We start from the raw sequence: 130444 nt of genomic DNA on the forward strand, positions 1-130444 counted from the left end.
GTCAGCTAATACAAGTTTTCTATTGTCTATCTGCATGAAGATGAGTCAAAGGGACACTGGCTGAGCTAGCCCAGTTTCAGTAATTAACAGACACTAGTATCTGAGTACCAATTAAGTTTAACATATGTTCCCCTATGGCTGTCCATAGTGAGGGACAAATGACAAAATGAACATGATAATGTAATTATATAAACTGAATTTTTTCTATATGTGTCCTAACAGCATATGGACTTTAAGGTATTGGACCTGTATTGGACTTATTGTGTTATTTGTAATGCATATGAAATCAGAATCACATATGAATAGTCTCAAGCAAAAGCTTTATTGTCAGTAACCTATATTACAAGAATCTCAACAGACTGACTGACTGACTGACTGACTGACAACAGTCAGGGATTCTGAGAGAAGTCAGCCCTGTGTCACTTCCTATAATGTAAAAACTCTAAACTTGGTCTTCTTTTATCACCTCACTCCAGTCTTGCTAGAGATTCTATCAAGATTTATTATTGTTCATCTTGGTTTACTGTGGTTTAGCATACCTGCAACCCAGCTCATTCTCTTTGTGAGTTAGTGTAATGTATCAGAGAACAGGGTTTGCGAATATATGTTTGCAGAATTATGCCAGTGTCAGATCTCTTTTGCTGTTTGTATCACTTGTTTTCCCCAGCAGTTATAAACAGCTATTTTTTTTATTTCCATTTAATTGTGTCTGATTCTCAGAAACTGTCTGGACAAGTTCCTAGAGTTTCTTTGGCAAGATTTTGGAAGTGGTTGATCACTGCCTTCTTCCTTGGATTGAAAGTGAATGACTGGTCTGAGGTCACCCATATTAGTTTGTTTTTTTTTACTTTTTCTTTTTCGGTTTCTTTTAATTGCAAGTCACCTAGAGTCACTAAGGAGTCAGGCAGACTAAAATTTGAATAAATAAATGACCATCTTTCAGGATAACCATTCCTCCAATGGTTATTGTTAGCTATCAAACAATATGAAAGATAAAGATGCCCAATGAGTACATTTCTTAAGAGACTAAACAAATACATTCATATGGCTTTCTTGACAAGATAGAAATGGCTTGTCATTTTCCAGGTTTTTGTTTTAACTTTCCCAAACAACCATAAAGATAAATGTAATGGTTTCCCTTGTCCAGTCATTTTCGACTCTAGGGGGCAGTGCTCATGTCCGTCTCAAGGTCATTGAGCCAGTGTTATCTGAACACATTTCCTTAGTTATGTGGCCAGCATGACAACACAAAGTGCTGTTATCTTCCCACTGGAGTGGTACCTATTTATCTACTTGCATTTGCATACTTTCAAACTGCTAGGTGGGCAGGAGCTGGCGCAAGTAACAGGAGCTCACTCCGTCACATGGCACTTGGGTCTCAAACCTGTTAGCTTTCCAGCTGAGAAGCTCAGCATCTTTAACCACTGAGCCACTGCACCTACTGCAAACAACTGTAAAAAAAAGTAATAAATGTTATTCATAAACAAACAGATCCAAAACTTTCTGGAGCCTTTTCACAGATAAATAGGTGTAGACAGGCAAAGGACAAGTTATATCCACCTTCCTTCCTCTCTTTCCCTTCAGGGATCTTTGACTTAAAGCTGTTGGTTATCATAGCCTTGAGTAGGGGAGGGAGTTTTTGTATATGTGAATATATATATATATATATATATATATATATATATATATATATATATATATATATATATATATATATATATATATATATATATATATATATATATATATATATATATATATATATATATATATATATATATATATGTTAAAAATGCCACAGGAGGCCTTGACTCTCAAAGGTGGCCCACAAATATTGTAAATAAATCTAATTACTTTGTGAGGAATGACACATACACTATGCTTACTTTTTACCTGAGCAAAGCAATGTCAATTAATGTATGGTTATTGTACTGAGTTCTAAGCCACAGAAGCATTTAAGCAATATTGTGTCAAAACTACTTCTAGTATTAATTTTTGCCCTTTATAGAAAGCAAGGGAACAATGGGTAATTAAGGGTTTTTTTTCCAGAAAATCCTTCACTTACAAAATTTATTCTAAAATCCCAACATCAGTAAATATATTTTATACCATATGTAGGCTTACATACAGATGAAAGAGATCTGTTTATTATGCTATAACTACCAAAAAACAAATAAACCTTAAGATAAACTGTCAGCTTGAATACCTGCCAATATTAGGCAGCTGTCATCATATTAAAAAATATTATTTTCTCCAACAAAGGAAATATAAACCAATCATTTTATGAATATTTTCCTTTTTTAAGCCAGATTTTTGCAACATCAATGGCAGTTGTCTATACAGAGAGATGAAAAACAGCTTCATCTGGCAGGTTTTTCATGATCAGGTGCACAGATGGTGAGCAGCTATGAAGATAAAAATATTCACAGAGGAAGAGGATAAAATCTATATATTGTCAAGAGTGTGTGGGATAGAAAAGATAACAATGGAGGACTTCTGAACTACAGTACTTTGCCTAATCTTGGTTGACAAAATTATCATTTGAAAAGTGTAACAAATCCTTACAATGACTTTTTCAGGTTTTATACTCAATTGTGTCATCTAGTTCAAGAACTTTATATAAAAAGCTGTATCTGTTGTTTATTTTGGAATAACACAGAAGTTCTGCTAGTGATGTCATGGACATTAGATATACCAAATGCACACTGCAGAACTCGTTTCTCTCACTGGCCATTGAAAACCTCTGATAACAATTCTAGTTGGATGAAAGACTTGAGTAGAAACTGGTTCTTCAAAGAGTCAATCTCAAACACAGTAACTCAGTCTTCTTCAAAGTAGTATATATTGGGGAACAAAGTCATAACAATGGCATCAAGTATTCAGATTAACATGAGAGCAGGGGTGAAATGCTCCCGGTTTGGACCGGATTGCCCAATCCAGTAGTGATGGCGGTGGGTGGTTCGGAGAACCAGTAGAAAAAATCCCTGCGGGGGCCCCCCCCCACATGCCCAGCTGAGCCCCGCGATCATCAGAGGCTGTTTTTTTTTTTTACTTTTAAAAGCATTTTTTCTACAACCTCTTCGGCCGAAAAAATGCTTTTAAAAGAAAAAAAAAGCCTCTGATGATCGCGCGGCTCAGCTGGGGATCGTCAGAGGCTTTTCAAAGCATTTTTTTCTGCAACCCCTTCGGCCGAAGAGGTTGTAGGAAAAAAATGCCCTTAAAAGCCTCTGGTGATCCCAGCTGAGTTGCCTCATCATCAGAAACTTCTAAAAGCATTTGTTTCTGCAACCTCTTCAGCCGAAGAGGTTGTAGGAAAAAAAATGCCTTTAAAAGCCTCTGGCGATCCCAGCTGACTTGCCTGATCATCAGAGGCTTCTAAAAGCATTTTTTTCTGCAACCTCTTAAGATTGTAGAAAAAATGCTTTTAAAAGTAAAAAAAAAAGTTGGCCATGCCCACACAGTCACATTAACACCCCCTCCACCAAGCCACGCCCACAGAACCGGTAGTAACAAATTTTACGGTGCCCGCAAGTAATATTTTAATACTACTTGCGGGCATCAGATTGGGGATGGCCAAAGTAATCAGGTCTGTGGTATTTTTTCTAATGTATTTGTACTATTTTTCTATTTCATAAATTTAAATTTATTATAATCATTTATTAAACCAATGCAAAGAACACTTTGCTTCCTTTTAAACTTTTAACAGACACAAAAGTTTTCATTTATTGTTTCCTTAGCCAAACCCAACTGACTAAAAGATGCTTCCTAATGACTTTCTTACTCTGCACAAATGACTGGTTGTTCTTGCTTCCACATAATTATACTGCCCCAAAGGCTGCCAAAATAAATCAAAGTAATTCATTCATGAACTCACAATAAGGATCCTAAGATCAGTACACAAAGCCATTTTAAGGGAATGGAGGCCATTGACAAAGGATAAGCCCTTATTCTGAATTACTTTCTTCCCATATTTTGAATAATAGTTTTCTCTGGCTTCATTCCACTAATAATGTGTGGGTCAGGATTAGAGGCACAAGGCAGTTTCATATTGTAGAAAAAGCAATATCATTTCTGTTAAGGATATTGTTGTTGTGTTACCAACCAGCAGAGTGTAGAGCACAGAGAAACGTTGCTGAGAGCAATGAATAAGAGATGTGCAAACTGGTTTATCAAAAGTTTACTTTATAGTGGAAAAACAATCTCATAGTCTTTAAATCAATCCAAGTCTTTGCCAGTTAAATCAGTCCAAAATCTTCTTGCCACACAAAAAGTAGTTGGTTAGAATAACAAACTCACTCTGGTTCACAAACCACGATGGTAGCAGATCCATCAAACGATGATAGCATAATGGTTGCAACTCCACACACTATGGTAGCTTATCATCAACTGAATACGTAACGTATTCACCTGCCTCGTGAATGCCTGGGCCACATGGGGGGCTGCAGAGATCGACAAAGGAAGGCTCACCAAATAGGCAGGGAGCTGGGCTGCGTGAGAGGCAGCTGGGCAAGGAACAGAGATCAGCGAAGGAAGGCTCACCAGGCAGGGAGCTGGGCCATGTGGGAGGCTGCGGCGAAGGCAGGCAAGTGGGCTGGGCCATGTGGTCAAAGCAAGTGAGGAAGGGAGCTAGAGAGCAGCAGCAGCTATGCCATGGGTGTGACTTTAGGCACCAGCCAAGGTAGGCAAAGTGAGATAAGGGACTCCTGGGAGGGGAGGGGCTGGGACTCCTGGGACTCCTGGGAAGGGAGGGGAGGAGTGGGATAGGGCCAGCCAGTGGTGGGATTAGCCAGTTCTCCGAAATGTGGAAAAAGTTAACAACCAGTTTGCCTGAACTGGTGTGAACTGGCCAGTGGTGGGATTCAAATCCCAGGGCTACCAGTTTGCTATCGATAGCACGCAGGCACTTTTGTGCATGCGCAGAGTGTTTTTGATGATGTCTGGATGGGTGGTTGGAGCCTCCTGCCGCCGCCACTACTGGTTCGCCCGAACCGGGCGAACCGGGAGCAACCCACCACTGGAACTGGTTGAATCCCACCTTTTCCCTAACGCAAATGAGATACTGAACAAGAAATGTAGGAAAATAAAATAAATTGCTTAGCATACAACTATTCTGTAAAATGCCCATTATCAAGTGTAAGTCTGAGTATACTAATCCTCAATAGGTGTTGATTTTTCCCTATGGCTTTATATAGCCAATAGCAGGCAGCTTTCTCATAATTTAAATGTCTTTTTTTACAAAAACATTTAACACTGTTTTCCTCAGAAAATGCCTTTTAAAGGACATCAAACATCTACATTGTACTACATACAGATTTCATCATCATACAATTACAATCACTGAAAATCCAACTGATTTACATATTTTGCATTCAGATCTGGAGCAGTAACTCTCACCTACAGAATTTCTCTGTTAGCTAATGTTGGCTGATAGCCTGCTATTGTTTATATCCCCTGCTCCAGAAACCTCAATTTTCATATAATCTCATTACAGAGCATTTTCAGTCATCAGAATCCTGATTCTGGTCACTAGCTGCATTTTTTAATATGAGTTTATAATTGCCAGTGCTGTAATAGTTTGTATTTTTTTCCCCCTAGTATTTCAGTTCTGTCTTGAAAATGCAGGGGGCTGCCTCCAATTTTGCATTTTAACTCCCCAAATTTATAGCTCTGCTTATGGAATATTTGACCCTCTTTACTACATATATTGTCATATACTGTAATTGAATATTACATTTCTGAACAATGATTAAATACAAGATCTGCTATGGTTGGTGCAGATAACCTTAGAAACACATTGCATACATTGGTCTCTCATTATTTAATTCTGCTGCTTCTATAACACTGTATATCAAGAAGTCTCATTTCTGACAATAGTTTAAGTATCCTTTAATGACCGCTTGAACAGACATATTTGAACTGATATTTTTAACCATAAAGACTTTTCATATCTGATTGCATTTTAAGTGGATGAGAGTAATGGAGTCTGTAACCTGTCCTTGGCATATACCTATGCTTTTTGTACTGGTTCTCTTGTATTTAGCAATTGTTGCTATTGTCTAGTATTGATCTTGGCATTAGCATTGAAGCATGAAATAGTAACTAGATTATTATTTGTGAAGTGTTTCTTTTTCAGACACACCAACAACAGCCAAACCTCCTGCAACTGACCCCATCCCATTGGGTTCACAACCCTTGGTGATCACAGAAAAGGAAGTGCAAGATCTATTTCACAGACAAAAGCCAGGAAAAGCACAGGTCCAGACAATATAACTCTTTCTTGCTTAAAAGTCTGTGCTGACCAATTGGCCCCCATCTTCACCCAAATCTTCAATAAGTCCCTAGAGATGTGCCATGTTTCTTCTTGCGTCAAACGCTCCACTATCATCCCAGTGCTGAAGAAGCCCACCATCAAAAAACTGAATGACTACAGATCAGTTGCTCTAACATCTGTAGTTATGAAAACCTTTGAAAGGCTAGTGATATCCCACCTGAAAACCATCACGGATCTGCTGTTAGACCCCCTGCAATTTGCATACCGAGCAAATAGATCAACAGATGATGCTGTTAATATGGTTCTGCACTACATCCTACAACATCTTGAATCTCCAAAGACCTACGCAAGGGTAATCTTTGTAGACTTTAGTTCAGCATTCAATACCATCATGCCGGACATTTTTCTAACTAAATTAAATCAGCTAGCAGTACCTGAAAATACTTCTAAGTGGATCACAGGCTTCCTAACATGACAGAAAGCAGCAGGTGAAGCTAAGCAAAATCACATCAGATACCTGTACAATTAGCATACCCCGCCCCAAGGATGTGTGCTTTCTCCACTTTTCTTCTCTCTATATACCAATGACTGCATCTCAAATGTTCCATCTGTTAAACGACTGAAGTTTGCAGATGATAAAACATTGATTGGTCTCATTCGAGACAACGATGAATCTGCATATAGATGGGAGGTTGAACAACTAGCCTTGTGGTGTGACCAGAACAATCTGGAACTGAACACACTGAAAACCATAGAAATGGTGGTAGACTTTAGGAGAAACCCTCCCATACTACCACCTCTTACAATACTAGACAACACAATATCAACAGTAGAGACCTACACATTTCTAGGTTCTATCAAGACCTAAAATGGACATCTAATATCAAAAACATCATCAGAAAAGCATAACAAAGAATGTTCTTTCTGCACCAACTCAGGAAGCTCAAATTGTCCAAGGAGTTGCTGATACAGTTCTATAGAGGAACTATTGCGTCTGTCATCTGCACCTCTATCTGTCAGGTTCCAAACAAAAAGAAAAAGAAAGAAACACAGCCAAACACAAACCTGGTTTGTTGCTGCCTGCTTTTACTTCTTTTTTGGCATGTACTGACAATCACAAAAGGAACTTCTTGTTAGGGCTAACCGCCCGTGCTCCACATCACCTTTTAAACTATAAGCACCGACTTCCGGCGGTGACGTGGGGTCGAGGCAGCACAGGAAAAATCGCTCCGTTCCCAGTGCCGATTTTCTAGCGTTTTGGTGCCCTTTAAGGGTGAGGATCGGTCCTGGTGGGACTGGCAGAAAAGAGGGGAATCTTCAGAGGAGGCATGGAGAGGTGCGGTCTCCCGCCACACCAAGAAGGACCCTTGATCCAAACGTAGAAGAAGGCAGCCAATATGGCTGACTCAGAGGCCTGATGCCCCGATTGAGAACAATGGGAAGCAGAGAGTGAGTACGGTCCGAGAATCAGCGGTGAGAGCAGAAAATAAAGGCTTTAAACTTTTTTTTGGATAATTGGAGAAGAAGAGCTTGGATTTCGGAGGAGCAGCGGGCAGGAAAGAAAGACTCAGAGCATGAATGGGCAGCAAATAACGAGGAGAGCAAAAGTGAAAAGGGCGAATTTCAGACCAGCAGAAAAACACCAGAGGAGTGGAATAGAGAAGATCAAGGAAACCGGGTGTTTCAGGAAGCTGAGAAAGAGAAGTGAACTGAATACGAGTTCTGTTCCTATCCCCATTTTAGCTGCTCCAACGGAAGAAGAAAGGTGGATTAGCAAAAAATAAAAGAGGCATAAGAGTGACAGTGCTGATTAGAGATCGCCATTTTGATTATTTTTGAGTGAAAACTAAAATTGTGAAAGAAAGACTATATTTGAACTATATCTGAACTTTTTAAAACACACAAAAATCGGAAATACTGTGAACTTTTATATATAACCTACATATTGATATATTTATTTATCTATTTATAGAGGAATTTTTGTATTTATAATTAATTAATAGCAAAAGATTATCAACTATCTACATATATATAGAACCTACATATTGATATATTTATTTATCTATAGAGGAATTTTCATACTTATAATTAATTAATAGCAAATTATTATCAATTACCTATTAATTACTTATTGTTGTACCTTCTCTCTCCTTTTTTCTATTTTTTCTCTCTCTCCTTTCTGTACCTCTTCCTTTTATTAGCTCATTGATTATTTAAAGCAAATATTAAAAGTTAATATTAGATATTCTTAATTGATTAGCATTAGTATTTAGTAATTATATAAGAATTTTAGTAATTAGATTACTAATTAAGGTATTTATGAATTTCTCTTTGTAATAGATTATTAATTAAGTTAGTATTATATTAAGAGGATAGAGAAGGGAGGGAAGGAAAAGAAGTTGAATAGTGGATGGTGATTTGGGAGAAGATAGATAGAATTTTAGGGGAACAGTATAGAATATTAAAGGAAATGACTAGTACCACCACAACTACAGTGAAAACGGGAAAGAAATCTACCTTGACATTGATCGGACCATCGGCTTCCCCTGCAGCACAGAGGACAATAGAAGGACTGTTCCCATCAGAAAAACAACCTCCCACTTTAAACATGCCAACTATGCAGGCTACACTTATAACAATCCAAGAGACCATGATCAAAATGCAGGAATGTATGACAAAGAACCATGAAGAAACAAGGAGGGATATGGATGAGATTAAAAGAGAAATAAAAAGTGACATTCAAAAAATAGATGAAAAGATGGACTCAATACAAGAAATTATACAAAAAAATGATCAACGAATAATAGCTATAGAAAAGAAAACAGAGCAGACAGAAGAAAAATTGGACTCATTGGATGAGAAAATGATGGGACTAAATAAAGAACTGGAAAACACTATGGCACATCTGGAGATGGAGAGGGCTGCATTCTACTTGCACTTTCAGAACGTGGTTGAACATAGAGAGGAGGATCTAACATTAGTGATGGCGGAAGTGATCATGGAGGCTCTCCAAAGAGATAAGGATGAAATAATAAACGAGTTGGACGAAGTTTATAGAGTCCACACAAACTATGCCCGACAATATAAATTACCAAGGAGGTCCATGTAAAATTTGTGCGACGAAAAGTAAGAGACATTGTTTATAAAATAACGAAAAATGAACCTATGTTTTACAGAAGCAAGGAAATAATTACGTTAAAGCAAGTCCCTAAGAGAATAAGGGAATTGAGAAAGGAATATTGGTTCCTAGCCACATTATTAAATAAGCGGCATATACTGTTTAGATGGATAACACCGGAAGGAATGCTCGTGTCATGGCAGGGGGAAAAAATAAAAGTGGACTCACAAAATAAAGCACAAAATTTACACGACAAAGTGTTGGGCATAGAAGGAGTAAACAGCAACAGGGAGGAGTTGGAACGGAGAATTAAAGAGAAACAGAGACAAGAAGAACAAGAAAAAGTATTAGAGAAGGGAGACAAAGAGGAAGAAGGAGAAATCCAAGAGGAAGAAGGAGTGAGAACAAGAGCTAAGAGAAAAGACAGGAAGTAAGAAAAAACGTATAGGACAGTCACTAACGAATGGAACAAAATTTTAAAAATTTATCATTAAATGTAAATGGTCTTAATTCTCCAGCCAAATGACATCAATTTTTTAGAAAAGTAGTAAAACAAAAAATGGATATTGTGTGCCTCCAAGAGGTACACATAAGAAAACAGGATGAAAAATACTTACAATACAAAAAATTAGGTAAAGCATTTGTAACACTAGCAGAAGAAAAGAAAAGAGGAATAGTGGTGTATATCAAGGAAGGAATAGAGAGTAATTTGAATTATGCAGATTCAGTAGGAAGAATATTGATGATAGAGGTAAAATTTAAATATAAAAATATTCTATTGGTGATCATATATGCGCCGAATAGTGGACAAACAGAATTTTATAGAAAAGTACATGAAAAAATAATAGAACAGAAAATGGAGTATGTACTGTATGTTTGATTGGCGATTTCAACGCAATTGTAGATGCAAAAAAGAATTATAGAAGTGATCAGAGTAATAAAAAAAAGAAAAATGTGCTGCTTAGAAGTTTTATGGATTTAGTAGAAGAACTAAATTTGGTAGATAGTTGGAGATTTTATAACCCTAAGGTAAAGAATTTTACATATTATTCTAATCCTCATATGTCCTGGTCTAGAATAGACATGGCATGGATAACTAAAATTCTTATACAAGAGGTAGAAACAGTAGAAATAATGTCAAACAATTGGGCTAACCATAATCCAGTAATGTTGATATGGAAAGGACAACATAGGAAAAAGAGTAGATGGATGATGAACACACAGATATTGAAGGAAAAAATGGAAAAGGAATTAAAGTGGTTTTTTAAAGATAACACAAAACAACACACCTCCCTGCAGAATTTATGGGACACAATGAAAGCTTACGTGAGAGGATTAACAGTAGCTTATAATGTAAAACGAAAAAAGGAGAGGGAAAAATCTACAAGAAGAGATTAAAAATTGGGAAGGAAAATTAAAAGATAACCCAGGGGACGAGCAAATTAGAGGTAAATGGATAGCAGCTAAACATAAATTGAATATATTAGAACAGGAAAAATATGTAATGGCATTGAAATATATAAAACAGAACCATTTTGAGCACGCGAGGGAGGTGGTTGGCTTATCGATTGAGAAAAGAAAGGGAGAAAAGAATAATCCAACAATTACAGGACAAAAAGGGTAAAATGCAACAGAGTATAGAAAAGAAAAAAGAGATAGTAACTCAATTTTTTCAAAAACTTTACAAGCAAGATAATGTGACAGCCGAAGAAATAAATCAATATTTGAGTGAGGAGGGAATGCCAGCATTAACAGAGGAAGAAAAAGAGATTAAATAGGGATATTACCATAGAAGAGCTAAAGGAAGCAATTAAGAAGCAAAAAAATAATAAAACCCCAGGGACAGATGGTTTACCAATTGAATTTTATAAAGGATTAGGAGAAATATTGAATATGATTCTACTAGAAACGTGTAATGAGGCATTGACAGAGACAAAGCTACCAGACTCATGGAGGGAGGCATACATTTCGCTGATACTGAAGGAAGAGCAGATATAACACAAATAAAAAATTATAGACTGATCTCTCTATTAAACACTGATTACAAAATCTTCATGAATATAATGGCAAACAGGATGAAAAAATTATTGAATTATAGAATACATCCAGATCAAAACGGCTTTTTACCAATGAGGCAAATAAAAACCAATATAAGAACAATAATTAGAATACTATGAGGTGCATTCAGAGAGGGAGGTAGCACTGGTGTTTCTGGGTGCACAAAAAGCTTTCGATCAGGTTAATTGGCAATTTATGATTCAGCAAATAAAAAACATGAAATTCGGGGAGAGATTTGAAAAAATGATAGCCTCTATATATACAAAACAAAAAGCAAGTATATTAGTAAATGGAGACTCTACTAAATTCTTTGAAATAAATAAGGGAGTACGGCAGGAATGTCCACTTTCACCTTTACTTTTCATTTTAACATTGGAAAATCTACTTATAAGAATTAGGTCAAATAAAAGAATAAAAGGACGAAATGTAAAACGAGAAGAATACAAGGTCCAAGCATTTGCGGACGACCTTGTATTCTTCATAGAGGAACCATTAAAAACAGGACCAATTTTAATAAACGAGATAGAGGAATTTGGAATAGTAGCGGGTTTAAAAATTAAGAAAGATAAGTCTAAAATGTTAACGAAAAATATATCAGCAAAACAAATAGAAGAATTAGTTAATCAATTAGGATTACAGGTGGTAAAAAAGGTGAAATATTTAGGTATACATTTGACAGCCAGATGTGCAACCATAAAGGAGAACAATTATGGAATTTTAGTTCAAAAAATAAATGAAGATTTAGAAAAATGGGGGAAATTGAAATTATCGCTATTAGGGAGGATTGCAGCGATAAAAATGAACATACTGCCAAGACTCCTTTATTTATTTCAAACAATCCCGGTAAAATTGGATAATTTTTTTTTTAACAATTTGAATAGAATAACTACAAAATTGGTCTGGGAAGGGAAAAAACCAAGTATCAAATTAAGTATTTTGCAGGACGATAAAACTAGAGGTGGATTTGGATTGCCAGCATGGGAAACATACTATAAAGCAATAAGTCTAACATGGATTAGAGAATGGGTGAATTTGGAAAATGAAAGACTATTAAAATTAGAAGGACATGATTTGTTGATGGGGTGGCAGGCCTTATTATGGAACACTGGGAACAAAACATAAAAATATTTCAGTAACCATATATTAGGACACTCATTAATCTGTACATGGCGAGAAATTAAAAATAACAGAATTAAACTAACAACAAATTAAAAACTAACAGAAATAACAGCAGAGGAAATAGAGTTGAAACCAGAAATTTTTCTATTAGGCATGATCAAAGAAAACCATAGGAAAGAAACAAAATATTTAATATTACATATAATTACGGCAGCCAGATTGGCATTAGCGCAATATTGGAAAATGGATCAATTACCAATGGATCAACTAATAATCCAAAAAATTTACAATTGTGCGGAGATGGACAAATTAACATTTGAGTTAAAAGACAAGGCAGACTCAAAATATTACACGGTATGGAATAGATGATACAATTGGATAACCCAAAAAAAAGAGAGTAAATGTAAAATTCTGAAAGACAATAATATCAATAAATACGCACCCTCAGTAAGATATGTGATAAAGTGACAAGTCACTTTCTACATTTTTTTTCTTTTCTTTTACTCATTTTGTTTTGTTTATTTTTTTCATCTTTAGTTGTGAGTAAGTAATGGTATGTGGATTAATATAAATGTATTTTGTATTTTGTATATACTCGATATGACATTTTATCTTTTTTATCTTTAATAAAGTTTATTTAAAAAAAAGAAATAAACTATAAGCACCACCCACCCACCCACTCACGCGTGTAGCTCCCTCCCACATGACCCTGAAATGAGCAGGGGAAGACACCAGCATCTGCCTTAAGTCCAGCTTTTCCTTTCTTCCTCCCCTGCTGCTAGTAACTTTTTAAGGAGGACTGGTCCTCTTCCTTCGCTGTCAGTCAGCCTTTACTGCCCGTCAGCCTTTACAGGAGGATCCTTCCTGGGCAGTCATCCAGAACATTTCATGATGGGCAGGGAGAGTGGTGACTGCCTCCCCTCCGAATGGCAGCTCCGGGCCAGCCAGCATGCCGGAGCTGACACTATAACTGTCTGGTTTGGTTCTGCAACCCAACAAGACAGACACAGACTTCAGAGGATAATTAGAACTGCAGAAAAAACAATTACTGCCAACCTGCCTTCCATTGAGGACCTGTATACTGCACGAGTCAAAAAGAGGGCTGTGAAAATATTTACAGACCCGTCGCATCCTGGACATAAATTGTTTCAACTCCTACCCTCAAAATGACGCTATAGAGCACTTCATACCAAGACAACTAGATACAAGAACAGTTTTTTCCTGAACTCTGCTAAACAAAAAATTCCCTCAACACTGTCAAACTATTCAGATTAGGCTGCATTACTATTGCTATTAGTCTTCTCATCGTTCCCGTCACCCATCTCCTCCCACTTGTGACTGCATAACTGTAACTTTGTTGCTTGTATCCTTGCAATTTATATTGATATTGTTTCCTAGTATGATTTGATTCCTTATTGTACCGTATGACTATCACTGGGTGTTGTGCCTTGTGATTCTTGACTTGATTCTTGTCTTTTTATGTACACTGAGAGCATATGCACCAAAGACAAATTCCTTGTGAGTCCAAACTCTTGGCCATTAAAGAATTCTATTCTATTCTATTCTATTCTATTCTATTCTATTCTATTCTATTCTATTCTATTCTATTCTATTCTATTCTATTCTATTCTATTCTATTCTATTCTATTCTTCACAAAAGTCATGTCACTAATTTCAAATCATGTATAGAATTTACACACTAGTATAACATGTATTAAAGCAAGCTTTTCCAGTTTATGTTCTTTTCCATACTAAAGATAATGGCTTCACCTTCAGAAAATATCCGAAGTATTCTTGTAACTTGCTACTTTTCTGTAAATATTTTTAAGTGGGGTTATCTACCATTACAGTAACATAGATATCTGCACAATTGTAAAAATCATGTTATATAAGTTACAATTTAAAAGAAAATACATTTCTCTTTCAGCTAAAATGCAGCGCTTCATGAAATGAAATATTTGTGCATTGACAAAATTTCCATTTGTCAATTGCAAAAGGCCACACTACTTGGATCTGCATATTAACTGATACATTTCATTACATTCTTGGGAAGAACTTGATGTAAGGACCTGCCCCAGCTGGTCCCTCAGAAAAATAAGATTCTTGACTCCATTCAGTTGAATCAAAAGAACTTTTACTGAGAGAGTGTGGTTGCAGTAAAGTCAGGAAAAATCTGAAAAAGCCCATGAAGCAAAAGCATGTGAAAAAATGCCAAAAAGCTGTTCTCTCCTCCCCCTTCCAACAGAATGGCAGGACATGATGTGGACCTGACATGTTGCCCCCTTGAACAGCGACGTTAGTCTGGGGAAGAAAAACAAAACAAACAGGGAGAGAAGAAACATAAAACAGGAGAAATGTCATTTGGATTCATCAGGATATTGATTATGGAAGCATTTTAAAAGTTTAGAGCTATAACATGACAATGGTCAACCCATTCATTCTGAGCAGCTGAGAAATCTTTCCAGGCCACTAAATATTGAAGGGTCATTCTATGCTTACCACTGGCCATGTATTTCGCAGTTGGGTGACTCACTCTTTCAGCAATGATATCAGCAGATCATTAAGGGGTAGTTCAAGTTTTGGATTAAAGTCTTGTCCTGTAGCCACTCTAAAAGGACTAAACCTATGCTACTGTGAAGAGAATGATTATACACTACTTCAGCAAAAGACAACAAATCAGTCCAGTTATCCTGCTGATAATTGATATAACATCTAAGATACTGTTCCAATACTGAGTTCACACATTCACACGTCCCCATTAATTTGGGGGTGGTGACTTGAGCTAAGTCCCTGGTCAGTACCAAGTACCAATTAAAATATCATTCAAATACACCAGTATCCCTTTATCAAGTCCTTGTCATGGTCTGATCATTCTCTCCTTCACATGGACTTTCAAGTCACTTCCACCCACCGCAGGGAGATGGAACCAACCAAATGGTTCCGTCCCAGGCGCCTGATGGACCCCGAAAGGTTCCTGATGGAGCTTGGGCCATTTCCTGAGACTCTGGCTCACGACTTGACTGAGGACCTGGTGGTCGCCTGGGACAGGGCGGCTACTGGGGGCTTGGACCGCGTCATGCCTTTGCAGCCTCTGACCCGATGCCGATCTCGTCTAGCTCCTTGGTTTTCCGAGGAGCTGAGAGAGATGAAACGTCAGAAAAGACGCCTGGAGAGCGATTGGAGGACAAGCCGATCTGAATCTGACCGAAACAGGTGAGATCTTATATTAAGACCTACCTAGTGGTGATAAGAGCGGCGAAGTCTAGCTATTTCTCTGCTCTTATTGCATCTGCAGAGAACCGCCCAGCCACGCTGTTTAGGGTGACCCACTCCCTACTTCAGGTGGGGGTATGGGAAGATCCCTTACAAGGTCGAGCTGAGGATTTTGTACAATTCCTGCATGATAAAGTCGCTCAGATTCAGGAAGGCCTGGACTCCGATTGGGTAGATCCAGGGGAGGAGACGGGGGTAGGTCTTGAGAGCGTTATCTGGGAAGAGTTGGACTCTGTGGCTCCTGAGGACGTGGACAGGATTCTGGGCAAGCTTAACACTGCCACATGTTTATTGGACCCGTGTCCCTCCTGGTTGGTACTGGCCTCCCGGGAGGTTACACGAGGCTGGCTCCAGGGGATTATAAATGCTTCTCTGAGTGAGGGTGTCTTTCCCGCTGCCTTGAAAGAGGCGGTTGTGAAGCCCCTCCTCAAGAAGCCTTTCCTGGACCCGGCTATATTATCAAATTATCGTCCAGTCTCCAATCTTCGCTTTGTTGCAAAGGTTGTTGAGAGTGTGGTGGCGCGACAACTACCCCGATACCTGGATGAAATTGTCTATCTGGATCTGTTCCAGTCGGGCTTCAGGTCACGATACAGCATGGAAACGGCATTGGTCGCGTTGGTGGATGATCTCTGGAGGGCTCGGGACAGAGGTTGTTCCTCTATCCTGGTCCTAATAGATCTCTCAGCGGCTTTTGATACCATGAACCATGGTATCTTACTGCACTGGCTGGAGGGGTTAGGAATAGGGGGCACCATGCTTCGGTGGTTCTCCTTCTTCCTCTCTGACCATTCGCAGTTTGTGTTGGCAGGGAGACAGAGGTCGACCTCAAGGCACCTTATTTGTGGGGTGCCGCAAGGGTCAGTCCTCTCACCCCTTCTGTTCAACATTTATGTAAAACCGCTAGGCGAGATCATCCATGGTTTCGGGGTGGGTGTTCATCAGTATGCTGATGACACACAGCTATACATCTCCACCCCAGACCACCCCAATGATGCCCTTGCTGTGATGTCCCGTTGCCTGGAGGCCATGCGGATCTGGATGGGGAGAAACAAGCTCAGACTCAACCCCTCCAAGACCGAGGGCTGTGGCTTCCGGCGTCCCGGTATAGTCAGCTGGTACCATCACTGACAATTGGGGATGAGATCTTGCTCCCCACAGAGAGGGCCCGCAACTTGGGTGTCCTCCTGGATTCACGGCTATCTTTAGAAGATCATTTGACGGCCGTGGCCAGAGGTGCCTTTTATCTGGTTCGCCTGATCCGCCAGTTGCGTCCCTTTCTGAATCGGGACGCCTTGTGCACAGTCACTCATGCCCTAGTCACCTCCCATATGGACTACTGTAATGCTCTCTACATGGGGCTCCCCTTGAAAAGCACCCGAGGCTCCAACTGGTCCAGAATGTAGCCGCGTGGGTGATTATGGGCGCAGCTCGTTGCGCCCATGTAACAGCTCTCCTACGCGAGCTGCACTGGCTCCCAGTGGTCTTCCGGGTACGATTCAAGGTGTTAGTTATCACCTTTAAAGCGCTCCATGGCTTAGGACCTGGGTACCTACGAGACCGACTTTTGCCACCAATAGCCTCCCACCGACCAGTTCGTTCTCACAGGGAGGGACTATTCAGGGTACCGTCAGTCAAATTATGCCGACTGGCGACTCCCAGGGGGAGGGCCTTCTCTGTGAGGGCTCCAACCCTTTGGAATGAACTGCCCCCTGAGATACGAAATATCCTTGATCTCCGTGCTTTCCGCCGTGCCCTCAAAACCCTGATGTTCCAACAAGCGGGGCTAAACATATGAACATGTGAATGTTTTTAAAATGTTATCTAATTTTAGGTTCTATTTAATTGGGCCGAACTATGTTATAATAATAATTTTAATTAGCAATTTTATGATGTTTGTGTGTCTATATTTTTCTTGACTGTACACTGCCTTGAGTCCTACAGGAGAAAGGAGGTGTAGAAATATAATAAATAAATAAATAAATAAATAAATAAATAAATAAATAAATAAATAAATAAATAAATAAATAAATACAGGTGCTCATGTAAGACCTCATTTATCAACTGCATGAACACTGCTGGGGCAACCCGGAGGCCAAAAGGGAGGATTCTAAAGCATTCCAAAGGGCAGTTTAATGCCGTTTTCCCCTCATCCCCTTCCCTCATTCTCACACAATAGTAGGCATCTCACAGGTTCAGCTTAGTGAATATTTTGTGTTTGGCCAGATGGGCTAGCATGTCCTTCATCAGGGACAGAGGATAGACATTTTCCAACCAAACAGCATTTAGCCCCATATAATCCACATATAGACAAAGCATCCTGTCCTTGTTTTCCCAAAACAGAACAGAGGCTGCTATCCATGGTCGGGCCAGTTGAATGAACCCACGGGCCAGATTTTTGTCAATGAACACCCACAGTTCATCTAACTTTCTTAGGGTCATTGAATACAGCTTCAGCTTAAGCAATTTATCCCCGAGTAGGATCTCTATGGCACAGTCTATCAGTTGGTGAGGGGGAAGTTATCTGAACCCTTTTTTACTGAACACCTCTCTTAAGTCCCGATATTCTTTGGGGATAGCAGGGAGGTCCTTTCCCTGCCTCTGTGCTACTGCCCCAATTTCAGCTGGGCAGATGTAGCCTTCCGGATTACCTCTTGCTCTCGGGGAGGGCAATTCATTCAGATTTTTTAGCAGTCCCTTTCTCCAGTTTACATAAGGATTCCACTTTTTTAGCCACAGCAGCCCTAACACCAGGGGCCATTCCATCCCTGGGGCCACTATGAAACTTAAAGTCTCTATGTGAGCCCCCATTCACATTTTTATGGCTTCGATGACGAACGTCGCTGGGATGCCCTCATCTATCTGGAAAAATGTAATAGGGACTTTCAGGAGTTTCAAGTGGAACCCCAACTTCTCAACCAGGGGTGGGTTAACCAGGCAACTGGTACAGCCTGAGTCTAGCAGGGCCCTTAAGGTGGCTTTTAGCCCGGAGGCTTGGAGGCTTAGCTCAATGGGTAGCATCCCTGGTGTGACTGGGCCACTTACCAGCTCAGTTAGCCCATGGCCATTGGCTGGTGGAGTCAGTGTTCCCTCATCTCATTTTGGTGATGGGATGAGCTTGATGACCTCCACTCCCTTCAGTGCCATTTCCGTGGCCTGTTGCAGTGCTTTGGTGGCCTTTCCTGTAGGACCAGGAGGGGTCTTCTTGTTTGGTCCCCTTTTTGGACCAAAGAACAACTTTTCTTCCTTCATGGGGTTTTTTTGTTTGGGCAGTTGGCTTTGCATTCTGCTGCTTGGTGCCCCTCCTGGCCACACTTCAAGCAGACAGTGGAACATGGCTACAGGTTGTGTGGCTTCACTGTTTCTTTTCTAGGAGTAATTTCTTCCATGTTTGGGCTGGACAGTACTTATTGCATGCTTGGTTGATTTCCACCTCTTTGGCCAGGAAAAGTGTATTCTGCCACCACCCTGTGGCCTTGATACATAGTTTTGATGTGGTCCCTCATTCTGCAGTTAGCTAGGGGGTCTTTGAAATGCCAATGAAGGGCCATCATGAAATGATCAAAGTTTCTCAGTTCTGGTGCATTCATTGTGGAATGTCACATCCAACAGGCTGTGGGCCCCTCAAGGGTCAGCAGACCTGAGAGATCCTGTTAGGGAATGGGGTTGAGGGGTACCCCAGACCATGAACCAGCTCATGAGCAAACACACTGAGACTGAAATAAATCTGACAGAGGCGTCTTGTGTAAAAATATAATTTACTTTAAAACATTTAAAAAGCACTATGTATTTAAGAAAGCACATTAAAAACAAAGTCTTATCTTGGTTATGTGAAGCAAGGCTATCTCCCTAGATTCCTCTCCACAATACCGAAACAGTTCACAAGACAATAAAGCTAACATGAAGATAAGCAGCTTCGGCATCGATACATCATCGAGGTAATAGAAGGGGGGCAGCACAAACTTCACAGCTAAAAGTCATCTGAAGTAAAAACAGTTCAAACAGCAAACATTGCTTGAAGCTTGTGGGAGGAAAAAGGTCCAGCAACAGCAGTCCCGATGATAGCTTGCGTGCTACAAAACAGCAAAAGGAAAGCATCCGTGGGAGTTTCTCTGCAACAGCGTCTGGAGTCCTTATCTGCATTCTTCTCCCATCTGTGGCATTTGCACTGAGCTTCCTGCAGGAGCTGTGCATTTAGGCCTAAACCGGAGTCTAGGCCCCAGTAGTAAGCGAAAAGGTCCTTGCTTATATGGGGAGTTAACCTGCAATTAACTAGGGCGGGGAAGGCTTGCAGGTAATTACAAACAGCAGATGGCTTGATTGAAACCATACTGTTTGTGAGTAGGCAAGTAGCCACAGCAATCCTGGAAACACTCGTGACAATCCCCTTGGTACTATGCCTGTGGCAGCTGCAACAACCACTGGGGTCACTGCATCCCCCGCCATAGTGTTTAGTGCAACACTCATCCCCCAACTTCTTCCTCCTAGGTCTGCTAGGCTTCGCTGGTGACAGCCATAGCCTGTGGCTCACATTTCTTCATCATGAACTGCATGACTTGCTTCATCAGTAGGTTGGCATGACCAGATTCTCCACCTTCCTCGTCCTCATCTCAAGCTCTTCCAGTTGCCTTTCTCACCATTGGCCACCTCAGATGATGGTCACCCCTTTAGTTCTTCCTTCCCAGTCTTCCTTCCTTCTGACTCCAATGGACCATCTGGATCTTGATGAATCTTCCAGGCTCCTGACCTCCTCCACTCGGAAAGGTCCAGCCCGGGGGGGAGGCTTGGTCAGTGCTTTCCCCCAGCACTCAGCTTCCTCTTGGTCACTGCAAATTTGATGAGTTCTCCTTTTATTCCCTCATCTAAGTCATTTATGAAGATATTGAAGAGTAGTCGGCCTAAGATGGAGCCTTGTGGTACCCACTGCTTACTTCTCTCCAGGTAGATGTAGTGCCATTAAAGACTACTCATATGTATGGTTTGTCAGCCAACTACAAATAGACCTCATTAGCATGAATAGAATGCACACCCACTCCTAAGCTTGGTACTGTAACTGACTTATAGTTTTACATGAATCTCTACAAACAAAAATGTGGAAGAGAATACACAGAGTGCAGTGATGAGATCCCAAACTTCAGTAACCCAATCAACCGATCATTCTTTTTCAACATGATCTTTTTTAGTTTTCAAATGCATTTGAAGTCCAAAAATAGCAATTTTCAAGCAGCCAACCAAACTAAAGAAGCTATCAGGATAGCAGACCTTTTGGAAAAAAGAGACATCAACTTAATGGCTTGCTAAACTTAGGTAACTAAATGTGCTTTGTACATGCGCTGTGGTAGTGTTGATTGTAGAGCTTTCAAAATTTATTTGAAAAGGAAGGTTTCCTGATTTATAAAGTCATCCTGAATCACTAAAATAACAGATAATATGCATTTCATTTGAATTCAATAGGCCAATCAAGCCAATATTACATTAGCACTTCATCTACTATTCTTCTGAAGGCCAAACCCACACATAGACTTATGTGTCTTCCTCATAGAAATCTTTCAAAAACAAACAATACTCAGCAGTAGCAGGTTACCTTCCATGCAGTCAGGCAATGGCACAATGAATGAAAGAATCAAATCCCAAAAGTTCCCTTGCTATGTCATATGTGTCTTAATATATCTGATTTGCTCCAATGATCCACTTCAAGACAGCTACCCACCCAAAGCCAGTAAAATATTAGAGACAAGATTGCAAGAGGCTAGATGATTTCCAGTCATTTTGCCTAAAACAGCATAAAAAACCTGAGCAGTTTCACTTCAATATTTGGTTTGTATTTGAAAGAAACCCCACAAAACATGTTGTTTGTTTAAAATACAATTGAAAACATCAAAACATTTCAAGTTTAAATTCCTCTGCATATTCCTATTATATGTTTCAGAAGAAAGTACAAGAACAATTATTGCAATATTCTTGTAACTTTAATAAAGTTTAAACATTGTAATTAAATCAGTTGGAATGTGGCTTTGGGATGTTAAGACTTTTAAACTCTGCATTTCTATAAATTCCTTTAATTTCTGTGTTTGGCGACAAAGACAGATTTTAGTAAGGTAGATAAGATATCTGAATAATCAGTGACAGGGATGTCACATATGTAAATGCCTAATATATTTATCTTCGTATATAGTTATGTAAGCAGACCCACTATTTATCATTGGGAAGCTGTTAAAAAAAATCATTAAATATTTGAAACATAGTTCAGGTGCATCTCTGAGATTAGAACCAGATGACACACCAATACCCACACTCTCCTGTTATGCTGATGCTGATTGGGCAGGAGATGTAAAAACTAGAAAAAGTACTTCAGGTTATATTCTCTTTCTCAATGGATGTCCCATCCACTGGTACACAGGAAAACAAAATCTAGTTGCAACATCTACTACTGAAGCTGAGTTTGTATGTTTATCAAAGGCAGCAAATAATCTCATATGGTTTGACGATTTATTAACTACCATATGGAATGAACCCAATTACCCCATCATCATTTGTGAAGATAACAAAGCTGCCATAGAAATCTCCAAATCAGATGCAGTGGGCCAAAGATCCAGACACATCGATATTAAGTACAAACATGTAAGGCAGTTGTCTAATATTGGATTTCTAAAGACCATACATTGTGAAACAAGTGAGCAAATAGCAGACATACTTACGAAACCCTTACCTAACAAACAGCATTTATATTTAAGGTCAAAGCTGAACATACAATTATCTTAGGCATTTAGAGGGGGTTCTGTCACATATGTAAATGCCTAATATATTTATCTTTGTATATAGTTATGGTTACCTCCCATTCTGTCTACATCATTCCCAAAACCACTCCTACTTACCTCTGACCACTCCTCCTTTGTATATATATATATCGAATCCTCCCTGATTCTTGGTTCTTCCTCTGCATCTCCTGCAAGAGATCAGATATGAATAAATGAAAATTATTATCATGACAGACTCTGAGTAATTATTGGGCAAGATCCTCGAATTCTGATAAGGGATGACCTTATTGCATGCATGCTAAGGGATACATATATGTTTCTGCTTAAAATAAAGCTGAACCATGAGCAGGTCAGTCGCAGGTGTATATCTGGCCAAGCCTTTGTTCAGATTATGTTCTAGCAGGACTATAGGGAAGGAAGACTGGGTATATTGCAAGAAATTAGCCAGAGTATTGGAAAGTTTTAATATAGGAAAAGTGGGAAACGCTCATCCTTTTTGTTGTTTCTTTCTACTGAACAAAAATACAATAGAGGCAGGATTTAGGTTTATCTTTTACTGCTGCTTGATTTACTGAAACAAACAAGGAGGAAGAGGATGAAAAACGGCAATATCAGTAACATCTAGAACTAACACTTCAATGAATATGTAAACTTTATAAGGTAACTTTCTAATTACACAAAATGACTGTCATATTTAATCAATCACTAAAGACAATAACATAGTACTTAATAAAATACAGATCTCTGTTTAAAATCTAGGTGTGATTGTGGTTTTTATAGGAGCATATCTGTCAATAAGGCCAAAAATGCTCAAGTCTATCTGACACTATTTGTATGTTTATTTTAAGGTGACCAGACATCCCGCTTTTGGCGGGACAGTCCCGCTTTTGAACAATTTGTCCCGCGTCCCGTGGCATTTTTAAAAACTCCCGATTTTTGGAAAGAATGCATGACAAGCTAGGGAACTGCGCAGTGGTGGGTTGCTCCTGGCTGCCTCCTGAGTCCCAGCTGATGGCTAGAGGGAAAAAACTGTTTAAACTCTTGCTGCGGGGCTTCAAAGGGCTGCCCTACAGCTGATCAGTGTTAAAAAAAAACAAATGAGTAGACCGATGCCTGCAAAAATAGAAAAAACAGCCCGTTAAAGCTTCAGCATAGGTTAATTAGCACAAGTTGATTAGATCAGCTTCCCGACTCTCAGCTGATTTGCTCTCAGCTGTTTTGCTCAGGGCTCTGTAGTTGCTAGCTGCAGAGTGCTGGAGATTTTTTCCCCCTAACTATGCTGAAAGAGCGAAACTGAAAGTAAAGCAGGGTCTTTGCTGCAACGTGGCAAAATGAGGCAGAGAGAGATTTCTTTTTCTTTTTCCTCACCAAAAAAGGTAGGTGCAAAACTGCAAACAATGGGAAATTTAGGGCAAAAGAGGAGAGTTCAAGATTTTAAAACATAAAAGAAAAAAACCTCTATTTAACTAGGGAATTGTAATAATTGAGATACTATTAATTGTATATTGTGTTGAAAGCAGAAATGGTTAAGTTGTGGTTTGGAGGACTATATGGGGGAAATTATTTGGTTTATTATTATTGGTAAATATAATTAATTGATTTGTAAGAAACTGGATTGCATGGAAATAATTGGAATATCCATGTTCATATTGATTAATATACAAAAAAGATAGTTATATAACTAATTGATTTATATTAAAATCTTGGATTTGTATTAAACAACTGTATTACATAATTACATAATTAACCAATGTGAGGATGGATATAAAAATAGATGACAATGGGAAGGGGTATAATATAGAATAGAAGGGAAAAATTGAATTTGATTAAGATTAGAGATGAGGATGAAGGGTAATATTGGTTTTTTTAAAAAATAGATGAGGAATAAATATGGCAAAAAGGAAATATAGAAATTGTAAATTTAATTGAAATGACTAAACACTGTTTAAATTTGTGAACCAACCAAATATTCTGTTCAAAGAAAATACATTGTATGTTTGTATGTGTTTCTAATTATTGCTATTTATTCATATTTGTTCTCTTTTATTCTTTAAAGTCTTCCCTTTCATCTTTTTTTTTTGTACAGCAATCTTTCTCCTCAAACCTACCACCTCTCTCTTTTCTTTCCTTCTTACTTTCTCTTCCCCCCTCTTCTTCTCCTCCCTACTTCCTCTTCCTTTCTCCTTCTCCTCCTCTCTTCCTCACTCTCTTACCCTCATTCCTACTCTAATTTCCCTTCCTTTCCTTCATCCCTCTCTATTGCTGTATCCTTTTATGCATATGGACTACTCAGAGGGCTGAAAAAGTTATTTTTGACTGGTCCTCGCACTTTTGACCAGTCCTCAAACTTATGACTGTCCTCACATTTTATGTTTTTTGCCCTATCTTATCACCATGGTGAAGAGAAGCAGTTGTGAAATGAGTGACATGGTTGTTAAGAATGCTGCATGGGCATAAATGTGAGGATGGTCATAAGTGTGAGGACCAGTCAAAAGTGCGAGGACCTGTCAGAAATGACTTTTTTCTATACACATAGCCATGGCCATCCGGTCACATGACCAGCTAGCCACGCCCACCCAGTCACATGACCTCCAAGCCACGCCCACAAAATTGTGGGTGTCCCGCTTTACCAATGTTAAAATCTGGTCACCTTAGTTTACTTAGAGGGAAAGTACTAACAGAGCTAGCGCTGGAATTACAGGAATGACATTATTCTCCAAGCATTATTCTTCTTTTTATAAATTTATTCTCATCAAATGGTTGGTGTGTTCTCTCCAAATGTTATCAGGAATAATATCCAATATGAGCATCCTTTTCATTGTCCATTTATATTTCCCTGTGAACTCTCTTGCTAGTACATTTTGTATAATGAACAGGTGTCCTGTTTCATTGTGGGTAATTTTTTTTTCAGATGTTTATCTTGAACACCCTCAAATTAGAGTTGAGTAGACTAAACTTGAACATAAAATATGACCTAAAAACATCACCACTGATATTTGATTTCCTATTGCAATCACTATTGTTACAATATGCAAATTGAAAATTTTACAATTTTTTATTTAATGTTTTCTTCAGGAATTCTTCACGTGGCATTCTTGAGACTTTGAGCAAAACTTTCAGCCAATCCATTAGTAGATGGATCATAAAAGCTTGATGTTATATAGTATATTATTCCATTTTTTTCCCAAAATGTTTGCAACTTTTTACTACAGTCTGTGTTCATTTTTGTTCTGGAATATCTGTTGCCACGAAAGATTATTTCAATGTATCTATGGCATGCGTAACAGTGTTGAAGCCCCTGGAAGCATTTCTGAGCACTCTGAATATGCATTCGCAACTAAAATGGTTGTGACAATAAATGTCTTGCAATGAGTGGAAATTCTTTGCTATGGCAAGACAGGCCAGTTCCATGGATGAAATAATATTGTTTTGGGCAGCCTTTGGATAGGCTGGCAATTTAAGCAATTTAACGCAAACTGTTTCATTTCTTAATCCAGCGGTTTGCAACCTTTTCTTCACCACAGACCCCCTTTAAATACTTTTTGTGGCCATGGACCACTGAGGCTTAATTCGAGATTTAAATCATAACATTTCTTCAAGCTTTTGTAGACCCCCTGTGATGAAATCAAGACCCCCAAAGGTTTTCCAAACCACAGATTGAGAACCACTATCTTAGTCTATTCCTAGCTAAGAAAATTTGCCTCCATTTTCACTACTCCAAGGTGTCAAGTAAGAAGCTCCTCCAACATTCAATTTCAATTTCCTCACAATACAACCATTGACAAGTGTAAAATGGTTACAGAGCTGATTAAAAAAATTATTTTTGCTACATATTTCATCATTCTAGATTGCTGCATAGACTTGAAAGTGTTGGATCTAGTCCTTTTAAAATAATCTCCAGTGTTCCCATTAAGGAGTGAATGTTTGCTTTTAGAGAACTTATGCTTACACTGTCAATTAAATATATTAATTGCCATACCTGCTGAACATACCTGGGTGACTTTTATATTGTTATGTAATTACTTTTACTTATACACACATAATTTAGAATACTTGCTTTCTGTTAGCTGGATCATGTTACCATATTATGGGCCCATATTCATATAGCAATAATATGCTCCAAAGAACTGCAATACTCTCAATAGTGTGTTTAACAACACACACTATCATCTCTCATTTCTATAGTAATGTGCAGGGGTGTTACTATATTTTCTTCAGGATGTTACTCTGGTTCCTTTTTATCAGTTGTAAAACAGCTTCTTCTGCATTTTTGTGTCTGTAGGTGCATATTCAAGTTACTGTGATCTATTAAGAACTGTATAAACTCATATCCGACATGGTAGCTTGCTAACTTTGATAAAAACAACAGAATGATTGTTGGATCCCTACCACGCATATTCAAAAAAAGTTAAAATAGAAAATACCAATTAAAAAAAAAAACCAAAGAAAAAACACAAAACAAAACATTAAAAAGTACATTTTAAAAAACTAATACTGTGTTTCCCCAAAAATAAGACCGTTTTATATTTTTTTGAACCCCGAAATAAGAGCTTGGCCTTATTTTCAGGGAGGTCTTATTATTTTGGGGCGTGTGAAGCAAGATGGGGCTCTCTTGCCGTCTTACCTGATTTCCAGCTCTGCATTTAAATATTTTTGAGGAGGGCTTATTTTCGGGGAGAGGCTTATTTTAGCACATGTGCTGAAAAGCCTGATTGGGCTTATTATCAGGAGATGTCTTATTTTGGGGAAAACAGGGTACATATACATATATTGTTCCCTCTAGTTCAGGGGTGTCAAACTCGATTTCATTGAGGGCCGCATCAGGGTTGTGTTTGACCTCAGGTGCCGAGATGGGTGTGGCCAGTGTGAACATGGCCAGTGTTGGAAGAAATGTCCATCTGGGTTCAGTTCCAAGTCGGGAGAAAGACACTGGAAACATAAGAGACTGCTTGGAAAGATGGTTCTTAATGGTGGAAAAGATCACATGGCTTGATGATGTTGGGTGAAGAAAAAAAGAGAAGAGATGCCAAGAGTGCCTGAGTTTTATACCCGTTTGAATTTGAGCTTGTATTCTGATTGGTTGTCAGACTCCCATGGGGCCATGCAGGGGAAACTCTGTAGGCTGTCCTGAGTCCCAGGCTTGGTTGAGCCTTGCTGGGTGATGAAATCTTCCCAGGTGCCATGTGGTGAGATGGGTAGAGAGCTAATCGTATCATGTCCTGAGGGCAGTGGTGGGTTGCTACCGGTTCTCCCCGGTTCTTGTGAATTGGTAGTGGAAATTTTGAGTAGTTTGGAGAACTAGTAAATACCACCTCTGCCTGCCCCTGCCCCCAATCTATTTGCTGCCTCCCGACTCCCAGCTGATCGGCTAGAAGGAAAAAAATCAGGGCTCACTTGAAAAAGAAGAGAAAAAAACAAGACACTGTCACTTTAAATTGAGAAGCCAAGAAGCCTCCCAACTGATTGGCTAGAAGGAAAAAATCAGGACTCCTTCTCAGCCAGGGGAAAAAAAGTAAATAAAAGACGCCATCGCTTTAAATTGACAAGCCAAGAAGTAGCTGCTGGAAGGAGGTTTTTCCTTGCAGAAGCGAAGTGACATTCAGCAGTTCATTTCTGGGTCAGCTGAACAACAAACTGGATAAGAGGAGGGATTCTTATATGGTTCTATGTTTTTGAAGTTTTGGGGTTTGTGCAACATGGGCTTTGTGTTTCTAAAAAGGTTTGGCCGATTTCCATTGTGAAATATCTTGTCCTGAATGAGTTTTCTGCCTGCTTGTAAATGGAGACGAACTTCTGGCTTCCACTTTCTATTATCTCTAAGCTGTTTTCTTCCTATAAAGTGTCCTTTATGCAGCTGGCAGGAATGTGGAATGAGTATCAGGCAGGTTCCTTGTTAGCAGCTTGATTTTTCCTTGCTTTTCTTATGAGTAATATTTTATTTGGGGAAATGAAGAGGGGGGAGTTTGATTCCTTCCCAGAGCAAGTTAATGGGGTGGGGAGGGAATGGGGATTTTGCAGTAACCTTCCCCTGGAGTGGGGAGGGAATGGGGATTTTACAGTATCCTTCCCGTCACGCTCGCCATGCCACGCCACACCCACCAAGCCACACCCACAGAACCAGTAGTAAAAAATTTTGAAACCCACCACTGCATAAGTCCATCTTAATATGCTATTCCTGGTATGTGATGTTTTGTATACATACAGAGAAAGAAGCACTCTTGTAATCTTTAACTTTTAGGCTTGCTGTCAAACATCAGCCATGATAATACTAATGACTGTTTTGAACAATATGCAGGTTGTATTACACGAATGGCTGTTTTATATGTGAAATTATGACTGAAATATTTCTGCACCTATATTGGCTCACACTGTCATGAAGTTTCTCCTTAGTTTTAGGTTGCTTCTCTCTTTGTTCAGTTTCCATCCATTGCTTCGTTTTGCCTTCTGGTGCTTTGCAAAATACATTGCCCCCCCACCTTCTTTCTGGCAGCCCCTTAAAAGCCTGTTGCCTATCACACTCTTGGGCAAAGCATGTGAGACATTTCCTCCTTTCAATGGTCCATGAAAGTGCATCTATAGTATGTAGATAATAAAGTTGAAAAAAGGTGAACAACATTTTTACAGAACTATAGATATGTTGAGGCTGGGTGTGACAAGGAATGGCTGGGAGGGGAGGGGCTAGGCGAGGCACCCCTTGACGTGAGTGACATTGAGTTGGCCATGCCTATCCAGTCACATGACCATCAAGTCACGCCCATAAAATAAGCTATGCCCACAGAACCGGTAGTAAAATTTTTTAGAACCCACCCCTGCCTGAGGGCCATGCCTTAATCCCATCACCCTGGAGCTGAAGGGTGGGGGCAGGGAGCTGCAGGAAGCTGCCTTGTCTTTAAAAATATGTTTCTCCTTTTCTCATCTAGGGAAACAAAATATTCTGCCTTTTTAATATTTCCTAAAATATTTCATTCTTCTAGGAGAGGGGTGGGTGCTAACTTCCTACACCAGCTTGACGTTACTCAGTCGGGGGCATCTGTGGTGGCCTGAACACTCTGCCAGAGAAAATGGGCTCCTGAGCTCCATTTTCAGCCACGATGGCCTCCTGGAGCCCTCTGCCAGTGAAAACAGAGTTCGGGTGGGCTGCACGTGCCCCTGGGTCCGTTTTCAATGGCCTTCTGCAGCCCTCTGCCAGCGAAAATGGAGCTCCCTTTTTGCTGGAAGAGGGCTGCAGGAAGCCGTCAGGGCTGAAAACGGGGCCTGGGCGGACCGCGCGCAGTCCTCCCAAGCTCTGTTTTTGCTAGCAGAGGCACCATGGGCTGATCCTTTGCTGTTTCCAGGGCAGCCACGCGGGCCAGATCTAAGCAACCCATGGGCTGGATCTGTCCCCTGGGCCTTGAGTTTGACACCCCTGCTCCAGTTGAATGCTCCTTAATATATAATGACAATATTAGTTTCCCACCCCTTGTGAAACAGCCCCCCCAAAATTTTAAACTACTAATTCTATCTACAAATTATTAACCTGTCCTCAATATACTATATTAATGACAAAATAGTTAACAGGAAGAACAATAATAATAATAATAATGAAGACAAAACCTTCCATTAGCAAACTGTTTTTGTAATCAACTCATAGAAAATTTACCATGGATTCTTAATTATCCTAGATCATCTCAAGAATTAACAGTGATTCATCCTGGATCAAATAGAGCCTTGATAGTACAGTGGTATACGCACCCTGTTATTAACACAGCTGTCTGCAATTTCTGCTGGTTCGAATCTCTCCAAGGCTCAAGGTTGACTCAGCCTTCCATCCTTTCTAAGGTAGGTGAAATGAGGACCCAGTTTGTGGGGGCAATAAGCTGACTTTGTATAAAATATACAAAAGTATGAGGGCTATTGCTTAACGCATTGTAAGCTGCCCTGAGTCTCCGGAGAAGGGCGGCATATAAATCAAATTAAAAAATATATATATCCACATTTGTTTCTTAATACCATCTCTTATCAATTGTTTTCTGATTAAATATATGAAGTCCAGAAGCACTCTGCAGGCTAAAAAGGGGGTCGTTTTTGGCCTCCCAAACCCTCTGCACATCCCATTTTCAGCCTTCCCAACGCCAGGGAGGGCAAAAACGGGACCTGCAGAAGCCACCAGAGGTCAGAAATGGGCAGAGTGCTTTTGTATGCCAGGGTGGGCAAAAATGGGACTGCAGAGTGCTTCTGGATGCTGAGGAGGGTAAAAACGGGATGCACAGAGGCCAAAAACTATTTTTTTCTTGTTTTCCTTCTCTAAACCTAGGTGCTTATAGTCCGAAAAATACGATAGCTAGGCTTCATGTCAGTTACAGTATACTACATATGTTAAATAAATTATTTCACTCAGTGGAAGAAGCTATTTATGACGGTTATGAATCAATTACCTACATTTCCATTCTGACCTATATAATTGGGGCAATTTAAATCCCTTTTTGATAATTTTAAATAAATTAATAAATTCAATTCATTTATTTTCAGATATAGTCAATGTCATGCTTTGTTTTTCACTTAGTTGTGTGATAAATTGAGAAGCCTTCTATTTTGTTTTTGCAATAGCACAGATGAAAATTCTATTTAAAATTTTTGGCCTTTTTAAAATACTCATCCAAACTTATTAAAAGAATAAAGTAATAAATTATATAAATACAATTACACAGTATATTTGAAACTGTACTGGTAAAAGGCATTTATTTTAATGCATCTTTCTAATATTACAAATGCATGTATTTACTCTGAGACACAGAGTATGTTCTGATCTGAAGGTACTCCATCCTGCACAAACCAGCCTGCTGTTTGAGACCATTAGATCAGGTTTAGAGTTGGAAGAAAGGAAAAATACAATGCTTTTGTAGAAATGGTAGAGTGTGAAACACACACCTTCGTAGGGAAAGTTTTTTAAAAACTACTTTGGAGAGGGAGAGAGAGAGAGAGAGAGAGAGAGAGAGAGAGAAGGATTTTAATTCAAGACTTGTGAAGGATCTTCCACCATACCTAACAATAGTATTTTACACATAAAACAGATGGGTAGTCTTTATATCCCACTCAATGATTTTCATCCTTCCAGCATCTACCACTTGAAATAAACCTATTACTGGTCTTTCCTACATCTTTGTTGTTCACAACAAAAATGTGTTGTTCACAACAAAAAATGTATCCAAAATGTGTTTCTCATACAAACTAATTATTTCCTAGTAATAAACAAACCATTTGAGCCTGCCCTGTTCTTAGAGAAATTGACAACACTCTTCTGGAATAGAATATCCACCATTACCTTCTTCGTTTCCTTGCCATTTATCTTGTATATTCTCCTGCAACTAATTGCATGTAATAATTGGTTGCACATAGCAAAAATAATTTCCCTGCACAACTGCCTAGATTAGTTACAATTGGATAGCCATAGGCCATGTAAAATCGCTTGCCAGTCTCCTCCCAATTTATGCTGGGTAGCTGTTTTTGTAACAATATTCCAATTTCCCTGACTTGCTTAAAAATCTGCGCACAAAAGAAAGAAGAGAAAGACTACGTGTTGGCAAAACCTAGTAAGAATGACAAGCGAAACGTCGCTATCAGCAACGTAGCGGCGCATGCCCATTTTATTCTAGTCATCGATGTATCGGTTTGTTCCCGGATGAGTAAAAAGAGAGGCCTCCCAATTGGCCTCTGATTGGCTAACATCACTCCCTGATGTCTTCTGATTGGCTATATAAAAAGCTACGTTTACTTCTTGTTCTGATTGGTTCCTCTCCCTCCTGCCAAGCTGCTGTATCTTTCGGGTAGTACCAGCGCCGATTCTTACCCATTCTATTTTATCGCGTACATTTTCTGTTCAGGGATTGGCTACCCTGGGAATCCTTTCTCCTCCTCTTTTTCTCGACAGGATAGACTCTGCTCGGAAGAGCGAATGAAGTTCGACGGTTAGAATTGGCCTGTATCCCTCCCTCGCGTCTTCTCTTTCGGCCCCGGCTCTCGGGCTCCTTGCCGCTAGCAGCCCCGCCTCTTCGCCCAGTGCTTCGGGTGGGAGGTTGTCGGATTCCTTCTTTTTTTTTTTTTCTCCCTCAGCCGTGCGCGCGCCTGCCAACGCTTCTGGGATAACGGTAAGCATGGGGGAGTTGAGCCGGGAGCGCGGCGGTTGGCGGCGGCACCTCTGAAGTCGCGTGGAGGTACACGAAAAAAACGGTTTAGGTTGGGATGGGTGACTGGGAGAGCTGCGCGGCTGGGGCTCTCTGCCTCTCCTCGTCCCTTGTGCGGATCCGTGCCTGCATGCGCGTGAACGCTCGCCCCCTACAATTGGAGGTGTACTTCGAGAGGGGGTTGTGCCGGACTCTGCGCGTGTGTGCCAAAACCGGCTCCAGCTTGAGGGATTGGGCCCCGTTGCTGGCACCCGCGTGACCTCTCGTGCTGTTGGCGGAAGGAGGAGTGACACCGCTGCGCTCGCCCCTCGCGTGGTACTCGGTGCGCTTTACTGGATGGTCAAACGGGAAGACGATCTCCTCTTGGCTTCTCTCTCTCGAAATCCTGAGGATCCACCTGATTGTTCTTTAATTAGCCGAAGTATTCGAGAGTGCACTCCGCTTCCTCCTCTTTAAGCTGGATCTGTTTGCCGCTAAATTTACGTGTATCTTTCTGAGTGGATGTGTGAAGGAGGCAGTTAGTTCGTTAAAGCATCCCTTTACCTAATCAGATTTAAAATAAACAGTGACGGGTGCCGTGAGCAGAACTCTTCCAAGCACAGCTTCTATATAAAACAGAAGTGCTAATGACGGTGTTTCCCAACGCGCTGCTCTGATATTACACATCATAAAGTCTTATATAGCGGCTTTGTCTTTTGAGCAACAATTTTTCTTCCGGAAGAAGGAGGCAATATAAACATAGTAGGAAAACAGAAGAGTTATCTGGCTGTGGGCCAGTTATTATTTTTTATTTTTTGCTACTTTGCGAAATAGGCAAATCAGTTGAGAATAAAATTCTTCCGTGGAACTGCAGAAACAATAAAATTAGTGGTGATTCTGGATAAATGAAATGATCTAGAGACCCCATTTAGGGAATATTATAGTAGCCTCTCTGCTCCACTTTTCTTTCAACTTCTCCCTAATGATACAAGCTGGCAAGATAACTTTAAAGTCAACTTAGACAAAAATGAGGTCAAGTAAACCATTGGAGCATGGATGCTTATTATTTAGGGTTTTTCCCAGTTTCCCAGTCTTATGAAAAAAAAGGAAAAAATAAAATATTTATGTCCTAGGGAGTTTCGTTCTAATATGCAGATTATTTTGATTAAAGCTATGATTTGCAGTAAGGGAAAACAGTATTGAATGGGCATAACTAGTCCTCACAAAAACGGGTTACAAAGATATGATTAATTATAATAAAAGTGACTATTTTGAAGGAAGGACTTTTTCTATATAATACTTTTTATTTCAGTGTTAAAAATATTCCATACAGTAATCTCTCTTCATTGCAAAAAAGACTTGAATCCCAATTTTAGCTTATTCTGTGACTGATCATTGTAATTTCAATAATAGTGGCTCAATGTGGCTGAGCTGGATCTATAGTGCTTCCTCATCTACTAATTCAATTTCAATATATTGAATCATCTTTTTATAGAAAAATAATTGTTGTCTCAGAATAGCTTTTTTACAATAGACTATTTATATTAGTGGCAAAAAAAAAAATTCTGGTAGGGTAGCCGAAGGAAATAAAACACTTCTCACTCATATTGTTTCATTAAACTATAGCTACTGTTTTTTTAAAAAAGCACTGAATATGTGTCTCATAATTGTGCTATAATTGCTGGCATCAAAATAGATAAGTTTCTATTGAAATAAAAACTCATCTTCAAATACTACCTAATTGCAAAATGTGACTCTACATTTTTAACCATATATACCCATTTCCTCATTTTTTCTGAGTTCTCACAAGTTTCTCATCAGTTGAAAGGCTGTATAGATTGTGCTTTATATTGCACTTAGGCTGAGGTGGTGATTCTGCCTAAGATTTTTTTTCTGTGCAGTTTTGAAATATGCAAGAGGAATACCACACATAATTTAAGATACTTTGATATTCAGGACTTTGAATAGATTGTGTTTAATATTTTGTGCACCTGCAACTGCATTGATAGTAGAGACCTCAATATTGGAAACACTTAAATGAAATGATAGATTTTTCTAGCAGAAAAACTTTCTAACATTAAAGAATAAATTCCAGGAATATAAAACAGTACGGGCAAAGATGAAAAAGAATAATTAAGTAGTAGCTTAGAATATTCTTAAGTTCTTTGGGCACTTATAAAACTAGTTCATTATTTTTGAATACTCATTACTATATTTATTATATACACTTGGTTTTTAAATACAGAGGCATATCCTAGTTTTGAACCTACTAAACGTCTTGTTGTATAATGTGCTACTGTTGATTTAAGATTGTGAGAATTGTGGCTCTACCACCTGAAGGATATTAGATTGGAGCAAACAGTATTGCAATATGCAGCACAAAATTTGAGAAGTGTACTATTTTAAAGTTTAATTGAAAAAAACAGTTTAAGAAAGCTGGCTTAGACATAAAGCACAATTACAGATAGTCCTCGACTTACAACCACAATTGAGCCCAAAGTTTATATTGCTAAATGAGACATTTGTTAAGTGAGTTTTGCTCCATTTTACAACTTTTCTTGCCACAGTTGTTAAATGAATCACTGCAGTTGTGAAGTTAGTAACATGGTTGTTAAGTGAATCTGGCTTCCCCATTGACTTTGCTTGTCAGAAGGTCACAAAAGGTGATCACATGACCCCGGGACACTGCAACTGTCATAAATATGAACCACTTGCCAAACATTCAAACTTTGATCACATGCCCATGGGGATGCTGCAGCGGTCATAAGTGTGAAAAACAGTCATAAGTCACTAAATAAACTTGTAAGTTCAGGACTACTTGTATACAATGTGGGAGAAAGGCTAACATGAAATATTCTATTTAATTCAACAGATGCAGTTTATGTTGCTTTTTAGTCGCCAGGGAAAACTGAGACTTCAAAAATGGTATGTCCCATTATCTGACAAAGAAAAGAAGAAAATCACAAGAGAACTTGTTCAAACGGTCTTAGCCCGTAAACCGAAAATGTGCAGCTTCCTGGAATGGAGAGATTTGAAGATTGTCTATAAAAGGTTGTATTGTTTTATCACACATCTGAGAAAAACTATTTGGGATCAGAAAAACAAATGATTTATTTTCTTATAGAAAATGCCTTTTATTTAATTCATGCCTAAAATGCTAATAAATGGGCATGTGATACATTTTAAAATGTACTGAAAAAATATGAAATTATTTTGTATATGTATGTGTGCATGAGATGGATGGATGGATGGATGGATGGATGGATCTCCCACCTTTTCAGGTTCTTAGAACTGTATCACATTGGTACACTGCACTATGTAAAATAGTTCTGTATTCAGCTGCAATACAGGTTTCAAAAGATGTTTATTCGCTGTGGTTTAATTAAAAATTTGCTTCAAGCTAGAATCTAATCTCATGAAATATAGAAAGTCCACCCAAAATGGAGAAAATTATTCTTTTGCACATTAAATAACAATGAAGACCATAGTGTGAACGATGAAATAATGTTTTCTATTTTTTAAATTTAAATTCAACTTCAGAATTGGAAAATGGAAATAAAATTCAGTTTGAATTTTTCATTTTGTGATATGAATCCTACAGAGTCATCTCAACTACCACAAAGTGCAACTACTACAACTGCCACAACTCACCAAACCTCAACTACCACAACTGCACAGGAACAATTAGCATGTATCAGAAACACTGGTTTTAAAGAAAGTGCAAACTACCATAGAAATTTTCTATGCTGTACATACATTTTTCACAGATTGTCATTATAATACTGCATTTATATCTTTAACTGAAAATTTGTCTGACACCAATTCTTCATGATTTGAATTTTGAAACTGCTCCCAAATCTTAGTACCTGACATCATTTCTTGTACCAAGTTTTGCACAATTTATTAAGGCTGTATTCAATATAAGGACCACCTGGAGTGATGTAGAAAAGTAAGCTGTAATCTCTAATCAAAGATGTTTTGTGGCAATTTCCCCAAAGAATTCATGCATAATATTTAATTACTTACTAAAATTATAAATACCTTATTTTCTTGCCCAGTCAAGGAATGGATGCATTTTGAAAATGGAATGGCAATATTTTTTTCTGTTTATTGTCATGCAGTAGCCATATATTTTCATGGGAAATAAAGAACTCAATTATTTATGTTTTTTCAGTGATGGTCAAAGTGTTACGCAGGCCCAAAAACAGTATAATAATTAAATAGTCAGTGGAACATAATATGAGAATTATGTAAAATACCTAGCTAACTACAGTGCATTCAGAAAGTATTCAGACTTCTTCATTTTTATCAATTTTGTTGTACTGCAGCTTGATTCTACAGTTGTTGAAACACATTTAGTACTCCATAATGATGAAGTAAAAACAGAATTTTAAAAATATCTGTAAATTTATTAAAAATAAACAACTGAAATATCACATTGGTATAAGTATTCAGACCCTTTGCAACAACATGTGAAATTTAGTTCTAGTGCCTCCCATTTCTCTTGTTCGTCGCTGACATGTTTCTACACCTTGAATGGCATTGACCTGTGGTAAACTAAATTGATTGGACATGATTTGGAAAGTTACATACCTCTCTACTGACAATGCAAAACACACGAAAGCCTACTTAAGAGTTTGTTCCTCACAGTCAGAGTCCTTCAGGTGGGCTTTCATCTAGCCACTCTTCCATAAAGCCCAAATTGATGAATAGCTGCAGTGATGGTTGTCCTTCTAGAACTCTCACATCTCCACACAGGATCTCTGGAGTTCAGTTAGAGTGACCATCAGGTTCTTGGTCATTTCTCTTATTAAGGCCATTCTCCCCGATTGCTCAGTTTGACCGGGTGATCAGTTCTTGAAAGAATCCTGGTTGTACCAAACTTCTTCCATTTGAGAACTATGGAGGCCACTGTGCTCTTAGGAACCTTCAGTGCAGCAAAAATTTTATTGTAGCCTTCCCCAGATCTGTGCCTTGCAACAATCCTGTCTCTGAGCTCTGAAGGCAGTTTCTTGGACTTGATGGCTTTTGCTCTGCTACAGTATTCATTGTCAGCTGTGAGGCCTTCTATTCAAGAGGTGTGTGCCTTTCCAAATCATGTCCAATCAATTTAATTTACCACAGGTCATTTAGCACATCACTATGTGAAAAAAAAGTTTACTTCCTAGACTCTCCAATTTATGTAATGTTCTATTTCAGAAAGACTAAATAACTCATGTAAACATTGACTTGCGTAACAATGTTTATATGAGTCTGGTATTTACACACCATATCCTTTTTGGTCTGTGTTGAAGACAAATTTTAATGCAGTTTAAAATTTTTAGAAATGGTTTCTAAATTCTGTTAAACACACTTGTTCTCAAAGTCAGACTGAAAGAGCAGGTACAGGAACAATGAAATTGAGTGTTCCTGAAAACATAGGAGGAATTACCTCATAACTTTTTGGAGAAAAAAACAACATTGTGGTGCAAACTCTTCCTTGGGCTTATGGGCACTATTGTGGGCACCACCAAGGAATACGTAGAAAAGGAATAGCACCGCTGCCCTTGTCTTTGATTCCCTTTGTTCTCCCCAATGGGTTAGAGTAGCATAATTGACTCCTTTTGAAAATTCTTAACAATTATGCAACTTTTTAATGTCTCACTTTTATGCCTGCTTTTCTTGATGTCATAACTACCTTTCCCTTTTGTTCCTTTGTTTCTTCTAGCTTTAATCATCTGAACCTGCCTTTTTTGTAGTTTGAGTTATAAGTAGAAACAGCAAATTGTACTGTAATTGATTAATGTGCTTTTCCATCATTTATTGTTTTCATTTGGCCATCAGTTGCTGGGCACAGTAGAATCCCCTTTGTAAGATATATTTATTAATCAAATTTGTATTACTGTCCATCTTACAAAAAAGCTACCTGATAATTTAAATTATGGTGAGAATAAATACTTGTCTCTCTAGAAGAGATCAAAAACTTTTATTTTTCAACAAACTGTCTTGTTCTTAACAACCAACCATACTTCACAACCAATATTTAAAGAAAGTGAAGAAAAGGGATTTTAAAAGCATTTTTTCTCATTTTCTTAGCTCATAGTTACCTTAGGTTTACTTTTAAACACTAAATCTAATGTTTTATTGTCAATGTCTGCAAATGTGACATTTTAATTTTATTTTAAAGATTGAATATTTTTGTTAAACTGTTTCTAAATGTAATTAAGACTACAAAAGTCTGTTATATCCCTGCTAAATTAAATATGTGTCTTACAGATATGCAAGCCTCTATTTCTGCTGTGCCATTGAAGATCAGGATAATGAGTTAATAACCTTGGAAATAATTCATCGTTATGTAGAATTACTTGATAAATATTTTGGAAGTGTAAGTTATTTCCTGTATTTTTTTCTATTTTTTAAAAGTCTCAGAGGTAGTTTCATTGGTTCTCAGTGGAAAAAGGAAGTAGCAGAAAGATTTCTGTCTCTCACAGTTGAATAAAGCCCGTCAATAAAATCATTTTCCATAAAACAGCATAAAAAGTAGTGATTACCTGGTGGGAGAGGAACAAACTGGACAAAATACTGTTCTGAATTCTTCAGGGAAATCTCTGTTGTAGGGATGAAATATTTTTCTATATTTTCATGGCAGAAAATTGAAATTTTGAAATTTGAAAATATGCAGTGTGTACGTTGAAAAAATAGCCGGTTTACAAAATGTAGTCATAATGAGTATGATCAGCTACAAAACACCAATTTACCAATTTAATGGAATCGCAAATTCTTTACCCCAGCATACTCTGTATTCAAAGAGATTACGACAAATCTGTTACAGACTGGTGCCTTGCTTTGCAACTCTTTATTTAACCTTTTTATTTAATTTTTAAAAAAAGTTGGATAGCCATGGAGCTTGCGAGCAGAGTAACATGAATGTTTTTCATTATGAATGCTTTTAATTATGCCTTGTGGCTAACAAAGATTGTCAGGGTTTATAGAACAATTAATAAACGACATTTTTTGCAAAGAGGATTAGTTCATAGTTATTTTGCATGTTGTCTTTAAAATGCTTCTTATACATATTCATAATTTTCTCTCTTTATTTTGTCCAAAATTGATAATACAAAAAATTATTTATGTAGACCAGGCTTGTCAGACTGGTGGCCCTCAGGCCAGATACAGCACACGCAGGTCACACTTACCCCAGCTCCGCAAAGGCAAAAAATATCGCGATAAGTCACAATACAGCCCGCGATGCGAGCGGGTTTGAGACCCCTAATGTAGGCTGTAGGCTACCTAAGATCTTGGAGCTGCTAATCAGATTAACAGTCAAATTAAAAATGCAACATGGGTAGTCCTTGATTTACAACAGTTCATTTAGTGACCATTCAAAGTTACAATGTCACTGAAAAAAGTGACTTATGACCATTTTTCACACTTACAACCATCGCAGGATCCCCATGGTCATGTGATCAAAATCCAGATGCTTGGCAACCGGTTCATACCTTTTGCGATCTTCTGACAAGCAAAGTCAATGGGGAAACCAGTTTCACTTAACAACTGTGTTACTTAATTTACCAACTGCAAAAACTCATTTAACAAATGTTTCACTTAGCAACAGAAATTCGGGCTCAATTATAAGTTAATTTTAGGTTCTATTTAATTGGGCCAAACTATAATAATAATAATTATAAATTATAATAATAATCTTAATTAGCAATTTTATGATGTTTGTGTATCTATATTTTTCTTGACTACACCGCCTTGAGTCCTACGGGAGAAAGGCGGTATAGAAATATAATAAATAAATAAGTAAGTAAGTAAGTAAGTTAGTTGAGGACTACCTGTATTACTATTAAGATAATAACATCAGTAAATATCAAATAGATATAATCAATAAATTAATAAACTAATGAATTAATAATGAATACATTGCTAATCAATGAGCCATAAATAAGCTAATTCAAGGATTGAATGCACAGGGACAAAATACTTTGGCTAGTTTGCAAAATGCCAACAGTGTTGCACGGGTGGTGGTCATCCATACTTCTGAAGGAAAGCATTCCATTGATGGTTGCAGAGAAGTCCTGTTTGGGCATTGCATCTTTCTTTTTTAATGTTTTGTAGGTCTGTGAACTTGATATCATCTTTAATTTTGAGAAGGCTTATTTTATTTTGGATGAATTCCTCCTGGGAGGAGAAGTTCAAGAGACCTCCAAGAAAAATGTTCTTAAAGCCATTGAACAGGCAGATCTATTACAAGAGGTATACAATTTTTGTTTCTTCGTTAAAGCACACCAGCATGCTGGGCTGATACACATTATTTTGTTCAATTTCTTCCAAGTTGCAGAAAAGCTTTTCATCACTTTTACCATATAATGTTTTTATTTTTTATATATTTTATGCTGCTACACAGTTGTATTCATATGGATCTAGCCACTTTTATGTTCAACTTACATTTTGCCTTTTTAATTGAATGATTAAATAATGTTGTCATACTTGTATTCCTCTTTACTTTTCTCATTGTTGAAATCCAAAAATCAGATTCTTTTTAAAATACTTGTGGTCATTATTATTGTTAAGTTTTTTTTTAAAGTCATTTTGCTATAGCTAATGTAATTTGATGAGTACTAAGTGTTTATCAAATAGTTTTAATACTAGTCTTAGAACTAGATTAAGGATTGGAACTATATCTGATCTGCTAATTAGTCCCTAACTTCACCTTTTTCTGACCTGTAGTACTTAAAACCCCTTGCCCTGAAGTGATTTGAAATTTGAACTTGGATTAGTAGTAGCTGAAATATATTTCTTTATTTCTTATTAATTTAGGAAATGTGTTTCCTAAATAAATATCACCCATCTCCTCCTACTTATGACTGTATGACTGTAACCTTGTTGCTAGTATCCTTAAGATTTATATTGACTGTTTCCTAATATGATTGATTGCTTATTTGTTCCCTATGACTATCATTAAGTGTTGTACCTTATGATTCTTGACAAATGTATCTTTTCTTTTATGTACACTGAGAGCGTATGCACCAAGACAAATTCATTGTGTGTCCAATAAAGAATTCTATTCTATTCTATTCCTGTTTATCCAAGTTTGGTGACAGAGCAGTAAATAATGCCTTTTTTATCATTCTTTCATACCTATATTCTTTGAATTACAATAATACTTAAATTAATATATTGTGATAAAATGAGTTTTGAGTATAGCTCTGTCATGTCAGCAAAGTCAATTTTTCTATGTTGCTTTAGGGAAATTGTGCTTGGCTTGCACAATTGGCTCTTGGCTCTATGTAAATAAAAACAATTGGGGTTTTTTTGCCATTACATGGAATATTTTAATATATATATTTATTTTATTCTGATCCCTCATCACATTCTGTCCCTATATTTATCAGTTGAAATTCTTATATTTAAGGGAAATACATCTAGTTATATTTGCTGATAAAATGTAGCTTTCTTGGAAATTAGCTGTTCTAGAAGGAGCTGATTATTCGAAAGCTTTACTTATTTAAAATATTTAGACATTAATGACAAAGTTATTAACATAGTGGCCTATCACAGATATTGGCAGGAAAAAAGACAGAAAATTTGCATGTTTGTCTGCTTCAGGGAAGATGCTCAAGATAACTTGAAGAATGTTATTGTCCTGAGGATAATCAAGGAAAGGACAGGAGGTCAGGAATTGTTACAGAATTCCCAAGGAAATCCCTACTTCTATAGCTCAGTGATTTAGAAAGATTATGTGATAAGGCAGATTGTGTGATATGCTAACTATAATAGAAGGAAATTTAATGAAGTAAACTAAATAACCATACTATATATTATATTCCTTTTAAAAGTCTTTGTAGAAGAAAAATATTCAAAATATTTTGTATGTAAAACCCATGACAAATCTAACTCCTGTTTCTGTTCTGTTCTCACAGAAATTAATTGTACATGCATCTGCTCAAGATGTTTTTAAAGTAATAAAATGGTCACTGAATTCATTTATATACCTAAGAGTTTTTGAATAATACATATTCTTTTTTCATCTGGAGTGTATTTGTAACCACAAACTTCCCTTGTAGTCTTGAAATATAATATCTGTTGGATTTCTACTATATTAATAAGGAGTTAGGTGAGTAGAAAATAAAAAAATAAAAGTTCAATAAGTATTTAGCTTGATCTCTACTTAATACATTTTATTACTTTGCTTATGTAAATAATATGTGCTTTATATTCAGTGACCTCTTTAGTAAAATAAAAGACTATTTATGCAAAATTAGGCAAAGACAGATTTGGGTCAGGCACAAGCAACCAGAGCCACATGTGTAGAGTTCAATTAACTACTTCATTGAATTCTGCCAAAATACAGGAATGCTTGCCTTTCTTTGGTAATACAGTAAATAAGTTCCCATGGAGCTTGGAAGTGGAGGATCAGATCTCTTACAGCTGCGTAACAATTCAAGGCTAATTCCCCCCCCCCCCCCTTGAATCTTCTTCCCTGCCTGCCTGGGCATTTCCCAACAATTTGCTTATCTCATATTTTTCATTAATACTGTATAATCTTTCCTCTTAAGAATTTAAGAAAGATTATTTGTTTTTTGACACTATTTAATGGACTTCATTGCTCATCACTTAATTACAGGAATAAAACTTAAATGCTCATCAATGAAGTGTAAGCATAAATTAAGGACATTTTTTTTCTTATTTGATTGATTGATTGGTTGATTGGTTCGATTTATATGCCGCCCTTCTCCGGAGACTCAGGGCAGCTTACAATGCGTTAAGCAATAGCCTGTTCATACTTTTGTATATACCTGCTTAGTAGGGCTTTCGGCCCCCCCAAGCGGTGTTCTTTTTTTATACAAAGTCAGCTTATTGCCCCCACAAACTGGGTCCTCATTTTACCTACCTTCAAAAGGATGGAAGGCTCCTTTTTTGAACATTATTATCATCATTATTAATAATATAATGAAATTAATTTTAAAATGTTATCATCCTTAATAAGTACTTGTTTAATATGATCTTGAAATGAAGAACCTTTTTCACAGCAACTTAATTTTGTTAAATTGGTATATCATTGGTTACTGGATTTTTTGCCAGGTCTGCAGGTTGTAGAAGCAGGAATTTTTTATAATGTCATGTTTACCCACAAGGTGAAATTCTGCTCAAATGTAGGAATGATTTGTGAATTCAAGACAATCCATTAAGATGGCTCTATTTAAAATACTAATGAATATCTGATTCTGACACACTAATTGTTTTTTGTGAGAAAAGCTGAATTAGAGTCATAATAAAGAGCTGAAAATATATGAGGAAACAACAGCTTAGGAAAGTAACTCTTAACTTGCTTAGTTATTCCTACAAGACTAATACATCCAAGGAAAGAAGTGCAAGCAATAAACACAGGCATTCTAAACGTTAAAATGTTTTGTATACACATTATACACTATTATTACTATTCAAGTCACTAGTGATACAGGTTGCGAAACCTAAATCAAATAAAAATATATTTGATTCAGTAAAAATAGTTTTAGTCAAAGTCCTATATATGATTAGTAACCTAAACAAATGGAGGAAACACAGTACTGTGCCATATTATTATAGCTTATGTAATAATGTTACATCTAATGTCACTAGATTGGTCCATATAAAATTGTGACTTTATCACTCTCCCATACTAGTTATTCTAGTTACAGAAAACTAACTAGGTAATTGAGAAGAAATGTCTATATTAGTGGTTGAGTTGTACTTGTGTATGTTGTCATAGTTTTCTCATTTCTATCACTCTGATAGCTATATACAATTGATATAGTAGTGATATAAAATCAACCTTACGTATGTAAACGTTGCTTTATTAATATATATGCTGAATTTCTATTTAAAATCAATTAATTGGGCACTCTGATAGTACCTGATTTTCGGAGAAGTTGTACATCACTGAACCTCATTCAAAATGCAGGAAATTCTTTATGTAGAAAAACTATATAATCTAAATTACAAAGTTTGGTTTTAAATTTTAAAACTGTCACCACCCTTAGATGTTTGGTGTTTCAACTTAAGTCACAGAATTTTTAAAGTATGCTAAAGCTGTTTCTTTCCATTATTTCTCGTGTTTTACATTGTAGTTTCTTAAAGTAAATTTAGATACAGTGCTGATAGATATTTATACAGTAGTTGATAAGTAATTGGAGCAGAACCTGCATATGAGTATAGAAACAGTTTGAAGAGGATCTTAAAAGAAGCTTGTGGAAGAACGATGCTGAACTTTTTATTTTCTTGCAGCTTAATTGGGTTTTCCCCCATCCCCACCCCCCAATTGGAACTGCACTTTTTATGTTTCTGGATCCATTGCAGGAAGCTCCCAACATATCACTCTGATTGGGACTGGAATTTTGGTTGTTAAGAGATGTAGTCATTAAACGAATCATCATGGGAGTGGACCTGATTTTACAACCACTTTTACTGTGGTCATTAAACTACAGTTGTTACGCAAACCACATAATTATTAAGTGAACCATGTGGTTGTTAAGCGAATCCAGCTTCTTGAGTTGATTTTTCTATTGGAAGCCAGCTGCGAAGGTCCCAAATTGCAATCACATAACACAAGACACTGCAACAATTATAAATGCGAGCCATTGCCAAGTGCCTGAATTTTGATCAGATAATGGAGGTAGTGCGATCGTCATAACTTTAAGGAGGAGTTGTAAGGCGCTTTTCCTGAGACCATAATAGCTACAAACCATCATTAAACAAATGGTTGTAAATCAAGGACTACCTCTATTAGGATCGTCTGAAAGGGAGTAGGAGGATTCAATCTTCTCTTACTTTAAAAAAAAATTCTCTTACCCATCACCTTTTTATATGTGAATGGGATAGGCAATGAAAAAGAAAGATGTCCCCACTACTGCTACATTTCCTATAGCTTTTATAAGCAATTCTCTTACTATTCTGAAAATCAGTATCTTAATTAGGAATTTGGCAACCCTCTGGAAAAGTGAAGACTCACTGCATATCATATGGTAAAAGTGAGGTGTATCTGTGTAATACATTCATTTTTCTTCATATTTTCACTAGCTTTGTACTTGATAATACTCATGTAGAAAAACCTAAAATATATTAATATCCATAAACCTATGTGAAGTTGATTATCTTTACACAATCATGCAAAATTTACTATAAAATTTTCAATTGTGCTTAATTTTGTTTATAGAGCCAGAATGAAGACTGGGGAGGTTTGTCTGAGGATATCTTATGATTAAGAACAATCTAAAGCCTTAGCGCTTTGGCCCCTACCTGTACAATTGGTAACTACCAAATTTACCTTTTGGTGGCATGGATTACATTAGTGCTTTGCAGAGGTTTGCACGTGTAAAAGAACTGTAAAAGAACTTGCCTGTTAAGCAAGAAGAGGAACAGAAAGTGACGAGTAATGGACTTATTCTTTGTCATATTTGCTTGACAGAATGGATATTTGCTTTGGGTGTTCTATCTTTATTTTTCATACTAACGGCATCAATTTTGAATTGTGTGGTGCATGGTTTTGTTCTAGTGATGTTAATGGTTTTTGTATGCTGAAAAGGCTTAAAAGATCCCCACCTTAGCCAATAAACAGATCACTGGTCTGATCAAGTAGTTTAAATTATTTTCTGGAATACAGTATCTATCATGACTTGCAGCAGGAAAAAGATAAGTGTTAAATATAGTTTAGTATGTAAATGAAAAAAGCTGCAGTATCTTACGGTTAATACATGAGTGAATTGCTGAGATAAATATTTGTCTTAAGGAAAAAGGATATACTTGTCCCAATTTATTTCAAAATCTGAATTTCTTAAAATGTAATTGTGTAATTGCCACTTTTAAATCCCATATTCCATAAAAAAAGGGTGCATGAGGAAAAATAATTATCTAAAAAAGATTTTAATGTATTTTATTTATTTTTAATGAATTTATGTTCCTCTTAAATTAATTAATTAATTAATTAATTAAAACTAACCATATTCAGTCCTGCATTTAAAATGCTAAGAAAGCAGAAATTATAACCATCAAATAAGCATGTTTATAAATAGGCTTAAATTATAGAACTTTACAAAAATGCTCTTTAATCAACCATAATGGCTTCGATACAAGGCTGCATGATTATACTAATGCGAATAGCATCTTTCATGTAAAATTCTCAAGCTTCTGAAGGTTCGGAAATAGCTTTTCTGAAGTTGAAATAAGACAAAACTTTAAAAATATTGATAGCAAGTGCTCTAAACATTTGACTCTCCATCAAAAACAATAAATTGACATAATAGATTATGTACTAATATGTGTAATTATGATTTACTGTGACTGCCTCGTAAACATGCATGTTTAAATACACAATTTGACTAAACGTAAATAATTATAATTTTATAAGTATAATTTTAACTGATTTAATAAAAAGTGCTTTTCTTCATAGAAATCAATGTCAATTTTAAAATTATTATTGATTTAATTGTGGACTGATAGTATGTAAAAAGGGAGTCTTAAATGTGATCAGCATGTTACATTATGACGTTTGCCTCAATACTATCAGCAGTGTTGGTCTCATAGTGATTTAATATTTCATCAAGATTCTGGGGTATAGGTTATGTTTTAAAATTAAAGATAAGGTTAAGGACAATTTTAACAGTCATTTAATTTTGTTAAAACATTACCTTATATATTTATAAAATGGACAAAAAGATTCTCAGTTCTGTTCAGATCAGGAGAAATCCTTGTAAAGTTTCTGCACCCTAAAATATTTTGCTTCTTTTTAATCTCCCATATTAAATTTCCAAGGATACATGTGTTGAAAGATAACGTCAATAAAATTTAAACAAAAGGACGTGAGCAATATAAGCAAGAGAAATGCCTCCCACTATTAATTCAACAAAGAATTTGAAGTAGACATTGTGACCTATACTGTGAAAAGAAAATTGATTATTCTGTTTTCTATTTCTCATATTTTTCCAAGTATCATCAAGGCATATTTGTCAGGAATGGATGGAAGTATTTCAATTTTTTGTTGGATAAATGACTTCATTTAAAATGAAAGCAGCATGGCTTCCTTTTTAAACTTAGAATACTTCCAGTAAGGTCAGAATGGCATTGGAAGTCTTCTGGTAATATTAAAATCTTATTTTGAAATCATTGTTTTGTACACCCCTCATAATAATTACTTTTTACATTTTTCCTAGTGAGTTTATACATTTATAATGGGTAATTTAACTTCTGTCCATGATAACTGAGCTTAATATGTAGAATTATTTATTTTTATTAAGAAAATTTTAATCGACTTCGTGATATTATTTTATTAAAACAGTGTAGTATTGTAGATAACTAAAATTTATTAGTCATGGATTGGCATTAAGGTATAGAATTATTTGTTTGATTAACAAAGAATAACAAGAAAACAAGTAACTACACCTTATTCACAGATGTTTTATATTTTTTTCACACATGGTTTTTGTAAGAATATAATTAAATAGGCTTTTTAAGCTTTTTTTTCTCAACATAGATATAAAATTAACTACAAGTGTTCTAGGACCGCATGCTTGATGAAATTAAGAATGCAAAATTCAATTCATGGTGATGCAAGTCTTCTAATTGACCATGGAATTAGTTACAGGTAGTCCTCAATTTACCGCCATAAGTGAGCCCAAAATGTATGTTGCTAAATGAGACATTTGTTAAGTGAGTTTTGCCCCATTTTACGACTTTTCTTGCCACATTCGTTAAGTGAATCACTGCAGCTGTTAAATTAGTGACGTGGTTGTTAAGTGAATCTGGTTTCTTCATTGACTTTGCTTGTCAGAAGGTCACAAAAGGCAATCACATGACTATGCAACCATCATAAATATAAGTCAGTTGTGAAGCATCCGAATGTAAATCACGTGACCATGGGGATGCTATAATGGTCATAAGTGTGAAAAACAGTCATAAGTCACTTTTTTCAGTGATGTAACTTCGAACGGTCACTAAATGAACTGTTTTAAGTCAAGGACTACCTGTATTTTGGATACAGATTCACTCCCATCATCTTGAGGGTTATAAAAACCATGCCTTTTCTATTGATGTTTCTCAATTGCTCCAAACAAGTTGATTTCCAGAATATGATCTGTAGAATTCAACTGTCTCTGAAAGTGTATTATTTATCCCACATTTTGACATAGGCCCCTACACAATACTTGCTTAGATGTTGACAGGATCTTCACCTCTTACCCTACATTTCTAATGAAGGAGAGATTATGAAATTAGTTCCTTCAGGTTTAAAATAAGACCCTTAACTCTATTAACTTCTAATATTTGTAGTTATTTGTATTCATTATATATAGTACATAGAAATTTGAGATATTTCATTAAGAATAAAACTGCATCTTTTTTCTGCCCAAATGTAGGGTTTTGCAGTTTTCTGATTGAATGTATTTTGCTGGTTTCCACTCATTGTTTCTACCTTTTGAATCTTATTAATATTATCTGTTTGTTATGTGTCCTAACTTTGCTTCATCTACATATGTGATATGTTCTAATCCGTCATTCAAGCACTTTTATATATGTGGAACAAATTGGGGTAGATTGGAGCTTTGTAATATGCTGCTCGATACTTGTTTCCATCTTAATGTGAAGTCATTAGTGTAATATGATGTAGTGTTCAGCTAACTCTATATTTGTTTTATTTATTTATCCTGCCTTTATTATTTTTTAATAAATAACTCAAGATGGTAAACATACCTAATAACTCCTTTCTCCTTCTATTTTCCCCTCAAAAACAACTCTATGAGGTGAATTGGGCTAAGAATGACCGATGGTGGTACTGTTTATAATCATAGGATGTCCTGATCACATTTTATCTCTTTCTTATAATTCTCTACTAGAATCTCATGGAAGTCTTTGTTGAATAGTTTTCTAAAGGCAGGGTATGCTGTGTCCGCTATGTTTCTATGGCAATTGAATAGGTCACTCTTAAAAAAAAGAAGGAAAAAGTCAAGACATTTATCAGGATGGTATAGCATGATTTATTCTAATTAAACTTGCTCCTGCTTACAAACCAACTGCTGAATAATCTGTGTCTCACTTTTACCCTGTACCGTTATCAAGCTGTCCGGTCTCTACTTGCCAGTTATCTTTTTAAAGATATTTGATAGACAGACAGACAGATTAACAGAGTTGGAAGGGACCTTGTAGATCATCTCGTCCAACCCCCCGCCCAAGCAGGAGACCCTAAACTGTTTTTGACAAATGGCAGTCCAATCTCTTCTTGGAAGCAATTTAACCTTCCCAATCCTCTGGCATTATGTCTATTCTCCATGATTTCTTTAAAATCATATATGCTCCAAAATGATATCCATAAATTCCTTCAGGACACTCAGATTTAATAGATCTGGTTCTGAAGAGATAATTTACTCATGATAGCCAATTTCTTTAGTTGCCACTCCTTTTTTTTATTTATCTGACAACTGAAGCAAAGTAGGAATAGAGGAACTCGGCCCTCTCCTTGCCATAATCAGAATAGTGTGCAAATGTTCTTGGAGCAGTCCTGCAGATCCTTTGGCCTCAGGATTTCTGACCATGGGTTGCTCCCTAATACTAATTTAAGCTTTGTGCATGTATTAATTGCACTCTTAATTTCTCTTTCTACAATATCTTGAACTCCTGGAATTATGATAACTTCCTCCCATAATTCTTATTGTTTTTATCTTGTCCACTAATTCTATGTTGGTTTGGAATGGATCTGAAAAGCAAAACAGAGATCACTGAGGAATTCTTGACAATTTAGAATCTCTCTCTGAAAGTTCTGAAATAAAATAATGATAGTGCAAATGGGTGTGGACCCTTCTTGGCTGCAGGATGTTTTCTGCCCTATGTCCCTTCAGTGAAGACAGGCGTAGGTGTTAAAGATGAGTCTGTGTTGTTTGCATCTGAAATTGAAGTGCAAATGGTTCCTTTATTCTGCAATTTTTTTTCCTGGAAATCCATTCATACTCCCACAGCATTAGAAGGGTGTTCATCCCAAAGTGTATAGCTAAATGTCTGTGGAGATTCTCTGTCATCCAAGTCATGGTTGTCCCAAAGGTGCTTTTTCAGGAGGCAACTGGACTTCTGGAAAAAAAAAAGTCGGAATAATTGAAGAATTCCATCAGAATAAAATGCAAAATGTTTGAATATTCTGACTGTAAGAACAATGGGAATTCAAGACAAGCTTGTTGTTCTCTTGCTTTGATTCAAGCACTAGAGGGGGTAGCTGTCCATTCTGATCCCATTTTTCAAAATGGTCAATAGAGTAATTCTTGTGATTTATTGAAAAATTTCATAGCTTCTAAGTAAAAGCAGCAAATGGCTTGGTTATGGAAAAAGTCTTGAGGAATGTCTCAAAAGCTTATTTCTTTTCATTCTATCTTTTCTTGGATACTCCTACACATATGTTTTGTAAGTCCAAAAATAAGAAAACTTGTCCAAGTTACTTTTCTGAGTTGGAATCTATACATCCAATAAATCACCATTTTGATTTATTATTTGTGTGTCCCTTTAGCTATTAAAATATCAATTGGTTTCTTTGGCAAATTCTGTATAACATGTTTGTCAATATTTTATGTATGTATATATGTACCGATATGTATGTGCCACCTATCTCGTTAGATCATTCTTATACCCTGTCATTTTTAAACCAATATCCAAAACATCCTGGTTCTCCATTGCATCCTCTTCTATCTCCTTTTTTGAATCTATTTTATACTATTGGACAATCTGAAAAGAAAATTCTGAATATTGTTGCCAAATATCCTTGAATTCCTCCAGAGTTAAAATACTTCTCTCTATTCTGTAACAGAAGGTCGTCTCCTTTAATTAGAACCTTTCTAGTTGCCTCCAGTAACTAACCTTCAAGATCTCCTTTTTTCACGCTTTTTCCCAATCCACAAAATTTTCCCAGGGAAAGATTATTTGCACTTAAAATTCAAAATCTTCATATATTTTTAATAGGATTTTAAATAAACTATAGTTATATTCTTATAATTATTTCATAATCTTATTTTCAGTTAAGATGGACCCTAAGTAGGAGTGGTGCGGTGGCCTAGAGGTAGAGCTCTCACCTCACAATCAGGAGGCAGTGACTTTGATCCTAGGTAAAGGCAGATATTTCTCTCTGGGCACATTGAGAATATATCTGCTGAACAAAACTCCCCATTGGTTGACAGGAAGGGCATCCGGCCGTTAAAACACTCTGCTAGCTCCATTCAGTTGCCTAGACTTCACCCCGCAAGGGATTATGGAGTCGTTAAAAGACGATGATGGACCCTAAGTCCATTTAAAATCTTTCCAAAATTAGCATTCTAATTATGTTTTTGCTACTTATTTTCAAATAACAAAGTTTTTAAGTTCTTAAATTTACATGAATCTTCTATGTCTGAGGTTTGAAGGAAGAGCACTTAATGTAATAAAACTTGTCCTTCTGAAGGCTGTTAATATCCATAAAACAATTTTCAAAACATTTCCAATGAAAGTGGTTAAGAAAGGTAGTGGGTGAACCCAGTGTCTCTTGAAATCTCTCAACCATGGCTTGGCCAAGACTGACTCTCCTGACTCTCAAAGCTCTAAAACCTACTGGAGACTATTGTTTTACAGTCTTGTTGCAGGAAAACACTCTGGGCATCCCAAATTCTCTCCTTAATCCAGAGAGGAGTTTGGGGAGCAATTGGCTCCTTTTTGCACTGTGGTCATGGGCTATTCTCTTGCAGAGTTGTCTTCAGTTCGCCATGCCCCGTGGAATATTTTCAAATGGCAGCTTCCCTTGTTCTGACTACAGATTCAAAAAAATACTTTTTTTCAAATCCTATTTTTATTGTTTATATATTTTATATATGTTTATATTGTTTATATTTATTATATATAATCTCCACCTTTATTATTTTAATAAATAATACAAGCTGGTAAACATATCTAATGCTCCTTCCTCTTTTCCCCAGAGAATAAAATTGAGAATTGTTCGATTTTGACTATACAAGATGCAGATAATTTATTTTCACTTCTGAACCTTTCCATAGAAAGGTTTCACCTACCCTGTTTCCCCCAAATAAGACATACCCTTATAATAAGCCCAATTTTGAGCGCATGGCAATAAGGCCAAGCGCTTATTTCAGGGTTCAAAAAAATATAAGACAGGGTCTTATTTTTGGGGAAACCCAATATAACTTTTTATATTTTCATAAAAACAAATTAAGAATAATGTAAATAAATACATTAACCACCAAATGGTGTTATTTAACTACTTTTAGTTAAAAACCCGAACATCCATGAAGTGAAAATCCATATTAAGGTGATGTAGTTATTAGGTTAACCAGATAAACTGGAGGAAAAATGTATTCCTGCTATACCAGTTTATAAGTATTGAAAGAATGTGGAGAAGACTGCACATATCCAAATTAGGCATGTGGAGAGTATTTAATTTTATGAGTTTGGATATATTAATCACAATGTGTTGGGGAGGACAAAAATAATTGAATATTTATGTTCATATGATGTCTGGGAAAATGTACTTTGCCAAGTTAACATGGAAATTTATAAAATGTTCTCCATTGAATGAATTAATCTTAGGATATCTGTTTTAGGAATACTTTCCATTTCATTATTTTCAGGGGAACCTATATTTCTGAAAGACTTATAGAAATATTCATAGTTATCATTATATATTGATTATTATGCTTGAAAGCCTGCACATTCTTAGATACAGAAAAACTATAGTCTCTATAGTTGTTTATAGAACTAGCTTTATGAATGGTGTATTATTTTTGCTCTTAAGATAAGTACGAAAAAATGTAATGATGCCAGTTCTCCATCCCTGGGTAGTTGGATTAACAGCTAGCTGGCCTGGAATGTTAATACAGGTAGTTTTAAAACAGCTAAAAAGAATGAGTTTATTTTTATGATTGCAACCCTTAAAGACATGATTTATAATTGCACCATAAAGAAAAATAAAACTTAGACATAAATTAATTGTAGTTTACATACATTGCCATAAAATTCAGTAATTATACGATTGAATATTATTTGATACATCAGAAACAACTTTCAAATAGCTTGTTCAAAGTGCAAATTGCATATGCATTCTATTTTCTGTAATTAAACATACTGCTGTGCAAAAAATGATGGATGTCTGGAACTAACTGTACACATCATCATTACAAATTTAGTTTAAAGCAAACCACCCAGGATATTAAATATCATCCAGTACAATAAAATATATTTTCTTAATCCTCAAACATTATTATTACGTAATTGTAAAAGATCAGAATAGAGAAGAATGGAAGTAATATAAATCCATTTGTAGTATTATATGCGTGCTAATTTCTGTACTGTTTATAAAAAAATATACATTTCTTTTATAGCCACGTCATGAATACTTTAATGTCCCAGTATACTAAATGACTTCATTCATCATGCACACAGAGAGATGCTAGAACTGGTTTTCTCATGGCAGAACGCTTTTCCTCAGCTTGGTGAATCCAATCATCTTGAACAAACTAGTGTATATCACAGTTGTGTGTTTTGTTTTTGCTGTTTGTATTTTTCCTTGTCCTTCCATTTGCAATGTTTGTTTTTCTTCATATGTTTTGTCAGCATGCTGTAATTTTCATGTTAAAATATTTAAATTATCTCATTAGCACTTGACATAGCATGTAAAATATTTTGCTTAGCCTCACTTTATCATTTAAATATTCAACCCCATGGTACAGTATTGTCAAAATGTATATAAATCTAATTTATGCAGCTTTCACATAGAAATCCACTGATGTTAACTTATACACTTTATCCCACTAAACAAACTGTTTTCTAAATAGCGCCTTCTAAACTTATCATGAAAAACAACCCTGAAGGCCACAAATTGTGATACATGTATATTAAACAAATTTGCTTCACTGCTAAATACATTTAAAAAATAAGTACATTGATCTTGCATTCTCTAAAGTGTGCATAAGGTATTTCTTCTGCATGCAGTCTTTCATTAATTTCAGTATTTTAGAGTAGATTTATATGGATATCTTTAATGCATCTATGGAGCTGATCCAAATGTTACAATAGCAATAAAAATGTTCATAAATGTACAGAAGCCACTACCAAAGTATATGACTAAAAACCTTCCTGATTTTATTCTAAAACAAAAAGTCATAATAAAAAGAGACATGACTGTTGTTACAAAGTTAGACTTTCAAAATGGCAGTAAAAAAGAAAATGGTTTCTGCAATATAATCAAATATAGATACAGCATGCTAGAGAGAATTGTTGTTTCAAACATGGGATTAATGTTACTTCCCATTACATCTGGGAAGCATGCAAGAAGCATTTATATTGCAGATCTCCCTTTCCCTCTCTGTGAATGTATATGGTATTGCTTCTGTGAATGTACATGGTAAATGCTGCTTTGCATTCTTTTAATGACTGGCTCTTCAAACTGCTGCAAATGGAGTGCTGATGGTGGTGCAGTATTGTTGCACCTTTATGTAGCTGCATGCTTGTAAATTACTGTGAATTTTTTTGGGCATGACTGTAATAAACTATTGCATGCACTTCTCATGTGACTGGCTTTTTCCCCCTCCATTTCTTTGCTGTGAAATAATTCATATTTGTGGAATTTACCTTAATTCTGATTTGCACATTCCCAAAGAGCTATTTTATACCCCTTGAATGGTACAGCTACTTTCCCCAAGTAATATTTGAGATTCAGACTTGTTGAGGGTATGCTGTATCATTGCTCATAGTACATTATTAAAAGTGTAAAACACAATTTTTTAAAATACTACTATGATACAAAAACGCATACAATAATAAGGGTATGCAGGTTCTTATTAGATAAAAATAGTATATCTTTGTTATATTATGCTGGCCTATGGCCATAGTAAATATTCAACTTGACTTAGACTTCACATAAAGAGATCTATTAGTGCAGGTGAAATCCAGCTATATTTCATTTATTGGATTACAGCTCTAACTTTCATGAGAAATTGCCAAATTAAGTGGCAACCTTCTTGAAAGGGAACCATTGTGGGAGTCTGTCCATCCTCTAAGCCAATTTTGTTTTTGGAAGTTTGCATAATGAATGAGGGTGCATTCCCTGGTAGTAAATCTGCTGAATGATGAATCTTCAGAATGATGAATCTAATAAAACTTATTTTTCATAACAAAATCCAATCCTATATATCAAATTTATATATGTCAGCACAGAATAATATCTAAATAGAGCACTTGCTGCTAGTTACTAACACAATTCAGAGGTGTTACAATAGTGCCTTCCTTTTGGGAATTCAGAATTTCAATTGTTTTATTTATTATATCCCGCCCTTACTATTTTTTAAATAATTCAAGGTGGCAAACATATCCAACACATCTCCACTTCATATTTTTCCCACAACAACAACTGTGAGGTGAGTTGGACTAAGAGAGGGTGACTGGCCCAAAGTCACCCTGCTGGCTTTCATGGCTAAGGCAGGACTTGAACTCATGGTGTTTCTAGCCTGGTGTCTTAACCTCTAGACCAAACGGGCTCTCATGTTCTTACTTGTTGCATTTATATGGAAATATTGCTAAAATTCTGATTTTCTTTCTTTTTGGCTATACCTTTTTAGGATGCTAAAGTAAGTGCTTTTATACAAGTATTACTGGCTGTGCTTTTGAGTACATTGGTTTATTATAAAGAAAACATAACTTGCTTTAATGTTTTATTTGAAATTGAACATTTAAAACATTGATCATTAACTTCATTAGCAAAAATAAGATTTTAATTGGCCTTTACAATTATTTTCTAAATATTTTATCCATATTTGTTAAATATTTACAATTTTTATCTCAAATACTATTACTTTGGTTGAATTCTTTAATCAGATCAAACATTCACACTTATCAAAGTGGCTAGTGCCTGTGGGAGTTGTTCAACTTTAGGTTGTCTTCTCTCCTATATGAACCATAAGCATTTCACATAATAGAAACTGTTTCCAGTCTATTCAGTTGACTAAAGAAAGGAGGAAAGAATTGCAGGAATTGGGAAGTGTGTCAAATACAGTTTATTAAAAAAAGGTGAGATGTAACTTACTGAAATTCATTTACTTCTTAAATATGATATACCTAGCTTGGCAAATACAAAAAACACCCCTGTTAGTTCTCTTTTTTTCTCCACAGGAAGCAGAGACCCCTCGTAGTGTTCTTGAAGAGATTGGACTGACATAAATCTTTTCTGGTGTCTTTACAGTGTCCCATATAAATGTAAATCTTCACTGCCGCCATGTAATGTTAGCTAATGATGTTATGATGCTATTTGTCAGTATTATTGTTCAGCTAAGCTACTTATATTCAGGTCTATGAGAAAAAAAATCTATTTATTATAAAGTTTAGAAAGGGAGCAAAGTTTTTAAATGTTTTCAAATTGGGGAAGGGGATTTTACAGCAATTTAAGCCACATTAGTTTTAAAATATTGAGTCATAGATGACAATTTCAATAATTATTTTTTGTGAATTACTTTGCCAAAACAATGTATCCAATACTGTAATTTGTTTTACATGCTGAAAACTATTACATGTGGTAATGTGAAATTTGTTAACTTGGCTTTGTATAGCCAAAGACTTTTATTAAGTCATTTTAGGTTGTCACAGAAGATTAAACAAGTACCGTATTTACAGCTGTTTTATTTATACCAAAGAATTATATCAAGATCTAGTTTGATTCAAGTCAAACTATTATAAGTTGTCATGGCAGATTAATTTCTAAAAATTCAGTTATAAACAACGTAAAAATTTCTTGGAATGAAATTCTAACTTAAATTAATATTTTGCAAAGGGAATGTAAATTGAAGTTATATAAGGTGTGTTAGTTTTTATAAGCGTACTGAAGGTCTTTTCAAAAGGATAAATTCAGATATTGAAACACACTTGACAAAAATGAATTATTAGAAAATATCTACTTGTTACCAGTATTATCTTGTGTTTGAAGTCAATCTGAACAGTTATATTACTAATTGTAGCTGCCCATTAATATTCCACTTTAGATTCTAGATTTAATCATAGTGCATTGTGAACACAGCAGAGAAGCAAACTTTACACCATGCCTTTGCTCAGCTTGTTCACAATTCTGGCTGCCATGGTATATATATGCACATTTTTATGGTGTAGTACATATCAAAACAAAATAGGCCTTCTAAATATGCATAGGATAAGACTGCATGGATATTACAAAGCCATATTTTGTTTATCCTCATGTGCATTTTGCTAAATATCCTGTAATACGTTTGAAGCAAACTTCGTTCAGAGCATTTTATTTCTGGAAGTAGGTTGCTTTACATAAGTTTGTGTGTGTGTGTACTTTCTCATATGTAGACCTCTTCAATAATGTAACTACTAAATTGCCTTCTGGTGGGTCAATTTGCTATAATTGATATTCTCAAATATTGTAATGCATTAATATGCTACATCAGAAATATACTGAGTCCAATAGAAGCATTATGGAATTAGTAAAGATTACATGAAATACATACATTGGAGTCCTATGTTTAACTTAATGGGAACTGGAAGAATGAAGTTCACATGGCATTAGAAAAGTCGATTTGCTATGTGTGAGGTTGAAATAGGGTAGAATTACTTGACATTTTAAAATGTCAAAAACATTTTTTGTGCGTTAAAACCATGTTTAAGGTCTGCACTGTTGCCTTGTGTGTTTGTTTAAAAAAGCATTGTGATGTAAGGTAAACTGTAGTATCTCACTGGTTTAGTTGTAATAAATGTCCATTTTTACTCCAGTACTGTGCCTGTGTATTCAAAAACTTACGGAATGTTTGTGTAAGTGGACTACTTTATACCAATATTGCCTTCTTTTAAAGGTAAGTTATTAAAACATGTAAATCATTGTAGCAATGAGTTAACAGCCAATTTCTTTAAAAAGTAATGGGGCTGCTAAACGTCAGTTCATTTCTGTTATGCCAGTGCATGGAAGTAATCTGTAGCCATTTGCAATGATAAATATATGTACTCTAAATGTATGATACAGCTTTACATATTTGGAAATAAAGTAATGTTAAACTTACTGATACCAGTTAATGAAAACTAAAGTACAAAATTGCCAACTGAGACCCATGTTAGTCTATGGTAGCCAAACATGACTTTTGTAGCATCTTTTGAAATTTTACTATAAATTTTTGTAAGCTACAAGTCACAAAAGCAGCTTAACTGATAAAGGATTTAAATGCAGAAGAATGAGGCAGTCAAGAAAAAAGGTGCAAATCGCAAAGTCTATGTATTATAATAAAGTTTGTTAAATCTTATAATACCACATTCTGGTTTTCTACATTTTCTACTTTTATAGTCCTATGATAAGACTGAAGTATATTTATTTAGAAAAAAATGTTGCAATATATGAAATTGTAGTTGCTTTGTAAGCAGTAGTTTTACTATAGGTGGAGTTACTAAATCTGAGGCAAATTTCATATCTGCTCCCTTAACAAAAAGGAATTCAACATTTTGGGGATGTGATGATTCATAAGTTTCAAAAAATCTAGTTTTTTTGAAAGAGTAGAGTGCTTCAGAAATGATTTGAGAAGCATACTACAAATACTGCACAGCTTTATTAAAATTAAAGCTGTGAAGTAGAAAAGTTATCCACTGTAATCCACAAATATGCAAAAAATACTATAGGACAAGGAACTTGAATAGCATGCCAAATTAGGAAAAATGTCAAGATCAGCAGCTATGCATGGAAGATGCTCTTATAGAGGCATATTTATATTACCTGTGTTCAGGTCACAGCAGGTGGCAACAAGCTGACCTTGGCTAATCCTAAAATGGCTGAATAAAATTGGATGGGAAACCACCAGGAAATCCCCAAGCTAGAGATATAAATTGAGCTCAATTTGAGCTTATTTAATATGATAAAAAGGTGTTTTAAATGACACACTATATGACCAAATTCTTGACTTCTAAATTAATCATTTTATGCAATGGTGCCATAGAGAACAAAGCTTTTCACAAATTTAATACTCCACAGCAGTCTGACAATTGCCATGGCCAACTCGGTCAGATATACTATCACATTTAGAAAGTAGCAGGATGGAGAAGGCATGCTAATACTGGATGCTGGTGATTCTAGCAAAGTATTGTTTTCTTAGGGGCTTTTTTTTTTTTTTTGGTAGTATGGAGACCGCTGAATGGAAATATAATCAAAAATGTACCTTCGGACAAATGTGAAAGTATAGTAGACTTATTTAATGCAGTAAGACTTATTTATAAACGAAGTGTAAGCCAAAGATTTTTGTTACTTCAGTTGTTTAAATTACAACACAATACTTATTTTAGCTAAAGAATTAAAAAAAAAAGAATATCCACTTTCCACAGCATGTTAATGAAACAAGTCCCAGGGAATGTGTGTCATTTTTTTCTTATAATTTATTGCAAAACTTTTAAGATAGGGTAGTGCATAACAGCTTTATTTTAGGGCACAACAATGTACAATTGATCTAACAGAACTATAGATATTTTTCAAAACACATCCAAGTCTTAAAAGTAATTCTCCAACAAGTTCAGCTATTCCTTCCTTTGCTACTAGATGTCTTTCTGCCTCTATTTCTTGTAGGAGATGGACTTCTACTACGACTACATGTCAGGCTCCTGTTGCGATTCCGTCTTTTCTTTTTATTACTGTGTGACCGTTGCCTTCCACGACTGCCCAATTTCTCAGAAACATGACTTTTCTTATGCTTATGATGAGATTTTTTTCTTTCAGATTCTCCATTTCTCTTATTGTATGAATAATCGGGACTTTGACTGTTCCTTCTTCTTGATCTGCTATAATGTTCTTCATAGTACCCCAATCTATTTCTCCTTTCAGAGTTTTTACTTGCCTCTTTAGCCCAGTCAGTGGAAATGTGAATATCTCTGTTGGCTTCCCAGAATTCATTATTTGGATTTTTGAATACGTGAAGAAAGTTACAATGCTTCCCTCTTGGACACTTTTGCCTTTCAAACAAACCTGAAAAAGAATTTATTTTAAAAGTTATCAAATCTGAAATCAAGATTATGTTTCCATTCAGTACACTCTGTCATTTATCTCTGTCATTTATCCTGCTGCTACCGACGACCTCCCATCAACTTGTGTGCTCCCACAGAGAGGGCCTCCTCGGGGTGCCATCAGCCAAACAATGTAGGCTGGTGACCCCCAGGGGGAGGGCCTTCTCTGTGGGGGCACCTACCCTCTGGAATCAGTCGCCCCCAGAGATAAGGAGAATCCAAGACCTCAGTGCCTTCCGCCATGCCCTTAAAACCCACTTTTTCCAGCAAGCCGGGCTGGCTTAAGAATAAATTTTTAAATGTTTTAATTGGTTTGTGATTTTTAATTTTTGGGCCAAATTTATATATATTTTAATTGTTTTTTAATATTTGTATTTCATGTTCTTAATTCTGGCTGTACACCACCCTGAGTCCTCAGGGAGAAGGGCGGTATATAAATTGGAAATAAAATAAATAAATAAATAAAATCTATGTCTGCAAAATATTACAGTATCTAAAAAGGCTTTGTGCATGGTTCACCATCCATATAATCAACCAATGAACAGAAATATTTAGGCAAAGGTGTTTTCAAAAATTTTAGCTTTTTCCAGAATATCCCATACATAACTCTGCATATGTCTGAGATATTTCTCCAGTACATTCAATAATGCAGCAGTAGCTAAACATGCATTTTGTCATACTAAGTTACGAGTCCTAAAGAAACATGCCAATTTAGACCTAGAGAGCCCATTAATGGAGGATTATGGCATGACCTCAGCAATCTGCTGGATGGAAACCTACAAGTGCTATAGCAGTATAAAATTGTATTTCATCACTTCCTACTCGGTTTGGAAATATTTTTAGGCAGCCTCACTGCAAAAGTGCAAAACAACCCTCCATCATAAAGACAGAAACTATCAAGAGTTTCACTGACTTACCGCAAATAGCTGTTTTCCACCTTGTTACTGGACAAAACTCACACTGCAGCTGCCGCCCTGCATACCACCGACCATTGAATAAACTGAGAGCTTCCTGACATTCTTGTTCTCTTTAAAAATCAAATTGAGAACATATTGCTAGACTGTCATGAAACTAGAAGCATGAAAACAAGAGATACTGCAAAGCAAGCAGAAAACATCTTAATATCACTCATCCTACACAAGTAGTCATCGACTTAACACCTGCAGTTATGGTCATAACGTGACAGTTGTTATGTAAGTCACCATGTGACTGTCCAATTTTATAACTTTTGTAACATTTGTTGAGCAGACAGCACTCATGAACACTACAGTTGTAAGGTAAACCCATTGTTCACTATGAGGCAGTTTTTGCTAGAAACCAGAAATAAATGCAAAAGTGTGAATCATGGCATGTAACCCTAGGATACAAACATGTAAATGTGGGTAGGTTGCTGAGTGCCCAAGTTCTGGAGGTTGGGGGGATGGGGTCGGAACTTTAAATCCAGGTCATAAATATCTTTTTCAGGATCCGTTATAACTTCTAAGTGACTGGTTGTAAATCAAGGATTACCTGTGCAGGTCAAAGCAAATGGGCACTGAATTATCTTAACCTAATGTTTAATAGGAAGGATCAGAATATGATTAAAATTGTTTGTGTGATAGGAAATCTTAAAAAGGAACGGTTTCTGGTTTTGTGAGGAAACTCCCTTTCACATAATCCACTGCAGATCTTTTACAAAACAGGCCAGAGTTATAGGAAATTAATGCTCAAAAGGGGCCACCGACATGCTGAAATATACTTCCCTCGGTTACAACCCATTAACGCTTTGCCTTAAAACTTTTTGTAAGATCTTTATTAAGTTAAATTGTTTATTGTTAAATACTTACGACTGATATTGAACATAGACATTTCCTCGAAGATGAGGTTCAAAGTTACAGCTCACCTATGTAAAAGATAAAACGTCATTCAAACTATATCTGGAAAAAACTAATCCTCATAGCATTTCCCTTAATTTTGTAAATATGGTTTCTTTGTGTTTATATTAAGATTTAATCTTGCACATACTGTATTGGGAATTAGATTGTCAGGTCTTAGTACTGAACAAGGGATTACACAATAATACATTTTTACAAGGTACACTATTTACAGGAGCAAAGCATTAATTTCATCATCCTATTCAAAGAGCTATAAGCTGGTTGTGTGCTTACTTATCTTAGTAAGCAAACAGCTGTTTCATAGGTGGGTGGTAAACTTGTAAAATTCAAAACGGTATCTAATTCACTGTTAAAATTAGCATTTTGCTACATTCCTCAAAAGTTCAACAGGTACTTGAACTTGCTTTGGCATTCAGCTAAATCTTCTTGACCTAAGACCAACTGGGTCATTAGCTCCTTTCTTGCTGGAATAGAGAGTCAGAATATAAATGTTCCTTATGTGTCCAAGTTATACCAACCTGACAATGAGAGTTGGGATCAAAGAAGACATTAAGGAAAATAATATGCCAAGGCTACATAGAAGGGCAGAAAAGGAGACAAAAAATACTTCCTTATTTTCCACTTATAAACTGACCAGAGGATCATCATTTTTTTCCCACTCGTTTGGCTTAGGGGCATCACTTGTCAGATCTTTTTCAGCAAGAAAAAGCACATAAACTCATTTATAACCAAATTACGAATTTATTCTGCCTCCCCACTTCTTTCACACAAGACTGAGGTCCTACATTTTCCATAATTCTACGTTTATAAATTCACAACTAAGGCATGCAGAAAATACCAAACTAAATCTTTTCATACCTTGAACTGTATAACCTTCCCCACATTTTTGAACTCAGGAAGTACGTCTTCATAGAAATCTACGAACTGCTGATAAATTTCCTCCTCACTATATTCTAGACTTGCATCTGTGTCATAGTCATCTCTCTTACACTGTTCCATCCCAAAGGTAACAAACATTCCCCTGATAAGAAGGGTCTGACTAGAGCTTGGATAATGATGTTTCCGAGAACACCTACAATTAAAAAGAAAAAGGCACTGAACCTACTAAAATTCTGATCATGTATGACATGTTTCACCAGAACATTAAGCCTAGTGAAATATAAATGTTAGCAACATTTATCACTTACTTTAAAGCCATTCTTGAAGCATCTGACATTTTAATTTTTGATTATTAAATATATACTTATGGATTCCCACCCATTGATTTAAATAACTCTCCAGTTATTATTAGTCATCCTCAAATTACTCCCTAATTCTTGTAGCATACACAGAAGCTTCAGACAAACAAAATCTTCTTTCACTTGTGATAGGAAATGGAAAGAAAAGACATTACTTCATAAATTATTTCTCTGATTTATCTGAAGTGCTATCTTACATGCTGCCCATTTCCAAAGTGTCTTCAAGAACGCAAGCTTATGATGAGAGATTGGCCAGTCAAAAGATGTAAAAAGAACATATGTGGCGCATTTCAAATGCATTCATTTAAATGATGCTTTTTCTTTCAGGATACAGGTTTTATTTTTGTCTATAAAAAGTATCCTGAACTACATTTAGATTCATGCAACTCACTATTAAAAATGTCAGTTAATAATGTATGGGTCAATTCCTTTTACTTTATGCAATATCCTGACTCTTGCCTTCAGCCAGAAAAGACAAAGAATGAGCAGACCTGTATAAGTTCCAAAACAAATATTAATAGGAATAATTTTGTCACAATATTTCTGATTAACACAAAAAAATAAAAGAAGAGAATATAGTTAATTGTATATTGAAAATTGAATACATTTTTCTCATTCTTAGATGTACCATTCAAATATGGTGTCTCGCCCATATTTCCCTGAGGTGTGGCTTGAGGCTGAGATCACCTGCCACAAATATGGCAGAGGTCTAAAAATATGTTGTCATAGATTTTGCATGAGAATTTATTATCCTAAGGACTCAGTACTGAAGCCTTTTCACTAAAGTATCCAAAGAAAAATAATATTAGGAGTGTCAGATTATAACATTAAAAGGAATTTATTAGATTAAAATCTTTCCTGCAAAGCAGAGCTACTTATTCACCATTTAACTGTTCTGAGGGCATTTTCCATTAACCAAAATACTAAAATTTATTGTTACTGAATAACAGAATAAAATTCTTGAAATTAATCAACTAATCAACCATGCCACCTTTCTTGTTCATATAAACTGCACAGCAACAGTAACTTTATACCCCACATTTATTTCATACACAAAATGAGCTCCTTCTTGAGCAGAACTACCCATTCAATGATGTGCATGACACCCAAATCAGTTTCCCATGTTTCTCCAGAAGTTGAAAGCTAATCTGGAGATGAACACAAAAGGGGGTGGGGGTGGGAGGAGGAGAAATGAGTCACTTTTCCAGGTGAAGAAGCTTGCTCATCAATTATTAAAATACTGCAATAGCTGCCATGGTGGATATTCATCTCAAGATGTAATGTCTTTCAGTGAGTAAATTTCATCCTTCGGATATAAGCCAAAATGTTTAATGTATTAATTAATATTGTAGGAAAAAACCATTACTAGTTATTTTAATTATTCAATTAGGATTGAATTACCTGTCTCCAAATCTGCATGCTCCAGTTTTAATATAGAAAGGGCAATTAGCACGATCTTTCTCGGTGCCTATATTCTCTGGAGGCTCAGGATTGTGCCAAGTAGTAGCCACATTTTCCGGCTGTGTTTTTTTTTCAAAAACAATACCATTATAATAAAACAAAATAAAGTTTATAAATGCATTCTGATGAGTACATTTACCTAATAAATCAGCTTTTCTATAAAAACATCACTAACTTCATTAAATAAAGGGAAAATAAAATTTCATCACTAAACAGGGGTGGGGCTGACAATTTCATTACATTCCACACAGTTTTAAACAATCATATCTAATGTTACAAAATATTCAGAAACATAATTCCCTATTAAAAGACATTATCACTTACTGATGAATTTATGACATTGCTGATATTACTTTCTGAAGAGATATCTTTAAATCAAATAAAGCTATCCAAAATGTGCCCCTATGAATTAGGTAATATGTAATTAATTTTTCTTGTTCCTTCATTTTTTTAAATTAAATTTTATTAACATAAACAAACGTAAAACACAAATACATGTAAACACTTATACATTAACAAAAAGTCAATCGACTAACTTCTAGAAAACCTTCGCATCAGTGATTAATGTCCATTTAACCAATTTTCCTTAATCATACTATTTACAAATTTACTTGCTTATACCTTAATACATTCATAGAAGTTCAGCAGTATCTTTCTACAATCATATTAACCATTTATTTATACAATCCTATGGCTCATCTCATGTATCTATTTCTGCAATTCTTGAGTTATGTTCTCCTAGTGTCCTATGTTGTTGGCCCTATCCTTCCTTCTAACCATGTGTACCATTTTTGCCAAACTAAATAAAAGTCAGTGTTCTCTTTATCTTGGAGCTCTTTTGTGAGCCTATCCATCTCTGCGCATTCATTTATTTTTGTTATTATTTTTTCTTCTGTTGGTATTATCTCAGATTTCCAATTCTGAGCATACACTATACGTGCCGCTGTCAATATGTGGATGGTAAGATATTTTATCTCCTTGGTACACTGTGTTGTAGTCATTCCAAATAGAAAGAATTCTCTTGTTCCTTCATTTATATTGACATACATAACAGCACTAAAATATGTTTATGCTTTCACAAAGCATTTCAACTAATATCTGCACTGTTCCAAATAAAGATAAAGGTTTTAGTTGTGTCCAACTCTAGGGTGCTGCCCATCTCTGTTTTTAGCCCAGGGAGCCAGAGTTTTCTGAAGACACTTCTGTAGTCATGTGGCCAGCATGATTTTACACCGAGGTGCCCGGAACGCTACCTTCCCATCAAAATGGTACCTATTTATCTACTTGCATTTGCATGCTTTTGAACAAATATTTATGCATCTAATTATTTATGAAAGGTATTTGCATTAAATAGCTGATAGGCAGCAATATAAAAAGCTGATACAAAGCATAATTAAATATGTATCACTGTTCCATTTTATATTATCTCTAAAGCAGGACTGGACAACCCACATATGTTCCCCAATGCCTTTTCCCAGTGTCCAGATTAAGCTACTAAATTTTAGTACCAACACATCTTGAAAAAGAGATATAACTTTCCACAAAAGAAAACAGAGTTGTAAGGTTTCAAGATCTAATGTTAAAATCAGGTTAACACATCAACAACAAACAAACTACTAATTCTCTTATCTCACAAAAATCCACCACAGAAATTCTAGCATCACACATTTGATGGTATCCCTGCATTTGTAGTAGTCCTTTGCCTATCCAAATTATTAATTACAAACCATATTTCTCGTTAGCTAAAATGCTCTGTGTCCCTGCTCTAAACATACCTGACTTTCAGCCTGATCCAACATCTTCTGCACGGCGTCCTACAAATGGTGCAAATACAGAACTAGTAAAAACTTTGAATCCTGACATCTGATTTGTTTAGTTAAGATCAAAATGCTCAGCTTTAAGTATTGCTTTACTTAGTTCAACTGAGAGAAGGCTTACATATTATTCTATGTATTCATGTATGTATACACTCATACAACATACTGTACACACACAGAGATAAAACATTTAAATTATATTTTAAATAATTTCCTCCATATCTACTCACATTCCCTTTGTCAACAAAACACAGCCCTAAACATTATAAAGGAAGTGTAGAAGATATTCTGACTTTTTAGTTTTGCAAGTTAGCAATATAATTCTGCAATGAGTTAAATATATTATGTGTTCTTTGCATCGATCTTTTGAATTTGGATGAGACTGGTTCCCTTTCTAATATAGGTATATTATAGGGGACAAGTATCAGAATGTCATTGTATCAAAAACTCTGCAAATTATGTACCAGAAACACTGATTTATATTCAACTTTCTCAATGGTAATTACAAGGTCAAATATGCTCAACTTCACTTGCTGCATTGATTGCTGCACTTTTAACTGAGCAAATAATGTCTGAATAGCAAAGCTTAGAGTTGCAAAAATAAAGTTGAGTACTAGCGTTAAGTGTATTTAAAAAAAGCCACAACCATAAGCACTAAGGGTAATTAAGAATTAATCAACAGCTTCTGATTTCTCATTATATATCAGAATTTCAGTTGTAACCAGTGATACTCAAAATCATTCAATTATGATTCCTCAGTGACCATATTCACACTGAGTCCAATACTTGTTCACATTAATATCAGGTTTATTTATTCCAGCTCAGCTTTTATAGATAAATAGTAGGTCTAACCTTTCAGGGTTGTGGGCATACTTGGATTATGTTGTGCGTGTTCAGGCAAAATGGCCACTTGGAAATGTTGCTCATTCACAAAAGAGCTGCCATGGGAGACATAAGCTCCCTACCACACTTTCCAGCACTTCTTACCTTTTGTGGCCAGACTCTGAAACAGCACTAGCTTTTATTTTCTAAGAAAACTTACATGACTCATTTGGGATCCAGGACACTTCTTGGAATTAAAATGATATTGAAGGCAGATATGTCTTTATAGCACCAAGTTTTTAATGAAGAATTCTATACTTCAATTATTTCTATAACCCAAGCTCCTCTTTCTAAGTTTTAAATATCAATATAAAATGACAAATCTCAATTTTTTGCCAAAATTTGAGCAATAGACATATTCATTTTTTACTTTCAAAGATTCTATAAAGTATAACCTATAAAAATAAACCTTTGTAATATGTTTCTTCCCCCATTTAACAAGCTATAGAAAAAGATACGTCTTGATGAATAAACCAGGTAAAGATGAGCTGCAACATCTTTAAGTGAAAAAAAAAGTTAAGGAATCGCAGCAGTATAATTCCATGTTAAAAACTTTAAACAAGGTTAATTTTTATTTGCTACAACTTTAAATAAAGTTTACATAACTGACATATAATTTTCCTACATTTCTACATTCTCTTAATAAGAAGCCTGCTTTTTGTACCAAAAGCCATGGAGTTTCTTCATTTGCCAATATAGGAATAGAGCTGGTAGTTTGGTCACAACCATTGATCAAGGAAAGGGTACTGCAAATTTGTGATTTTTCTTTCTTTATGCCTCAGAAAACTTATAATTACCAGCTGTAGCAAGATGAAGCAAATGTACAAAAAGGATACTATATATATTTGAGAGGTCTGAAGGGTAAAGTTGGCCATTATTCTGTATTCTTTCCAATTTAACACTGAATTACAGTGCAAGCCTGTCCCTTTACACTCAGAAGTATTAGTTTAATAGTTTACATAATGATCTAATTTAGAATTAGTAAGACAGAATCATCAGTGTGCTATATTTTGAACTCAAAAGAAACACAGCATTCAAGAAGTTCTGCCAAACCCCCATTCTGTAGAGCTGCAGTTTGGCTGATACAAAGCTTGGGTTATTGTTGGCCAAACTAGCCAAAACAAAACCACAGGAAACTGGAGGGATTTTATGGAATGGTCAGTATACACAGTCCCCTCTCTCCCCATTCAGCAGCATATCCCACTGACCTGCCCAACCACCAACATTACCAGTGTCCAGCCCCTACTTACCATCAGCTGCCATTGCTGTGCTTACGCAATATATTACACTGCCACCCAATCATCCTTTCCTGCTTTCCCTGTCTTCTCTGGCTGCCATCTCTGGTGTCTTATATTCTCCCTTTGAAACATTACTACCCAGGAATCAGACTGTTTCTTGGACAATAGTTAGTCATATGACATATTCCAAATGAGATTTCTTTGAACAAACTGATTGGCACTCTCCAACTCAAACTCTCTGTTTAAAAATCTGATATCTCACTGAAGTAACTTAGGACTCTTATAACATGAGTACAATGAGAGGATATGCATGGGATTTATCCTCCTAGAGCAGGAATCACCTCTCTTTCTCTCTTCATTTGTTGTTTTCGGTCTTCCTCCTCTTGTTCTTTCTGTTGTTGTTTTTTCCATTCTTCTTTTATTTTTTGCTAAAAAAAAGAATAAACCATTTATTATCTAGAAAATTCATTTCAAATTAATGTGTACAAATATTGTTGCATCGTATTAAATTAATATTGTTTCCTTGAAATTAATTAGGTGTCTGGTTTTTAACCAATGAACCAATTCAAATTTATTTAATTTTTCAATGTGGATAAATTTTGTGAGTTACTTTTCTCACATAGCTACTGTAGAGAAAAACAACACAATAGCAAATCTTACAGCTGCAACAATAAAAACATGACAGCCCATCCAATGTCTTACAAACAGCGGAAAGGAAAACAAAATGAAAAAAAAATTGGAGTCCTGTTTCAAGGGCTTATTTTTGAGCTACTGAAGTAGGTGATATGCTTAGATTCCAGATTCCTATAGTCTTCAGTAAACCTTACTCATCTGTAGTTTTTGGATTTCTTGCTTCACAGAAGTTGCTTAAATTAATTGTCAGCTTATTCCATAGGCAAGGATGAGCCAAAAAGCCAGCACAGAAGAAATCAAATAGGTAAGATCATAAGAAGGAAAAAGAAAAGAGAAGCCATAAACAAAACATTTGGCATCTCCAATGATGAAAGCAGCCATACACAGAAAAAAAACCCATCAAACATTCTTATATTTTGTTTTCCTTCCACTCTTTATAACAGAGAACTGTCCTCCTTCTTTTGGAAGGCTGGGTTGGTCTCCATTTGTTCTTTATTTTTCTACCTGTCAGATATGCTATCATGTTGTTTTGATTACATGGAAATTCTCATAATTTTACAACACCCACCAATTATGTTTGCTTTATTTATAAAAGATAAAAACATGCATTATTGAAGAGAAAGCAATGGAACAACATAACAAAATAATACATTTAATGATGATTTAATGATGTTGGAAACATAACTTTGATGCTAAGTTTTTAATGTTTATGGTTTTAATAGGTATATGTTATGCTATTTTTAAATTGGTGTTGTTTTACTTGCTGATTGGGAAACACTCGAAGTTTGATATAAGAAGGGTGGTTATATAAATGTTTTAAATAAATAAAATTAAATACATTTAAGGGCTTCTCACAGAAATATAACTATAGTTTTACAAAATAGCTTCAATAAAGACTGACCATATTTTATTGTAATCAACCAAACTTAATTTATGTCTATGCAATTTAAATCACAAATAACATAACTGCTCCCTTTGTTATTTATTTAGCATCTCTTCCAAATATAGTGCTGCATTATCAATATTAGTTCATGGCAATTTGAGTGTTGCTCTCTTTTTTGAAATAAAGGCATTAATGATGTTCGAAGATTCAAAAGTTAATTCTAGGAGTCTATTTCACTGTTTCAAAAGGTACACTATACCTCTTCTTCCTCCTGACGTTTTCTGGCTGCCTCTTCTCTTTCCTTCCTGATCTTGAAAGCTTCTTGAGCCTTTTCTTCTCTTAGCAACCATTCTTCATGAAGCCTTTGCCTTCCAATATAATAGGTTAACAGTGAATCAAAGAGTTTGTCTCATTTTAAACAATTCTATTTGCTATTCCTTCTTTAAATTAACTGATGAAAATTAACATGTCACCAATGAGGCTGCCTGTTAGGGAATAACTTCTACTAAACCCATGAGGCATATTTCCAAGCAGATATGATTAAGACCAAGAAGGTGTACTGTATATAAACTTTATATACCGTATACCTTTTATATATAAAGTTTATCAGAAGACAAGTTCAGCAGCTTATATAGTAATTATTAGAGAGTAATCAATTAAAGATAGAGAAAATAAGAGAATGTTCTACATGTATTAAATTGTTTACACACTTTGCTATTTACAGTGCATTCAGAAAGTATTCAGACCCCCTTCACTTTTGTCAATTTTGTTATGCTGCAGCCTGATTTTACAGTTGTTGAAATTCATTTTTTTCTCATTAATTTGCACTCTGTACCCCATAATGACAAAATGAAAACAGAATTTTAGAAATGCCTAAAAATTTATTAAAAGGAAAGAAATTCAAATATCACATTAGCATACAGGCAGGTCCAGAAATATTGGGACATTGACACAATTCTAACATTTTTGGCTCTATACACCACCACAATGGAGTTGGAATGAAACAAACACAATGTGCTTTAACTGCAGACTGTCAGCTTTAATTTGAGGGTATGTACATCCAACTCAGGTGAACGGTGTAGGACTTACAGCAGTTTGCATATGTGCCTCCCACTTGTTAAGGGACCACAGGTAATGGGACAGAATAATAATCAAAAACAATAATCAAAAATCAAACTTTCCCTTCTTAATACTTGTTTGCAAATCCTTTGCAGTCAATCACAGCCTGAAGTCTGGAACGCATAGACATCACCAGACGCTGGGTTTCATCCCTGGTGATGCTCTGCCAGGCCTCTACTGCAACTGTCTTCAGTTCCTGCTTGTTCTTGGGGCATTTTCCCTTCAGTTTTGTCTTCAGCAAGTGAAATGCATGCTCAATGGGATTCAGGTCAGGTGATTGACTTGGCCATTGCATAACATTCCACCTCTGTCCCTTCAAAAACTGTTTGGTTGCTTTTGCATTATGCTTTGGGTCATTGTCCATCTGCACTGTGAAGCGCCATCCAATGAGTTCTGCAGCATTTGGCTGAATGTGAGCAGATAATATTGCCCGAAACACTTCAGAATTCATCCTGCTGCTTTTGTTAGCAGTCACATCATCAATAAATACAAGAGAACCAGTTCCATTGGCAGCCATACATGCCCACGCCATGACACTACCACCACCATGCTTCACTGATGAGGTGGTATGCTTAGGATCATGAGCAGTTCCTTTCCTTCTCCATACTCTTCTCTTCCCATCACTCTGGTACAAGTTGATCTTGGTCTCATCTGTCCATAGGATCTTGTTCCAGAACTGTGAAGGCTTTGTTAGATGTTGTTTGGCAAACTCTAATCTGGCCTTCCTGTTTTTGAGGCTCACCAATGGTTTACATCTGAAGTCTTCTCTTGATTGTTGACTTTCACACACATACACCTACCTCCTGGAGAGCGTTCTTGATCTGGCCAACTGTTGTGAAGGGTGTTTTCTTCACCAGGGAAAGAATTCTTCGGTCATCCACCACAGTTGTTTTCTATGGTCTCCCGGGTCTTTTGGTGTTGCTGAGCTCACCGGTGCGTTCCTTCTTTTTGAGAATGTTCCAAACAGTTGTTTTGGCCATGCCTAATGATGGGTTTGTTTTGTTTCTTCAGCCTAATGATGGCTTGCTTCACTGATAGTTGACAGCAACAGATTCCAAATGCAAATAGCACACTTGAAATGAACTCTGGGCCTTTTATCTGCACATTGTAATTGGGTTAATGAGGGAATATCACACACCTGGCCATGGAACAGCTGAGAAGCCAATTGTCCCATTACCTTTAGTCCCTTAACAAGTGGGGGGCACATATGCAAACTGCTGTAAGTCCTACACCATTCACCTGAGTTGGATGTACATACCCTCAAATTAAAGCTGACAGTCTGCAGTTAAAGCACATTGTGTTTGTTTCATTCCAACTCCATTGTGGTGGTGTATAGAGCCAAAGATGTTAGAATTGTGTCAATGTCCCAATATTTCTGGACCTGACTGTAAGTATTCAGACAACACTTGAAATTTAGCTCTGGTGCCTCCCATTTCTCTTGATAATTGCTGATATGTTTCTACATCTTGAATGGAGTTGACCTGTGGTAAATTAAATTGATTGGACATGATTTGGAAAGGCACACACCTTTCTACAGAAGGTCCCACAACTGACAATGCATGCTGTAGCAGAGCAAAAGCCATGAAGTCAAAGCCTGCAGCACTCAAAGATACGATTATTACAAGGCACAGATCTGGGGAAGGCTACAATAAAATATCTGCCACACTGAAGTTCTTAAGAGCACAGTGGCCTCAAAATTCTCAAATGGAAAAAGTTTGGCACTACCAGAACTCTTCCAAGAGTAGTCGCCCAGTCAAACTGAGTAATTGGGGAAGAAGGGTCTTAGTAAGAGAGTGACCAAGAACCCAATGGTCACTCTGACAGAAGTTCCAGAGATCCTGTGTGGAGATCTGGGCTTTATGGCAGAGTGGTTAGATGGAAGCCTCTTCTCAGTGCAAACCACACAAAAGCCCATTTGGAGTTTGCAAAAAACCACCTGAAGGACTCTCAGACTGTGAGGGACAAGATTCCCTGGTCTGATAAAACCAAGATTGAACTGTTTGACCTCAATTCTAAACATTATGTGTAGAAGAAACGAGGCACAACTCATCACCTGCCCAATGTGATTCCAATAGTGAAGCATGGTGGGGGCAACATCATGCTGTTGGGGTGTTTTTCAGCAGCAGAGATTGAGAGACTGGAGGGAAACCTGAATGGAGCAAAGTACAGGGATATCCTCAATGAAAATCTGTTCCACGGCACTCAGGATCTCGGACTGGACTGAAGGTTCACTTTCCAACATGACAATGATCCTAAGCACACAGCCAAGAAACACAGGAGTGACTTAGGGAAAACTTTGTGAATGTCCTAGAGTAGCCCAGCCAGAGCCCTGACTTGAACTCTATTGAACAATTGGGGAAGGGACCTGAAAATGGCTGTCCACAGATGGTCACCATCCAACCTTGAAAGGATTTGCAAGGAAGAATGGCAGAAAAGCCCTCAATCCAGATGCATAATGCTTGTTCGTCATACCCAAAAAGACTCGAGGCTATAATTGCTGCAAAAGGTGCTTCAACAAAATACTGAATGAAGGGGTCTGAATACTTATGCCAATGTGATATTTTAGTTTTTTTCTTTTTGATAAATTTTCAGACATTCTGTTTTCATTTTGTCATTATGGGGTACTAAGTAGATTAATGAGAAAAAAATGAATTTCAACAACTGTAGAATCAGGCTGCAGCAAAACAAAATTGACAAAAGTGAAAGGGGTTTGAATACTTTCTGAATGCACTGTATACACTTGTCTTTCAAGTTATATACCTAGATAGAATACCTTAATGAATATAAGTAAGCATGCAGAAATTTGAGCTGCCTGTTTATAGGTTAAATTTGTTTATTCACCTTTCATCTTCAAGTTCTTGCTCTTCTTCATTCAGTTCTTTTTCATAAATTGGTTCATCTTTATTTGCATTTTCTATAAAGAAAAAGAATTAGATACACAATTCCAATTGCTCATCTTTGGTTAAGAGGCAGATTAGTGCATTCCACATTATTTAAATAAATATTAATCCATTTCAATTATAGAAAGTCAATTCTGTTTCTTGTTCCTATAATATTTCTGACAATACAACTAATTTCCAAGAAAGGTAGTAGATTCTCCTATGTCTAGAAAAAGATGGACATTTTCTGGAGAAGCTTTAAATTAATTTATAGCAAATTGTGCTCTATAGGGGATTAGAATGCAACAGCCAGATGGCTACTACGGGAAGCTAACTACATTACAGTTACATTCATCTTAAGAGTGCTATATTGGTTTTCAATAAACTTATGGATCCAGTTCAAAGTACTGGCTGAACATATAAAGCTCTGAATGGCATACTGCTGGGTTACATCAGGTACTGTTTACCAAGCATGCCTGACTGTTCCAAATATCTACAGTGGATCTAATATGCCCATTCCCAAGAAAAAGTAAGAGATACATCAGTCAAGTTCTTTTGGTAATAGTCCCTTGACACAAAAGATATACACAGCTTCTCCTACTTCAGAAGGCCCTGAAAATAGCAATAGCAATTAGATTTATATACTGCTTTACAGTGCTTTACAGCCCTCTCTAAGCAGTTTACAGTGTCAGCATATTGCCCTCAACACTCTGGGTCCTTATTTTACCGACCTCAGAAGGATGGAAGGCTGAGTCAACCTTGAGCTGGTAAGACTCAAACTGCTGAAATGCAGGCAGCCAGCAGGCAGCAGTAGCAGCCTGCAGTACTGCATTCTAACCACTGTACCACCACAGGTCTTAATAGCCTGTTCAATGGGTCTTTGACCATCACAAATACCTATAAGGAACCATTTAGTAATTGTGTTGTTTTAATTTGGATTAGATACTCCAGGATCCTTTTGTCCTATGCTGTCCAGAGTCTATAGTATAGAAATAGTTAAATAAAATATAAATAAATAAGGCCTTAAATAGAGGATTGGTCCGAATGGCCTGAATGACCTAATTCAATTAATTTTATGTTTCTGTAATCATGGATGCAACTAGACTCCCAAACCTTATTGGAGGGCCAAGCACTACAGTAACCTAAATAATATAGTCACTTCATCAAAATGAAAGCAATTAAGATTCAATTTTATATACCAAAGAAACTGGATTAAGGGAATGTTGCTCTTTTAGGATGAACCTTTCCACACAAATATTCTAAAACTATTCCAAACATTCCTTTTCCCCAAGAAATATTGAGGTTTCCTCAAGTCTGCTTATATTTCAATTTTGTCCATCGACTATTTTGTACAGATTGTATGTAAGAACTCAAACTCTTAATAATTAATAACCTATTTTACCAGTACTATTTAATCAAATCATCAGCAGTAGCTTACTACTACTGCCTACATAGCCAATCTTTTGTAATCTCAAAGTTATTTCTCTCCCTCCCTCCCTCCGTCCCTCCCTCTCTCTCTCTCTCTCACACACACACACACAGGACATAAATGTCTACACACTCCACATAAATGTCTACACACTACACATATGCCTACACATATATGTACACACACACACACACTTTCAAAACTGTGGAAATTGACAACCCTTTCTGATCACTAGAACATAATTCACAGTGGGAAAAAATATTTGTATTTGTTTTTTCATTATCAGAATATATTTTTGTTTACCTGAATCTCTCAGTCTTGCTAGAGATTGTCTCCTTTTCTTCCGCTTCTCTTTCTTCAAAAGAGCTCTATACCTTTTGTGGCTGAAGATTAAATAGTTTTTCTTTTATTTTGATAACTGATAAAATACTAAGATTCTCAGATCCTAAATATATAATATTTTAAATATATTTTGCTACAATTCTATTTCTCTTACTAGTTATTAATCATTGAACTCAGTGGAATTTCTGTGGATTCTGATTAATATTTTAGAAATAAAACTAACTTTTGTAGAATTTACTTCTCGTAAATATACTCCATTCTTAATTATTAAAGATATCAAATATTAAAATACCAAAGAAAAAAGAAATAATGTAAGCATAGATTTCAGCCTAGAATATGTTTTGTTTTGGGTCCTTTTGCTAGTATACAAACCTGAGGGCCAGATCCAGCACTATTTTTTTTTTTTTCAGATTCTCCTGGGAACAGAAGAATATAATCCACATATATCTGGGTTTGTTTGTTTTTTTTTTACTTAGCTGTCAGCACCAAATTCTGAATTTGGACATAAATTCAGAGCAAGTGATATGTGGATATATTTTTTTCTTCTTTTTTTGTCTTAATAGTTAAATAGTTAATAGTTAATAAAGCGTACAAAGAGAATACAAAAGTAAATACTGGGAAAATAGGGAAAGGAAAGGGGGAAAGGGGGAAAAGGAAAGGGAAAGTGAGGGGAGGAAGGGAAAAAAAAGGCATTGACTTCTGACTCCCTTTGCAGTAAAATAAGATATTAACATCGACCCCCAACTTTTTACTTTTAAATAATCGTATTAATTAGCCATTTCTATAACAACAAATCTATATAACTGATAAAATTCAAAATCAAAGTTTCATTTTTTTCCACCTCAAGCACAAAGTTCAGAAGCAGTTTCTAAGCAGAAATAAAACTATTTGATCAGCACAGTCAATTTAGACATCTCTGCTAACTCCATCAGTTTTTGCAGCCATTTATCCATTGTGGGGATCTAGGTGACCAATGTCACTTCTAAGCTGTTGTTTCAAACCAGACATGAAGGCTCATTTAGAATATATATTAGAAAGGGATGAGAGGCTTAAAATTACAGGCAGTCCTTGACCAACAACAATTCATTTAGTGACACTTCGAAGTTACAACAGCACTGAAAAAAATGACTTATGAGCCTTTTTCTCACTTATAACTATTGCAGCATCCCCATGGTTATGTTATCAAAATTCAGATGCTTGGCTACTGATTCATATTGATGAAGATTGCACTGACCTGGGGTCAAGTGACCACCTTTTGTGACCTTCTAACAAGCAAAGTCAATGGGGAAGCCAGATTCACTTAACAACCATGTTACTAACTTAAAAACTGCAGTGATTCACTTAACAAATGAGACAAGAAAGGTTGTAAACTGGAACAAAACTCACTTAACAAATGTCTCACTTAGCAACAGTTGTGGTCATAAGTCAAGGACCATCTGTAACAGCAATGCAAAATTGACATTAATGATGCCTATTTAGATAAGACTGATCATAGGGTGAAATAGAAACATAAGAAATTTAGCCTTGCTACTAGGATGCTCGTTCAGATCAAACCCTTCCCACTCATCCCCACTGTAAACTTGCATTCCAAAAAAGGATCCTAAGGAAACAATTGAATTCCCAATTTTCCAGCAAAAACCACAGATACAGATGCCCAATTAAAAACAATACTGAAGAAACATCCTATAGCTCTATATTGATCATGTCAAAAATGTTTAACTAAATCTAGAAATGACAACTCAAGAGAGAAGGACCAAGAGGCAATATTTAGATTCACAAATATACCTTCAACAAGTAAACACTGTTATGGCTTAGAATTGTGGCCTAGCTAGCTCACACAACCTGCTAAATTAACGGTTGTTTTGCCAGAATAGACTCAACCCTGAAGAGTGTCATCCAGACACAATGATAAAAAAAGGATTATGTGTATATGGCAATGTCACAATGCAATCCTGATCCTTCAATAACTTGGTTCCAAACATTTAACACATGAACTTATGAAAGTTCAGATGATTTTATTGTTCAGGTTTTTCTCTATTCTCTCTCCCACCCACCCCCACCCCCAATCAAATAGCAATAAATTACTAAGCTCTAACCAAAGTATTCTTGTAGAAAGGAGTCTTTCAGAGAAATATCTCCTCTCCAACTTAATTAAGCACCTAAACTAGTGCTTTTTTAAACCTCATAATTTTGAATTTGGGGAAAGAGGGGCTTTTGTTAATGTCTGACACTGTAATAGTTTTGGGAATTGAGATGCAGTGTTTTATAAAAAATACTCATATTGTCCCAATTTTTAAAATTTGCTACTCCTCTGTTTTTCTGTAGAGGGACATATTAGTACTGAATAATGTACACACAGAAGGCTTACTATTAGTTTTTAGTTTATTATTCTCCATCCCTAAGTGATGTCATAATCTATTTATATCGCACATACGCCCCTCCTTTCCTTTATTAATTACACCAGTCTGTTTGCAGCTTTTCCCATGCAGTCTGACATTCAAAGTTCACGTTATCTAAACCATATTTATATTCTCTGCAAGCCACTTGCTGCATCTCTCACGAGATCTTTGGCATTACAGTTTGCTAGCTGTCTCCTGCAAAATTAATCCTCTTTATTCTTACTCCGTTAACCGCCACGAATTCAGGGTTACAGCTCCTCCGTTTCTCGATGACAGAGGAAAGATTACTCCGATCATCCAAGAGCAACAAGTGACCACAGAGAGCTCAGAATAAGAAACGGTACTACCAAGACATCACCTCCAAAGCAAGACAAGACATCTCTCAACCTAGCAACTGAACCAAAACACACAACTAGCTCATTCTTACCTCAATTTCACCATCCCCTTAACTGGCGCAGGCGGCGGGGACACGGACGCCGCCATATTAGAGTCTCCAGAATCGTCACGTGACGAGAGATAGCCGGACGTGACGCAAGTTCTCTTCCGTAAAGTGTTCTTTATAATTCTGGCAAGAGTCCGGAACAAAGCGAGGTGAGCGGAGGACTCGAGGAAAGTACTGGACCATAGTGATAAAAATGTTAGACTGAAGGCATCGCTAGACTAAAGGCTGCTCAATATCCTTAACAGACGCTTTCGGTCTGAGTTCAAAATGAAAGTAAGAAGTTTTCACATTTCAGAGCTCAATTTAACAATACAGGTAGTCCTCGAATGAACAACAGTTCATTTAGTAACCGTTCAAAATTACAAGCACTGAAAAAAGTGGCTTCCAGAAAAAGAAAGGGATTTGTAATCTCTACAAAGAAGGAAAGAATAAAGAAGCACATTAAAGAAAAAGAAAAAAACCCTCTTTGGATGGCATTACATTGTTAATGTACATCTCATATCTTGTAATTGAAATGTAATGGCAAATCAGAAGAATTCTGACATCTGAAGTGGTTTGCTTTCAGATTCCATCCAGGGCAGGCCACCTCTATTGCAGATTCGAGAGAGAGTAAAGTATATACAGGTAGTCCTCAATTTACGACCACAATTGAGCCAGAATTTATGTTGCTAAGTGAGAAATCAGTTAAGGGAGTTTTGTCCCATTTTACAACTTTTCTTGCCCCATTTGTTAAATGAATCACTGCAGTTGTTAAATGAGTAACATGGTGGTTAAGTGAATCTGGCTTCCCCTTTGATTGCTCGTCAGAAGGTCACAAAAGATGGTCACATGACTCCAGGACACTGCAACCATCATAAATATCAACCAGTTGTCAAGCATCTGAATATAAATGTCAAGAATAAAATATTGGCATCTACGTATCTCATCGTTTCAACTTGTCATTAAAGGAAGTGGGGGAGGAGGTGTTGGTTACAAGAGGGTTAACTAGGGAAAACGAAACTTCTACAGCTCCACTGAAGTTTGTGAGAAACTGGAAACTTTCAAGAAGAATTTAACAGGTGTGCAAGTGAGACAGATAGTTCCCATAATAACGGGAGCTTGTTTACTTGGTCTACATGGAAACCTAGGGGATTGGGGAAATTGATTTAATACTATGTACTGGGGCCTAAGAAACTTAGAGTTAGTATACCTTAAGCCTTCCCATGTTATGTATTCAATAAACCAGTAAGTTTTTCAGAAAAGAAAATGAGCCTGGACTTTTATTTGGATACTCAAGCTGGATGTGGACAATAAATAATATGACTATGGGGATGCTGCAACAGAGTGTTGCAAGTGTGAAAAATGGTCATGTCACTTTTTTTGGTGTTGTTTATACTTTGAATGATCACTAAATGAACTGTTGTAAATCGAGGACTACCTGTTCGGCAAATGCATTTATCTCTAATCTCTGGAAGCAGTTGAATGGTTCATGCAAGGAACTGCATAGGATCTCCACAGCAAAGCAGAACAAAGTATGACTGCTCTGAGCTCATATTAGGTTATAGGCCCTACTTTTATATGTCTGTATTGTGACACTACTGTCAAAATTAGATAACTGCACATTATCAAGCATTGCAAAAACACACCTTATACCTTGCTTGTTAACAAAAACAGGTCAGACAGTTTAGCTGACTTTCTTTTTTCTGCCAGGAATTGCCAATTATGAGTTGAGACTAGACCAGCTGCACCCTGCTGCTCCTGGCTGTTTCTGGCAAGGAATAAAGAAAGTGCTATTTACTTACTTTACTTACTTATTTATTATGTATGTATGTATTCATTTATTTATTTATTTAATATTTTATAGGAAATTTATATTGCCACCTATTCACACATGGCGACTCAAGGCAGCTTACAGAAATATAAAAACCTCATATATAAAACAATAAAACTAATAAAAGAGAATAATCATATAAAAATTTATAAAATAATGTAATAAAATAAAGTAGCCCCCTGCCCTGGCGACAACACATCACACGAGCCATTTAATGGGCTTCATCCTGTTCTGCATTCCCCAGGACTGCTGGTAGAACCAGGTCTTCAGCGCCTTCCGGAAGAGTGTTAGAGTGGGGGCCATTCTAATCTCTGGAGGAATGATGTTCCAGAGAAGGAACCACCATGGAGAAGGCCCTTCTTCTGGGTCCCATCAGGTATATCTCTCTAGGGAATGGGACCTGCAACATTCCTTGCCTCACTGCTCTGGTGGGTTGGGTAGATGTGACTGGCAGGAGACGGTCCCTCACAGAACCTGATCTCAAGCCATAAAAGCTTTAAAGGTGACAACCAGCACCTTGAATTGCACCTGGAAGCAAATTGGCAACCAATTCAGCTCCCGCAGGAGCTGAGGTTTGCACAAAACCATGTGGGCCACTGCATTTTGCACCAACTGGAACTTCTGTGTGCTCTTCAAGGGCAGCCTCATGTAGAGCGGGTTGCAATAGTCAAGACAGGAAGTGACTAGGGCATGAGTGACCGTGAATAGTGATTTTCAGTCCAGAAAAGAGTGTAATTGGTGGACAACTTTCAGTTGCGCAAAGGCCCTCCTGGCCACAACCACCACATGCTCTTCGAGCAGGAGTTGCAAGTCCAGGAGAATCCAGATTATGTACAGGGTCTGTTTGGGGTAGTACCACCCCATCAAAGACCAAAGGTGGCAATTCTCCCTGGGCCAAAGAACCCGAAACCCAGACCCACTCAGTCTTGCCAGGGTTCAGTTTCAATCCGTTGCTCCCCATCCAGCCCCTAACAGCCTCCAGGCACTGCGAGAGGGAGGACACGGCATCGCTTAACTCACCACGTGCTGAGACATTCAGCTGAGTATCATCAGCGTATTGATGATACCTCAGTCCATGGTGACGGATGATCTCACCCAACAGCTTCATATAAATGTTGAATAGGAGCAGAGAGAGTACTGGGCCCTGCGGAACCCCGCAAAGCAGTGGCCGAGGGCTGGATCTTTCCCCTCCTATCAACACTGACAGAGAGCAGCTGCAGAGAAGGAATGAACCAAGATAGGACAGGGCCTCCCACTCCCATCCCCCGAAGCCACACCAGAAGAATACCATGGCCGACGGTATTGAAAGCCGCCGAGAGGTCAAGTAGAGCAAGGATGGATGCACTACCCCATCCTGCTCCCACCAGAGATCATCCAAAAGCGCAATCAGTGCCATTTCTGTCCCATATCTAGGCCTGAATCCTGGTAGGGGGTCTAGATAATCCATTTCATCCAAAAACCTTTGGAGCTGCTGTGCAACCACCTTCTCAATAACCTTCCCCAAAAAGGGAAGATTGGAGACAGTTTGGAAATTATCGAACAGGGTAGAATCCAGGCTTCTTAAGAAGAGGGTGGACCACCGCCTCCTTAAACTACTGGGGCACTATCCCCTCCTAGGGATGCATTAATCACCACCAGAGTCTACCCGCCTGTCACCTCCCGGGAAGCTTTCACAAGCCAGGAAGGACTTGGGTCTAAACACACAGATGCTTGTGTGCATACTCCCTAAAATCCTGTCCACTTCCTCAGGAGCGACAGGGTCAAACCGTTCCCAGATAACAGGGCAAGAACCTGCCTCAGGGCTTCCACTGGACCAGCAACCATGCCGACACCTAACTGAGCATGAAGTCGAGCAATTTTGTCTTCCAGAAAATATGCAAATTCCTCAGCATGCCCCTTCAGGTGGACCTCAATCTCCTCCTTCCCCAGGAGGAGAAGGCTCACCTTAAAGAGGGTCGCTGGGTGATTATCTGCAGATGCAATTAGTGCAGAGAAGTATTTACACTTCGCTGCACAAATTGCCACAAGGTACGCTTTAATAGCAGCTCTTACCCATGTTCGATCCAGTTCATCCCTTGTCTTCCACCATCAGCGCTGTAGATGTCTCTTCATCCATTACATCCCTCTCAGTTCCTCTGTATACCATGGAGGGCAGAAAGGTCTACGGGTAAGGAGAGGTTGCATGTGTACATCTATCCAGAGCCTCAGTCACCTTCCTATTCCAAACAGTGACTAAGAACTTGGCTGGACTGCACAGCAAATCTGCAGTTATAATCCCCAGCTCTTTCTGGAACCCATCAGGGTCCATTAGTTGACGAGGGCAGACCAATTTAATAGGTCAGGCCTCCCTGTGGGGTGGGGGGGCTACAGCTCTTGAGAAACTCATTGCCAACAGACTGTGATCCAACCATGACGGGAGAACCAAGGACAAGTCCACCAATTCCAGGTCACATAGGCATTGCTCCAGTGGTGAAATCCAATTTTTTTTACTACCGGTTCCATGGGCGTGGCTTGGTGGGTGTGGCTGGGGAAGGATACTGCAAAATCTCCATTCCCAACCCACTCTGGGGCCAGCCAGAGGTGGCATTTGCCGGTTCTTCGAACTACTCAAAATTTCCGCTACCGGTTCTCCGAACTACTCAAAATTTCCGCTACCGGTTCTCCAGAACCTGTCAGAGCCTTCTGGATTTCACCCGTGCACTGCTCCAACAAGAACACCAAATCGGGTGTGTGACCACTATTCCTAGTCGGGCTCTGGATGACCTGGGACAGACCCATGGAAGTCATGGTTTCCATGAAATCTTGAGCTACTTCTGACCCTGCCCACAGGGATGGCAGATTGAAGTCCTCCAGAACTATAAGCTTGGGGAATACCACTGCCAACTCTATGGCGAGGTCCAAGAGCCCAGATAGGGAAACTGCCACACAGCAGGGAGGCTAGTACAGCAGCAGCAATCCCACCTGATCCTTTGAGCCCAACCTAAGAAAAAGGATCTCACAGCCAGGCACTTGTGGAGCAGTGCCTCTGGAGGCTGCTAGAGATTCTCTGATAACAACAGCCACACACCCTTCCCGGCCCTGAGGTCTACATTGGTGCCATGCTCAATAACCCACTGGGCACATTTCTAAGAGGGGAACACCTCCCTCTGGGCCAGTCTCAGTTATACAAACCAGATTAGCCTTTTCTTCAAGGATCAAATCGGCAATAAGGCTAGCTTTATTGCAGGCTGATCTGACATTTAAAAGCAGCCATCTAAGACCAGGGCCACCACAGATCTGATGACCAGGGAAATGAGGTGAGTTCAAGGGGGCAGAACACAGTACTAAACACCAAGATTGTATTCCCTGTACCTGTCCCCCGCCCCGCCTCTCATATCTCCTGTTATCTGACTCCACTGAAATAGACCGCCCTCCTCTGCCTTCCCTGAAAACCATTCCATCCCCCATCACTAATATTCTTCCTTAAAAAAGGGAAAACCTTCTCCAACTGACAAACCATCAGGGGCAAGTTGAGCCTTACAGGCACTATAACACTTGGTCTCAGTTCCCTCAAACTCACACCACCCCTTCCTCACTGCCGCAGAGGGGTCATATCCAGCACCCCCTTATCTCCCAACGCACTCATAATACATCCACTCAATGCACAAACAACACCCTGCCCAGTCGCTCTCACCCATCAAGCAGGGAGCCATTCCTCCTCCCCCAGCTCTCAACTAGGGGAGAGGGAACAACACACTCGCCTCTCACCCAATTTTCTCTTCCAGCCCCAGAATTTTCCAAGCAACCTTCCCAGGCCCGATTACAGAACATTCAGAAGATTGCAAAAAGTAATTGGAGGAGTAGCCAGAAGGCCTGCTATACTGCATTAGATATTGTAGCAGCTGTGTAGTCCTACGATGTCTCCTGAAGTTGACATAGTCCTAAACTCCCACTCACCAGTTAAACCTCAAAAAATCCCAATGGCAGCCTGCCACTCTCCACACCATTAGTGACCACATGAGTAGGCCCAGCTGCCAACAAAGGCCAGGGAAACTTGTTTCTTCTCTCAGTTCTGCCTCCATCAGAAGATCCATGGCATCATTCAGAGCTGCAGCTGCCAACTCTTGGGCTCTCAGACCAGGGTTTAACTCCAACTGATTATTTCATATAGAAGACAGTTCAAAGAGATCCAGGGGAATCCAGGGGGAAGGAGTGTCCAGAGGGAGTCCAGGGAAGCTACACAGTCTCCTCTCCTCCATCTCACCTTCCAGCTGCTGTTTTCCGATGTCTCCACAATCCATGGATTGTGGTTCCAACTGTATTTTATTAAAAAGTAATTATGGGAAACAAATTATATCAAATGATTTTACTGACTATATCCGTGGCATCATGTTTACCCAAAGCTTCTAGAACAAAATGCAATATTTCCTATTTTATGGGTGGGAGGGATTGATGTTATTTTGTAAGGATTATTTTTATAATATTTAATAGTTAAATTTCTATTATTTAACTATAATATTTTAACATTATAGTTAAAAGGATAAGTATTAGTACAAAACAAAAGAATAAAAAAAATAGAAAGTGCAGAAAGAAGCGAAAAAGAAGAATAAAGGAAAGAAGGAGAAACTACTGTATTTTAGTAACACCACCTTCTGTTTAAAATGTAAATAATCTCTACCTCTCATACCTCATCTCTAATCTATAAAGAGATCTCTAAAGCCTAGTTATTCAGTCCTGCTCAGCATATCTCAGTGATGGCTAACATTTTCCGGATTGAGTGTCCAAAGCGTGTGCGCACCCGAACCCCCAAAATGCAATGCATGTGTGGCCCCCCACATGCGCCCCATCCCCCACATGTGCCCAATCCCCCCGCATGTGCATGCAGCCCCCCAGCCCATGGCCCACCCCCATGCATATGTGCGTGCCCCCCACATTCACCCACCTCCTGTGCATGCGCGGCAGAGACCAGCTGGCTGGTGGGAGGCACGCATGCATGCATGGCGGAGCTGAACTGGGGCAATGGCTCACGTGCCCACTGAGAGGGCGCTGCGTGCCACCTCTGGCACGCATGCCATGATAGGTTTGCCATCACAGGCATATCTATTTTAACTTTGATGAAATAAACCAACTTTATATTCCTTCAACTTTGAACAAACTTGATCTTTAATCCCTTCAAATTCTGTTCTATAATTAGATTTCTTTCTTTGTGCCTCCTCACAAGAGAAGATCTTGGAGTCTTAGTGGACAATCACTTAAATATGAGCCAGCAGTGTGCTGCAGCTGCCAAAAAAGCCAACACAGATCTAGGCTGCATAAACAGAGGGATAGAATCAAGATCACGTGAAGTGTTAATACCACTTTATAATGCCTGCTTCCACACTTGGCCACACTTGAAATACTGCATCCAATTTTGGTCACCACAAAAGTAAAAAAGATGTTGAGAATCTAGAAAGAGTGCAGAGAAGAGCAACAAAGATGATTAGGGGACTTGAGGATAAAACATATAAAGAACGATTGTTGGAACTGGATATGTCTAGTCTTATGAAAAGGATGACTAGGGGTGACATGATAGCAGTGTTCCAATATCTCAGGGGTTGCCACAAAGAAGAGGGAGTCAAACTATTCTCCAAAGCACCTGAGGGTAGAACAAGAAGCAGTGGGTGGAAACTATTCAAGGAGAGAAGCAACTTAGAACTAAGAAGAAATTTCCTGACAGTTAGAACAATTAATCAGTGGAACAACTTGCCTCCAGAAGTTGTAAATGCTCCAACACTGGAAGTTTATAAGAAGAGATTAGATAACAATTTGTCTGAAGTGGTGTAAGGGTTTCCTGCCTAAGCAGGGGGTTGGACTAGAAGACCTCCAAGGTCCCTTCCAACTCTGTTATTCTATTCTATTCTAAAATCCTTCAAAACAAGTTTCTTTTTTAAATCCAATATAAGAAAGTTATTTAGGTCACTCTTTTGGTTTGTTATTCCCATATCTCTTTTAATTATTACAGTACACATGATCATAGCCAAAAGGCCGAGAAGCGATATTAATTATTTAGACATCAGCCAATTTCATATCTATAAGCGTAGCATCTTTTTCTATATCATTCTTGTAGCTTGTCATTTTAAAATCCATTTCAAATCAGTCTCAGTCTTGTCCAGTAAACCTGACCCTTTTTCACAAAATCTTATAAATACAATCTATCTATAACGGTTGACATTTTAAAAATTAATTTCCAGGTCTATTGTTCATAGACATGGTTCAATACAACGTATGATTAAAGCATTTGGCTCCACTCTGTATTAGTAAATCAAATTTAAATGTTCTTCTCCTTTAACTGTAATCTTTACTGTGCAACCTTCAAAGTACAAATGGGTGAGCTCATAATTTCTCTTTTTTCTGGAGAGGCTTCACTGGCCAGAATTCATTGTGTGTCCAGTGATCTCCGCCACAATGTCCCCTTCAGGGACATCTGTTTCACCATGAATCTTCATTGGAACTCTTTTTTTTTCATTATTTCATCAGAGATCACAGATATTTTGTAAGAAAGGCAGCCAAAAGAAATGTAAAAATGTGTATGTATAAGTAAGTTTGAAGTTCTTTACTAGTGCATTAATTATAGAATTAGTAGGTAACAAGCTATACTTGCTACAATATTATCTATTGGATACAAAGTTTAGATTCCATTTCAGATACTAGTGTTCACCAAGGGTGAAATCTAATTTTTTTTTTGCCACCGGTTCTGTGGGCGTGGCTTGGGGGGTGTAGCTTGGTGGTGGTCATGTGACTGGGTGGGTGTGGCCTTTTTTTTTTTTTACTTTTTAAAGCATTTTTAACTAGTAAAAAATGCTTTAAAAAGTAAAAAAAAAAAGTTTCCAATGATCAGCACCTGACCAGCCTGACCCCCCCCGCCAAGCCAGATCTAACGCCTCCTAGCCCCAAAGATTGCAAGCCTTTCTACCTTGGCCACCCAGTCTGGGAGATGATGGGGCGGGGGGGAGAGAGAAACAAATTGCTCGGCTGCTCCCCCTTTTCATTCACCCCTGTTGAGGATTTTCATGCTTTGCTTTACGCGCCCGGGATTGTCACCCTTATCGTCTTCTTCCTCCTCCTCTCCAAGTGGAAAAATACCAGGAGCAAGTGCAAAAAGAAGCGCTTGCTTGCTCCTGGCGTTTTTCCGTTTGTAAGGAAGCTTTCGCTTGTGAAGGCAAATCTAGCTTCTTGCACTAAAAAACTCACCAGTACCGCTGTGCACGCGGCTTGTGTGTGTGTGTGTGTGTGTGTGTGTATGTCGGGCATGGGCTGCTGCAAAGGCCAGGAGCAAAGACACACACACACACACACACACACACACACACACACACACACGCTTTAAAAGATCTTTGAATGAAGGTGGGGATGGATCCTGCCTCCAGACCAACATTCAGTGTAGCACACATACACACACACACAGGCTTTAAAAGACCTTTTGAATGACTTGAGGCTCCTTCAGGTTGGCCTCCAAAGAAAAGAGGAATGAAGGCGGGGGTGGATTGAAGGGGTGAATTCCCCAACTCTGGTTCAGCCGGCTGGGGATGGGACAGCAGGCACAGGCTGCTGCTAAAGACCAGGAGCAAAAAGACACACACACACACACACACACAAGCTGCATGCACAGCAGTACTGGTAAGGTTTTTAGCGAGCAGAACAGGAAGCCAGACTTGCCTTCACGAAAGCTTCCTTACAAATGGAAAAATGTCAGGAGCCAGCAAGCGCTTCTTTTTGCACTTGCTCCTTTTCCACTTGGAGAGGAAGAGGAGGAAGATGACGACGAGGGCGACAATCCCGGGCATGTGAAGCAAGGCATGAAAATCCACAGCAGGAAGCTCGGGATGAGTGAAAAGGGGAAGCAGCCGAGCGCTTTGTTTTTCTGGAACCGGTAGAAAAAAATTCTTAAAAATAAAAAAAAAAAGTTCCCACGATCGTGCATCGCTCAGCTGATCGTTGGAACTTTTTAAAAAACTTTTAAAGCATTTTTTTACTACCGGTTCTCTGGAAGTAAAAGCAGGAAGTAACGACGACTGGGCGGGTGGGCGGAGCCTCAGATTGCCCTCGCTACCGGTTCTCCGAACCACCGGCCATCATCGCTACCTACACCTTTGATCCCACTGGTGGGTCAAGGGGCTCCGGCCCCTGCAGCCCCATTGGGGAGAGTTAATGGCCCTCCGGCCCCCTCACACACATGGGTAAGGGAGGGGCCAAGGGCCCCTATAAGAACCCCTGCACAGGGACTGCTCTCCCCTTTTTACCCCCCTTTTGCCCCTTTTTACCCTTTCCCTTTTGCCTGCTCTTGTTCTAGTCTCCTATGGGACTGACCCGTGGGCTCAATCCAGGCATGGATGCCTCCATGCCTGGGACCTTATTTTACTCCACTTTTACTTCTAAATAAAGACTTAATTTGATTGCATCCTTGCGTGCTGACCTTTTCTTGGAAGCGCCCTCAACGAACCATCATTCTTCGTGAGATCCCTCACAGAACCGGGAGCATTTCACCCCTGGTGTTCACTGAATTATAATGTTATTTTATGTTTGACACTATCTACACCTTTCTAATCACTTTAATGACAGGCAAGGTTTCCAAAAATCTTTGGTTCTATTTCTGTGAGTGAACAGTATTGGTAATTCATTTATACTTTTTCTCCAAGGAAAGTTAATTTTTAGTGCAAAACTGCTGTGATTAACTCCCTCACAATTTGAAACAGATAATTTGTCAAAGACAACAGCTATTTTAAGTCATACTGGAACTGTTGATTAACTTGTATGACAGTACACTTTTTACAATCCTGGGTCTTCAAATTCTAAAGCCTTATGAAGGGATGTAGAAAAACTTTTGATTAAATATCCATATTAGTACTATGAGTCAATTCATACATTATATCCAGTTATGGCTTTAGTATGATTTATTGAATAAAAACTGCAATTGCTTAGTTTCACATGACATACTAACTAATAGTACGACCAGTTCGTTCCCACAGAGAGGGCCTCCTCAGGGTGCCATCGGCCAAGTTATGTCGGCTGGTGACGCCCAGGGGGAGGGCCTTCTCTGTGGGAGCCCCAGCCCTGTGGAATGAACTGCCCCCGGAAATTCGTAAGATCTCCGACCTCCGGGTGTTTCGCTGCGCATTGAAGACCCTGTTGTTCCGCCAGGCCGGACTATCAACACAATAGTTTTAAATTGGGGTATTTAAATTTATTGGGGTTTTAAATTTGAGCCACTTATTTAATTATTTTAAATTTTATATCATTGTTTTGTCTGTGTTTTTAAATAGGCTGTACACCGCCCTGAGTCCTTCGGGAGAAGGGCGGTATAGAAATAAAATTATTATTATTATTATTATTATTATTATTATTATTAATAAATCATAGTTTTAAATCAGCAATGGATTTACACAATACCTTATCTTCAAAACAAAATTTGTATGCTTTCATATAGTAAGAAAACTCATCACTGTGTATTTTAAAATATTAAAGTCTAGTAGTATATTTCACTTCATAAGGGACTTAGATATTATTATAAAACAGTTATAAATCATTTAGCAACCATTACCCACCGGATCAGAGACAATCAGTGAAATGAAGATTGATTATATAACCTATTTTGCATGAATAGTAAAGTGTACATTAATTGATTTTTTAAAAAAACTTTTCAGTTTAGCAGTTTTTCAGACTAAAGTTTTCCTTCGATTGTAAGAAAAAAAACTCAGAACAGGGGACATCTAATTCTAAGATTAGTATGAGCTACAAATATGGCTGATACCTAGAAAATTAGAAAAAAATCACTGCCTTGACATTGCCAAAAGTCAGGACATAGTTTATATTTTGCAAATACTACTTCAATATATGGTGCAGCTTACTATATATTACAAAACATGTTAATAATTGAGGGGCTTGTTCTCAATCTATAAAACTCTTTTTTTAAAAAAATATATTGAGTATTTTACATTTTAAAACCAAACACACAATAGCAAAAGAAATCAAGAGACAAAAACAAAAAACAAAAACACACGCACATCAGATGTTAAAATACAATACTAACAACAGATATATACAATTTTACAACAATAATAAAGAAAATCCTTGAATGCGCCAAAATGGATAAATTAACGATGGAGATCAAAGAAAGAGAAGACTCGGATTATTATAAAGTGTGGAATAGGTTTTATACATGGTTGGAAAACAGAAATCAAATTAACAAATAAGAATATAAAGTGAAATTTGATATTAACATACTGGATATAAATGTAAATAATGATCTTGCTAACAAAACAGTTAATTATGAATATTTAAAAATAAAGAGAAGGAACGGGAGAATAAAAGCTAAGAGTAAACACAAAAGTCGATGCAAAAAGTTGTAAAATTGTATAAAACTCTTATTTTATACATATGATTCACCACTTGCTATTAGATACTTTTTTTTTTTTTTTGATTTATATGCCGCCCTTCTCCGAAGACTCAGGGCGGCTTACAATGTGCTCAGCAATAGTTTTAGTTTACAAACCAAATTATAATTTTTGCAGTGTTCGACAGAAAGGGGAAGTTATGTTAAATATGTAAGCAATAATTGTATTAGCTATATATAATAATGTAATCTGATTTCATTCATATTAAATCAAGAGTAGAGTTTTTTGTACTATTGCCATTAACTTCTGTTTGGTTTTTGATACACTTCTCAAAAATAATGTTTCTCAGCTGCAACAAAGATTGTGCAATCCTGTTGTATACCACTGACTTTGTGACATAAATTAAATGTTTTCTAATACAGCATTATGGTTTTTCAACAGATATGATATCCCAGTGCTGAATAGTGCCAACAACTGTAATTCTTTCTAAGTAAACAATATTTTTAAAGTTAGGGTGAATATTGGAAAGTAAGGAGATAATTGGAAAGTAAGGAGATGGAAGAGTCCGATTTTCTATAAAAGCGTTTTGCTTTTTTGCTTTTTAATGTACTTTGCAAAGCTATTTTTTTCATTTGATAGATAAGTTATTATGATTCACAACATAAATTCCTGCATGTTATAGAGCACCATTTCATTAAAACAGAAAAGCTGGATTTTAACTAACATAGAAAAAGATTGTGCACATGGGTGTGTTTATGAGAAAAAAAGAGAGGAATACTGTTTTACCACTGAAAAGAGTAAAATTACTAAATTCAATTTCAATTAGTAAAAATTATGCAAAGTGTTCTGAGAAATTGAATAGAATATTCTTTATTGGCCAAGTGTGATTGAGCACACAATATACATACAAAGAATAAAGTAATAAATAAATAAAAATTAAATATAACTCTTAACAGACAAAAGATGTATCTGGAAGAGGACATTGCTTTCTAAAACTGTTTTTTTTTTTCTAAAATAAGTAGTGTGGGTTAATTATTAATCCTTAAACTTGATTGCTTCCTATTTCGGCTGTAATTGCTTAATCCCAAATCACAGAAAGCTTAAGACAGTATTACAGGGGCTGTTTTTTCTCTTTTTGCCTGAAGTTTTCCCAACTGAAGGATGCTAGCACAAAGACGGTTAAGAAAACTGTTACTAGGGAGGTTGCTACTTGCATCTGCCTGGGCAACCACCATTGCTTATCCTGAGCTTTGCCAACCAGGTAAGATTTCCTTCTATGCTTCATCCTTCATGTTCAATTTGCATAAAAAATTGTAACATTTAGAAAATTCAGATTGCAGATGTGTGAATATTATGTTTGAGTAACACACAAATTTTGGCTATAAAAATAATTTGATTAGTTTTTTAGAACAACTATTAATTTTTTTAGGATAAACAAACTATTAAAATCCTGTTGGGGTATCCCTTTATGGCCTCTTTGATGCTAATTGTTCAATAAAGGCTAAAAGAATTTAGTGTATATTATATTTAGTCTACAGTATAAATCCTAGAAAGAGTGCAGAGAAAAGGGGTCAGGAGGTTAAACCATATGATGAATGAGGATATATGAGGGAACTAGGTATGTCTAGTATAACGAAGAGAAAGACTAAAACTGATATGATAACAGTCTTCTGGTTTTTAAGGGGTTGTTACAGAGAAGAAGGGTTGATCTATTCTCCAAAGTACTTGAGGACAGAACAAGAAGTAACAGGTAGAAGATCATTAAAGTGAAATCTAACCTAGAAATAAGGAGAAATTTCCTGACAGTTAATTAATGGAATGGCTTACCTCTAGAAGTTGTGGTTGCTCCATCACTGGAAATTTTCAAGAAGAGACTGGACAGCCATTTGTCTAGAATGGTATTAGCTCTTCTGCTTGAGCAGGGGGTTAGACTAAAAGATCTCCAAGGTCACTTCCAACCCTATTGTTCTATGTTCTATGAACCTTTTAGAACTGAAATCTATGTAAGTAGCCTGGGATTACCCCATGGTGAATATCTCCAAACTTACAGATTTCCTTCTTTTGCATTTATATTGTAAACAAACTTACTTGGAACCTTAAAAATTTTAAGTGAAGTATATTCTGAAGTACAATGAAATGTAACAGATGTGTGCTGTGATCTACTGAAAAATACAAATCATCTGCATAAGGAAATGTGAATTGTATGTTTCATTTTATTCTTTTTCCTTGTAATAGATGCACAGAATGCTTTCAAAGTACGGCTTAGTATCAAAACAGCCCTAAAAGAAAATGCAGTAAGTGAAATATTTACATCTACCATTTAAGGAAATTTTTCATAAAATAACTAGTGTAAGTTGCACTTACATCCATCGTAATGAAATGTTTTGAGAGGCTGATAAAGGATATTATTGTATCCAGCCTCCCTCCAGCATTTGACTCTTCAGTTCGTTTACTGTCCAAATCGCTCTACAGAGGATATGTTTGCTTCTGTTCTCCATTTGAGCTAGGCACACTTAGAGGAAAGAAACACTCATGTGTAAATGCTGTCGACTTCAGTTCAGCATTTAATACAATCATTCCTCAGCATCTAGTACATAAACTCGGCCTTTTAGGCTTTAATACTCCTTTGTGCAACCGGATTCTTGATTTTCTTATTAATTTGTAAATTGGGACTAATATTTATAACATCGTTTTCTTGAGCACAGGTTCTCCTCAGGACTGTGTCCTAAATCCTCTGTTGTTCACCCTGTTGATCCATGACTGTTGTGCTAGATTTGCCACCAACTATATTTTGAACTATGTGGATGATACAACAGTAGTGGGCCTTATTCAAAATGACAATGAGGTTGTTAGAAAATGGTTATTTGTCTAACTAGTTGGTCAGGCAATATATAAACCAACAATGTATGTTTGCAGTCAGAAATGTATTATATTGCTTTAAGACTGTATTGCATCATCCTGTATCCTGATTGGCTAAGCTCTGTAGCCAATGTACTTAAGGGAAGTCAGGATCATGGCTTGTGTGGATACTACACCATTTTACCTGCTTATTTGCTGTAACTCTCTACTTGATCTCTTTGCATTGATCACTGTTTGATCATAGCTACATGCTGCTTTCTACTATTTATTGAATGTTTGATATTGAAATTGTTCCTGTTTTGAAACTCAAGAAGAACTGTTTTATTGTGTATAACTACAACTGGTAAGAAGACTTTGTACTTGAAATATCCCTGGATTGATCTTTTAACTCTCGTCTTATCTGTGTATGACTTGGATTGTTTTTGCTTTACTTTTTCTAAAAGTAAAAGACTACAACAACTCAGTGTGTTTGTATGTTAACTCTGATTTTTTTTTTTGTAAATATTTTTTTATTTTTTTCAAACATAAACATAAAATATAACTTTCAAGAACAGAGTCTCGATCTGGTCATAGATGGTTACCACGCTTACATTCCTTTAACAAGCTCCATTCACAATTTCCCATTACATTTTTTAAAAGTAAAAATTCAAAACATAAAAGGAATAAATTTTAACATAGATTCTAACAGTATGTTAACTGTGATTGTTCACAACCACTCCCAGTCGCTTTTCATGCGTTTACTCAAAGGGTACTCTGCTCAATAACCCACAACATCGGTTATGAGCCAAGAATATTCTTAACAGAGGGTGCTTACTGCAAAGAAGTAGAGGGTTTGGTGAACTGGTGTAACAAAAACAGCCTCATTTTAAATGTAGGAAAGATTAAGAGATCATTGTCAATTTCAGAAAATAAAGGCATAGCCACACACCTCTGTGTATTAAAGATTCACCGTTGGAGGTGGTTAGCAACATCAAGTTTCTGGGTGTGCAGCTAATGAGTAGGCTAGCTTGGTCACTTAACAGTGAGACACTGGTGAAACGGGCACAGCAGCGTCTGTATTTTCTGGGTCGCATGAGAAAAGTACGTCTTCCTACCCCTGTCCTTACCACTTTCTATAGAGGGAAGATTGAGAGCATCCTGTCATACTGCATTACTGTCTGGTTTGGAAGCATTACTGCTTCAGACAGGAAGGCAGTGCAGAGAGTCGTGAAGATGGCAGATTATTGGTAGTTCACTTCCTTCTATCCAGGACATAGCATATAAGCGATGCTTGAGCAGGGTCTGCAGGATTGTCTGGGACACTACACATCCTCTTCATAACTTGTTTTCCTTGTTACCTTCTGGGAGGAGGCTTCATGGTACCCGAAGCAGAACATCCAGATTCAGTCCCAGTTTTGTTCCATTTAGCATCAAACTTGTGAACTCTCAACTTTCCTCTTTCCACTATGTATTCAAAATGAGCAGTGATTAATATTTATATAGAATTCTTTATTGGCCAAGTGTGATGGAACATACAAAGAATTTGTCTTTGGTGCATAAGCTCTCAGTGTACATAAAAGCTGTAAATGATAAATCATAGTCATCATAAAAATGCATTCATCATAAATCATAAGATACAACACTTAGTGATAGTTATAGGATGCTAAATAAGCAATCAGCATAAATCATACTAGGAAACTAAATAAAACAATATAAATTGTAAAGATACAAACAACAAAGTTATAGTCATAAGTAGAAAAGGAGATAGGTAATAGGAAAGATGAGAAGAATAATAGTAATACAGCCTTACTAAATAATTTGACAGTGTTGTGGGAATTAGTTGCTTAGCAGAGTGATGGCATGGGGGAAAAAACTGTCCTTGTGTCTAGTAGTTGTTCTGGTGTACAATGCCCTAGAGCGTCCTTTTGAGGGTAGAAGTTGAAACAATTTATGTCCAGGATGTGAGGGGTCTGTAGATATTTTCTCAGCCCTCTTTTTGACTTTTTTAAAAAATTATTATTGTTGTTGTTGTTGTTGTTGTTATTATTATTATTATTATTATTATTATTATTATTATTAAATTTGATTTATATGCCGCCCTTCTCCGGAGACTCAGGGCGGCTTACAATGCATTAAGCAATAGCCTTCATACTTTTGTATATTTATACAAAGTCAGCTTATTGCCCCCACAAACTGGGTCCTTAATTTACCTACCTTAGAAAGGATGGAAGGCTGAGTCAACCTTGAGCCTGGTGAGATTCGAACTTACAGTAATTGCAGACAGATGGTGTTAATCACAATGCTATCAGTCTGCTGAGCCACCAGTCTTCTGAGCCACCAGACTTGTGCAGTGTACAGGTCCTCAATGGAAGGCAGTTTGGTAGCAATTGTTTTTTCTGCAGTTCTAATTATGTGTTGAAGTCTGTGTCTGTCTTGTTTGGTTGCAGAGCCAAACCAGTCAGTTATAGAGGTGCAGATGACAGACTTAATAATTCCTCTGTAGAACTGTATCAGCAGCTCCTTGGGCAGTCTGAGCTTTCTGAGTTGGCACAGAAAGAACATTCTTTGTTGTGTTTTTTTGATGACGTTTTTGATGTTAGGTGTCCATTTTAAGTCTTGAGATATGATAGAACCTAGAAACTTGAAGGTCTCTACTGTTGATACTGTGTTGCCTAGTATTGTAAGAGGTGGTAGAATAAGAGGGTTTCTGCTAAAATCTATCTTCATTTCTATAGTTTTGAGTATGTTTAGTTCAAGATTGTTCCGATCACATCACAAGGCTAGTTGTTCAACCTTCCGTCTGTATGCAGATTTGTCATTGTCTTGAACGATATGTATAAGTATGTGTATATGTATATTGTTGTGGCCCGTCAGAGGCCTGTGTGGATTGTAGCTGATTCTGACAGTGAGGAGGCTGGTGTGGTGCTGCGCCAGCAGCCTGTGCAGCTGGCACTCGAGTCAGACAATGAGAAGGCTGGAGAAGATGTGGTGCCAGAGGCAGGGATTCAGCCAGGGCCTTCAGAACCTCCAGAAGCTCCTTTAAGTGAAGAGGAGGAGCCTCTTCTCGATGCACGGGCGCGCAGAGCTGTCAAAAGGCAGGAGTGGCTCCTCAGGAGGAGGTCTCCTCGAGAATAAGGCTTGGGGCTAATTGGCCATTCCCTTAGCCTATTTAAGGAGGAGCGCCAACTGAAGCAATTTGTAGGGAACAACTTTAGTTCATTCTCCTTTGTGTCTGGATTCTCTGCAAATTGCTTCTGGGCTTTCTGCAACCTTAGTAAGATTGTGATTACTTTATCTTTGGTTTCTTGTAGGCTGTTAAGAAAGTTTATTAACAGCCTTTGTTTGGAAAAGACTGAGTTATTTTAGTAAATTTAAGTTTTGTACAGATTTTGTGTGTGCTGTGTTCTTTGGGGTCCATAGCTGGGGCAGAACATATATACACATGCTATAAACACATACACACACGTGTGTGTATATAGCATGTGTATATGTGTGCTATATATGTGTATGGGTAGATATATACTTTCTTCTAGGCAACAATTTCATTTTTAATGTGGGCCAGTGTGCTCACAGTGAAAAAAAATGACAATAAAGGTTATCTTATTCTAGTGCAAGAGTGTCAAACTCACGTTGTCATGGCAGCGTCACGTGATGTATCAGGACTTTTTTCTCCTTCACTAAACTGGGTGTGGCCGTGGCCAGCATGTGACGCATCCAGCTCATGGGGCGGGAATTTGATAACCCTGTTCTAGTGAGACAGCTTCATCTTGAGAAAACAAAAAGAAAGTCTTGTCTAAAAATATCTAAATTTTCAAAGTCTTCCTTTGAAATCTGGCTAGCATTGCTAAGATGAATGCCATTCTTATATTCTTTAAAGGAGCAAATTTTCTGAGTGTCATCCTTTTACCTTTCCTAAATAGTGTGCATTCTGATTCTGAATAAGACATTAGACGAAGCTGTCCATTTTCTAATCTTTACTTATTATAATTGTTGTTACTTAAATGGAGAGTAATTACTGGTAAGTACCAAGTAGTGCCAAACAATGATTGAATTAATAGCACCAAATGTCAGATTGTGCAAATTTCCATTGAAGTGAATGAATTTTGTGCCAGTTCTAGTCATTTAAAACCTTAGTAACCTGTTTAAAGCTACTTTTGTTTGATGGAGAATATTTAATGATCCCTTCCTGATCCTATGAAGAATAGGTAGAGCTAAATCACACTTCTAAACAGGAAACTGGACCAAAAACCAGCAATTAAACAAAAAGCTAATGCCTTCCTAGCATCTCCAACTTCTCCCCTAATACAGCTGGTATGCCTTATGTTCACATTCTAACTTCAGGAGAAATTATATTGTACTCTTTATCAAGTCCTGCACAGTAGCTGTTCAGTTCTCAGAAACTATACTCACTAAAGTATAGTTTATATGTAAAAAAACAAAACCCTCCAGTGTAGCTCCTGACTTGGTTATTTTATTTAGTCTCAGCACACATATTTGCAATTGAACAATGATATGAATATCTAAGACTGAATAAAAGAAAGAGTCACATAAATATAAGTACAAATTAAATAAGAGCAAGGCTGTCTTAACAGCATTATGGGCTCCTACGAAGCAGTGGACTGGGGCCCCTCCGACGACTACTCACAGGAATAAAAATGTAATAAAATAAATCGATAAAATTAAACATATATTTGCATGTTAGTATTAATTTAAAAATGCAGTAAAATGTAATAAATATATTGCTGTATTTATATGATACAAGGTGCATGGAAGAGTTAACATACACAGATTAGTATGGGGCCCCTATGCAGCCATTTTACTGGACCATCTGTCCAAACTTTGTTGCTTCAATAGACGTGATTTCTTTCCTCTATATCAGAAAAAGTACTTTGTTGTCTCAGAAGCAGGAAGAAATAGTTTAGGATTTAAACTCTGGGACTGACCTATTATAAGTTGATTTTGGTATTATGTAGTATGCAATGTAATTGTGTGCAGGTATTTTTTTCAGCAATAAAGAACATACTTCTCTGTATCAAATGTCTGAAATTTTGCTGTTTACTAACTACAGAATACATATGTTATGTGGTAAAACTGCACAGAACTCTGATATATGTTGATAACCAGGCCCTTTTTTATCTTAATTACTCTCACGTTTGCTTATAGTTATCATTCAAAATCCCAGTTACATACAATACTATACTCCAGTTATTAACTAAAAATGAAGCAGAATTTAAAATTTAGTCACATATCTACATAAAACAAATCTGGCAAAAGGACCGGTCCCACTTCGTGCAATAGTAAGAAAGATATTCCTCGCCCCCCAAGCATGAAGATGCCCAAAGCAAAATAGGTTCCAGGTAAATAGTTCTTTGGAGACAATTTCCACAAAGGCTTTCTCTCTGAAGCAATCTGGAAACGCTGTATTGTGTAAGTCCGATACATGTGCTTATCTTGGGTGATCTGCAAACTATATGCCTCCTTCTAAACTCTTTATTGTGCCCAATAGAATTACTGGTTTTTAAAATATTTTAATTTTAATTGTACAATTTTATAGTGTGTTTTGTAGCTTGTTATTTTGCTTTATTATTGTAAGCCATCCTTTAAGCAAAAAGACAGGTTATAAATTTGATAATAACCTGTTTAATAAACATAAACACTAAAGAAATGCAGTGCTGACCTATTAAATCAACTAAAATCATTGCCACCAAGCAATTCCTTCCCTTCCTCCATTGGCCTATCCCGTTTGTGAGGTATCAGGGGGCCCCTGTTGTATCACCATGCTCAAATAATTAAAACAGTGGCCTCTGGACACAAAAATTTTGTTTCTCCCTCTCTCCCCCATCATTTGAGACCATTTATGGTAGCCTTTGCCATATTGGTACTTCCAAACATGCTGGACTTAATAACTCCCAGCCAAAAAGATCAAAGGACATTATGGAGTTGAAGTCTAAGCTATCTAAAATAAACCAAATCAGGTTTAAATGTTCATTGGTCAAACCAGCAGCTTTTAATGCAGGCTCTATTTAGACAGCCAATGATTAGCATACTGCAACAGTTTATTCTGTAAAAGTAAGCTATTATTAATTAGAGATAATTTCAATGACACTAAGCAGTTTGTAGAAATAGAGTAACTTGATAAAATTTATAAAAGATGTAACATTTAGAAATTCCTAGATAAAATATATGTCTCTAAACTGTAATACTATTTCTGTAATTGACAAAAGCATTTATTGTTTTCCCTAGAGGCTGTGGGAGGAAAATGTATTTTTTTTAGCTCTCCGTGCATACCAATCAGTTGATTTGTTTGTTTTTTAAGTATAGCTGGGATGCTACTGAAGAATATCTATTTAAAGCAATGTTAGCTTATGCAATGAGAAGATATTTGATTCAAGAAACAACCCAGTAAGTATATACAATATTTTTAAAATATTCTTACTTAACTGGATGTGCATACTTCTACCTCATTGTGGACTGGAAATAACTTGAGTACCTCAGTGATTTGAGGAATACTTTGGAAGTTCTGAATACTTTTAGTCGGAAAAAGACTAGGAGATACACTCACTCTCTTCAAATATTAAGTGACTGTCAGAAGATGCACCAGATTTGTTCAGAATTGTTCCAGAGTACAGGACGAGAAGCCATGAGTGTAAATGGCAAGGAAGAAGATTTCTATCAGACATCAGAGAACATTGTTAACAGTAACAGCTGTGAAGCAATGGAACAAACTGCCTTAGGAAATGATAGCTTCTTCATTACTAAAGGAGCTTAAACAGAACCTGGATGGCTGTCTGTCAGAGATACTCAAATAATTGATTCTGCATCAGGATTTTCGGCTGAATTACCACCAAGCTCCCTTCCAATCATTACATTCTTTGATTCTCTGAAGATGATATATCTGTGTAGGTCAGAGTTATCTACTTTAAACAATACAATTAAAAGACAAACAGCAGTAGATGCAAGCATTTCTACTGCTGTTCGTCTTTTAACTGTATTGTTTAAATTATTAAAAGGGACTAATTGTTTTAAACTATCTACTTTAACTGACAGAAGCTCTTCTGAGTTCCAGGTAAAATCTTTTCAGGATCTATTAGAGGATAGTGGTACCCAAAATGTTCTGTTTTATGGATAGGGTGTTAAAAAATGTTATTCTTCCTTCAGATTGCATCAGTCTGGCTGTCCTGGGAGCAGTTTAATAGTTTTGTGTAGTAAATCTTCTAGAATGAAGATGTGGTTAATGCTGTCCCATTCAATTAGGAACTGGACCACAAGATTTATTTTCAGGAAATGACTGAACTACTCAGGCATGTGGTTGAGACGAACTTTCCAATATCCCCTGGAATAGTCTAGCCATTAAACAGAACACTTTCATATACAGATACTCATATCACTTCCATTTAACTTAAATATCAGAGCCAAAAACTGTGACTTTCGTTGTGTTAAGATTTGAAATTCTTACCAACCAGTAGCAAATTGCTAATTTCTCTTATCCATAATCAAAACAAATTAAACATTATCTAAAAAGATGACAAGTATTATGTATAAGGAATAGTAATTTACTTTTCTTCTTTAGGCATAATCTGCTACTATAAAATGGGCTGATAATACAATGTACTATTGTAGATATTGGTCAGTAGTTATCTTTGCTTCCTTCTGGTTCCTGTAACCAGGACTAGCTAAACTGATAATAAGGGCTTTTCTTCACCTTTAAGGAAGGTGATCTACTGTGTGTTATCAACTATGACTATTAAGATGTCTTCCTCTACAGGTAATGAGAATCATGCATGTTGCTTATATTATCTCAGTTACAAGGCTCAATCAAAGGTCAAAGAAGTTGTTATTCTTTTTTTTAATAAAAGTTTTTTATTTTTTTAAAACGAACATACAAACAAACAAACAATACATCCTTAATCATTCAGTGTTTCATCTGAGTACATATTTTGTGTCTTCTACTCCCTCCTCCATCATTTTCATATCATATTTCTATCATACCTTTATATTTTCATTTAGATTGTTACATCATTCTTCCCAAATTTCTTATATTTATATTAATTCATCAATTATTTAAATTTTTGTATATATCTTTTCTCTAACCATCGATATAATTGTCCCCATACTTTAAAATACTCTGATTCTTCCTTTTCTTTAGTTACCAATGTTAATCTATTCATTTCTGCACATTCCAATATTTTCTTAATTACTTCTCCCTCTAAAGGGATTTTCTGTGCTTTCCAATTTTGTGCAAATACAATTCTCGCTGCAGTTACAATATCTATAATCAAGTAAGTATTCTCTTTGCTATATTTCTCTGGTAAAATGCCCAATAGGAACAGTTCAGGTTTTAAATCAATACGTTGTTTTATCGTTTCCTCTAGCCATGTTCTAATTTTAATCCAGTAATTCCTCGCTTCTAGACACGTCCACCACATATGATAATACGATCCTGGTATCTGATGGCATTTCCAGCATTTAGCTGATTTATCTTTAAACATTTTTGCCAATTTTTCAGGTGCCATGTGCCATCCATAGAACATTTTGTATTGAATTTCTTTATATGCTGTAGACATTTGTAATTTCTTTCCCATATTTGCTGCCATTTGTCTAACTCAATTGTATATCCAAAATTCTTAGTCCATACTATCATTGTTTCTTTTACCTGTTCTTCTTCTAGCTTAATACTTAATAAGTAATTATATATTTTTAATCATTTTTTCATCTGTTCCTGTGAGTATCTCATCCAGTTCTGTCATTTCCAAGTAAAAACCATATAATTTAGCATCTTTTTCTTATCTTGTTTGTATTTGTAATTGTCTATACCAATCCATTTCAATCCCTTGTTCTTCTATTTCTTATTCCTTTTTCAATTCCCCCTTATCTGTTAATATATCTTTATATCTAAGAATAGTCCCCATATTATTAATATTTGGATGTATTAACGCTTCCATTGTAGATAACCATATTGGTATTTTCAAATAATACTTATATCTAACATTCTCCCATACTAATAATAATGCATTTCTTACATAGTGTCTTTGGAAATAACTGTGCATCTTATTTTTGCCATACCATAAAAAAGCATGCCTCATGTAACCTCATGAATTTATAATATATGTTTGGACTTCAGACGAGTATCTTCATTACTGATGACTTTATTATTAAATACAAATGTATCTGACTTTAGACTAGCACTATGACCTTTATGAAGATCACATATGTGTTCATCTATGTATGTACATGCATGTGTGGTCTATGAATTTGTGTATATATTTTTTTAAAAATGGAAAACTGTGATTGAAACCATTTGTTTTGCTGGTAATCAGCCAGAAGATGTCACTAAGGAGCAGCATATACTCTTGTATACTGGAGGTAATTACAGATAGTCCTCAACTTATGACCCCAATGAGCCCAAAATTTTTGTTGCTAAGCAAGACATTTGTTGTGAGTTTTGCCCCATTTTACAACCTTTTTTATAATAGTTGTCAAATGAATCACTGGAGTTGTTAAGTTAGTCACAAGGTTGTTAAGTGAATCTGGTTTCCCTATTGACTTTGCTTGACAGAAGGTCGCAAAAGGGGTCACATGACCCCAAAACACTGCAACCATGTCATAAATATGAGTCGGTTGCCAAGCAGCTGAATTTTGATCACGTGACCATGGGGATGCTGCAGCGGTCATAAGAGTGAAAAATGGTCATAAGTCACATTTTTCAGGGTCATTATAACTTTGAACAGTCACTAAAAGAACTGTTGTAAATCAGGGACTACCTGTACTCTTTAAACAAGAACCATGCTATGAATGGAACAAGGTGTGACGAACACATGATATTGGTTCCATTAATGTGCATCAGCAGAGACTCCTATCCAATGTAACTAATGTAAATCTTGACATCTTATTCACATGTTCTAGCCTTGATCATATACCTTATGGGAAAAAATAGAAGCATTTTAGCAATAGAAGGGAAAAGAAACTTCAGATAATTCACCTGGGGAAGAGCTGAGTCTACTGGCTCATCCACCCAGGTCACTGGTTACTTCTCCTTAGAATAGCTCAGCCTTTTTCAGTCTGGGTACGCTTTGTAGTTATATGGACTTCAGTTCCCAAAATTCCCCACCCAGAATGGTCAGTGCTAAAGAGGGTGTAAAAGCTGAGGCAGGTAATAAAAAATAAAACACTCTCTATAAAGCTTGTGCTTTGAAAGTGAGATCATAATTTTACATCTAAAACACACAGCCTGGTGGTTGTCTCAAGAGTCTGTGAGAAGACATACTATATTAATGTTTGTTTGTTTTTAATTCTCAGAATTTCTAATGTATTGCTGTGCAATGTTACCAGTCGGGTATCATTTTGGTTTGTAGTCACAAATTCATTCACAAATATAACAACTATTCCCAGGAATGATGTGGAAGCCGCCATAAGGTAATATAGCAGACATATATATTATATATTTCCACAACTTTATTCAAAACAAATGTATTTATTTTTGTTAGAAACATTGGCATATTTTCTTCAGTCTGAAAATGCTCAGAGCTGCACTGAGATTTGTCATAGTCCTGGGTTGTACTAAACCATGCTGCCAACTCTACTCAGGTTCCAATCAGTACACATTTTGGCTGAACAAGATTAGAATGCAGGTCCAGGTCCAGGTCCAATTTCCAGATCAGGCATTAAATGCAACATTTTATGAAATGTACAGTTAATTGGATCACTCTATTGTAACTTTCCACTTTTCCCACTGCTCCTTGTATCATTTTACTGAAAATGCAGTAAAGAAAAAAGGGCAGAGTAGAGGACCATTGTTGATTAACAGCAGTTAGGAGGTATTATTCCATCTGGAAGCATTCATTTTATAAGTTTTTATTTTAAGGCATTCATTTTTTTAATCAGTTTAAGGTAAATAAAAAACCCAAACCTATTATGGGTAATTCTTAACTTAAGAGTAACTGCTGAATGTTATGATAGTGCTAATGATTTGTAACCAGTCCTCACGTAATGACTTTTGCAGCATCCCTGGGATCATGTGATTAAAATTCGGATGCTTGACAACTGGCATGTATTATGACAATTGCAGTGTCCCTGGGTTATGTGATTGCCATTTGTGCCTTTCCTAGTTCGTTTCCAACAAAGTCAGTGTGGGAAATCATATTCGCTTAACAACCATAACAAAAGTGGTCAACTCATTTAACAACTACATAACTTAGCAACAGAAATTCTAGTCCCAGCTGTGGTCATAAATCAAAAATTACCTGTACTGCCAAACTGCTTATAGCCTTTGATCACACCTCATTTTTAAAGAATCATGTTTTGGATTTTTTCTGTAGTAGGAAAGAAAATAGCCTATTATTATATACCATGAACTTTTTATAGGCAGTCTGTTAATGGTCAAACTCCTTTAAAAAAGTAAAATCTCCTTCAGGTTGAGCTGGACATGATTTTGCAGATATGCCCCTGCTATCTTCTTGGCCACAGTACCAAAATAGCTTGTCATTGCCTTCCTCTGGGATATTTGAGGACTCCAATCCATTTCAAAGCTCCAATATTTCTTGGAGGCCTCCCACCAACATTCTAACCAAGTCTGGCACTGCTTAGCTTCTGAGCCCAGATAATGTTCTGACCCAGCCTTAGCAAGTAATGATAAGCCACTTACTTCATGAATAAAAAACAAACCCCTTTTCAAATAGGGTAGGAACAGTCACATAGATAAACAAAAAACCAAACGTAATTAGTCCCAACAGACCTGGTTCTGGTCTAGAAATCCGAATTGCTTGCTGTACCTTAAAAGCAAATGGTTGTCTATGACAACTGGCCACTCCCAAACCCCTACTATTTATTCCCAGCAGGGGGGTGGGGACTGAATAGTGTCCACATCTGCTTTTCCTTGACAGCTGGCTTATTGTTTTCCTTTGCTCTCCTTTCCTTTCCACTCTCCGCATACACACATCTGGGATGGGACCCATCTGTTCCTCCCCCTCACTCAGCTCAGGCCCCGAAGACAGCAGCCTCTCCAACTGGGGAGGATGGAAGGCCCTGGTTCTGCCTCTGTCTCTGATGCTGTTTCCTTATCAGAGCCTTCCAAAGGTTCCAAAACTGGCCCAGGCTCTCACTTAACCTCCTCTTTGTCTGACTCTGCTTCTAGCTCTGCTGGCAGCCAACAGGTAACAACAGATAAACTCAAAGACGATGCAACAATGTACTGGTGATTTTCTTTACAAGCTTCAAAAGTGAATCACTATAATTTACATGTTTTAAACTTGTTGAATTTAGGCTTTTACAAAAGGTTTCTCTTTTAGAAATGCAGTGCTATTTGTTGAATAAACACGAATGCGGGAATGAAAGAGAATGCATTGTTTGGGAGAGATTAACTTTTAAGCTTTTGAGAAGATTATACTGTTTTCAATAGAAAAACTCAGAGGCAACTGCAGTGCACTGGCATGGGGGAAGAGATTACTGACCTATTGGTCCATGCAAAGAATAATGGAATGCACTTTTATTTTTTTTGGCTGTGCTTTGAAGCATTCATTCTATGTAAGCAGATTTAATACAAATCTGTTTCAGCATCAATGGCACATTGTACTAACAGCCTGGATTTAGCTTTTGTCCATCACTTGTAGGCTGTTCTTTTGAAATACCTATTACTGTATTTAAAACTATATACAGATAGTCCTTGACTTATGACCACAATTGAGCCCAAAATTTCTATTGCTAAGCGAGACAGTTAAGTGAATTTTGCCCCATTTTACGACTTTTCTTGCCATAGTTGTTAAGTGAATCACTGCAGTTGTTAAATTAGTTACACAGTTGTTAAGTGAATCTGGTTTCATCATTGACTTTGAAAGGGAAACACATCACCCTAGAACACTGCAACCATCATAAATATGAGTCAGTTGCCAAGCATCTGAATTTTGATCACATGACCATGGAGATGGTGCAATGGTTTTAAGCGGGAAAAATGATCATGTCACTTTTTTCAGTGCCTTTGTAACTTTGAATGGTCACTAAATGAACTGTTGTAAGTCGAGGACTACCTGTACCTAAGAAGTAAATAATAACTTATTAAAAGCAGCGTTTCAATTATGGAGAGAAAGGAAAGTAAAATTAATAAAATTCCAAAATATACCTTCCTCCAGTTCAACTCATCTTGAGCCAGACAGATTTCTGAAATCAAAGTTTATTATCCCATCTCCATCATAAAAGATTAATTAATAAGATCTTATATAATTAGCATATTGCTGTGTTAATCTAGTGTAGAGACTTCCTTCTATCACAACTGAACCGAACTACAGGAACAGTTTCAGTGCTTGGTGTGTGAATTTATGACTGCTTTATCTAAAGGATATTTGTCATTTCTTCCACATTTCTAAGTATTTGTAATTCACTGTGCCCGGATTGGCGAACCTATGGCACACTTGCTGGAAGTGGCACGCAGAGCCATCTCTCCAGGCACCCGAGCTATCGACTGTTGCTCTTCTGGGTTCCGGCGTGCCGGCCAGCTGGTCTTCACATATGCGGAAGCGCCGGAAACCAGAAGAGCAGCTGCCCGGTGCACATGTGTGCAGTGGGAAGATGATTTTCTAGTTTCTGGTGCACACATGCGCGCTGGCCACTTAGTCTTCCAGTTTCTGGAGTGCATGCACACACGAAGACCAGGTGGCCAGTGTGTCGGAGCCCGGAAGAGCAACAGCCAATGGCTCACGTGCCAAAGAAATTTAGAGAGGGATAAATCACTTCAAAATTTATGGGATACAATGAAAGCATATATCAGAGGCCTAGCAATAATGTACTTGGGAAAAAAGAAAAAAAAAGAAATGGCAGAAACAAGTAAAATTAGAAGAGGATTATAAGAAATTGGAAAAAGAGTTTCAAAAAGACACTTTAAATAAAAAAACTAAGAAATTGATGGAATTGAAAAAACATGAAATAAATTTAAATGAACAAGAAGCTTTAGCTAATAAATTGAGAGCAACTAAACAGAATTTCTTTGAAAATGCAAACAAACCAGGAAGATGGCTAGCATACAAGTTAAAAAGAGAGAGGGAGAAGAAAACTCTAAAATGCTTACAAGATGGAGAAGGGAAATTACAATATAGAATTGAAGATAAAAATAAAATAATTCAAGAATATTATGAGCAACTTTACTCTCAGGAGAAGATTCCAGAGGAAGAGATATCAAAGTATTTGGAAAAATCTGATTTGACTAAAATACCAGAACAATACAAAGGAATGTTACAGGAAAGAATAACAATGATGGAAGTAACAGAAGCAATAAAAAGACAAAAAAGTGGAAAAGCACCAGGATCAGATGGTCTACCAGCAGAGATATATAAAACATTACAAGAGACGATTAGTAATGTAATGTTGGATTTATTTAATAATTTATTATTGAAGGCTAAAATGCCAGATTAATGGAAAGAGGTATACGTAACACTTATATCTAAAGAAGATATGGATTTACAATTGATAAAAAACAATAGATCAATTTCGTTGTTAAATGCGGACTATAAGATTTTTGCGTCAATAATGGCACACAGATTGAAAAAAAACATTAAATGAATATATACATCCAGACCAAAATGGATTTTTACCAAAAAGAAAAATCATGAGGATGATTTTGAACACTTTGGAGTATTATGAGAATCATCCAGAAAAACAGATGGCATTGATGTTTTTGGATGCCCTAAAAGCTTTTGACAATGTGAGTTGGCAGTTAATGATAAAACAACTACAGAGAATGGATTTTGGAGAGAGATTTATAAACATAATAAAAACAATATATAATAGACAATTTGTTAAGATAATGATAAATAGGGATATGACAGAAAAGATCAGTATAATGAAAGATACTAGACAAGGATGTCCCCTCTTGCCATTGTTGTTTATCTTGACTTTAGAAGTTTTAAATAGAAAAAATGCTGCAAGATACGAGATTGAGAGGTGGATTTGGTTTACCAAATTGGGAATTGTACTACCAGGCAGCAACACTGACATGGTTAAAGGAATGGGTAGAGCTAAGAAACACAAGGTTGTTAACATTGGAAGGTTATGATTTACAATTGGGATGGCATGCTTTCTTGTGGTATGGTAGAAATAAGATACATACATATTTTCGTAGACATTATGTAGACATTATGCACTGTTATTGCATAATGTAAGTAAGAGTAAGTAAGAAAAAGTAAGAGATAAGTATTATGTGAAAATACCAACATGGTTATCGACTATGGAAGCTTTAATACACCCAAATGTTTCCAATTTTGGAAATATTGTTAGATATAAGGATTTATTAACAGACAAGGGGGAATTGAAAGGGAAACAGGAACTAGAAGAACAGGGGATTGAGACAGACTGGTATATGTATATGCAGATACAAACAAGATATGAGAAAGATGCTAAATTATATGGTTTTTACATGGAAAAGACTGAGTTGGATAGGATACTGACAGGAACAGATGATAACCTAATAAAAAATTTTTATAATTTCTTACTTAGCATTGAATTAGAGGAGGAGCAAGTAAAAGAAACAATGATAGTTTGGGGAAGAAACTTTGGATATTCAATTGATTTGGAAAAATGGCAACAACTATGGGAAAGGAACTATAAATTAACAATGTTCACTGCATATAAGGAGAATCAATATAAAATGTTTTATAGATGGCATATGCTACCTGAGAAACTAGCAAAAATATTTAAAGAAAAATCAGCCAAATGTTGGAAGTGTCATCAAACACCAGGATCATATTATCACATGTGGTGGACATATCCGGAAGCTAAAAACTATTGGAGTAGAATTAACACTTGGCTGGAGGAAATGATACAGAAATGTATTGAATTTAAACCAGAGTTGTTCCTATTGGGTATCCTACCTGAAAAAATTAGCAAGGAAAATGTTTATTTGATAATACATGTAATAACAGCTGCAAGGATTGTCTATGCACAAAATTGGAAAGTAGAGAAAATACCTCTGGAAGAAGAGGTAATAAAAAAAATCTTAGATTGTGCAGAAATGGATAGATTAACCCTGATGATTAAGGATAGAGAAGACTTAGAATATTTTAAAATATGGAATTGTTTTTATTATTGGCTGGAGAAGAGATATAAATGACTAATTATATAAGTATGTATAAATATGTGATGAGTAGAATATTATGATGAATTGATATAATGGATTGGATAAGGATCAAGATAGAAGAAATAACAACTACATATAAGAAGAAAGAACTTTGGAAGACAACACCGAAATGTCGCAGGGGAAAGATAACTGATGTATTAAATGTTTGTTTGTCTAAAAAATAAAAAACTTTAAGAAAAAAGAAATGGAGAGGGGATCCCAGCGGTCACTTCCTAGGGGAGCAGACTGGCAAGAACAGGCAGGCCAAGGCTTCCCTCCCTCCCCACCCAACCGGGCTTCTTGCACGGCCCCAGCCCTCCAGCCTGCAGCACCGACGCACATCTGTGGTCTGGAACACCTGGCCGGCTCGGGCACACAGGGCAGTGGGGCAGTGTTTGCTGGCTGGGTGGCCGGCCACCCTGCCCGCTGCTCCTGCCACAACCGGGGGCGAGTTCTCATGCTGCCGCTTCTGGCCCGGATGCTGGAAGAGTAGGAGCCACCGTCAGGGAGGCGAGCGCAGCTCCTCACAAATGGAGACACCACCGAGGGCCCCTTTAGAAATTCTTTAATTTCTAAAGAATTAGTGAGTAGGATTGCTTTTATTCCAGATTGGTAATGAATACAAAATACAATTGTATGCAAACTTTTAGGCACTCTTGATCATATTGTATGCTTCAGGGAATCCCTAGGTAAATAGAAACTGATACAAATTCTATTTAGTACAAATTTAAAGCAATTTCCAATAAATATTAAATATATATTCAAATTTTGCATATAAAAATTGAATGTATATGTAGTATTTGTTAACAGTTGCTTACCAAAACAGAATAAGAAAACAGTGAACAAGACAGATGCAAAAGTTTCAATCAATATTCTGTAACACTTTCCTTGGCAGAAATAACAGCTTTTAAATGTTTACTATAGCTAGCTACAGTTAGACCTTCTATTTTTGCTTTTGAATTCTCCTACCACCATTTCTTGTAGAACTTTTCTGGACTGGAAATATTTTTAGATCACCTTGTATATACATTTGAGAAGATCCCCACAGATTATCAATAATTTTAAAGTTTGGAAATTATGAAGCCATTTCAAAACCTTTATCTTTCTGTCCTGTAAATATTTTATGATTGATTTGGAAGTATGTGTGAGATTACTGCCATGCTGAAATTTCAAATAGTTATCTTCGAGTCCGCCTGCTGCTACCGATGGCCTCCCATCAACCTGTGCACTCCCACAGAGAGGGCCTCCTCGGGGTGCCATTTATTCAAATCCTGATGCCATAAATGAAAAACTCGTTTTGAACTCTTGCCTTTCTGATTTTAAATGTTTATGAGATCTAAAAAAGTGGAATGAACATATAGTTTCTTTAAGGTGGAAAAATATTCTGATCTTTGAAGATTTAAACTCAGAACCAGCAATTTGAACTGATCCCAGAAAAAATAACTGATAGCCAAAAAAAAATATTAATTTTAATTTGAGAATTAATAATTTCTGTCAGAATACTTACAGTTTTCTATTATATCAGTTTATGTTTTGGGACCAACTTTAAGGCAATATTACACAAAGTTTATAATAATAATTAATTTTGGAAATGAAATTAATGATAACCTGTGTTAAATCCTTTCTTCCTCAGCCATTTTACATGCTCAACGTAAGTTGTTATTTTTATTGACTACATTTGATTTGATTGATTATAAATATGCCAAACTAATTCTTTTTAAAGAATGAATAGAAACCGGATCAACAATGCCTTTTTATTAACTGATGACACTCTGCAGTTCTTGGAAATCTCATCAACTTTAGCTCCATCAGCTGAGCAACCTCTGCCCACTTGGCTGATTGTATTTGGGGTTATTCTTGGCATCGTCGTGATTGGAATTGTTTTAGTCGTATCTTTTGGGATTTATCACCGCAAGAGGTGAGCATTTTGAGTTGTCTTGCTTTGGGTCAGTCCCCAATCACAAATAGGAATGAACGATATTTTTGCTTATTGCTTCCTGATTTATTTTTTTCCATTTTTTAGTAAATGAAGGGTTAGGCTAACAGATGCCTCTTCTCTATGTAAATACTAGCTGATCCATGGTATGTTATCATCTTTTGTGCCAAGTAGGCTTTAAGGGAAGGCAAGCTAATAAGTAAGAGAGACAGGTGGTGCTTGTAATAGCAATATAGGGAAACCAAAGGTCTAATCAGAAGTCGAGATGGGAGAAAGGGAAATACATGCAGCAACACTGCCTGGTGTGCATATAGAACTGAAGGGGTCAGGAGAAGCAATGCATATAAATAACCCTTATTTATTTATTTATAAAATTAATTTGCCACCTATCTCACGGTTCAGGCAACTCTGAGTATATAGTGAAGCCTCTTCACTTGGATGTTCTGAGGGTAAATTATACATTTGAGTAGATGCTATATTAGAGAATGAGCATCCACAATGCATTTATTTATGTATTTATTTATTTACTGAACTTCTCATTAGGTGGCACACAACAACCAATACAAACCACCCTTTCCACCCTTTCCACTAGACTCTGTCTTATTTTGTTTTGGGGCCCAAAAAAGCACCAGGTCTTATTTTGGGGGGATGTCTTACCCGCTTACCTTAGGACCACCACAGCCAGGCCTCCCGTGCTCCGACACCTATCGCACCGCTACCTGACTACCTCTGCGGCCACTCGCAGCCACTCACAGTCAGATCCCATGTGGCTCATTGCGCCCGTGCCACCGCTTGCTCAGGAGGCTGCATGGCATGTTGAGCCATTGCGCATGCGAGGGGTGGCACTGGCAGGACATGGCACATGGCATCTTGACACAAGTAGCAGCACCAGTGTGATGCACTATGTGGTGTCCTGGCATGAGCAGTGGCACCGGTGTAATGTGCCATGTGGTGTCTGGCCATGAGCGGTGGCATCAGTGCGATGTGCAATGGTGTCCGGCCACAAGAGGTGGCATCAGTGCAATGTGCCACATGGCGTCCGGCCACGAGCGGTTTCAAGCAGCTGCAGAAGAACTCGGGCAGCAGTGTGAGAGATGTTGGGGCATGGGAGGCCTGGCTGCAGTGGTCCTAAGATAAGTGGATATGGGGCGTGTGGGGAAGCTCCACCCACCCACCCCTGCCTTAGCTTGATTTTTACGCATGTGCCTCGCCCCACCTCATGCAACCAGAAGGTGGGATGGAATGGGCGGGGTCTTAACTGGGGCTTATTTTTGGGGCTTACATTAGGTGCACACATAAAAATCAAGCTACAGCTTATTTTTTGGGATAGCTCTTATTACAGGAAAACACAGTAGCCTCTCAGATCAATACCCCCATTAAGCCCAAAACCCAGGAGAAGAGTCAGGTCTCCATGACTTTCTGGAAGGCTAAAAGGGTTGGGATACATAATTGTTGTCTACTGTGTAATGGAGCTATTTGTTGGAACCTCTTCCTCAAGAGGTACCTTTGCTTTTGCCACATTGGGGCATATTAGAAACACTTTATTTACTATGCTAAACAACTGACTACTGAAAGTGGTAACCTGCGGGGTTGCCTCTTTCCAAGAGTCTCTACCAGTCCAACCAGATTGAGCAAAATGGTGCAGATCCCATCAAAGAGTGTTGGCTGCCAGTGATCAGAAGGCAGGCTTTTTCCATAGTGGCCCCTGCTCTATGGAACATCCTCCCTTCAGAGGTTAGAATGGTCCCAACCCTGTTAGTTAGCCTTTTGTAAGGCCCTAAAAAATCCCTGGCTCTATTCTTGTGCCTGGGGTGATAAATGTATCAAGGATCCAATTCCTGGCTGTGTTGCTAATTGGCCAAGTACTTTACTCCTATGTATATTTAATCTGGGTGTTTTTAGTGTTTTAAGATGTTTTTAGTATTTTTAACTATAATGTATTTTTATAACTGTAAACCGCCTAGAATCATTGATTGAGATGGATAGTTATAGAAATTCTATAAATAAGTAAACAAAGAAACAAAGATGGGAATTCATTCAGACTGTTAATTGTAGTGGGTTAAGAAATAATATATGAGTGTGTGGCTTTCCATTTGAGAGACATGCAAGAAAGGCTTCCATTAGTGAGACTTTATAAAGCCTACCTTGCAATCAAGGTAATTTACTTTTAGCAAATGTCTTCATTCAAGAGTTTGCCTGATATTTACAATAAAGTTTTATGGCTGTTAATGTTACTGATATGTAAATCCTGAGATTGTTACATTATGTATTATGGGTTTAAAATGTGCTGTACTTGACCTTTGAGTTCATTATCTCCTCTAAATTGCTGATGCTATATCATAAATCATATGGTATGATCTGTCAACGAATCAGTGGTATTCAAGGTTAAAAACTGAAATAGACCAGAAATTGTTAATTTGCTCTTTCAAATATAGGTTCACAAATATAATTACATTTTAGGAAGAAGTATCAAATAGTTGCAATCATTGGAATCATATTGATTTATATTGGAGAAAATAAAAATGGTACTGTCAGCTGTCTATCCTCACTTTCTTTGAAGCTCGCTAGCAACTGCCATAACCAGGGGGAAGGGGGCATTTGGGAGGGGAAGAGTGCTGGGTGTGTGAAAGAATGTTGTGGGAAATTGGAGAGTATGGACCAGAGGTGAAATCCAGCAGGTTCTGATAGGTTCTGGAGAACCGGTAGTGGAAATTTTGAGTAGTTCGGAGAACCGGCAAATACCACCTCTGGCTGGCCCCAGAGTGGGATGGAAATGGAGATTTTGCAATATCCTTCCCCCTGGAGTGGGGTGAAAGTGGAGATTTTGCAGTATCCTTCCCCTGCCACACCCACCAAGCCACACCATGCCCACCAAGTCACGCCCATAAAACCGGCAGTAAAAAAACCTTGAATTTCACCATTGGTGTGGACACTGACAGGAACCAGGAATGCCAAACCGAGCCATCTTCCCGCCTTCAAGGATGCTGGCCCTGGGAAAGGAATTTACCACAATGCTGGAGGCACCAGGTTACCAAAACATCAGAACAGGACCTGATTGGACTATTGTCCAATAGTCCAGGGGACTATTGGACCAGGGAAAGGGTTGGGGATTGCTTTCAATATAAGATTTTCTCAGTTTTTCTTCAGAGCTTGCCTCACTCACTCTGCACTCAGCATTTCTAGTAAAAGTACCTTTTCCCTATGGAGTCAAGGGTCGTTCTTTCCTAGGGAATTAGCTGTGGCTGGTCTGACAGGTACATTCTCAGCCACCTAAATGTGGAAGGTGCCATATTGGAGTTATCCAGGGTTTTGATTTTAGTGGTAATCTAGTTACGTGGAACATTTCCAGACAGGTTATGAAAGCAACAGCTATTTCCTGACATCCCCCCCCCAATTTTCTGATACTCAAAGAGATGCTAAATGGAGGCACTATTTAGCTAAGAAATCCGATTCCTTTATATAGTTATGCAAAGTAAGTGTAAAAATGTGTTGCCATTTGTGTCCAATGCAGCCTTTCCAAAGTTAGGGTAAGGTTAGGGTTAGGGGTTAGATTAGGGGTGAAATCCAGCAGATTCTGACAGGTTCTGGAGAACCGGTAGCTGAAATTTTGAGTAGTTCGGAGAACCAGCAAATGCCACCTCTGGCTGGCCCTAGAGTGGGATGGGAATGGGGATTTGGCAATATCCTTCCCCTGGAGTGGGGTGGAAATGGAGATTTTGCAGTATCCTCCTGGAGTGGAGTGGGAATGGAGATTTTGCAGTATCCTTCCCCTGCCATGTCCACCAAGCTACACCCACCAAGCCACACCATGCCCACCAAGCCATGCCCACAGAACCAGTAGTAACAAAAATTGAATTTCACCACTGGGTTAGGGTTGTCAGGCAGGTTTTAGTTGTTTGGGGTCTGTTCAGAGGTGGTATCCAGCAGGTTCTGACCAGTTCTGGAGAACCAGTAGCGGAAATTTTGAGTAGTTCGGAGAACTGGTAAATACTACCTCTGACTGGCCCAGCCCCCATCTATTCTCTGCCTCCCGAGTCCCAGCTGATCGGGAGGAAATGGGGATTTTGCAGTAATCTTCCCCTGGAGTGGGGAGGGAATGGAGATTTTACAATATCCTTCCCCTGCCATGCCCATGCCCATGCCCACCAAGCCATGCCCACCAAGCCATGCCACGCCCACCAAGCCATGCCCACAGAACCAGTAGTAAAAAAAATTGAATCCCACCACTGGGTCTGTTGTACAGATAGCAGGAGGATGAGGTATTTGGGACATGTTTACATGGATAGTGAGAATTCAGCCAGCCAACCTGCCCATTGTCTAAGGGTTATGGAGCTCTAGATCTTTTCCTAAGAGCAGAATCCCAGGGTAGACCAAAGGAGACTCCTCTAGTTTAGCCCCAGGCTGGTTTATCACAGTAAATCAAGAGTTACTATGTGCATTTTAAATAATTAAATTATTGAATCCTTTAATAGCAAAAGCATTGGAACAAGGAAACTGTATTTTCTCCTCCATCTAAATGTTCCTCAAATAAGCGGTAGTGGCATCTTAAAAGAAACATGGCTGAGGGGAGGCAGGCACAGAATATTCAATATTTTTGAGATAGGACTTTGTAATTGAAATTTGTTTAAAGTATGACTATTTGGTGGTGGTATTTCTGGTGCCCTCAGCTTGGTATTGATTCCAAGCAGTTGGTGGACACAGCTGTGAAGTTTTCTGGGCAACATTTTGCCATTGCCTCCTCCCTAGAGTTGAAAGAGAGTAACTGGCCCAAGGGCTATCTTTGTGCTTAAAGAGTGACTTGAACTCACAATTTCCCAGTTTGTAGCCTGAGCCCTTTAACTACTACACCAAAGCTGTACTGTATTGTAATATTTATAGAAGGATAATTTATCTGCAACATTAAGGCTGAAAAGATGTATGCTTTTCATATTTTACTGACAGTAGCAATTTTATTCTCTCTCTTTTCCAGACACAAGAATGCTGAAAAAACAGAAGATTTAGATGATAAATACGAAGCAGCCATAACAATGGAAAATAGAATTCCCTGTCATACTTTAGATTTAAAAGCTGGGCATATTAATGGAGTCTATGTAGCAGCAGATGACGATCGGTTTACTCCCTTATGAACATAAATGGATGCCATTTCTCAGTCTGTTTCTGAGACTCTGACCTCTTTTTATCTGGTTCTTACTGCTGATTATCAATAACAAGAAAATTATGTACTTTGGGTTTTTTTTGCCCTTTGGTGCATTTCTTTTGATAAGCAAGCTTATATAGTGATAAGAGTTTCTCATTCAAGGCAATGTTCTTCATGAAAACATGTAAATGTTTAATAAAACTTCCACTGTTAAATGTTCTTTGGATGTATCAGTGATGAAAGGCCATAGATGCTTCCTTATTATGATTTAGTCATATCTTCACCTTTTCTATTATTTTATAGCAGGAAACATGTGAGCTGCTTTCTTCTAACATACAAGCCAACTTTTGCTACCATAGGATTCTATTCACCTCAATGGGCACCAAAGCAACAACAAAATATAATTATTAAAAACTGATAAAAATAACAAATGGTAGATTATATTTACAAAGTGTTCTTGGACACCTGTACAGTTAAACTATTATAGATGTTATTACAATTCTCCTACTAGGGTCTTTGTACAAACTTACTGCAAAATTTTATAGTGGTTCGTAATTTAAGTTTTTGTCCTGCAGATGTTTTTTGTCCTGCAGATGTTTTTTGTCCTGTAGATGTAATAGGTGTTTATTTTAGCATATTTTATCAGGGGTACCAATTGGATGATGAAAATGGAATAGCTGAAGTAGAATGTATAATAGATAGAATATAGATAGAATAATAGAACATACATCAAAGTTGAATATTAAAAGGGGTATATAATATATTTTGGATTTTTGAACAGTGAATTATAACACAATTAAGAATCTAAATCACTTAAAGTTCAAAAACTGAGAAATGGTCAGATAACTCAGAAAATAGGTAAGGAAGAGGGCAGAATCTGTTATGAATTAGTAATAATTATTTTAATGCTAAGAATAGTGCAAAAAAAAAAAAAAAACCCTTTCCAGTATTCTGTTGTTTATTAGTCTGTTGATCAAATTAGATGTTTTCAGGGAGTTGTGGCAGCAGAAATTATTTATTTATTTATTTAGGGAATTTATATTGCCGCCTATTCGCACATGGCAACTCAAGGCGGCCTACAGAATATAAAACCCCATGTAAAAACAATAAAACTAATAAAAAAAGTCACATAATAAATTAATATACTAAAATCATCCCCCATCCCAGCGACAGCACCTCACACAAACCATTTAATGGGCTCCATCCCACTCTGGGTTCCCCAGGTCTGCTGGCAGAACCATTCTGGAAGAATGCTAAAGTGGGGGCCATTCTAATCTCTGTGGGGATGATGTTCCAGAGAAAGGGGGCCACCACGGAGAAGGCCCTTCTTCTGGATCCCACCAGGTATACTCTAATCTCAATTTACCTAGATCATTAACATTTCTGAATTTAAAATCTGCAACATACTGTAAAAGTTATTTTAACAAAGTCACTGAATGATTTTGGCCTTGGATCTAATTATCTATAAATAGGAATATTTTGTGTTTATGCTGGAATCGGGGAAAAACCCCAAAACTTTTCTCATATCCTGAATGCAATCTGAATTTATCCTAATCCTTATACAATATTTGCTCCTGGGTAGTAACATTGAAAGCCTTTCCTCATTTTCCAGTGAGTTACATTTGCCAAAGGAGAATTTTGGCCTGATCAGTTTAAAGATGTCATTTGAAGTGAGTTGAAGTGAGTTTCGAGTTTCAACTCTAACTATACATATGTTGCAAACTTTGAAATTACATGATACTCATTCTTGTATAAGATCACTCTGTAGAAAATCTTGCCATCAAACGGTGCTTGGAATTTGTGAAGGCAAATGAATGAATCAGGCATTCTGCCTATTGCTTTTATCTTTAAGGTAAATGCTAAATTGCTTGGTCCCAGGATAAACATTTATGATAATTTATTTATTGTGATGGGACTAATTTTCAGTGCTACAATTGCAGCTATAAAGCAATATAATCTACTCAGAAATCAATACTTTTAATTTCAGTGGGAATTAGTGACAAAGAGCTTCCTTAATTCTCTACTCTAAACCGAACTGAATTCAGTACTATACTAAGCTATGCGGCATGCTTCTTTGTGGCTTAGTGCATTACACAAACCCAGCACTGTAGTTTGTAAACCATGGCTGCTAGCTTGGGTAAATCTAAACAGTTGTAATTAATTCACAGGCTGTGTTGTATGAACAGATATAACTAATTCTTTAGTCTTTATCTATTTACTTTACCTAATAAATAAGTTGATCTAATTCAGGGGTGTCAAACTCGCGTCGTCACATGATGTATTGGGACTTTTTCCCCCTTTGCTAAACCAGGTGGGGGTGGGGCCAGCATGTGACACATTTGGCCCACGGGCCCAAGTTTAACACTCCTGATCTAATTCCTCCTAGAAGCTACAGTTTTTTACCTCCTCTTTCCCAGTACCATATGTTTTGAACTGGTGCTCTAAAGATGTATTAGGTCCATGATGGCAAACCTATGGCACACATGCCACAGATGGCACATGGAGCCTCTCTGCTGGCATGTGAGCCGTCACCCAGCTCAGCTCTATCAAACATGCACATGTGCCTCCTGCCGGCCAACTGATATTTTGCGTCTCTGGTGTGGAAGTGGGGCACAGGCGGGAGATGGGTGTGCATGCATGGAGGGTCCCGTGTGCATGTGCAGGGGTGGGTGGGGTCATGCACACATGGTTTAGGTCCCAGGAGGCTTCAGGGAGGCCTGCCAGGCCCAAAACAGGCTGGTGGGGGTTGCGCACACATGCACGGGGGGATGGAAGCATGGGGGGGTCGCACGAGCATGCATGGGGGCGGGGGAGCATGGAGTGTTGCGTGTGCATCCCTGGGGGGCATGGGGGTTCACGTGTGCATGTATGGGGGATGAGGCACACGGGGCATTGCATCATGGGAGTGGGTGGACCAACTGGTCCAGAACGTAGCCGCACGGGTGATTATGGGCGCAGCTCGTTACGCCCATGTAACACCTCTCCTACGCGAGCTGCACTGGCTCCCGGTGGTCTTCCGGGTGCGATTCAAGGTGTTAATTATCACCTTTAAAGCGCTCCATGGTTAGGACCTGGGTACCTACGAGACCGTCTTTTGCCACCAATAGCCTCCCACCGACCAGTTCGTTCTCACAGGGAGGGACTACTCAGGGTACCGTCAGTCAAATTATGTCGACTGGTGACTCCCAGGGTGAGGGCCTTCTCTGTGGGGGCTCCAACCCTTTGGAATGAACTGCCCCCGGAGATACGGAATATCCCTGATCTCCGTGCTTTCCGCCGTGCCCTCAAGACCCTGATGTTCCAACAGGCGGGGCTAAACATACGAACATGTGAATGATTTTTTAAATGTTATCTAATTCTGGGTTTTATTTAATTGACCAAACTAAGTAATAATTTTAATTAGCAATTTTATGATGTTTGTGTGTCTATATTTTTCTTGACTGTACACCGCCTTGAGTCCTACGGGAGAAAGGCGGTATAGAAATATAATAAATAAATAAATAAATAAATAAATAAATAAACAAATAAACAAACAAACAAACAAATAAATAAATAAATAAATAAATAAATAAATAAATAAACCCCCCTGTGCAACCCCTGCTTTTGGCATGTGATGGCAAAAAGGTTAGCCATCACTGTACTAGGTGAAGCATACTGGTTAAAAAGATACTGGCAGATAAGAAAAGTTGTAATTCTCCATTGTGGTGGGGAAAATCATCCAGGATTGGGTAATACTCTGCTTCTCTGCTTGGACACCAAGTCAATTTTTCTTGGTCATGCCTCCCTTGCCTGGGTGCTTCCCAGTTCGACTCAGTCTTCCAGCAAGTTGAGACTGAGAAAAAGAGGCTCACCCATTCCTGGAATTTCTTCACCGATTGACGGAAAGTCCTTATTTTCCTTACCGACTGAGGCTCGGGATCACTAGTGGAGTGATTGGGGAGTCTACCGGTCTGCTGGTACTCCTTCCTGCCGGGTTGATGATAAGCCGAGGCACCTGCCAGTCCTGCGTTTAATGGAGGGGGTCTTGCCTGTCATGGGTAACCCCTGGCAATCGTCTGCGAAGGAAGAAAGGGGCTCAGTCACTGTCTGGTTCGTCCAGACATACTGATTGCAGTGAGTGCTGTTTGCGCTAGAAGAACCGCGGCAGGTACACTCATGACGAAGCAGTCTGCCTGATTTACACATGGAAAGCGGCTGAGTTCGGTGTCATCTTAGCCATGACAGGAGTGCTCTTGGAGAGCCGGGCTGCCTTGTTCCACAAGAGGATGGCAGCAACAGTGCTAGACTACATTACAGCCACAACGGGAAGCCTCCCTTACCGCTCATCAAGCATGGGAGAGCTCGAGGACTTCCGGTGGCTCCGCGGACGTCAAGGACGGTCTCCATTGACCGCCAGCCACCCGATCTGTAAAAACCGCCCTGACAGCGTTAAACTGCTGTCCGGCGGTTTGAAAAAACTCTCCTTCGGGCAAAGAAGGAGAGAAGAGTCGGAGGAGGTGGGTAGAGCTCCCCGAAAGTCCCTGGATTAATTCTAGGGACTCGGAGGGTGAGAGCTCCCCAGTTCAGCCCTCCCATTGCTCCGGATCACTGGTGCCTCTGTTAATCAGAGCTAGACATCTGCGTCCAATTCTGCCGGCAAACAGTGAGTTCTAATGATTTTCAACAAGGCAGACAGAGCGGAAGCAAGAGTGCAAGCTTTTTAAAAGAAACAGAACTTAACTCCGTGAATACATTGTTGCAAACAGAGCTTTCCTGAGCTGGAGGCTGGAGAGGAAGCCTTTGTTGTGGGCAGAAGGGAAAGTGAAAGTTAAAGGGAAATTGCTTGTTAAGAGTCTTCTGCCTGAAGAGAAAATTGCTGGGGATTGAGAATAGTTTGAAGAGAGGACTGTTTATTTTGAAAAAACTCTGAAATAGACATTGTAAGACTGTTTATAAGACTTTGTGGCTGTAAAAGGAAAAAACTCATTTTAAAATAAAATGGCTGCTAAACAACTAAAGCCACCAACTTCTAAAGGGGGAGGAGGTTCCCCTGTAGTGACTCAAAAACAACAACTTCCAGCTGATACACAGTCACAAGACCTTAAAGAATTTATAATGGGTGCCCTGAACAATCAGGCAGAAATGATGAAAGAATTTTCAGAGGAGTTAAAGAAAATTAAAGATGTGGTGGAGGAAAAACATGATGCAATAAGAGGTGACATTGTTTTTGCAGTTTCAGGACTGGCTAATCATATGTTAAAGATTGAGGAGAGAGTACGGGAAATTGATGATGCTAACTTGGAGCTTGCAACTAAATTAGGAGAGGTTATGATACAAACAGAGAAAGTGGATGATGAAATGGTTATGTTACAATACAGATCAATGGAATTTGCCCTGAGGCTGAGAGGTTTGAAAGAAAAAGTGGTGAAAATTTAAAAGATATTTGTTCCAATGCTTTAGCAGAGCTGATTTCAGAAAGGCCAGAAGATGTGGCAATTCAAATGGACAAAATCTATAGGGTTAACTCCTGGCTGGCAAAACAAAAGCAGCTACCAAGAGATGTGGTGATTTATTTCACAACAAGGAGAATTAGAAATGATATTTTGCAAGCTTCTTACAGAAACAAGATTAAAGTGGATGGACAAGAGCTGGTGGTCCTGAAAGAGCTTCCTCCTAAAATGTTAAGAGACAGAAAGCAGTTTGGTTTTTTGGTGAATGAATTAAGAAACCAGCAGCTCCAGTACAGATGGGATGTCCCATTTGGGATAATAGTGACATACGCTGGGCAAAGATATCGCTTAAACACAGTTGGAAAGGCAAAAGATTTTTACGCCAATGTTTTAAAGGCTGGACGGCCACCCTCACCAGGGGGTGCTAGAAAGCAATTGGAAATGATACAACAAGAGAAAGATGGAGGGCAACCACAAACCTATGCTCAAGCTTTAGCTGGAGGAGTTAATTTGGAAGAAGATTTATTGTTGAGTGGGGGTCCACCACCAACCCTTGAGCCATTAAAGATGATAGAGTTGCCAAAAGATCAACGATTGACAAGAGCCACTTACAAACAACATCTGGCACAACAGCCTCAAGATTCAACCCAACAAGTCCAAAAAACACAAGCAGTGGGAGGAGCTAGGCCGAAGTCCAAAATGGCGGAGGAGGTTCAGCTGATGCTCTCAAAGCTTGCGGGGCCCAGAGATGGCAAATAAATTTTTATCTTGGAATGTCAACGGTTTAAATTCTCCACAAAAAAGAAAGAAAATATTTCACTACTTGAAGCAATTTCAGAATGATGTTATTTGTTTGCAAGAAACGCATATTAAATCCTCAGATCAAAAATACTTGATAAATTCGAAATTAGGTACACATTTTGTGGCATCAGCACCAGAGAAGAAAAATGGCCTAGTTATATATGTTAAAAGAGGCTTATTGGCCAATTTAATTGAGGCTGACACTCAAGGTAGATATATTGCAATTGAATTAACAACACAGAACGGGAAGCTGCTTGTAATTGGAGTATATGCACCTAATCAACAGCAAGACAAATTTTATAAACTTTTACATACTAAAATACTACAATGGGACTATAGATCTTTACTTTTAATGGGTGATTGGAATGGGGTAATAAATACCCAGAAAGATAAAAAAAGTCTTTCCAAGATACCCATGCGTGCTAAGTTGCCTAAATCTTTTTTTGATATTTTGGAGGATATGGAGATTAGAGACATTTGGAGAGAAAGGAACGTATTGGAAAGTGATTTTACTTTTTTTTCAGATAGGCATCAATCTTTTTCTAGGATTGATTTTATATTAACCACAAATGATCTTTTTTCTAGGGTGAAGAAGACGAAGATATGTCCAAGAACTTTAACTGATCATAGCCCGGTTTGGGTGGAACTAGAGCAGGAAAGAGGGGAAAGGAGGTCTTGGAGGTTAAATGAGAATTTATTTAGATATGAAGATAACTTGAGTGAACTTAAAAAACAAATGAAAGAATTTTTTGTTAATAATATGAATAAAGGTACCTCGATGGAGATGGTATGGGATGCGAGTAAGGCATATATGAGAGGAACATTAATTTTTTTGAACAATAAATATAGACTAAAACAACAAAACAGACGGAAAGAGATAGAGGAGGAAATTAAAAAGAAAGAACAATTGCTTATAACTAACTCAGGAGACAAAAAGGCAAAAGATATGATCAATATCCTAAGAGAGCAATTTAATATGTTAATGGCTGGGCAAGTAGCAACCAGCATACAACATGCCAGACATAATACATTCTGTAATGCTAATAAATCTGGGAGATGGTTGGCTTACACAATGAGAAAAAAACAAAAATCACGTGTTATAGACAAGATAGAATTTAGAGGTAAGGAGATTTACCAACAGAATTTAATAAAAAAAGCTTTTTTGGAGTTTTATACAAAGTTATATGCTAAAGATGCAATTCAAGATGTTGATATTGATAGATATTTAAAGATAGATATTCCTGAATTAATGCTGGAACAGAGAGAGAGATTGAATCAACCAATAACTTCTGAGGAAATTGTTGGGGTAATTAAACAATTAAAAATAGGTAAGGCTCTGGGAACAGATGGACTAACAGCGGTTTATTATAAACATTTACAATTTGAAATGTTAGAACCACTCAAAATCTTATTTAATAAAATACAGGTAGGAGGAGGAGTACCACCTTCCTGGAAAACAGCTTTTGTCTCACTAATTCCAAAGGAGGATCAAAATTCCATCAAACCTGAGAATTTTAGGCCAATTTCACTTTTGAATACTGATTACAAGATTTTTGCTAAGATACTAGCTAATAGATTAATGCCAGTTATGCAACAAATAATTCATAATGACCAATCAGGGTTTATAAAAGGGAGACAAATGAAATATAATGTTAGACAAATTGTAAACTTACTGGAATATTTGGAAAAAAATAATCAAGTCCCTGCAGCGTTTATATTTTTGGATGCAGAGAAGGCATTTGATCGCTTGAACTGGCAATTTTTGTTTAAAATAATAGAGAAAATGCATTTTGGGGAATATTTTACACAATCAGTTAGAGCGATATACCAGCAGCAAACAGCACAAATTATAGTTAATGGAGGTTTAACAGAGGTTTTTAGAATTGAGAAAGGAACAAGGCAGGGGTGTCCTCTGTCCCCATTGCTGTTTATTTTGACTTTGGAAGTGTTATTGAATAAGATACGTGACTCAGAAAAATTGAAGGGTATTGTAATTAGATATCAAGATTATAGATTAAGAGCATTTGCAGATGATTTGGTTGTCACCTTATCCCAACCTATAGAGTCGGCTCCATATATATTGGATATAATTGATCAATACGGGAAAGTATCAGGATTTAAAGTTAATTCACATAAGACAAAGATGATAATTAAAAATATGTCTATACTTGAAAGAGATGAACTAGCAAGAATAACAGATTTTGAAATAGCTAAAAAGGTTAAATATCTAGGAGTGTACATAGCAGCTTCAAATACAAAATTATACAAAAATAAATATGAGGTTCTTTGGCAGAAGGTACAGAAGGATATGGAGAATTGGAAAAAATTACAGTTGTCTTTATTGGGAAGAATTGCAGCAATTAAAATGAATGTGTTACCTAGATTTTTATTTTTGTTCCAAATGATACCTGTGCTTAAGAAAGATGAAAATCTGAGAGAATGGCAGAAAGGTGTTAATACTTTCATTTGGGCTGGGAAAAAACCCAGAATAAAAATGAAAATTATACAAGATACACGTGAAAGAGGGGGTCTCAAAATGCCTAATTTAAGATTATATTATGAAGCAGCGGTCTTATCACAAATTAGTGACTGGTTTAACTTAACTGAGGGGAGAATTTTGAATCTAGAAGGTTATGATTTGTTATATGGATGGCAAGCCTATTTGTTATATGACAAAAAAGTGGATAAAGTATTTAAGGCCCATATACTTAGAAATGCTTTGTTGAGGGTTTGGAAAAAATATCAATATAAATTAAATTATAAGATACCTGTATGGGCAAATCCTAGACATGCAATAGAAAATACAAGTATAGAACAAAAACAGGAGGTGATTACCTATAAAGAGCTTCTTATTATGGAAAGGGGGGTAATGTATTTGAAACCTTTAGATACATTGAGAGAAGAAGGTATAATTTATACATGGTTTCAGTACGGTCAACTTCAAGCTAGATGGAAGGAAGACCAAAAAACTGGCTTCGTGCAAAATGAGGAGAATTTGGTAAAACAAATTAGAGATCAAAAACAAATGCATATTAAAAGGTTGTATAATGCTTTATTGGAAATAGACTCTGAGACAGAACTGGTTAAAGACTGTATGATTAAATGGGCACAAAATTTTCAAGAGCCAGTAATGATGGAGACTTGGGAAAAGATTTGGATTAGAAATGTGAAATTTACACAAGCACAAAATTTAAGAGAAAACTTTTATAAAATGTTTTATAGATGGCACTTAGATCCCAAAAAAATTATCATGTATGTATCCTAATGTGCAAGCTAAATGTTGGAGATATGACTGTGATGATGCAACTTATTATCATATATGGTGGACTTGTAGAAAAATCAAAGCATTTTGGATAAAGATTTGGTGGGTGATGCAGAACATTTTAAAAAAAAGACTGAAATTTACTCCACAGTTGTTTTTATTGGGTATAACTACGGATTGTACAGTTGCAGAGACTAAACTGATCTTGAACCTGATAACAGCAGCAAGATTGCTGATAGCACAACATTGGAAGAAGGATTTTTTGCCTACTATTGATGACTGGATATTGAAAGTAACTAATTTAGCTGAAATGGCTAAAATTTCAGCATATTTGAAGGATCACACACAAGAAAGGTATATACAGGACTGGAGAAGATGGATTGATTATATTCAAAATAAGTATCAGACCAAAAAATATCAAATAGCTTATGAATGATTTCTTTTAACTGTATAAGCGTTATATAAGTGATATTAGAAGTTTTATGTCTAAGAAGTAGGATTTTATCTATGGGGGGTTAAGTATTTGTTTTAGGGGGTGTTAGTTTAATGATTGGTTAAGCAATTTAGTTTATTGTTTAAAGTTAATAGAAATACCTTGTGTTCCGCTCTGGGAAGTCGGGGAGGGGGAGGGGGGGTTGGGTGGGAGGGCTGTGGGGAAATTGTGTTTGTTCTAAAACTTTTTCAATAAAAAAATCAGGTGCTTGGCAAGCATGGGAGAGCTCAGCGCAATCATTGCCGCAGCAGGAGCGCTCTTTGAGCCGGTCTGCCTCACCTGCCAAAGATACAGTGGCGACAGCACTCAGCACCATAGCAACTGAGGCAGGAGAGCTCAGACGAGCCGGTCTGCCCATCTCATGAGGTAAGGTGGCTGATATGTCCAGTGGCATCGGAGCGGCGGCACAAGAGCTCCTGGTGAGCCAGGCTGCCTTCTACTGGAGCGCAAAGTGGCAAAAGCGCCCTGCGCCCTTATAGCTGTGGCGGGAGAGCTCTTTGTGAGCCAATCCGCCTTGTATCAGAGAGTAAGCTCAGTGCTATGTCAACTATGGCAGGAGAGCTCCTTGCGAGCCAGGCTGCCTTTTACTGGAGCACAACGTGGCGGAAGCGCCATGCACCATTATAGCTGTGGCGGGAGAGCTACTTTTGAGCCAGTCCGCCTTGTAATTGAAGGTAAGTGGCTGCTGCGCCCACGCTATGGCAACTGTGGCAGGAGAGCTCCTTGTGAGCCAGGCTGCCTTCTACTAGATCACAAAGCAGCGTAAACACTCTGCACCATTGCAGCCGTGGCAGGAGAGCTCCCTTTCAGCCAGTCTGCCTTATAACCGAAAGTATACGGTTGACGCGACCAGTGCTATATTAACTGTGGCAGGAGAGCTCCTTGCAAGCTAGGCTGCTTTATGCTGGAGCGCAACACAACGTAAGCGCCCTGCACCATTACAGCCGCAGTGGGAGAGCTCCCTTAGAGCTGGTCTGCCTTGTAACGGAAGTGAGCAGCTGACACGCACCCAGCGCTATGACTACTGGGCGGGGGAGCTCCTTGTGAGCCAGACTACCTTTTACTGTAGTGCAGCGCAGTGAAAGCACCCTGCGCAGTTACAGCCATGGCGGGAGTGCTCCCTCAGAGCCACTCCACCTTGTATCAGGAAGTAAGCGCCTGCTGCGCCCAGCACTATGATAACAGTGGCCAGGTTTCCAGTTTCCTCAGGTGTAACGCAGTGGAGGCGATTTGCGCCATTAGAGCCATACCGGTGAAAACACAGAGCTAGCCAGCCTTTCTAAATTCGAAAGTAAAACGGTGGGAATATTGGCACCTTTTTGTAGCTGCTCTGTCAGCTGTCCCTTGTCAACTAATCTGCCTGCTGATAACATGGTGGGCAGTCTGGCGCCGTTGGAAGCAAGCAGCGGTTGCTCTTTATGAGCTAGTCTGCCTCGTAGTGACTGCAGAGGAGTGTTTCCTGCGCTTACAGTTCTGGGAAAACAGGATATGAGCGGGAGTAACTCATAGCAGCAAGTTGATCTAGTTTTAAGTGATGCTGTCTACCAGTCATCAGTGCTCCGCTCTTCCTCAAGCCTTTCTCATACAACTATTCCCTCAGCTGGCATGGCAGCCTTGAGTGGCAGGACTCACTTGTTAGGCTGTGAGTTCTAAGCCCGCCTACAACAGCGGCTGAGATGACAAGACCATCAGTGGGGTCACATTCCCTTCAGGACCCGGTGTCCCCTCTTCATCAACCTGGCTCAGGGTCACTAGATGGCATTAGGCAGCATAGGCAGCATGCCTTTCACATACGTTTTCTGCCTTGACAGCTTTGGTCTTCCTTAACTACAGATAAGTAGTGCCTCTGAATTTTCGGGGAAATCTTGTCACTCCGACCTCGACTTTGCCCCCACAGTAGTGGGGCCGAGCCCAGTGGAGAAGCAGGTTTAGCTGGTCTTCTGAAGCATGACTCCTTCATCAATCACCCGTAGGAATCCTACAGGGCTGCAACATAGTAGATCTGACAGCTACACATGGTGTCATGGGCCATACTTGGCAACCACGCCACAGGCTCCTGTGGAGACTTTCATAGTCCTCCGCCACAGGTTTCCTCCAGTCAGTGCTGATCTTCCACTTCGGAGACAATCCAGTTTTCCCATGGTCTGCGGATATTGACAGGGCCTCTGTTCCATCGACCTCCAGGCCCTTCATTTTTCCTGGTTCAGTCCACTCTCTACAGGACCTGGGCCATAGCCTGCCTGCGATCATACATGACCTCCAGGCACTTCCCAGGAGACAATCCATTCTGTATACAGGTGGTTTTGGAGCTGATGGCAGATTCCCCATCAACCACTCACTTCCTGGCCATTCTCTAGAGATGGTCCCATGGGGGAAGGGGCAGCAGCACCATCCCCAGGCAGGGAACGGGGCTACATACAGTGGTCAGGGACTCCGCTGCCATCCTACGAGCACCAAACAGCCACTGCGGACAAGAGGGAGGTTGCTAATTCATCAAGGCACATGGTCAGTCACTTGACCTGTTGCACCCTCTCGGCCAGCACCATTTTCCCTCCTCCCTTACTGAGTTCCCTTGGGAGGGCTACGCATCAATTTGAGGAGGCTTTACATCAGGGAATTGGCGATATTAGGTACGCAGCTGGAGCTCGGCTGCAGCCACTCTCAGGGTGCAAATGTTTGTGGCTTCATCAACCAACCATTTAACAACCCATCCTTGGGCCTTGCTTGCCATTGGCTGGCGATGATTACGGGTAAGTGGCAGTTGGCCTGGGGACCCCTTCAGGGTTCTACCATTAGGGAAGCACTTGCCCGGTGCTGATTGTCATCAACAACGGAGGTGAGACCAGCTAATCAAATTCAGATGGCTCTCTCATCCCTCTCGTCTTCTAGAAGAGGGGTCTTCCCGGCCTGAGC

General features: G+C 37.6%; 3 protein-coding genes and 1 long non-coding RNA gene across 20 annotated transcripts; 2 read left to right on the forward strand and 2 right to left on the reverse strand.

Moving 5' to 3' along the window:
- Positions 1-14683: 14683 nt before the first annotated feature.
- LOC132710477 (uncharacterized) lies at positions 14684-32562 on the reverse strand. The gene is made up of 3 exons (XR_009621175.1): positions 32424-32562; positions 22715-22785; positions 14684-14867 (listed from the first exon to the last, which is right to left on the reverse strand). It is a non-coding gene; the product is annotated as an uncharacterized LOC132710477 (long non-coding RNA).
- AP1S2 (adaptor related protein complex 1 subunit sigma 2) lies at positions 32475-58484 on the forward strand. Of its 16 annotated transcripts, none has more exons than XM_087895247.1 (6): positions 32588-32721; positions 35609-35787; positions 38992-39100; positions 40837-40974; positions 45914-46007; positions 56875-58484. In XM_087895247.1, the coding sequence occupies exons 2-5, from the start codon at positions 35609-35611 to the stop codon at positions 45956-45958; spliced, it is 471 nt and encodes a 156-aa protein (XP_087751373.1). In that variant the 5' UTR covers positions 32588-32721; the 3' UTR covers positions 45959-46007; positions 56875-58484. The 16 variants fall into 16 exon arrangements, with proteins under 16 accessions (XP_034290767.1, XP_034290755.1, XP_087751373.1 ...); XM_087895248.1 differs by having other exon boundaries at positions 32697-32787; XM_034434876.3 differs by lacking the exons at positions 45914-46007; positions 56875-58484 and adding an exon at positions 54090-55273 and having other exon boundaries at positions 32475-32721.
- Positions 58485-59922: 1438 nt separating this feature from the next.
- Positions 59923-79470, reverse strand: ZRSR2 (zinc finger CCCH-type, RNA binding motif and serine/arginine rich 2). The gene is made up of 11 exons (XM_034434790.3): positions 79366-79470; positions 76501-76580; positions 74731-74803; positions 71030-71138; positions 69596-69682; positions 67093-67131; positions 65258-65376; positions 63477-63690; positions 62571-62626; positions 61662-61771; positions 59923-60706 (listed from the first exon to the last, which is right to left on the reverse strand). Exons 1-11 carry the CDS (start codon positions 79419-79421, stop codon positions 60258-60260), a joined length of 1392 nt encoding a protein of 463 aa, XP_034290681.1. The 5' UTR covers positions 79422-79470; the 3' UTR covers positions 59923-60257.
- A 1982-nt stretch (positions 79471-81452) lies between these two features.
- Positions 81453-117765, forward strand: CLTRN (collectrin, amino acid transport regulator). 2 transcript variants are annotated; one of them, XM_034436010.3, is made up of 7 exons: positions 81453-81566; positions 92685-92800; positions 93775-93833; positions 100694-100779; positions 104674-104790; positions 112197-112391; positions 117379-117765. In XM_034436010.3, exons 2-7 carry the CDS (start codon positions 92701-92703, stop codon positions 117533-117535), a joined length of 714 nt encoding a protein of 237 aa, XP_034291901.1. In that variant the 5' UTR covers positions 81453-81566; positions 92685-92700; the 3' UTR covers positions 117536-117765. The 2 variants fall into 2 exon arrangements, with proteins under 2 accessions (XP_034291901.1, XP_087751380.1); XM_087895254.1 differs by lacking the exon at positions 104674-104790.
- Positions 117766-130444: the final 12679 nt, after the last annotated feature.

This window comes from Pantherophis guttatus, chromosome 5 (genome assembly GCF_059756535.1).
Source record: "Pantherophis guttatus breed Tessera chromosome 5, ASM5975653v1, whole genome shotgun sequence".
In the NCBI taxonomy this organism is placed as follows: domain Eukaryota; kingdom Metazoa; phylum Chordata; class Lepidosauria; order Squamata; family Colubridae; genus Pantherophis; species Pantherophis guttatus.

Excerpts from the sequence above, each read along its gene's own strand:
- AP1S2 (XM_034434801.3), top strand. The coding sequence starts at position 35,609 with ATGCAGTTTATGTTGCTTTTTAGTCGCCAGGGAAAACTGAGACTTCAA. Across the intron at positions 35,788-38,991 it reads TTGAAGATTGTCTATAAAAG|ATATGCAAGCCTCTATTTCT; the intron begins GTTGTATTGTTT and ends TGTGTCTTACAG. Across the intron at positions 39,101-40,836 it reads TTGATAAATATTTTGGAAGT|GTCTGTGAACTTGATATCAT; the intron begins GTAAGTTATTTC and ends AATGTTTTGTAG.
- ZRSR2 (XM_034434790.3), bottom strand. The coding sequence starts at position 79,421 with ATGGCGGCGTCCGTGTCCCCGCCGCCTGCGCCAGTTAAGGGGATGGTG. Across the intron at positions 71,139-74,730 it reads CAAGAACTTGAAGATGAAAG|GCAAAGGCTTCATGAAGAAT; the intron begins GTGAATAAACAA and ends TTATATTGGAAG. Across the intron at positions 65,377-67,092 it reads TGGATCAGGCTGAAAGTCAG|CCGGAAAATGTGGCTACTAC; the intron begins GTATGTTTAGAG and ends AAAAAAACACAG.
- CLTRN (XM_034436010.3), top strand. The coding sequence starts at position 92,701 with ATGCTAGCACAAAGACGGTTAAGAAAACTGTTACTAGGGAGGTTGCTA. Across the intron at positions 93,834-100,693 it reads CAGCCCTAAAAGAAAATGCA|TATAGCTGGGATGCTACTGA; the intron begins GTAAGTGAAATA and ends TTGTTTTTTAAG. Across the intron at positions 104,791-112,196 it reads GATGTGGAAGCCGCCATAAG|AATGAATAGAAACCGGATCA; the intron begins GTAATATAGCAG and ends TTCTTTTTAAAG.